Genomic DNA, 144,179 nt, shown 5'->3' with positions numbered 1-144,179 from the left:
ACAAGATCTGATGTGGGCATTGCACTAGCTGTCCCTTTTTAGGGGGGCTTGGAAGGAATTTTTCCTGCACCACCAGATTGGCTTTCGTAGAGTGATGGCTTTTTTTGCCTGCCCCACAGCAGGTTCAGGGAGAGCTTTGTTGATGTGTGGCATGAAGGAAGTTAGGCTATGATGTCGCAACTCATTATGTAAGTTCGGGACGGATGTCCAGTGCAGGTACTCCATAGGGAAGGGAAACAGGGACTGGATAAATGGCTTGGGAAAGGATTTTAAAGAGAGGTATTAGTTAAAGGAACAGAACTGGGGGAAGAGCAACTGTGGATCCTATGGTTTGTATGGCAGGGAGCCAACCCCCTTTCTTATAGACCACCTTTACCCTTCTACAGGATGGGTGGATGGTAAGGTCCCAGCAATTGGTTGACTGGGAGGCCTGGATGGAAAAAGATGGGGAGCTGACAAAAGTCCCCCAGGTAATTATGGAATGAACCTGCACTGTACACATTTATCTGGGCTCAGGGGCGGCTCCAGGCACCAGCACGCCAAGTGCGTGCCTGGGGTGGCAAGCCACGGGGGGCACTCTGCCGGTCGCCGCAAGGGCGGCAGGCAGGTTGCCTTCGGCGGCATGCCTGAGGAGGGTCCGCTGGTCCCGTGGCTTTGGCAGACCTTCCACAGGGTGCCATCTGATCTTTGTAGTGTTTTAGAAAGATGAATCTCTTGAAGTGATCAGCATAGTGGAAAGTTTCTTTAGCCAGTCTTTTCAGACAGAAAACTACTTGGATTTTCTCTTTTAGAGGTGACAACATAACCTGTTTTGCCTCCCGGGTCAAAAAGACAAATTGTCGTTTCTATGGATAAAGAAATCAGACTAAAACTTTGGCTGTACTAAGTACCCAGTGTAGTATGTGTTTCCATGTAAGTGCAGTTAATGGACTTTAAACACACAAGACAAATGGCACGGTTCTAAAAGTCAAAGGATGCTTTTAAAAGTGTACTGCAAAATGATGTAAAACGTCTTCCTAACGGAATAGATGAATAATCATCAATAATGCCTTCTAATTTGCATATGCTTTGCCCCAAAAGTCACAATTTAGGGTTCTAGAATTTAAACCAGTGCCGAAGATAATGAATTGATGACAAATGTTTTCTCTTCCTATGCCTCTTTGTGAGCAATCCTACTTTACTGCCTGATATACTCAAAACCATCCTTCTCCAATGTTTTATGTACGTTGAATTTAAAATTAGTAACCATATTTATCCTGAACAATCACATATGTGAAAAGTTCAAATATATAAAGTCTACATGGTGAAAAAGCCCAGAATAGCTAGTGCAGAATATCTATTGCTGAATAGCTACTCTGCACCAGCTCCTTGTGTTAGTTGTGTGTGAGGACAAAGTCACAAAGTTCAGCCACCAGATTTGCCATGACATTATCGGGGATACTGTTCCTGGTGGCTGAACTTTGTGACTTTGTCCTCACACACAACTATTTCAGATTTGGGGGCAATTTATACCTTCAAATCAGCAGCACTGCTATGGGTACCTGCATGGCCCCAGAGTATGCTAACATTTTTATGGCTGACTTAGAACAATGCTTCCTCAACTCTCGTCCCCTAGTGTCCCTACTCTACTTGCACTAGATTGATGACATCTTCATCATCTGGACGCATGGGAAGGAGGCCCTTGAGGAATTCCACTAGGATTTCAACAGCTTCCACCCGACCATCAACCTCAGCCTGGACCAGTCCACACCAGAGATCCACTTCCTGGACAATACAGTGCAAATATTCAATGGTCACATAAACACCACCCTATACCGGAAACCTGCTGACCACTATACTTACCTACATGCCTCCAGCTTCCATTCAAGCCACATCACACAATCCATTGTCTACAGCCAAGCCCTAAGATACAACCACATTTGCTCCAATCCTTCAGACAGAGATAAACACCTACAGGATCTCTATCAAGCATTCTTAAAACTACAATACCCACCTGGGGAAGTTAAAAAACAGATTGACAGAGCCAGAAGGGTACCCAGAAGTCACCTACTACAGGATAGAACCAACAAAGAAAGTAACAGAATGCCACTAGCCGTCACCTAAAGCCCCCAACTAAAACCTGTCCAGAGCATCATCAAGGATCTACAACCTATCCTGAAGGACGACCCATCATTCCCACAGACCTTGGGAGACAGGCCAGTCCTCGCTTACAGACAGCCCCCCAACCTGAAGCAAATACTCACCAGCAACTATACACTACACAACAAAAACACTAACGCAGAAATCAATCCTTGCAATAAACCTCATTGCCAACTCTGCGTATCTATTCAAGGGACACCATCATAGGAACTAACCACATCAGCCACATCATCAGGGGCTCATTCACCTGCACATCTACCAATGTGATAAATGCCATCATGTGTCAGCAGTGCCCCTCTGCCATGTATATTGGCCAAACCGGACAGTCTCTACGCAAAAGAATAAATGGACACAAATCAGACGTCAAGAATTGTAACATTCAAAAACCAGTAGGAGAGCACTTCAATTTCCCTGGACACTCAATGACAGACTTAAAAGTGGCCATTCTTTAGCAAAAAAACCTTCAAAAACAGACTTCAACAAGAAACTGCAGAACTGGAATTAATTTGCAAACTTGACACCATCAAATTAGACCTGAATAAAGACTGGGAGTGGCTGGGTCACTACAAAAAGTAATTTTCCCTCTGTTGATATTCACCCCTTCAACTGTTGGGAATGGGCCACATTAACCCTAGGTGAATTGGCTTCGTTAGCATTGACCCCCACTTGGTAAGGCAACTCCCGTCTTTTCATGTGCTGTAATATATATACCTGCCTACTGTATTTTTCACTCCATGCATCTGATGAAGTGGGTTTTAGCCAACAAAAGCTTATGCCCTAAGGTGCCACAAGGACTCTTTGGTTTTGCTGATACAGACTAACACTGCTATCCCTCTGAAATAGCACTATGTTAAAGCATATTAGTGTTATCCCACGTTGTGTGGAATTAGAGTGTCCGTATGGGCAGTTAGTGCAGATTATGGCACTTTAAAATCACAACCTAGCTATGTCACACTAACGTCCCTGTGAATTCCCCACGTAGACAACCTCTTTACACACTTACAAATATTTTAAATTCAGATTAAAAATGTGTTTATAATTTTTGTTTCCTTATAATCTTTCTGAAATAAATTAAGAGTCATTTTGACTTCTATACTCTTCTCACAATTTTTCTCTTAAATTCTGTTTTGTAGTTATAAACAATTGTTTAAGATTCAGTTAGAGTTGTCATTTCTCTGAAATAACAAATTCCTAATTAAATTTCAAATTAAATAAGCTACTCACAGCTGAGAACTGCAGCATTTAGTGTGACTTCATTTAGGTAAATCACTTATGAACTTGCTGCTTGAAAGTCAAGTTTTCAATGATGTTATTAATAAGCATGCACAATTGGAAGTGGAATGGTAGTGGACAACATTGATATAATCAACTCTGGATGTTAATTTGAATCTCTTAAAGGTTACTCCTCTTTTGTAGAAAAAGGAAGACTACAAAGTTATCCCAAAACAAGAAAAACAAATCTTTGGATTATAAGAGAATCTGAAATCCATAAAGGTGGCAGTATGATGTCAAGATTATATGCAAGAAATTTAGGAAGATGAACAGGTGGAGTGCAAAAACACATTGTATTTCTTACAATATTGGAGCTTGAGGATTTTCCGGAACTTTTTGCCATGCCAATTATACCCTGATATTGATGTGCACTGAGAGACGTTATTGGGGGTCCACATGGGCACAGGGGTATGCCTGTCTGCCATTCATTGTAGGATTGGTGTCAAGTTGAAAACAGAGTACAAAAGAAATGAACTAAATACAGTCTATATTAAATAGTTGCATCTTCCTTTGCCATATTTATTTTTAATTAATTATTTTGTATTTCTTTTGCTGGAAAAATGCAATCTCAAAGTGAGGAAAAAGTTAGTGACTTTTTAAGTCCTTTCCCTCCCTCTGGAGTTCAGAGGGGTGGTTGGGAGTGTAGGGGAAAGAATCACCTGAGCTGGGCAGGCTGATGGAGCTTAGGTAAGCCATGAACACATGGGGAAGGATATATCAACCCTGTTCCTCTAGCTTGAGCCCCTTTTCAGCTGGGCCTCAGTACCAGGGTGAATCTGAGTTGGCAGAGCAAGAGGGTATGCAGTGGAACCAGCTGATGCCCTCTCTTACGCTTTTTGACATCCAGGAAACTTATTATTGTATACCTGTGTGAAAATGATCTGGGATTTCGTAAGGCTGTTGACTTAATCATCAGGGCACAGAGCATGTAAGACATATCCTGTACCCTTCCCTAGGGATTAAAGTAAACTGATCTGAAATGCTGCAGTGGAGAATAAAGCAGGAAGTTGCCAGGCCTCTATGAGTTGACAACACCAGAAGATGTATGAAGCATCTGGAATGCGGAAGCTCAGGAACTACCCATCATAAACAACATATTTGGTCATTCAGGAACAATGGGCTCTCTGAGAAGGGAACAGATATATTTTTAGCCAAAGTTAGGGAGGGAAATGTTAATTACCTGGGAACCTGGTTCAGAGTTGGAAGGAAACAGGAGGAGGAAGCCAAGCTAATTGCTGGTGCCTCCTTGTGGCAGGTGTCCAATATAGATATATATTGGGAACCATTCGTGGAGCGGGTAAGGGGTTGACAGAAGTCCTTTACCTCATGGAAATGATTATGGAAAGAATCATGACTTGCATTATACAAGTTATTGATGTATAGTTCCCAGGTGAGCTAAGTTAGTAAGTTTGTGATCTAATTATCTTATTCCTTGCATCTTATCTTCCTTTCTATATGTCTGGGACAAAGGCAGTTTCCAGTGTTGGAATGACTTTTGTCCATAGTTTCCATAGTCACATAGCAGAACCTGGTGAAATGTCAGTTTTCCTTTACATCTCCTTTGATTGTGAAAGCCTTATAATCCCCCCTCCCCCTTAAAAATAGTATTTTATGCAAAAGAGGGAGCCCAATTCTAGCACACTCTCTTGAAGGAATATAATACACCGCTACCTCCATATAACACCACCTGATATAACACAGATTTGGATATAATGCGGTAAAGCAGTGCTCCGGCGGGGCTTTGCACTCCGGTGGATCAAAGCAAGTTCAATATAACACGGTTTCACCTATAATGCGGTAAGATTTTTTGGCTCCCAAGGACAGCGTTATTGAGGTAGAGGTGTGTATATATATATATGTGCACAGCCCCGGAGTGTGTGTGTATATATATATATGTGTGTGTGTGTGTGTGTGTGTGTGTGTACATATATATACACATATATATACACACACACACATATACACACACACACACACATTTGATTGTATAAAGATTTTATAGTGCACATACTTTTCAAGATAAACGTCCCTAACAAATTATGTACTCAATATTAACTGTCAAGTGGTCTCAGTGCTTATTTTAAGACTAGGTAGACATACTAATATTTTTTTTTCAGTACTGAGCAAATCATACTTCTTTTCTGACAGTGTAATACTATTAGAGTAATATGCCCCGATGCTTAGGCTACATCTAATTGAAACACTGCTTATTACTGTCAAGAGAAGCAGAAGTCAAATATATATAATTTGTTTCAGCTCTGTCATCTTATGCAAGTGTGACATACAAAGTTACTGTCTAATGTGGAAAATGTAAATCAGATTATAAATAACTTTTTTTTAAAACCAAGCATAATAAAAGTAATGTTACATACTGATCAAGTACAGGACTTGCCTTGATATTACAGTACTACAAAGCAAATAAAGGAGAAGGGCATCCCATGGAAGTTTCCTATTTGTACGCGATCCTCTTCAACTTTTGTAGGTACAATTTGTAAGAGGATTCACAATACTGGCCCAATGACTTTAAACTGTAGATTATTGCCATCACTCTGGATGTTGGTGAAAACACAGTGGGTGAAGTCCTGGCCGCTTTGAAGTTAAAGTCAAAACAACCATTGATTTCAGCAGAGTCAGGATTTCATCCAATAAGTGATTGTTTTTTCTATGGATTCTCTATATGGGGGAAAAAGCTTGCAACAGCTAGTGCATACTAACTATTCCACACTGACTCTTATTGTGATGTCAGTACTGCACACTTAGAGTGCCTTTGTATGCAGTAGCTTTCCATACTTTGAAGTATGTTAATCTACACTGCCCAAAGGCACACTTAGGGTACGTCTACACTACGGGACTATTCCGAATTTGCATAAACCGGTTGTGTAAAACAGATTTTATAAAATCGAGTGTGCGCGGCCACACTAAACACATTAAATCGGTGGTGTGCGTCCATGGTCCGAGGCTAGCGTCGATTTCTGGAACGTTGCACTGTGGGTAGCTATCCCGTAGCTATCCCATAGTTCCCGCAGCCTCCCCTGCCCCTTGGCATTTCCGGGTTGAGATCCCAGTGCCTGATGGGGCAAAAATCATTGTCGCAGGTGGTTCTGGGTACAGCCTCACCCCTCCCTCCCTGAGCAGCAGACAACCATTTCGGGCCTTTTTTTGCTTGGTGAACTGTGCAGACGCCATAGCACAGCAAGCATGGACCCTGCTCAGCTCCATACCGCAATCGTGAATGTTTTAAACACCTCGCGCACTCTCGTGCAGTCTATGGTGAACCAGGACCGTCAATCCGAGGCGAGGAGGAGGCGGATACGGCAGCGCAGCGATGACAGTGATGAGGACGTAGACACAGAAATCTCTCAAACCGCGGGCCCCTGCGCTTTGGAGATCCTGATGGTAATGGGGCAGATTCTATCCATTGAACGCCGATTTTGGGCCCGGGAAACAAGCACTGACTGGTGGGACCTCATTGTGTTGCAGGTGTGGGACGATTCCCAGTGGCTGCGAAACTTTCGCATGCGTAAGGGCACTTTCATGGAACTTTGTGACTTGCTTGCCCCTGCCCTGAAACGCCATAATACCAAGATGAGAGCAGCCCTCACAGTAGAGAAGCGAGTGGCGATAGCCCTGTGGAAGCTTGCAACGCCAGACAGCTACCGGTCAGTCGGGAATCAATTTGGAGTTGGAAAATCAACTGTGGGGGCTGCTGTGATGCAAGTAGCCAAAGCAATCACTAAGCTGCTGCTACGAAAGGTTGTGACTCTGGGAAACGTGCAGGCCATAGTGGATGGCTTTGCTGCAATGGGATTCCCTAACTGTGGGGGGGCGATAGATGGAACCCATATCCCTATCTTGGCACCGCAGCACCAGGGCACCCAGTACGTAAACCGGAAGGGGTACTTTTCAATGGTGCTGCAAGCACTGGTAGATCACAAGGGACGTTTCACAAACATCCACGTGGGATGGCCAGGGAGGGTTCATGACGCTCGCGTCTTCAGAAGCACTACTCTGTTTAAACGGCTGCAGCAAGGGAATTACTTCCCAGACCATAAAATAACAGTTGGGGATGTTGAAATGCCTGTCGTTATCCTGGGGGACCCAGCCTACCCCTTGATGCCATGGCTCATGAAGCCATACACAGGCAGCCTGGACAGTGGTCAGGATCTGTTCAATTACAGGCTGAGCAAGTGCAGAATGGTGGTGGAATGTGCATTTGGCCCTTTAAAGGCGTGCTGGCGGACATTACTGACTCGCTCAGACCTCAGCCAAACCAATGTCCCCTATGTTATTGCTGCTTGCTGTATTCTCCACAATCTCTGTGAGAGTAAGGGGGAGACCTTTATGGCGGGGTGGGAAGCTGAGGCAAATCACCTGGCCGCTGATTACGCGCAGCCAGACACCAGGGAGATTAGAAGAGCACACCAGGAAGCGGTGCGCATCAGAGAAGCTTTGAAAACGAGCTTCATCAATGGCCAGGGTACAGTGTGACTGCTGTGTTTGTTGATGGACACCCAACCCCCTTGATTGACTCAGTCCCTGTAAGCAACTCCCCCTCCCCCTTCGAGTACAGCTTACTTATGCAAATAAAGTCACTCATTTAAAAAGCATGAATTCTTTATTGATTCATTATAAAAAGAGGGAGAGAAGTAAGGGTGTGGTTTGGGAGGAGGATAGGAGGGATGGAGAAGGCCATTAAAAAAAAAATTCACAGTAATGACATCCTTCTGGTTGGGCTGTCCACGGGGGTGGAGTGGGCGGGTGCACGGAGCCTCCCCCCACACGTTCTTACACGTCTGGGTGAGGAGGATGTGGAACATGGTGAGGGTTGAGGGTGGTTATACAGGGGCTGCAGCGGCACTCTGTTATCCTGCTGCCATTCCTGAAGCTCCACCAGACGCCGGAGCATGTCAGTTTGATCACGCAGCAGCCCCAGAGTTGCATCCCGCCACCGCTGATCTTTCTGCCGCCACCGCTGATTTTCCTGCCGGTCTTCCTGCCGCCACCTCTCATCTCGGTTGTCCCTCCTGTCCTCACGTTCATCCCTCCTGTCCTCACGTTCACTGGCCTCTTTCCTGTAATTTGAAACCACGTCCTTCCACTCATTCAGATGAGCTCTTTCATTGCGTGTAACTTCCATAATATCCGAGAACATCTCATCTCGCGTCTTCTTTTTCCTCCACCTTATCTGTGCTAGCCTTTGGGATGGAGGAGGGATGGTTGAAAAATTTGCAGCTGCATGAGGGAGATAAATATTTAGAAAGATACATTTTACAGAACAATGGTTATACTCTTTCACAGTGAACAGCACTATTCACCTAGCACATGTGATTTCCCTACAAGGTCGCATTTTTCATCTTAATAGTGAGTGCTTGCAGCTCTGGAGTTACAGATCTCACAGACACAGGTCCAGGCATCAGAATTCAGCTTGCATGCGGCCATGGTAAGCCACTGTCTTTCGGCTTCTGTAGTGATTTACCCCTCTCCCCAACGCATGGCTAATACCACGCTAGCTCCCTGCTAATCAACAACCTTCCCCCCCACCCCCCCCACCCACCCACTGCGTGTCTGGTAGCTTGGGGAAGATCGCCGGTGACCAAACACAGAAAAGATCATTGGCATTTCACTCCTCCCCTCCCCCCGCTTCACTACGTGCAGGAAAGTGTTTTTTTTAAGCTGCTGCAGTCCACGAACCCAGTAGAAAAATGGCCACCCCCCTTACTTAAATTCCTGATTTTTAACCAGGTTATCCTGAACGATATCACTTTGCTGAGGATAAGAGAACAAGATAAAGTGCGGATGCTTCTTGAATGCCAGCAGTCACCGGGACCATACGCTGCTATGCTTTGCCACGCAATGATACCTGATTACTTGCTACATGCATGGCGTGGTAAAGTGTCCTACCATGGTGGGCGGAACAAGGCTGCCTTGCCCAGAAACCTTCTGCAAAGGCTTCTGGAGTACCTACAGGAGCGCTTCATCGAGATATCCCTGGAGGATTTCCTCTCAATCCCCGGACATGTTAACAAACTTTTCTAAGTAACTATACTGTCTGCAAATGCAACCCAAGTCCTCAGGGCAAATCAATCATTAAAAAAGGCTTGCTTAAAAAACAATGTTTGCTATTTGCAAAGGTACACTCACCAGAGCTCCCTTCCATGGCGTCATTGTCTGGGATAGTGGCTTGTGAGGGCTGGGAGGACGGTAATTCCGTCAGGGTGATAAAAAGCTCCTGGCTGCTGGGGTTCACGGAGTGCTGTGTGCTCTCTGCTAGGTCTTCCTCCTCTTCTTCATCTTCATCTTCCGCGTCTGCATAATCCTCAGCCATGGCAGAGATTACAACCCCCACCTCGGAATCCACGATCAGGGGTAGGGTACTTGTGGCGCAGCCCCCTAAAATTGCATGCAGCTCAGCATAGAAGCGGCATGTTTTTCGACCTGCCCCGGACCTTCCGTTTGCTTCTTTGGTTTTCTGGTAGGCTTGTCTGAGCTCCTTAACTTTCACTCTGCACTGCACTGAGTCCCTGCTGTGGCCTTTATCCGTCATAGCCTTAGAAATTCTTTCAAATACTTTTTCATTTCGTCTTTTGGAACGCAGTTCTGTTAGCACTGAATCCTCTCCCCAGATAGCGATCAGATCCAGTACCTCCCATGCAGTCCATGCTGGGGCTCTTTTACGATTCTCAGGAGACTGCATTGTTACCTGTGCTGATGAGCTGTGCGTGGTCACCTGTGCTGAGATCTCCACGCTGGGGAAGCAGGAAATTAATTTCAAAAGTTCGCGGGGCTTTTCCTGTCTACCTGGCCAGTGCATCCGAGTTCAGAATGCTGTCCAGAGCGGTCACTGGTGCACTGTGGGATACCGCCCGGAGGCCAATACCGTCGATCAGCGGCCACACTAACCCTAATCCAATATGGTAATACCGATACTAGCGTTACTCCTCTCGTTAGGGAGGAGTACAGAAACCGGTTTAAAGAGCCATTAAAATCGATATAAGGTGCCTCCTAGTGTGGACGGTTGTGGCGTTAAATCAGTTTTACGCTCCTAAAACCGATTTAAACGCCTAGTGTAGACCAGGCTTTAGCATGCAGTAAGACAAGCCCTCAGATATGAGTTTAGCCAGATTCTTGAGCATGGTGCCTAACTTTAAACTCATAAATCTCATTGGCTTCAACAAGACTACTTGTGCTTAAAATTAAGCACATACTTAAGTTATTTGCTGAATAAGGGTCTTAATGAGCATTGGGTTCATTTGTCTGAGCGAAGTTCCCTAATTCTGCAGATGAGTGGATAGGTAAAGGAATGCTTTTAAGAGAAAGACTATAAAACCATAATAAAATCCAAAGTACCATATTTAAGCAGTGTATGAAATAACTGTTTATGACAGACTTTGAGTTATATGTCATTTGACTTCCAAATATGAATGACCATTTTTCTGATGGGGGGAGGGAAACATAATATATTGAGTAAAGAATGTGTTTCATTCTGTTGTCTTTTCAGTTAATGTTTGCCATTAGTTTAAAGAATGCATTCACTCTGAGACCTACTAGGTCCTTGCCAGATAAAACTTATACACAGAGGAAAAGCAATACTCAAATTCAAAATACTCTTTCAGTTTCTGAAGTATATTTCTTTTCCAAACACGGATTCCCCCACATTCTTCCTATTTACAACTAAAAAGCTGAAAACAACCATAAGGACTGACATGTAACTCCCTTATTTGTCAGAAGTATTTGAGGGTTAATATGTCTGGGTGCATAACTGTAACTGGGAATAATGTAGGACAGTTCATGCTTAGAATAGAAATTTAACACAATAATTAAAAGACCAGCTTGAATTTAACTTGTGAGTTATTTTTTCTCCTTGAATTAGATGTCATTAACATAGAAATTAGAGAATGAGAAGAGCTATTCATTTTCAGAGTTCTCATTAGTTAAAGGGCCAAAACCTGTTTAGGATTATGTCTAAAGTAAATCAGGGAAAGCAGTCAAGTCAACAATTCAGTGACATACTTACATGTTGAGATCCTTCCATCCATCCAGATCCTACTCCCTTCAATGTGATCCTCTAGACCTACCTTATAGTAAAGAAAGCTTACAATCTATAGACTTGTTCCTGCTGTTGGATTTCTTCTTTTTGGGTGGAAAATTCTGTCCAAATAGATTTCATTGCTGGACTGAGACCTAAGCATGGATTAAAAATGGACAACACTCAGAAGGGGCAGGAGGAATGGAATAGGACGACTGAAATAAAATAATATTTGGTTTGACCATACTGCACCTAAAGTGGGGAGAACATTGTCTGGGCTTTCTGAGGGAAGGCAGCAGTGCTTTATGGTGGAGGGAGAGGAGGAGGTCAGAAATTACTAAAAAAGGTGAACGGTGGTCAGTTTTGTGGCACTGACTCACGCCCTGGGAATGTGAGGTCAGAAGGCCACAAAGGTGCAAACCCTGAGAGTTGAAAGCCCCTTTTTCCATGCAGCAGGCCAGGCAGCACCCCCTCCCCTAGAGGTGGCGAATATCAGGTTGGGTTAGGATCTCCTGTGGGCATTCTTCTGATCTCTCCTTTTTAGAGGGGCTGGGAAGGAATTTTTCCCACACCACTAGATTGGCTTTGGTGGAGTGAGGTTTTTTCACCTTCCCACATCAGGAGTCAGGGATGACCTTGTCTGGTAAGAAGACAAGGGGGTAATCTATATGTTGCAATTTATTTTGTAGCGTGGGGCAGATGTCCAGTGTACGTACTCCATAGGGAAGGCATCCAATGACCAGATAAATGGCCTGGTAAAGGACTTAAAAGGAGGTGCTGGATAAAGGAACAGAATGGGGGTGGGGGGTTGGGGACTCCTATGATTGGTTATGGCAGGGAGCAACCCCGTTCTTATATCCCACCTTAACCTTCCTGCGAGCAGGGTAAATGGTAAGATACAAGCCATGGGTTGGCTGGGGGGAACTGGATGGAAAATGAAGATGGGCTGGTGGAAGCCCAGGATAATGATTTAAATAAACATGGATTTGCCTGCACGGTACACTTTATCTGCCAGGCAGTCCCAGACATCTATATAACAAAGTTGCGGCCTGATTAAAATCCATATCAAGTATCACCTGTCCTTCTTTCAGTATGGTCAGACAATGGTTGTGAGTGATTTTTAAAGGATCAGAATATTTTGCACTGATTTTTAAATCCCATTAATTCTCTCCCATTTATCAGGGAGTTTAGTTTGGGGTAAATATCTGACTTACACTTGAGTCTATTTGTGTTCCACATTTTTTTTTGTACTTCCTGTTCCACTGTGAACAGAAATTTGGCCTCAAGTGCTTTATTTACACAATGCACCTGAGTGAAATAAAAAATAAATTGCAAAAGAATTCCCATCAATTAAACCACGCACAACATAAAGTTGAGGAATATCTTCCTCAGAAGTTCATCATAGTCACATTCCATGGTCCAACTTAACCTGAAAAATAAACAATGTACAATTATTTTTCATGGTCCTTCTGTTCTAAACAAAGTGCACTGACATATACCAGTTTATAGACTCAAGTAATGTAATTTGAATAGAAAAATTTATACAAATTAATGAGGAGGCTGATGTGACCATCTTTATTAAACCGGTTCCATATGCTGTACTCAGACTTCCCACTTCAAATATTTCGGAAAAGCTTAAATTCAATACTGAAAGGTGACTGAAGATATCACTAGCTAAAACATTTAAAACCAGGGAAGCTGATTTTTTCCAAAAGGATGTAGACAGTACTGTTTGTATATTTGACAGATACTCAAAGTATCATCAGATACAGGATGGCAGTACTAATTTGAGAATAAATGGTCTTTGAGAAATATGGTCTATGAGGATGGAAGGAAATTGTGAGCATCTTATAATGACTAAATTATTTAAGAAAAGAATACTTTCTGTGTTTACTCCACTCTATTTCATGTTCTTGTTGATTTAAGAACAGGTTAGACAAGCACCTGTGAGGGATGGCCTAGCTTTGCTTAGCTTTACCTTAGTACAGGGGGCTGGACTTTATGACTTCTCAAGGTCCCTTCCAACCCTACATTTCTATGATTCAAAAGCTGTCTCATACTCCTACAGTTGGTACACCTAAAAAGTTCATTCTAGTTTTAGAGAAAGTAAAGATTTCAGAGATAAAATGAACATCCAAAATTGTAGGGACAGAAAGAATTATCCACTGACTGTGCTTCTAAACACCGATTTGGCTGGCAGTCTGTAAATTGACACCTGTTTAAGAGTTAAATGAAGGTATCACTAACAAAATGTTTCAGAACCAATTCAGGTACAAATAATTTTGTTCTATAACTCATAATTAAAAAAACAATTTCAGATCATTTCTGAAATGGAAATAACTATTTTGGTGTTATTTTGGGGCACATTTTATAAACAACTTAATAGACATCACAAGTATTCAACTTTACATATAGGCTCCTGTATATAGATTTTTCTTTATGACATTACCCATCACAATTATGCCATTGAACTTTGTAATTATATGTTGTAAATGTGATTGCATGAATTTACACTAATTACACAATTACAGATAATGTCATGAATTATGGAAATGCAAAAAAAGGGACTTTTCTAATATATCAAAAATCACCAAGGAAATCCACAGAATACTAACTACCTTAGAAGTGTGTTGCAGTTATGAAATGATCTCCACCAAATCAAAGATTCTTAAAGTGAAGAATTAATTCTCCAACGAACATGAACCTTACTGAAACTGGGCTTGTGGCTAGTTTGGTAACTATGAATCTCCTGCGCTTAGTACATTTGTGTCAGAGCCTTCGTCTGGGTACACCGCAAGAAGGACAAGAGACTTGCTATGGGTTTTAATGAGGCCGCAACACTGTTATATAGATGTCTGGGACTACCCGGCAGATAAAGTGTACAGTGCAGGCAAATCCATGCTTATTCACATCAATTCTCTGGGGCTTCCACCAGCCCCCTTTGTTTACATCTAGGTCCCCCAGTCGGCCCATGGCTTGGACCTTACCATCCACCAGCCTCGCAAGAGGCTTATGGAGGGCTATGAGAACAGGGGGGTTGGCTCCCTGTCATACCGGTCATGGGACTCCCCAAACCCCCTCCCCTGTTCTGTTTCTTTATCCAGTACCTCCTTTTAAGTCATTTACCAGGCCATTTATCTGGTCACTGGCTGCCTTCCCTATGGAGTACCTGCACTGAACATCTGCCACAAGGAGGCACCAGTCATTTGCTTGGCTGCCTCCCCCGCAACCCCGCCGGGTTCCCAGACATCTGCAAATGCACTGTTGGCTAGCAGCCCTACTGGGGAGAAAGAACCCATTGTCCCATGTGTGACAGCTGCATTCTCCTTGACTTGGTACTGCAGCAACCACCCTTAATGGAGGGCTCCATAGGCGACCCAGTCTCTGGATCCTTGTACTGACAAGACTCCTTAAAAGAAAAGAAAACAAAGAACTTGTAAGCTCGTGCCAAAAAATCTGCATTTTGCCAACCACATGACATTCTGACGTTCCAGAGAGCCCGCAGCAAACTAGAAATGAGACGAGGCATCTGCTATGCCATTATCCATGCTCGGCACATGCTTGGAAGAAAAACAAAAACAAAAACAAACAGATGTTAAAGGTTAAGCGTTGGAGAACAAATGCCCTTACCAACTTTCCAATCCTGTGCGATCTGGAAGTTTGACGATTGATAACCTGTACCACTGTCATGTTGTTGAACCAACAGCACACCTATATATTAGACCTAAATTAATAACCATTTGCACAAAAAGCCCGCCCTGGGGCAATAAGCCTGCAAACAAAGTTCAGCTCAAAACCCAGGTAGGTTAATGTCATGGGGGCCTTCTGTTTTGTCCTTCGCTAGGGGTTTCTCCAACAATTTAGCCAGGGCCTGAAATGTGTCCAACAGGTGAAAACACTCATTTGACCCAGCTCGCTCTACGAACAAGAACTGTGCAAATAATGCACTAATTGGTTTAGTCCCACTGACTGCACCACTGCCCCAGTGCAACATTTTACTACATTTCTGAAAAGCTGTACAGGATACTGAACAGCCCCTGGGCATAGCCTTGTCAAAATAAAATTGCCAGTGGTAGGTGTTTTAACCACCATTATTAAATGCCCAGCAAATACTGTTACGTGACTCAGGCCCTTTTCGGGCTTGTTGCAGTACGAACAAACCCCTGGAGCCCTTGGTGTTATGCCCTTGAACCACAGTGTGTAATTCCACCTTATTCCAGTTTGTGATGCTGCCCTTAATGGAAACTGCTTCTGACATGCTCCCAAACATATTGGGTGCTCACCTAATTATATTTGTATAACAAAGGCCGGGCTGCTGTCCGGCTAGGCCTGTACCATAACACTTGCCTAGACGATGAGGGCAGCCTTCCAATTTTGTCATGTTCTAGGCACCCTTGGCCTCCTGGGCAGTGCACTGTTTTTGTTTGCCCTGTCCATGTTTACTGTCTGTCCCTTCCTGTGCCATAGGGATATTACATGTACAAATTGCCTGTGAGGATTCTATATTTAGTTGCACTGAACAGGTGAAATGCTGTCAGGTAAGCTATCCCGGCATAACCGTACTGCAGAGCCCTGCTCCCGCAATAGACCCCTTGGGAGCGTCTACCCTGTCCCCTGCGGTTACATGCCCTGATGGCCAATGAGTTGCCATGTGCCCCTTCCTTGTCCTGCCGCTGAAACTTGAGCCCATGCTGGGCTACCCTGTCACCCTGTGCAGACCCCTCACGTCTAGCTGCCTGAAGCTGCTGTTGTAATTGCAAATTAGCTTGCAGCAGCTGTGTAACACCATCAGTGCCCCCCCTACGTGGTTCTGCCCAGGCTTCTCAACCTTCCACTCCTGCGCCCAGAGTATTTAATACCCCAATTGGCTGACTACTGTTCCCCTTAGGTGGCTGGGTGACTGGTTGAGCACGGTCCCTGCAGCTGGAAGGCCAGATACCACCCATTTCCCCAACTTCTGTGTGATTTCGATTACACGCACCCCCGGGATCAGCATTATCACCATCCCTTGTGTTAGGCTAAAGAAAACATCCTGGTTTTTTAGGTGACCTTGCGCCCTTTGAAGCATTGTAATGCTGTGGAGAAAACCTCAAAAACAATGGTCACTGACCATTTGCTGCGCATCTTAGCTGACCACCCTATTAATGCACACAGCCTGCTCGCCTGAGTGCGTGGACACTTTCCTATGATCATTTCCTTAGTCCATGAGGCCTGCCCTGGGTTATTAAATACACCACCCTGGGCAGTAGCAGTCCACATATTGTGAGCCCCCTTGCCTGTGCTGCAATACTGACTGTCTTGCGGTTTTCCTTCCAGACCATAGGAAGTCCTTTGGGGCTGTCCTGCCTGTGCCTGTCCCCGTCCCCTTTCCAGCAAAGGGGACACAGTAAGCAGCAAGCAGCACACAGCCATGAAACAGTTAAATTTTCCTTCCCTGGCTCTGTCCCTTTTCCCTCTCCTCCCCTCCTAATTGTCCCTTGCCTTGCTCCCTCCCCCTTCCAGGAGATGCCCGGCCTGCTCCAAGTGAAATGAGAGGAGGGGCTAAACCAGAAAACACCCACCTCTCCCCCTCCCGCCCCCGCTTAAAGTGCTGGATGGTACATGAAACAGTTAAAATTTCCTTGCCTTGCTCTATCCCCCCATGCACATTGAATTCCTGGCTTTGTTTTCTTTGAAAACCCGGATTGCTTCACCTCTCTTGCAAATTCACCCTCCCTGGTTGCAGCTTCCAGCCTGCCTGGGGGTGAAAGAACCTGGGGCAGGGGATGCTATTCCCCTTCTTTGCACTATCCCTTTTCTGTGTAATTTGCCTGTGCCTGCCCTTCCATGTCTCTGGGGCCGCGGGGTAACACCCCCCATTTTCCCAAGCTTACCCTTCTCCGTGCCCCTGGAACCATGCTGTTTCCAATGCTGTTTGGTGCCTTTTTGGAGCCAGGCTTTCTTGGGACCATGCTGCTTCCACATGGTCCTGCAACAAGCCTTAAAGCCCCAGTCCGTTCTTGTTCTGCTGGCTTCCTGCTTTCACATAGAGACTTGCCCCACTCAGGTTTTGTGCTTTTATGCACATTCCTGGGCGGGGGGAGGAGGAGAAGGAGGTTGAGTCATTGCTGCAAAGTTGACCACCGAGCACCTTTTGCAGCAGTTTCTGACCTTCTTCCTCCCCACCCCCACCCCAACCACAAAGCAGAGCTGTCCTTCTTTGGGTAAGCCCACACAAATTCTGCCCCACCTTTAGTTCTGGTGCAGTCTTTTGTTGAGGTCACACAGTGCTAGGGTGACCAGACGTCCCGATAAAATCGGGACTGTCCCAATATTTAGGCGTTTGTTCTGTGTCTCAACCAATGTTTGGTCAGGATGCAATTTGTCCCGATATTTCTCACTCCTGATTGTTGTTTTTTTCGCTCCACCAGCGGGACTCCCCCCCCCAACCTCCCCATCCCAATATTTTCTTCATCCCATCTGGTCATCCTACACAGTGCTGGGTTTGGGTACCCTGCAGAACTTACGTCTGGGCATAGTGCTTCTTTCTGTGAGTAATCCCACTGGCTTCAATGAGACTGATCACACACTTAAATTTAAGTTTACACTTAAGTGTTTTCTTGGATAATGGAACTGAAGTGCTCAACACTTTGAAGTTCAAGTCCGTAGTTCATTAGGTGCTAAACATTATGATGCAAAGCTTACATATGTAAAAAAAAAAAAGTCTCATTTTGGTGCAGATTCCATATCCAAGAAATAAAGTTTTTAGTGACTAAGAGAATAGGGTGGTAAACATCAGTTATGAATGTTGCTAGGATTTTAAAAATATATTATTATGGAAACTTATATTTGAAGGGTACTTCGTTAATTATAATTATTTACCACTTCAATACAGTGGAATAAATCAGCTAAGATTAGTGATTGGCTAGAGTTCTGTACTTTTCCTCAATTTTTTTTGTGCTTCTCTATAATCAGACAATGTATATTTCTATTTAATTTGTACTTATTAAAAATTGTGTATTATAAGTGATGTCATAACAAGTCTTACAGGGCAAACTTGGAATCTAGGGGCCTGCTGTAATATACCTAAATCCATTGCTAGTAAACTACAGCAGTGCACCACATATATAAGTAAATTCCGTTTATGAAGGGTGAGTAGACCACTCAATATAGAGACCCAGATCTGCTTGACCATACAAAAAAGTTATTGGTTTAAGTAGCTGGTGAGTATTTTCCCCATCATAGGAAGACTCCTTGGCTAGTGTGGAAACTACTAGAGCAGCAACTAGTCTGCCCTCATCCTGACCCATGGAATATGTCTTGGGAAAGTGGACATCTTTGGTCCCCATAATGCCTAGTTGTGAGAATGGACTTTTGTCCATATAGACAACCTGGTGTAGGTTAGAAGAAGTCCTGAGGCTGCTTTAACTGGTACTGGAACTTAGCTGCAGTCCCCAGCTTGCACCAGGATAGAGGTCATGTCAATGTGTTGTTAAGCCATTTTGTTTACCTGCACCCTACCCCACAAATTTATCTAAGTGCTGTTTGGACACAGCCCAGGATTAGGGGTCATATTACATAATTTATTAATAAGTGCACATATAGGGCTTGAGTGTGCTTTCACTTGAACGTGTGCTTATAAAGAGTAACATAAGGGAGGTAGTTTTAAATAGAGCATATGGTAGTATTTAGTACTGATATTAACTGTTGGACCACACTACCCAGAATTCCTAAAAAGAAGCTGGTATATGTGTTTGGAAGTATGTGGCTTGTAAGCAGCAAAATCAAGGGGCCCAATTCTCCACTACTTTGCACCTTATGTAATCATTTACACATGTAACAAAGTGAGTGTCAAGTAGGTATAAAATACTACCAAAGTCATAATGGTGGCATATTACATATACTTTGCACAGATGCAAACACCTATACAACGTTGAAGACAGTAGAGACTCAGAGTCAAAGTCTCTGGGATCTTGTCTACACACAAATGTTGTACTGTTTTTAACTACATTGGTATAGAAACTGATGGCATGAAATCAGTGCAGACTCTTGAGTGGACAGTCTTAAATCAGTTTTATATTTCTATATACACATTAAGCTTAAGTCAAAAAGGGACTGAGTTAAGCTAAAATAGATGCAAGGTGCTTGTAAGCTGATTTAGGAGTTTCCACTTGAAGGGGTTGCAGTGGTTTAATTAAATTAGGCCCCAATTTTGCAAATACTTACATCCATGCATTTCAGTAGGGAACCCTACTGAAATCAATGACTAAATTGACATAAATCAGTACAATTTTCTTATGTAGACCCAGTCTAACTTTAGGTAAGATAAAGGACCTGTTTCACTACTAAATTCATGTTTTATATCAGGGATTGGCAACCTTTGGCATGTGGCCCACTAGGGTAAGTCCTCTGGTGGGGCGGGCCAGTTTGTTTACCTGCCATGACCGCAGGTTCATCCAATTGCAGCTCCCACTGGCCGCGGTTCACCGCTCCAGGCCAATGGGGGCTGTGGGAAGCGGCGGCCAGCACACTCCTGGGCCCACACCACTGCCCGCAGCCAGTGGGAGCAGCAATCAGCCGAACCTGCAGACGCGGCAAGTAAACAAACCTGCCTGGCCTGCCAGGGGGCTTACTGTGGCAGGCCCCGTCCCAAAGGTTTTCAATTCCCGTTTTATACACTGTAATTCTATTGATTTCTATAGAAACCAAGAGTAGCACACTGCTGAATCAGTTTGTATGTGTATAATGCAGGGTGAATTTGTATCAACGAGCTGTAGTAGTAATATCTAAGGCAGTAATCTTCTACATTGATGCTGAAAGAAAAGGAGACAAAATGTTCCATGTAGGCAGAATTACCGAGTCTGAAGAAAACAAAGATGACCTTGAAACCTGTCAAAAGAGACTGGAGAATGGAGTGATTGCTAATTATGTAGCTGAAGAAAAACCAAGTACAGCAGACATATTTAAAAAACTTGCCATTTACTGCTTTTACTACTATTTCAACAACTCAGGACAAGAGAGAAGAAAGAAACGAAGGGTCATCAAAAATGTCATAGCTATATGGAAAAGCATCTGAATAACAACAGTAGATATAAACACAAAAGATGCCATGAATGCTTCGAAACTGAAAGTAAAGAATGCATTGTATGAAAACTTAGAAGTAGCTCACTATGTTAAAAGAGAAAGATTCATCTCCTGTGGGAATGACTGAGAATACAGTGAAAGGAAATACTATGGGCCAGCTGCACTAGTACAGGGACAAAAAGAGAGGTAGTTTGTGCCAGTTCAATCCCTGACACAGGCATGGACAGCCCTCAAAATTACCATGCCTCAGTCCATAGAAGACCATGACTGACCTCATGTAGACCCCTTAACTTCAGTGAAGTATGGATTCTATTTCACGATGAAGGTCAAACTATACTAAAGTGAGACTGGCTGAATATGAACAACCCTGTAGTGGGAGAAAAAGTCCTTGCTGGCCAACAGTGGGTAGAATGGAATGATCATATAATATCTGATCCAACTCCTATTAACTTATGTGGGCTTTATCCACCTCCCATTTGAGCTAATAGGGAATCCTAATACTGACTTAAATGGGAGGTGAATCAGGCCCATAGTGTTAATTCTGTGAAGAGAAAGAAAAGTCCAAGGCATCCTGAACACACAGGAGGGTACAAGATCATTACACAGGAATGATCTGCAGGCTCCCACTTGCACTCAGTTGAGTTTTGTTGGACAGAGAGGAAGAAAGGGGCACTGGATGAGCACAGGGGTACACAGATATGCTAGTGTGTTGTCAACCCACAATCTGCATTCATCTGTGGTCAAACTTCAGGCACAACCTTGGTATAGCTGGTAGAAAAGGATATTTTACACTTCTGAGTTAATTTGACTTTCATCACACTAGCATGGGAATCTTTCTCGTCATTAATGTTTCATGGATTTTATGCTGGTTTTAAGATTACATCTCCAAACATCAATACAAATAGCCAACAAAATTAAATCCAAATATCAGACTCACAAATACAAATATCCCTGCCAGGCACTAGAAACAAACTTCTAAAATGAAGATTTGGAAGCATAATTCAAATGGCACCAATAATTATGTTAAAAATTCCTACCACTCCCACAGAAGAACAGATTTCAATAGCCATCTCTATCCAACAAGGAGGGGAAAATAGAATTTGATGCAGTTACTTTCTATCTCATGATTTGGGATATCACACCTCATTTTTAAATGTAATTCTTTGTTCTTGTTGATGGCCTTGTCAACGAATCAAAGTACAAATAGGTTATCCACCTACTGTTTTCATTCATGCTTCATTCACAGCCTACTGGCTCAAGTTCCCAATCAACAGCCTTCCAAAAAGCATGAAAAACAAAAACACATATGTTTATTTTCCCCATCCTCTGTCTATTAAATGGGGGGAGTAAATTTAGAAGTATGGCTTTTTATAATCAGTGAATATGGGAGCATACAATGCAATGAAATCTTGCTGGATGTACCTGGATGATAGAATACTGCTAAGATAGCATATTTGGCAAGTACTTTGTTTGAGCCCACACAATAGAGGTATCCAGCCAAAAGCTCACTGCCACAATCCATTCAAGTTCCCAAATAATCTGAAGTAATGACAAGTCTTTTTTTTGGTCAAAGTTAAGGCTTTCCAGAATCAGAGTAGTGTCTGCAGTGAACAGTTACTGCCAAACAAACTGCTCAGTCACAAATAAAGCTACAAAAGCCTATCAGGTCCTAAAGCCTCAGTATCCCAAGAAATGGATACAGCTGACTTCATGTGAAGACTTTTTAGTGGGTCTTTTAATTTTTCTTTTCTATTTTGCCTTATCAAGAAAGATTTCTTTTAAGTAAATAGCTACCTAGACCCGGTTTGTTAAGAATTAGTACAAGTATTCACATGTACTAAAACACTCCTGAATACATTTTAAAATGAACCTCAAATATATTTTACACATTTCTTCACAGATTAACAGCTGTCTACTTTCGTGTGAGAGACACTAAGAAATGGCCACTGTCACTGGTAGGTGAAAGTTTGTGTTCATAGAGAATTGTTTTGCAGTTTAAATGTTTCATATTAGAGAATTTTGTTACTTTATCCCTGTGCTTCCTATGTGAAACCTTTCACTCTCTGTAAGTTCACACATTGCATGAAAATTCATACATTCATACTTATTGAATTAGACAGCAAGCAAAATAGCAATAACAAAAGTTTTATGTAGGCCTGTTTTCCTTTTGAAAAAAAATGTTTGTTTTAATTATTGATGTTTTAGATCAATTGATTGAATGGCAGATTGTGAGAGCTCTGAAAGTACAAACATTGTATTTCTCACTTGGACTAGTACTACACCAACAGAGAGCAATTAACAGCTTGCCTGACACATTCAGTAGCACAGTGGGTGTACTCTCTCAGTGAACACAGGAATGGTAGGAAACAGTCATGTCCCAACATTCTAGTGATTCAATAAACCAACTAGTTGGCAAAAACAGGGGAGAGTTAGCATTGATAATATCCAAAACTACTGAGGGTGAATCACAGAACCTGAGGAGGCCAGGATGTCATATAATTTGTATTACACAAACCTAACAAACTAAAGAGCATCGATCAATTAAACATTCTCCTGGAGATAAGATTTGGACAAAAAGACCAATTGGTAATGGAAAAGTGAGTCATTGTATATTCTGTATTATAGCAAAGAAATCAAATTACATAAGGGAATAGTAGCACCTGAACTAACAGCACATAATTATGAGAACAACTCACAGCACCTGTTGGAGAGGCTGGAATCTGGAGTTAACCCTCTTGATTGCATTCTGTTCTCACTAAAAAGTTCCAGAAGTGATCGAGAGACCCTCCCACCTGTTCCTGTTCACTGATTGAAACAGACTGATGTATTGCTCAGTGGTAGAATATCATGTACTATAGAAAGGAAAAACTAAAAAAGCAAAGACTATTCTATTGCCATGAAATATAAAAGCTTTTTATAAACGTAAACTAGTCCTAGAAGTCCTAGAGACAAATGATTGACAAATGATTCTCCCTACCTGACCTTAAGAACATTTATGTTAGCATGGGAAGAACACATCTATATATTCCAGCTTTGTCCCTATAATAGAATTATACTGACCTAGTGATAGACATGAGATTTGTTAGCCAGGATATTTCAGAATTGAACTCTAGCATCTTTAGACATAGGAGCTAAAATGAAGAAAGATTGGGGAAAAAATAACAGTAATGCAGCTAGAGGAAAAACACACTTAGGGTAGATTGTATATGTATTTACAGCTTGAAAGTGAAGGAGATGGAAATAGGACACAGGTGGCGTTCACAACAAAACGATACCAATAGTGATTCTTATTTTCTATCATAAGACTGTTCATGTCAAAAATATTCTTTACAAATTCTATTGCTAAAAAGAAGTCTTAACTACAGGCTTCAAGGAATATTCTTTGTAATACTAGTTAAGGAAGAAAGTTTATTAAATCAAAATTGTTAAGAAAACACACTAAAGATTTCCTTCAGTCAGTAATCAAACTAATTGTCTGGGTACACCAAAAGAAGGAGAGGAGACACTTGTTATGGATTTTAATCAGGCCACAACTTTATTATATAGATGTCTGGTACTACCCAGAAGATAAAGTGTACAGTGCAGGCAAATCCATGTTTATTTAAATCAGTTCTCTGGGGCTTCCACCAGCCCCCCTTTGTTTCCATCCAGTTCCCCCAGCCAACCCATGGCTTGGACCTTACCATCCACCACTCTCATAAGAGGGTTAAGGAGGGCTATGAGAATGGGTAGGGGTTGGCTCCCTGCCATAGCAATCAGAGGAGTCCCCAACCCCCTCCCCTTTTCTGTTCCTTTATCCAGCACCTTCTTGTAAGTCCTTTACCAGGCCATTTATCTGGTCACTGGCTGCCTTCCCTATGGAGTACTTGCACTGGACATCCACCACAAGGAGGCGCCAGAAATTTGCTTGGCTGCCTCCCCACCAATCCAGCCGGATTCCCAGACATTTCCAAATGGCCTCTTGCCTACCAGCCCTACTGGGGAGAAAGAACGCATCGTCCCATGTGTGATCAACAAGGGGCACCAGCAGCTGCATTGTCCTTGACCCGGTACTGCAACAACCGCCCTCCACGCAGGGCTGTATAGGTGACCTACTCTCTGGATTCTTGAATTGACAAGACGCCTTAAGAGAAAACAAAATAAGCAACTTGTAAGCATGGAGCCAAAAATTTCAATTCTGCCAACCACATCATAATCTGAGGTTCCAGAGAGCCAGCGGCATCTGCTTGGGTTGACTGCTAGCCACTGGTGCAAACTCACGAAATCTGTCAAACTGGAAACAAGATAAGACATCTGTTATGCCATTATCCATGCCCAGCACATGCTTGGAAGAAAAACAGATGCTGAAGATTAAACATTGTAGAACAAACACCCTTATCAACTTCATAACTCTTGGCGATCTGGAAGTTTGGCGATTGATAACCTGTACCACTGCCATGTTGTTGCACCAGAAACAAACCCTTTTATTGGCCAGCTCCAATCCCCAAATCACCACCACAACTAAAATGGGGAAAAATTCCAAGAAGGTTATGTTACGCACAACCCCGTTTTGTGTCTAGGTGTCAGACCATTTTTGTGATAAAAAAAACACTCCAAAACCTGTGCCCTCTGCCACATCTGAGTGGATTTTTAATCCCCCTTGTAATAACCTTTCCTCCTTCCAGAATGATACTCTATTAAATCGACTCAGAAAACTTTCCCACACCCTCAAGTCAGTAATCAAACTAAATACCGTGGTGTCAAGAGACAAGTCTATCACCGTATTTAGTGAAATGGCAATAAAACGAGAGTGTAGCCATTAAAACTGACTTGCAATTGCCAGATCAAGTTATTTAGTTATTGATGTGATAGCAGTCACTGTCAGTTTATTTTCCTTCAATTGTTTCTTTGCTAATAACAGAAAAAAAATGCAGCCTTTTCTAACAGCTTGTTTAGAAGTCATTGCTTGAACATATTGATAAAATAACAATACTTAGAACTTTCCATATTCAAATTATTTTAGAAAATGTATCTAATTAAGGCATTCTAAACATAAGGAATCTTCAGTTTTAGTATGATTTACCTTTCATTTTTAACTAAAAAATAATCTTGTAAACAAACATGTCTTTAATGTGTCTTTAATAGAACCTTTAATTACTGAGTCTGAAAATTTTAGAACTCTATTTTATCTTTTGCATTTCTCTTAGCTTGAATAATGAAAAAACATTAAATCAATTTTTAAATTATTAAATCAAAAAGGTGTCTGTTATGCTATTATCAGTGTGTGCTATGCGTACAATCAGTTTGTGCATTGATAATGGGAGCAATACAATAAAGTAGGGCTCTGATCCTGCAAACACTAGCATACTTAATTTTAAGCATATGAATATTCCCAATCACATCCATGAAAGTGCTATCCACTCATATGAGGAAGTGTTTGCAAGACCAGGACCCCAGATAGTTTCACTGTCATGTTCTTAGCACTGTGATGTCTGAGCTTCTTATGCTGCAGGAATTGCTTGTCCATTTAAAAGTAGCTGCATTTATTTATTAAAAACAGAAATTAAGGAAACATTTTCTTTTGATCTTAAATTCCATACCAGCTTGTTTTTTTTTAAAAAATCTAAATTTGAATTAACATGGTCTCTTTGGATAACCATTAGTTGTCAACCTCCCTTTGGCTGAGTAAGGGATGGAGAATCAGGCCCTATATGAAAATTTCTCCTGGTGACTGAACAGAAAGCACTCACGCTGTGGTTTTACTTTCTCTCCAGGGGCGGCTCTAGGCACCAGCGGGCCAAGCGCCCGCTTGGGGCGGCATCCTGGGCAGGGCGGCATTTGGCTCCGGAGGAGCTCCCGCCGGCATGCCTGCGGCAGGTCCACCGGAGCCCGGGACGAGCGGACCTGCCGCAGTCATGACTGCGGCGGGTCCCGTCTTCCCGCGGCTCGGTTGAGCTCCGCAGGCATGACTGCGGCAGGTCCGCTCGTCCGGGCTCCGGAGGAGCTCCCGCAGGCATGCCGGCGGGAGCTCCACCGGAGCCAAATGCCGCCCTCCCCAGGAAGCCGGAGCCGCGGGAAGAAGGGACCCGCCGCGGGACTGGGGAAGGGCGGCGCAGCGCTCCGCGCTGCTTGGGGCAGCCTACTTTGTAGAGCCGCCCCTGTTTCTCTCTACACATTTTTTTTTCCCTTGCCGGTTTCCTCCTTCACATTAAAGAGATCAGAACAAAAGATATTTGTTTTCCTTTATAATTTCAAGACATTTATGACGTTAGGCGATATAGTAACATTGAGACCATTGACTGCTTTGTTGCTTCCACACGCCATTAAAATTTCAGAGAAATCTGCACATAGTAGACTACCAAGTATCGTTTATTTCATCAATATTTATCTTGTATAGAAAATGCACAGTATTGTTTAATAGATACATTAGAAAGAGCCAGTTCATCTATATCAATTTGCTTTAAGCCTGTTAGGTTAGGTTAAACAACAATATATATAAAATATAACCAACTTGAGCAGGAGTATACTGGCACTTTTAGAAATCTTTTCCTCTAAATGAATTTGCAAAAACCTGTTTTAGTAAGTCTCAGGATTAATATTTTCCCCATAAACTCATGTAGTTAAAATTATAATAGAGGGACAGAGTGGCTCTTGGAATTTGGATTGGTAATGGGATTTGGATGTCCACTTTGATGGCCCATCACTTTTAGCTGTTGAGTAGCCTCTGTGTCCTACTAACTAAATTTTGATACCTTAGACAGTATGACTAAAGGTAATTATGTTGCCTCCATCTTCATACCATTTTTAAATGTACTTATCCTCACAACACCCGGGTGAGCTAGGAAAGTATTATCCCCATTTTACAGATAGGGAACTCAGCCAGAGAGGCTAAGTGATTTCCCAACATCACACAAGAAGGTTGTAGCAGAACAGGAACTTGAAGCCCAGTCTCTCAGGTCCTAGACTAATGAACTAACCACTGAGCCATGCTGTATCTCTGAGTAGAACCTTTCTACACAAGTAGTCCCACTGAAATCAACAGGACTATGTGTAGTGTAAGGTACTGTTCAGTGTAAGGGGAATATTGCATTCTGGCCCAGTGGGAATAGAGAGTGCTCAGTACTAAGATGGGTTTCAAAGTAGCAGCTGTGTTAGTGTGTATCCGCAAAAGGAACAGGAGTACTTGTGGCACCTTAAAGACTAACAAATTTATATGAGCATAAGCTTTTGTGGGCTACAGCCCACTTCATTGGATGCATGCAGTGGAAAATACAGTAGGAAGATGTATATATATACACAGAGAACATGAAACAATGGATGTTACCATACACACTCTAACAAGAGTGATCAGTTAAGGTGAGCTATTACCAGCAGGAGAGAAATAACTTTTTGTAGTGGTAATCAAAATGGTCCATTTGCAGCACTTGACAAGAAGTTGTGAGGAACAGTGGGGGTTGGGGGGAAATAAACATGGGGAAATAGTTTTACTTTGTGTAATGACCCATATGCTCCCAGTCTTTATTCAAGCCTAATTCAATGGTGTCCATTTTGCAAATTAATTCCAATTCAGTAGTCTTTCATTGGAGTCTGTTTTTGAAGATTTTTGTTGTAATATTGCAACTTTTAGGTCTGTAATCGAGTGACCAGGGAGATTGAAGTGTTCTCTGACTGTTTTTTGACTGTTATAATTCTTGACGTCTGATTTGTGTCCATTTATTCTTTTACGTAGAGACTGTCCGGTTTGGCCAATATACATGGCAGAGGGACATTGCTGGCACATGATGGCATATATCACATTGGTAGATATGCAGGTGAACGAGCCTCTGATAGTGTGGCTGATGTGATTAAGTCCTATGATGGTGTCCCCTGAAGAGATATGTGGACAGAGTTGGCAACGGGCTTTGTTGCAAGGATAGGTTACTGGGTTAGTGTTTTTGTTATGTGGTCTGTGGTTGCTGGTGAGTATTTGCTTCAGGTTGGGGGGCTGTCTGTAAGCAAGGACTGGCCTGTCTCCCAAGGTCTGTGAGAGTGATGGATCGTCCTTCAGGATAGGTTGTAGATCCTTGATGATGCACTGGAGAGGTTTTAGTTTGGAGGCTGAAGGTGATGACTAGTAGCGTTCTGTTACTTTCTTTGTTGGTTCTGTCCTGTAGTAGGTGACTTCTGGGTACTCTTCCGGCTCTGTCAATCTGTTTCTTCACTTCAGCAGGTGGGTACTATAGTTGTAAGAATGCTTGATGGAGATCTTGTAGGTGTTTCCCTGTCTGAGGGGTTGGAGAAAATGTGATTGTATCGTAGAGCTTGGCTGTAGACAAGTCACATAAACACCACCCTATACCAGAAACCTACTTACCACTATACTTACCTACATGCTTCCAGCTTTCATCCAGACCACACCACATGATCCATTGTCTACAGCCAAGCTCTACGATACAGGCTCCAACCCCTCTTCCAACTTTTGTGCACATTTCAGAACATTTTGAAATCCCTCATTGACCGGTAAGACTGTAGCTATGCCTTTGCTTTGTCCAGTTGTCCCATTGCTCCAGATATATCAAGGTCAACACCTTGGAATCGCTTGCTTACAACATTTATTTCAAAGAGTATGTCATGCCACAACTCTAAGCCACACAGAAATGTGAAGTTATATATGTTTCTGGTGATTCCATTTCCCTCTACCATTGTTCTCCCACAAACAGTTCCTGTCATAGCATTATCCTCCATAAGGGCAACTATGGCATCATCTATCTTCCCAATTTGGTGTTTCATAGGCTTTATCGCCTCCACTCCACTTTCCCATCGTGTGACACTCAGTGGTTTCAGTGTCAGAGAGGATGTTCCCAGATGTTGCTTCAAAATTTGCCATTGATGAGTTGATGCAGAGAAAAATACATACATGCTTTGGATTAAATTAAAAAATTCAGCAGCCTCACTAGAAGCTGATGCTGCATCACTGACCACCAAGTTCAGTGAACGAGAATTGCATGGGACAAAAAAAACCTCGAGGGTTTAACTCTCGGATCCATGTCTGCACTCCTCTGTTCTTTCCTCTCATGTTGGCACTATTATCATACCCCTGACCACTCATGTCAGCTATCGCAATTCCCGTAACTTCCAGCTTTTTAAGAAGCACATGTGTCATACCAACTCCTGTAGTATCATCAATGTCAATAAATTCTAGAAAATGCTCTCTGACAGTCACCATTGCAGGGATATTTTCACTAGGTTCTTTTGTTGTTACAAAAAGCACCATTAAAGTCATATGTTCCATATGTCTGTTGTCAGGTGTGCGGTCCAGAATAACAGAGTAATATCTGGCTGACTTCAGATCTGCCACAATCTTCTGTTTGACTTTTGTTGCCAGTAATTGTATGATCTCATTTTGAATTGTTTTTCCAAAGTAGTGGTGTGTGTACATTTCTCGGGTGGTGACTCTTCTTAGATGCTCCTGGAGCATAGCATCCAACTCAGCCATCAGCTCCACAATTTTAAGGAAGTTTCCATTATTTGGCACGTACAGCTGATCTGAAGTGCCATGCAGTGCTAGGTTTTGGGTAGCAATCATTCTCACAATGGCAATGAGCCTTTCAGCACATTTTGTCAGTAAAGAGACTCTGATGCACTCTTCTCTTGATGCTGATCATCTATGGTGGCCTTTAACCTTAGTCTCATCTCAAGCTCTTTCCACCTATAGAATGCTCTCTGGTGATTTGCTGCCTTCTCATAGTATGCCAGAGTTCTAGCCAGATTTTTCCAGTCCTTTGTTTCTGTAGAACCCAATCTGGTGGGAACATTAGACTGGAAGAGTTTGCAACAGAAACAGTATGCAGCATTCTCGGTTTTTGAGTACATAAACCACGGTCTCTCCACTTGGTCACCATTGGGGATTCCACACCAGTACTGTGTTGGATGGAAACTTTTATTTTCATTGTCTTTGGGGAACATGAAGTTTTTCACTTGCTATGGCCCATGCAGTACAAGGAAGTCTCTCAGGCTACTGCTCAAGAGGATCCACAGTCCTGGATCATCTAGACTTAAGGAACTAAACTCAGCAGCAGCTGTTCCTTGCGCCTCCAGCACACACTTCTCTGATCTACACTTTTCTTCAGGAATGAGCATGGTGACATCCATTTGAGATGGAGATATGGATGCTGCAGTAGCTGCCAGGTCACCTGCACTCTGACTAACTGGAAGATCAGGCAGCTCCTCACCACTCACATCCTCACTGGGGCCGGAACCCCACTGTGAACATTTGTGTCTATGTGTCTCAGGAGAGCTCTTTCCTGCTTAGATGGAAAAGCTACCTTTGCTTTCTTTCTTTTTCTGAATGCTGTCCCAGAGGGGCATTTTCTTCTTTCACTCGTGACTGATGTTCTGTGCCAGCTATAGTGGCTCTCAACACTCAGGTAAAGGGGACAAATTAGCAGGCTGGTAGCAGAGCCTGAGTAAGGGAAGACATCAGCGTCTTAAGGGCCTAATTGGCTCCTACTACTTCAGTTGACTGCCTGTTCTCCTCAAATGGGTTCAGGGAAACAGCAGGAAACAGGAAGCTCCCTGAGAGGCTGGTGTTAATCAGTCCAGGCTCTTGGGGGTGTTAGAGAGGTACATAAGAGGTTCCTCCTCCTTTCTCTCCCTGCAACTCCCTGCTGCTTTCTGTTATTCCCTCTCACCTTTTCTCCTGCCTGCCTGTTATGTCTCTTGTGCCCTCCTTCCTCCAGCACAGCACTCCACCATCTCTGTGCATCTAGAGCAGAGAGAATACATATGCACCAGCAGCGGAAACAATTTTCTACACTGTGGATCCTAGTGGCGCCCTCCCCCCCCCCCCCCGAGTCTGGCACCTGAGGCAGCCACCTCACTTCGCCTCATGGTAAGGCCAGCTCTGTGTTAATTACTCAATACCGTTCCAGATGTTAGGTAAATATTTGGTATGTTCTAAACCTATTGCTCATGTTTCTGTGTGCCTAAATCTAATAAACTGTAGTTTTAGATAGAGTATGTTTACTTGCATGAATCTTATCAGACAGAACTGTTGTGTTCCTGTTGATTTATTCCTTACACCATCTTGAGTTAAATAGTTAAGTTGTTCCTGTTGAGGGTTCTGACAGTCGGGCCATGAAGCTCCCACTCATGGTTGAGGAAGCTGTGCCAGGAAGGTCTGCATCCCCGGAAGTTACACCATATGGGGCATGATGTTGTGGTGTATACACCAGTTCCAGAGGCAGATGGTCTCCTGCAGTATTGTCCAACAGTTTATGGATGTGTTGATCACAGAGAAGAGGCAGGAACATGCAGCAAGCCAGGCGGACTGCATGCAGCTCCAAGATGTTGATGCGCATGTGTGCCTCTGGTGGAGTCCACATCAATTGCATGGCATGGCCATCTAGGTGTGCACCCCATCCAGCTAGGGAGGCATCTGTGGTAAGGGTAGCAGTAGGGACAGGAGTGCTGTGCCATACCTTTCCAGTGATGATCATCAGGAGATGAGACTTGGAGGAAATCAGTGTCACAGGGGCATGGATGGAGTGGTGCAAGGCTGGCGGAGGTGGGTACGAGCAGTGGGACAGACCCCGCCCCAGGAATAAGTGTACCACTGCAGCAGGACTGGGGGTAGACCCTGTAGTGCAGCTGATGCACCCAGAAGTCCAAGCTGCTCCGGGACCCCGGGGAGAACGACAGCTCTTCCACGGAAAAGCCTGCCAGGTCTGAAGAGGCCTCCGCCATCAAGGGGGCCATTGGTGCTTGTAGTCCAGTGATCATCGGATGGGAGCGCTTGCAGCTCTCCTTCTTGCCCTTGTTGTGCTTTGGCAGTGCTGCCGGATCCGGGTGGGAGGTAGAGGGTGGGCATTCACCGCTAGCGAAGGGCAGTGCACCACTAGTTCTGTAGGTCCAGGATCAGACGCTACATAGTGCCAGAGTATTTCCTCCATGAGGAATTTGCAGAGGTGCAGGAGACAAGCCTCATGGATCCATGATGAAAAGGACCTGCAGCTATCACAATATACTGCTAGATGCACTTCCCCCAAGCAGTAGAGGCAGTGGCTGTGATCGTTGCTCATCAAGAGCAAACGAGGGCATGAAGCACAGTTCTTAAACCCTGGGACATGGGGCATAGTCCCCTGATGAAGTCAGGGTGGGCCCAGCTAATCCACAAATAAGAGGACAATTTAACTAACTATATACAATGGATGATTGCTCTCATAGAAGCTACAAGCACAGGGAGAGAAGATGCTGACCATACAGTGGTAAGAGGGAACTGCGGTGCAACGTCCCACACGGTCTCTTACAACCTCACCTGGAGCATGAGGCAATGTAAGATGCATATGCAGGTCACAAAATTTACTTAAACAAACAAGGTATATAATGCACAATGTTTCTTATGAAAAAATGTTCAACATCAGCAAATCACCATGACATAGCAGACCTGATATTAACAGAAACTATCACACATCAAATGATATCCCAGATAATGATAAAATATGAACAAATTCAAATAGTACAGTCTCTATGCCTGCAGCATCTAATTTTGTCTATCACAAGGATCACTTGCATTATGTTTTGAATGCAAAGGTTTTCTGAAAATAGTAAATGTTACCAAGAGTTATGGAAAATGGCTCAATTGTACATTAGGTAATAAGGTATCAAGACACTTCATGGAATTGTGAAGTTCCTCTGAGACCAGTATACAAAAGGTTATAACAGCGTACATCAAGAGCAAATTGAAACAGTAAAAACACATCAAATACTGTACACACTGACCTAACCTTACAAACCTGGCAGAAATCTGATCAGATGATATGCAGCCAGTTACAACATGGGTAGGAACTATCAGATGAAATGAGGCTGTTATTTGTCAAATCCTTTAAAAAGAGGATACATCTGGGATTAGCTACACAAGACATAGGCCTGGTCTATACTACGCGTTTAAACCGGTTTTAGGAGTGTTAAACCGATTTAACGCCACACCCGTCCACACTAAGAGGCCCTTTATATCGATATAAAGAGCTCTTTAAACCACTTTCTGTACTCCTCCCCAATGAGAGGAGTAGCGCTAATATCGGTATTACCATATCGGATTAGGGTTAGTGTGGCCGCAAATCGACGGTATTGGCCTCTGGGTGGTATCCCACAGTGCACCACTGACCGCTCTGGACAGCAATCAGAACTCAGATGCAGTGGCCAGGTAGACAGGAAAAGCCTCACAAAGTTTTGAATATCATTTCCTGTTTGCCCAGCATGGAGCTCCGATCAGCACGAGTGGCGATGCAATCCCAAATCCAAATCCAAAAAGAGCTCCAGCATGGACCGTATGGATGTGATCGCTGTATGGGCAGGCAAATCTGTTCTATCAGAGCTCCATTACAGAAGACGAAATTCCAAAGCATTTTAAAAAAATCTCCAGACAGAGGCCACAGCAGGGACTTAGCAAGCTGCTGCGTGACAAACGTAATGGAAAGCCAAAGAATCAAATGGACGCTCATGGAGGGAGGGAGGGGGGACTGAGGACTCAAGCTATCCCACAGTTCCTGCAGTCTCCAAAAAGCATTTGCTTTCTTGGCTGAGCTCCCAATGCCTGTAGTGTCAAACACATTGTCCGCGGTGGTTCAGGGCATAGCTCGTCAATTTACCCCCCTCACCCACCCCCAGAAGTAAAAGGGAAAAAATTTTTTCTTGACTCTTTTAAATGTCACCCTATGTTTACTGAATGCTGCTGATAGACACGATGCTGCAGCAGTCAACGGCAGCATCCTTGCCCCACCTCATGGGTGGCTGATGGTACAATATGGCTGATATCCATCGTCATCATCAGCCTTGTGGCAGATGGTGCAGTACAAAAGGACTGGTATCCGTCCTCATCATCAGCCCGTGAGTGCTCCTGGCTGGCCTCAGGTGAGGTCGGCTGGGGGCGCCTGGGTAAAAAACTCCTGATCATTCCCAGTAGATGGTACAGAACAGCTGGTAACCATCTTCATCATAGCAACAGGGGGCTGAGCTCCATCAGCCCTCGCCTTTCATGTGTAAAGAAAAGATTCTGTTCTGCCTGGACTATCATAGCAGCGGGATGCTGGGCTCCTCTCCCCCACACTGCTTAATGTCCTGTCTGGACTATCATAGCAGCTGGAGGCTGCCTTCCCCTCATTTTATCTCACTAACAAGTCACTGTTTCTTATTCCTGCATTCTTTATTACTTCAGCACACAAATAGGGGACACTGTGGTAAGGGTAGCAGTAGGGACAGGAGTGCTGTGCCCAGGAAGGCTGGGGGAGGAGTATTTTTAGAACTCCATCTTGCATAATGATTAATGTCTCCACAGATGGGAAGAAATGTAGGACAGTGTAGGCCCAGTCCATTCATTGTTAAATACATACAAGTCTGATAATAGCATTCAATGGGAGTTTTGGGTGTGAACGGATAGGAAACTGTCCCAGAGCAGCTATTTTTAAAAGTGGAAAAAAGGAGGACTTGGAACTTGGATTCTAGATGACAGAGGATAAACTTTATACCTAATCAATTGGTAGGGAAATAAAACAATTAAAGATGGAGATTAGTTTATGCATATAGCCACATATTTACAAATACTATTTAGAGCAGAATCTAGTTCTCCTGAATCCCAGCGCAGTGTGCTAGACACTAGGGCACCCTATCTCATTTTTCATCTTCCTACATTATCACAGATTTTGAAAGCATCCTAAGGGAGCTAGACAACCAAATCCCATGGGATTTAGGCTCCTTTGAAAAATCCCAGTTATCATGTGGCCCCTGATTGAACACTTTCCTCTTTGTTGTTTTCACACTCAGCGCTTGCTCATAGCAAAAAACACACAAAAAATAAAACAAGACAAAGCCCCACTGAATACAATAGGACCAGGACCAAGCATTTAAATGAGGTAAACAGAAAAACGATGAAAGGTGCAAGAACTCAGATCATGCAAAGTAATTTCTGATCTAGTTGGCAAAGTAAGAATATTAGAATTCGAATTTACAATACGCTTAAAATGTAAGTTGATGGAGATGGTAAATTAGAAATGTATAAAATCCTTAACAGCACAGTTTGAAATCAGGCAGAGATCTCAGACAGCATGAGTAACAGAAATACAAGGTACAAAAAGAACAAATGTAGAGCAGATGTCAAGAAGCACTTTTAAACACAGTCGGCTAATACACTTTTGGAATGGCCTAATGGGCAAGCTTGTTGAGGCAAACACAGCTATGCAATCAAGAAGCAATTAGAAGGAAATGATGTATTAAAATGGATAAACTTCTACATGGTGAATGACTCTCTCTTATTCCCAATTATTTTTACAGCTTTATGAATTGAAAATATAGTGTGTAAAAAGGCAAATTCAACTTTGCAAAACTCAGGAATGCTCAGAGCAGTTTTTTCCACTTGATTAAGTCACCATGCGAAACCACTGATTAACTTCCGAATCTCTTTTTAAGGAGGGAACTGTTGGGGTTTTGGAAACAACAGTATGTGCTGGTTGTATAAATATTTAGCCACCTCTAGCCTTATCAATCCAGGCAGGCTTTTCGAGCTCCCCACATACACTCCATTGCAACATTTCAAACCAAATAATCAGGGGATTGGTAATTACTCACCTGGACAGATATTATTGGGCAACCAAGTTATTCAGGGAGGACGGGGTACACCTATCCGACAGGTGTGCACATATATTTTTGGCCAATATTAAGGAAAAAATTGGACAAATATATGGGAACCCAGAGCAGGTGGGAGGGAGGCAGCTAAGCTAATTACTGGAGCCTCCTTGTGGCAGATGCTCAGTGCAGGTATTCATTATGGAATGGATACAGTGATTGGATGAAATGGATTGGAAGAGGATTTAGAAAAAATCTGGGTAATGGGCTTCTAAAGTGGTACAGCAGGGGCCAATCTCCCTTCCTTTTCAGCCCTTTTTACTCTTATTCAAGGGGAAGGCAGCAATGGGCTGTCTGGAACCAGGTTGAAAAGGGAAAGGGCTGGTGGCAGCCTCCCAAACAGGTGAAAACAGTTAAGGTGACCCTGTTACTAGCTTCAGGGTGAAGTCCAGACCTGTGATGAATTGTGTCACCATTTGCCCTGTAACTGTGCTGTAGCTTCCAGCCTGCGATGCTCACAACTGGCCTACAATATACAGGTCACACCCTGAAGTGTCTGTGTGCTAGACAACCGTGGGTCAGCAGCTCTGACACCAGCAGCCTCTTTACAGCCCCACTCTGGTTTCCACCAGCCTTGGTTACAACCAGCAAGGTGACCCCCAACACATTCTCAGTCCCAAATTTTCCCAAAACCATGTGCTCTGCACTGTCTGGCCCTCTACTAGACAATTGAGAGAAATAATAAGGTTTGTAGGTTCCTCTAAAGACACAAGACTATTGCAGTACAAATGTCTGACACATGAGCTATAGGACCAACTCTATTGCTTACCAAAGGGAGACGGTTGTTATCCTGGGGTGTGGGGGTTGCTGGTGCCATGTGCCAGGATCCAAAGGGCAATCAGTGGGCCCATGTTAGATTCCTCTCTTCTCCATTGTGGGAGGAACAGGAGCTCCTTCCCCAGGATGTTCCTGAAGGATGCTGGGACACTAGGACCATGTGTTGGGTCCTAGAAGGAAGGTAGGATTTGTCAGGGGAAGCCCAGCTTTATTCTCTGCCTCCCTCTCCCACTATGGGTGCGCTGGCACCTCCAAGATGTTTTGGCAGTGGCACAGGGTGGGCTCTTTAGACCATTCAATGATTTTCCATAGAAACAAAGCAGAGTATGAGAAATGGTAATTTTTAACACTTTAATAATTCAGCTAAATATGAGTGGAATTTCATGGGGAAAAGAAAAGGCACCTTTATAGATTGAGAAGTTTCTCCCTCCTGAATACCAAAGGCAAACAATGAAGGTGCTAATACTTCTCAAAGATAAGGTCATAACAGTCCTTTGTAATTGAAAATATTAGGCAATCTGAATATAGGAGTCCGTACCAGTTTGCCTTATAAAATTCTGACTTTTAAGATTGATTAAAAAATAGAATAATTTTAGAAGTAAATTTTAATATTCATTTATATTCAGAAAATAGCTAGACAAATGTATTGGTTTGGAGTTTCTGTGCAAATTATTTATAAATGTCTTACAATACAGGGTTGAATTTATGCAAGACTAATAACTATGTATCTCATTCATGCAGAAGACAATTATTAATGTCTTTCCATTAGTGCAGTTAAGAGGCATAAAGTCAATCATAATATGAATCCTAATGTATTTATTTTTCAATTTTAAGTTATAGCACTTTGAAGTAAGGGTACATTGAAACTTGTTAATAGATGAAAGTTTTAACAAACAATTACAAGAGTATTATAATACGTTGCAGGGACACAAAATGATTAAAAATACTTAACTCATTAGTCAAATGTTTATCTCATGCTGAACAATCCAACAGAGGAGCAGAAGTCAGTAAATACTTTTAAGATTTTTTTTAAACACGCTGGCTTCTTTCTTATTTTTCCCCCCTAAAGCACCAGGCATGTTCTGAAACTCTTACCTGAAGCATTTCTCTTTGGCATGATTTCTCACTAGCCAAAACTTCAGCATAACCCCACCTCCACATTAAGAGCAGCACACTAACAGGTTGCTTCCTGAATAAGAAAGATGAACACAAAGCTTAAGGGAGACTACTACAGTAAACTGCTTCAAAAGTACTTCTAAGCTGGAGTACAGACAATGATTTATACATGTCTACAAAATGCTGGAAAGCAAAGTCATAGTTTATTAGGAGAAAAAAATCCATTCATTATTTAACTCATTTCTAGCTTCCTCCGGTGTTTTTTTTCTGGGTTTCTCCAAGTCCAAATCATAGATAAGATAATCCCAGTGTTTGATTTCCAGAAGCCCATCTTAATTCTGTAGAATGTTGTGCTCTGGATTTCGGGGATCTAATAAACAGTGAAGAAGGGATAATCATCACACAGGTAAAGATTGGTGGATCAGGGCCACTTACTATAGATCTCCTCCAATTAAATCATTTGACATCTAGATTTTAGACCAAAAAGCTATACTCATGGTTAAGGCATTAACTGAAAGCATCACTTAATGAAAAAAGGCAAAAATACTTCAGTAAATCACTGCCTCCATAGCAACACAGGAGCAGATTGCCTCTGTGATGCAGGCCTATATATTGCCAAAACATTGTCCAAGTATTAACCCTTATCACCTCTATGAGGTAATTATGAACCCCATTACTGTATGAATTATTTTCCTTATTTGTAGCAAGGGAAACTAAAGCAGAGGATGAAATCTTGCCACTGTTTAAGTCAATGAGAATTTTGCTGTTGACTTCAGCAGGTCTAGGATTTCATCCAGAGTGTTTAAATGCCTCACCAAAATTATATATGAAGTAGGTAGTAAAGTGGGTATTGAAACGCTAGTGTTTGTAGCTCCTGGGCCTAGATTACACACTTTCATATAGTCCATATATCCTTTTATATATTCTTCTATCTCTTGTATCCAAATATCAATGATCAGGGTGTTGTGTATTTGGTTGTCATGGGTTTTGTTACTATGGCAACTGAGTTAGACTATTAAGGGATAGCTCAGCCGGTTTCAACCGGCTGAGTGAGCTCTCTGTCTCTGTAAATAAAATGGAGGTTTTGGTTAGCTGTCTGCTCTCTGGCCTCAAGTGATTGCTTCCTACACCGGCTGCCCCAAGGATATAACACTGGCGACGAGGGTGGGATCCTGGTGCTGCTCCAGTAACAGAAGGAAGTAGAAGTCAAGGTAAAGACCAAACAAAGAAAAAAAGCTGCTTGTTGCACTGACTGTGAAAGTGAAACTAAAAATCATGGCTACTCTGACCAGGCCCCTGGAGCCTTTTGATGAGAATACAGAGCAGTGCCATGTGTATACTGAGCGTTTTGAGCTTTTTGGTATTGCAAATGACATTACAGAAGCAAAGAAGGTGCCAATATTCTTAACTGTTGTAGGGGCTAAAACCTACTCTCTGCTACGCAGCTTACTATACCCTGTTAAGCCTGAGACTAAATCTTACAGTGACATTGTGGAAATCCTGGGGTCTCATTTCTCCCCAAAACCACTGGTAATTGCTGAAAGATATAGGTTCCACAAAAGAGACCAAAAGGAAGATGAAACAGTTGTACAATTTGTAGCCATTTTAAAAAAGCTAGCAGAACACTGTGAATTTAAAGAGATGTTAAATGATGCCCTGCGTGACAGGTTAGTGTGTGGCCTCTGCAGTGAAGCTATACGGAAGCGCCTACTGACAGAGGCTCAGCTTACATTACAGAAGGCTGTTGATATTGCTGTCTCCATGGAACTGGCTACAAGGGAGGCACAATACATCGGTGTATCCCCTAGGGTGCAAAAAGTGTCACAAGAACTGACCCACAAAACGGTGCAGAGTCAAGAATGTTATCGCTGTGGTAAGCTGGGTCACCAGGCATCAGAATGCTGGTGTAAGGACCTGGTGTGTCGACACTGTGGCAAAAAGGGACACATTGAGTATGCCTGTAAACAAAAGAAAAAGAGGCCTGTGGTCTGGCTGACAAAAAGGGGAACCTTGCATACCCTAGAGCAGACCCAGGATGATCAAGGTGACACCTCCTCACAAGAGGAAGTGCCACTGCATGTTTTGTCTTTGGCAGCGGGCTCACATGAATACTGGGTAACCCCCTTATTGGAGGGCAAACCTGTACGCATGGAACTAGACACCGGTGCAGCTGTCTCGCTGGTTCCGGAGACTGTGTATAAAGAAAAGCTACAGCATCTTCTGCTTAAGGCAACAAAAACTGTTCTGAAGATGTATACAGGTGAAGCTGTGCCCATGTTGGGCACTATTGATGTTAAGGTGGAGCTCAATGGACAGGCGGCTAAATTGCCACTGTTTGTGGTGAGAGGTGACTACCCAGTCTTAATGGGTAGGTCTTGGCTTGGGAAGATTCAGCTGAACTGGGCAGAAGTGCACCGGATGACTAAAGAAGAAACCAGTCTAACCCCTATACTAAGGAAACATGCTGCTGTTTTTGGAGATGATTTGGGAAGTATGAAGGGAATCACTGTGACATTGAACATTAAACCTGGCAGTCCACCAAAATATCTGAAAGCCCGAACTGTGCCATATGCCATCAGGCCAAAAGTTGAAGCAGACCTGGAGCGCCTGGTCACCAATGGAGTCCTAATACCAGTTACCCATAGCTCATGGGCCACTCCTATTGTTCCAATAGTGAAGAAAGATGGCTCTCTCCGTATTTGCGGTGATTTTAAAGTCACTGTCAACCCAGTGTTGTGTGCAGAGCAATACCCGCTTCCCCGCATCGATGACCTCTTCGCAGGCCTGGCTGGGGGACAAAAGTTCAGTAAGATTGATCTGCATATTTACAGATGCACGTCGATGAAAAGTCCCAAGAGCTGTTGACTATTGTGACTCATAAGGGGCTTTATCGATACTGTCGCCTACCCTTCGGAATCACATCGGCTCCCGCCCTGTTCCAGAGGGCTATGGACCAGATCTTGTGTGGCTTGTCAGGAGTTCAGTGCTATCTGGATGATATCCTGGTCACTGGAAGAAATGAAGAGGATCACTTAAAGAATTTAGAGGCTACCCTACAAAGACTGGAAGAGTATGGCCTACGAGTTCGCAAAGACAAGTGTGAATTCTTCAAGCCCTCTGTTGAATATTTGGGACACATCATCGATTCTGCAGGTCTTCATAAGGCCCCTGCAAAAGTTAAAGCTATTGTAGAGGCTCCCCCACCTCGAAATGTAAGCCAGCTACGCTCATTTCTAGGACTACTGAACTATTATGGAAAGTTCATCTCACAGTTAGCCACACTGCTAAAACCACTTCATGAGCTCCTTGGGCAGAACAAGGCCTGGAAGTGGACTGAAGCCTGTGATGTTGCATTTAACAAAGCTAAGGATGCATTGTTAAATTCTGAAGTTCTAACGCACTTTGATCCATCCTTACCCCTGCAATTGGCCTGCGATGCTTCCCCTTATGGACTGGGAGCGGTCGTGTCACACATTATGCCTTCGGGAGAAGACAGACCTATTGCTTTTGCTTCACGCACTCTAAGCAAAGCAGAAACTAACTACGCCCAAATCGAATGTGAGGCATTTGGAATTGTTTTTGGAATTAGGAAGTTTCATCAGTACCTGTTTGGGCGAAAGTTTACTCTTCTTACAGACCATCGACCTCTGACATCAATTTTTGGACCCTACACAGGCATTCCCCCATTAGCTGCTAGTCGTATGCAACGTTGGGCATTGTTACTTTCAGCACACACATATGAAATCAAATATCGGAAATCCACTCTGCACGGCAATGCAGATGGCCTCTCAAGGTTGCCTTTACCGGTCAAACATCAAGATAGTGCCCAAAAGGAAATCTTCTACTTTGAACAGGTAGAGAATACACCCATCACTGCTGCTCAGATAAAGAAGGCAACCCGCGTTGACCCAGTATTATCCCAAGTTATGGACCTGGTGATGCATGGAAAATCTCGACAAACCTCTCCGGTCTCACCCGACCTTGTTCCCTACAGGTCCAGGCGGACGGAGTTATCGGTCCAATCTGGTTTTTTGTTGTGGGGGAGGCGTGTCATTATTCCACCACCCCTGAGATCACAGATGTTAGAACAGCTACATTCCGGTCACTGTGGAATAGTGCGCATGAAGGAAATTGCACGAAGCTATTTTTGGTGGCCTAGATTGGACAGTGCTATTGAAGAGAAGGCAAAAGCTTGTATGTCATGTCAGGGTGTAAGAAATGCACCCCAGTGGGCACCCCTACACCCATGGGACTGGCCTGAAAACCCGTGGCAACGTATTCACGTTGACTTTGCTGGCCCCCTTGAAGGAAGCATGTTCTTGGTGGCAGTAGATGCCCATTCTAAATGGCCAGAAGTCTCTATAATGCAGTCCACTACTACAGAGAGTACTATCCAAAAACTACGAGGACTCTTTAGTCGTTTTGGTCTGCCAGAACAACTTGTGAGCGATAACGGACTGCAGTTCATCTCTCAGGAGTTTCAAAATTATATGAAGGCAAATGGGATACACCACATCACGTCAGCACCATATCATCCGTCCACCAACGGATTAGCTGAAAGATTTGTGCAGACAATGAAAAACGCTTTGAAATCAGCAAAGGGACAACACTCCATTCAAAAGCGTCTGGATACCTTCTTACTTTCCTATAGAAACACACCTCATGCTATGACCCAGGCTTCCCCAGCCTTTCTAATGATGGGACGACAGCTGCGCACTTGCTTTGATCTGCTGAAACCTTCTGAACCCAGACAAACTGTGCAACATCAGCAGCAATATCAAGTCATCAGACGGGTACCCAGAGCAAAAGACTGAACCTTTAGCCCAGGGCAGCCAGTTTTGGCTCGGAATTATACTTCCAGAGCTAAATGGGTCCCGGCCACAGTCATCACTCAAACCGGACCTGTTTCCTATACAGTCCGGACTGCAGAGAATCTTACCTGGCGGCGACATGTAGATCAGCTGTTGCCAGGTCATGCCAGTCTTCAGGACCCATCTGCAGTTGAGGGGTCTGACTTCACCCCTCCTGGTGAGACACCGAATCATGAGTCACCTGTTCCTGACTGTTCTCCTCCATTACTGCCGGCAGCTGAGATACCCCTTTGCCCAGCACGAGCTGATACCACCTCCTCACCTATTCGTGCTGCGGACCCTGGGCCCCTAGTACTTTCGGGTGCAACAACACCAGAAGTTCGCCGTAATCCACCTAGAGACAGAAGGCCTCCTCATCGGCTGGATCTTTAGTTAGGGCGAACCCACGGTTATGGGGCAAAATAATCCCCAGGGTTTAGCCGGGAATGGAGGCAGTCTACCCTCCTTCTCTAGTTTAGTGTGTGTTTTATTTAGGGGATGTTCTTATTGGGGGGGAGGAGTATGTTGTGTATTTGGTTGTCATGGGTTTTGTTACTATGGCAACTGAGTTAGACTATTAAGGGATAGCTCAGCCGGTTTCAACCGGCTGAGTGAGCGCTCTGTCTCTGTAAATAAAATGGAGGTTTTGGTTAGCTGTCTGCTCTCTGGCCTCAAGTGATTGCTTCCTACACCGGCTGCCCCAAGGATACAACACAGGGGTTTCAGGGGGCTATTTTTTCATTGAAATTTCGGTCATTGAAGCATGTTTCTCCCGCTGGGCTCTTTTAGGGGCTTCACACAAATCAAATGTACAGTGGGAAAACAGACTTCTCCATAAGCATGAAAATGCAAAACCAGAATGTAAATTTACGAAGCCTATTTCTCATTAAAAACATAATTTCAAGAGTAGCTACACATGCAAAAATAGATTTCTGTATTCTGCCTAATTTGATGGGATACTGCTACTTGGAGGAGGGAATATTCTTAAATTTAGTGATTGATTATGAAATTAAAGGGGAAAATAATGCTTTTTCTAGTTAAGCTATTTTCAGAGGCAGGTATAATATTTGTCAGAGCTCCAAGACTTCTAAGACCCCAGAAGAATGACAAACATCTTTAGGTCCCTGTGCTTAAGAAGGAAAATGCATTAATCTGTATGTAATATGTCAAATACCTTACCAGAATCTGTTTTTATAAAATGTTCCTATACTTCATTTGTGTCTGTTGATGATTGAGACTGCAAGTCTTTGGTTACATACATTTACAAAAGATATTTTAAGAATAAATTACTTCCCAGTCACTATTTCAAAGCTTTGTGAATCTGAATCTTGTCTGGCACTGGCAGTAGTAAAAGAGAGAGGTGCCTAAGTGACTTAGGAGCAAAATTCTCAATGAAAATCTGGGTCTAACATTACCAAATTATATTGGTATAACTACATCACTCAGAGCTTTGGATTTTCCTCTCTCCTGCGCCACATAATTATACTGATCTAACCCCCAGTGTAGACAGCACTGTGTTAAGTGGAGGGCTTCTCTGGTCAACATAGCCACCTCACCTCAGGGAAGTGGAGTATTTATGCCAATAGGAGAGCTACTCCAGTCGACATGTGCAGTGTCTTCACTAAGTGGTGGAGCTGTGCTGCTGTAGTGCTGTAAGTGTAGACAAGCCCCTAGGTGCATCTGAAAATCTCACCCTGCAGAAAATGGTAGGCACAGCATATTGCCTAATGTATAGAGTAGCTTTTCTAATTCATTATTTACCATTCTCCTCAGACATTTGCAAGGAAGTTTCAATGAGTTGCAAAGTATTAACAACTGTTAAAGTATAACAGTATTAACATCTGTTAAAGTACAGATACTGTAATATAAGGACTGAATATTTAAAAAGTGTGTGGAGAAGGCTTACTTCACCCTTGGCAAGAATTTTGTTTTGTGATTTCATTAAGATCATTTCCTCTTATTTGCAAGTGGTCATCTCATTTTACATATACAAGGGATAAATAAATACAAAATTAAATAAAATGAAAACAGACACTGAACTGAGAAAGAGAGCAAGCACCCTGCTGTAATATATCTATTAACTGAGGAATAAAATTACAGTAGAGTCAAAGAAATTGCACAAATTAAAGTTTTCTGGGAAGCTCTTAATTAAGAATTAGGTTACATGGAATTTTACTTCCATTCATTTCCTTCAAGATTATTCAAGAATGTCTAGCTGCTGTAATAACCTTACTTTCATCAGACACAAATTGTGGGCCTGACTTTCTTTAACCAGTGTAAATCTGGAGTAACTCCGTTACAGTAAGTGGAGTTACACAAGCGTAAAATCAGAGTAACTGAGAGCAGAATCAGGGCTTGAATCAGCTTCCATATTTTGAACACAAAGACCCCTGTTCTCAACCAAAGCTGTGGAGCAAAGGTAGGTTTATACCTCCTTTGTGCACCCTTGATCTTGGGGCTGTCAATGGCTGGTTTGGCCCTCAATGCAACTTAGAGAAGCCTCCTTGCTTCGAGAAGCCTGTGCTTTCTCCATTCTCTCAGCTAGACATGAAGGGACAGGAGTTCAGCATTGTGCCAAAAACATCCTAGATTTGAAACTTACAAGTAAATAGACTTGCCGGCTAGCTAAGGACTATCAGTGTTAACCACTTGAGCTGAGGAAACCACAGAGGAGCTGCCTGAAGCTGAGAGTAACCACAGGTGTCATGACAACCATCTGCATATAGATCTTTTTTTTTCTCACCCTTTCTGCAGTTTTCATTTGCAGAGATGGGTATCCTGAAACCCCACTTTATAAAGATGATTTCATAATGAAGATATATTTGAGCATTTGGAATTTCTAAGATGGCTCCCAGTTAACAGGAAAATGTCCAGTTTGCCAAATAAGGGTAATGATACTTGTTTCCTTCACAAGGACAATATTGCCATCATGACTGGCCTGTAGGCCAATTCTTTGGAAACCTAAATTAACCCTTTGATTACTGTGGACAAAAATTCATTCTCAGTGTTCTGCCCCAAGGTACCAGAGAGGAGTATTGTACAGTTGTTCTCAGCATCTAAGCCTTTCTAATTTCCTGCCACCAAAGAAGGCTTGCCTTCCTCTCCCACAGAAATTAGACTCTTCCCCTATACCTTTATCTTCTACATAGCCCCGCGCTCCCATTCATCAATCTGTTCCAAACAGCCCAAGTGTTTCAAAATCTGCCACCCACTTCAGTGCTGATGGCCTCACCCTCCAGCCTTCTGACAGTCAATTCCATGCCAGTCTTTTCTTGCTGTTGCCATGAACTACTGATCTCAGCACTGGGCCAACAGGGGTCAAGAACCATCAGTAAGAGGGCATATAACAAGTCATGACTGCTGGGTGGTAGAAAAAGAGAAAGGCCTGGAAGGATGAAGGCTGGACCATATGTGACTCATTCCATGCATTCTTAATCTTTTCCTTCTGTCCCATTCTCCTCTCTAGCACAGTGCCCCCCATAAAATGTGAAAATTAGCCACTTTCAAGAGGACAGTCTCCTGGGGAAAAAGCTATAGTTTTGTGAGGGTTAGGGATCTAGTTTACTTGAAACAGATTCTTACAGCTTTTGTCTTTCCTCTTATCTTATATCCCATTCCCTTCCCTCTTCTATTCACTGAGTTTCTCTCCTGGGTATCATTTATGTTAAAAAAAAGTTTGATTTAAGTTTATTGATTACTCTGACTATTTTGCTGCAGAGAGTTATGTTTCTAAAAAAGAACTTGGGTAGCTAACAGCCATGAAATGCCCAAGTTAGGCAGAAATCCTCTAGCCCAAACATGAAATCAGTATAGAGCAAGAAAGTCTTATTTATACTATAAGCATCTCATTTTCTATTATTAGCCTGTTATTATTGTACATATGTCATAATAAAGTCACATATCAGCAAGAACTATTACAAATATTGTGATGTCAAATCACAAAAATACCATATATTTTGTTACTATATTATCTGTGTTGATCATAAGCACATAAAGGACTGAAGTCTTATCTTCACATCTATATTTAAAGCATCAGGTACAAGGCTGACAGCATAGATCTAAAATACTGCTCTACTACTAATAATAATTAACAGTCTGTTAAAAGAGCCTTTAACTTCTTGGTCACCAGTTCAAAATATTAGTAATGAAAAAAAGTCATTATTTATTGCTAGCAGAATTAATGGCTAGTTTCAAATGGACACATTTTCATATTACAGTTGTTACAAATATAAAGTGCAGCTTGATCAATTCTAAAATGTCCTTCCATCTTTTAGAACCCATGTAAATGTTAAGGTGTTAGATTTCAGCTTTCTCGGTAAGAAAACACAAGATAAAAAAATGTCTCTGAATATCAATTTTCACCTTAAAGTATCAAAAATTGTAATCTAATTTTCAATCTAGGACATCTATATTATATTAAAATTATTATTTTGTTCTACTGTGGGCAAAACAAATAGCCTAGAGAATGGTAGTACAGGCTTTTACTAATTCAGAACAAACAACTGCATTTTAATAAAACAGTGACATTTTTTAACTGAACAAGACCATATTGTTGTACTGTTTCTTAACCACACAACTGTCTGATCTAATGATCACCTTAACAAAAATGGTCTCCCACGTGCCGTAGGTATTTGAATAAGATGACTATGCAAACAAGTAGGAGTAGTCAAACTGATTGCTGAAGTGGGGAGGCATAGCTCAGTAGTTTGAGCATTGGCCTGCTAAACCCAGGGTTGTGAATTCAATCTTTGAGGGGGCCATTTAGGGATCTGGGGCAAAAATCTGTCTGGGGATTGGCCCTGCTTTGAGCAGGGGGTTGGAGTAGATACCTCCTGAGGTCCCTTCCAACCCTGATATGCTATGAACAAAAAAGCTTTGACATTGTACCACTGCAGGAAAGCATACTCCATTAACCTCTGTGTCCTATGAAATCACAGTTACTTGTTGTACAACTTCAATTAGTTTGTCAAATCAAAAACATTGTCACTAGCTTTTTTCTTTAGATCAGTTCAAGGAAAGGGGCAGTGCATGAACCAAATTACCATTACAATTAATTCTGTTCTTTCAAAAATCACCCAATACGTTTTTGAGGGTAAGACTATCTGATAACAAAACTGTAAATGCAGAGAAGTGTCACTGATGCGATCTGCAGCAGACCTTTCATTCATTAGAAAACAGGAATCCTTGAGAGCTGTGCACTGAGCTTGAATGGACAGTGTGTAGCACATGATCTATAGCTATCATTCAATTTGTCTGCCACGTTCAAGCTAGTCCATAAAATTCCTAATGGCTGACTACATACTTACGCTATACTCCCTGAAAAGTGTAATATATGTAATTTTCCTTCTGAATGCACAATATTCACTGTTACATGACAACATAGAGATAAACATGGCAATAGTCTGTGCCCTTTGCAAACTGAGAAGCAAGGCACTCAGAACAATGCACTGTTTGTTTTTAATTAAATCTGTTCCTGGACTACAATAATACCATTATTTACTTATACTAGAAAATAAGTAAAAAAGTAACAGTGATATTAACAGAAAGGAGGACTAAACAGAAAAAGAGGAAACATGTAAAAGCATAGATATGAGAAAAAAAGTGAAGCTTTAAAGGCAAGATTTATAGAGTATCAATTCAGTAGCTTTGACTGGGAGAGTTTTGGACAGATGGGTGAATACTAATCTTGGTTAAAACATAATTTGCAAGCAATCCAGTGGCTGAAATATTCTCATACAAATCATTTGTCATATCATTTTGTATAATGAACCATGCATAAAAATCAAAGTCTGTTCAGAATAAAGGCCTAAATTCAGTAATTAAATGTTAACTGTGAACAATTTGCATAGCTCTATTTGTAAAGCACTGTGCACAGCATTTGTTCTATATAAATAGTAATACACCTGTGGATGAATGATGCTATATGGCATAGTTAAGATAATTATGTAACAACATAAATATCAGTTATACAAATGAGATCAAACAGCTATCACCAAATAGCTTATCTCCAGATACTCCAGAATGTCCCTCTGAAGTACTTGGAAATTCCACACACACATGTCTTCCCAATACCAGCTAATCAGTTGTTTCCAACACTGCAGTTTCTTTCTACCACATTTGAGAGAAGGTAATTCTACAATGGCTTTCTATATATAGCAAGCTTTCTTTGGCAGAAGATTGGCCTAATGTGAAACATATGATCAACTATCAATCCTCCAAATATTCTTTTTTTTTCATATTTGATTATTCAGATTAATTTGGATCACAAAATTCACTTCAGTGCTCTGAAATGAAAGTGTATGAAAATTGATATATATCTGTATAAATCCATTGCAAATTTCTTCTTGTGACAACATGACAGAAGATTACATGTATATGAATATTTTTCTGCTGAATTAGTTAATCATCTTGGGTGAAATCTTGACCTAATTGAGATCAGTGGAGTTATGACAACTTACATCAGCTGAGGATCTGCCCTCTTGAGTTCAACATGTTTCATTCAGGCGTGTAACTGTTTCATCATAAAATTACTTAGAGCATAGATTGAGTGGCTCTCTATAGTTTAACGTTGAGCAAGGAAACTACACACTTATCTTAAGCGATTCTCCTCAAGATTTATAAGAGCACAACTATATTGTTTGTGGGTTTTCTCCTTATAATATTTGTTATATGGAACAATTTTAAAATGCCACACTTTTCTCTTTCCCACCTCCCAAATGATAATGTGGAAATGTTGAAAAAGAAAAGTGTTACAAATAGACATGGAACCAAGATGCAGACTCTACATTTTTATTTGTTCACTTATATTGGTAGTAGGGAAAAGAAAGATCCCTTGGTAAATCCAGTCTAAGTGGGTGAACTCATTAAATCTTCAATAAACTATTGCTATAGCAGAAACTCTACATCAATAATTAAATCAATTTGTGATTTAAGAAGAGGAAAAAAGTCAACTGAATTTTAGCGTATTGTCCCTTTTTTAACAATGGCTAACTGAGACAGATGTTTGTAGATAGCATAACAGATGCTAAATGATTCTCTTTTTATAAGACATTTATAAAAGAGAAACAGAATTAAATGTCAAAATGATAGAGCTACTTTCACTTCAGAGAAATAAACCTCCCCAAACTCATTAAACTGGAAACAACAGCCAGAACAGGTGTTCATGTAAGTGGGATTATAAAGTTTGCATCATTTGGGGAAAAATGGATTTTTTTTCATACACTAAGATGTATTAACCTACCTATTTTTTGTTTCCCATTGAAACTCAAACTTTTGATATATTTCAGTGGGATATTTAATGATAGAATAATTTATTAAATCTGTAGGTGGTTAGCATTCCAATCTCTTATTTAGGAGTTGCAATATTAAGAATCAAATACCCAAAATAATTACCAGCTGAGTCGGTGATAACTTTTCCTTTGTTTATAATAGCCATATTAAAAAATCTTTCAAACAAATGAATTGTCTTAGAGGTGTCTTCTTAATTTTATTATTATTGTGATTTATGACTGCTCTACATGGTACTTGGACAATGAAATATACCTAGACATAGTAGAAACAATATGATTAAAAGAGAAAAATGATATATTGGATAATAAGATAGATAACAGTATTCATAATCTCAGTCTACAAACAGGATTGAAAACACACTCCAAACCTCTTCTGGATCTCATCTAGGCATCACTTTATGCTCTGTTACAGGCATACTGTTAAGCAGTGTTAGCTCCCTCCTCCCACCCAAAATATAACTTCTATTAAAACACAGAGACTGAAATAGTAGGTGTATATATAGGTTAAGTGGTAGAGAAATTTACAAAAAATCTACCATGGATGTTTTCATTTTTCAAAAATTTAAATAAATTAAAAAATAGTTGTAACTGAAATATTACCTAGTAGTTCTGGAAACCAAAAGCATAAGTTTTGTGCTAGTTCATAAGAATCAGAAATGAAAGGGAACAATAAATAAAAGTGAAACTTAAAATCTTATCTGGAGAGACAAGGTGAGTGAGGTAATATCTTTTACTGAATCAACTTCAGTTGGTGAAAGAGTCAAGTTTTCGCTTTCACCAACAGAAGTTGGTCCAATAAAAGATATTACCTCACCTGCCTTGTCTCTCTAATATCTTGGGACTGGCACAGCTACAACACTGCATCCAATTTTGTTTTGTTGAAGTCAATGAAAATTTCATGAACTAACAGTAGTGAAGGAGATTATACTGATTAGAATAAGCTTATTTAGTCCTTAGTTTTTTATTTAAGAACACAGTATTTTTAAACATGTCTAAGAAATAATTATATTACTTGTAAATGAACTTAAAAAAAATCTACAAAAGAGCCATATTAAGAAGTATTCTGATTCTATTTTAAGGTAACCACTATGAAAAGGAAATATTAACCTTTATATGAAGCTTTTATAAATATATGAATATAGTATTAATTATTGAATCTGGAGCCTGTCTCCTCCAGATTACCAGTTTACTGTTTACTCAGGCCATCTAATGACCGGTTGTTTTCCTATGTAAAATTGTATTTTTAAATGAGAGAACACATTGATACCATAAAAACACTCACTACTGAGGCATAGAAACCACTGGCTATTCTCTACTCAATTAATGCTTCCTCCAAATCAAGGCTGGTGTCCATTATTGGGAGGGATGCAGTAATCTGTATATCTGCTGTCTGTGCTTGTATATTCTGTTGATAAAATGGAGGATTTCAAGGTAAAATTTTCAAAAGCACTTCATTCAATTAGGAACCTGAGTCCATTAAAAGTTAATGGGACTTGGCGCTTTGGTAAAAGGGACTTAGCTTTTGAAAAATGTACCCTTAATATCTAGAGCTGTCATTCCAATATGGTTCACAAGCACTACATTTGCAGAGATCCATCTACACTGAACTCATTCTTGATCAGTGCCTAAATGCATTCACCAGGTTCAGAACCCTGTACAAGGCCCAAGCACCATGCAGGAGCTGCCCTTGCTGGGAGGCTGAAGTGGTGTCTGTGGGATCCTTAAACAACTCTTTGTGGTGGAATGAATGAAAATGACAAGCCACTTGCATACCAGGGAACTAAAGACACAAATTATAAATATGGGTAAAGTGAAAACCTGTTAACACATACTATTCCAGAGCCCCAAACCACAGCACTCTAATTGCTATTCATGCATTACTCTCCATATTACAGTATAGATGTATTTTACATTAATCTAGGATGAAATATGTCATGTTGAGTATATGCCAAGCACATATCCAGAAAAATTCTGCAAACAAAGATGTATGTGGTTGTGGTCCGGGAGGACAAACAGAATATATTCCCATTTGAAAGTGACATCTTTTTAAAATAAGAGTCCTTTGAATTTCCCCATTTAAAATGTACCCTCTCTATTTTGCTCTAACTGATGTTAATGCTTAACCCTTCAGAACAATAAAAATGATGCATTAGACTGAGAATATTTTCTGTTACAATAGTCACAGAAAAAATGTTGCTTGAAGAAGTACTGCTTAGTTTGCCTTTGGAAAGACCTTTGTTGTTGATGTTTTGAATTCAGAAATTGCTAGCAAAATAGACACACGCAAGGCCAGCCGTTCAATACCCTATTGGTTTCATAGAAGGAAAATATCACAACCTTCTATGTACAGGACTGGCAGGAATCCACACACTCAGAAGAGCATTTAGTGTTTTAAAGCTGGTTCAGCTATATTTGCTAAAATGAATTAAACCTTTTTTTGTAAACACTCAAGCCAAAAAATTACCTAGGAAGTTTATCTGAGAGCCAAAAGACGGGGTATAGTCCAGTGGATACCCCATGGCACTGAGACTCAAGAGACCTTGGTCCTATTTCCCACTTATGTTCTGTGTAATGCTTAGCAAATCACTTCCATTTGTGGGCTTCTCTTTCCTCTCCCACCTTCTGCCCTTCTTTTCTAGTTAGACTATGAGCTATATAGGGCAGGGTCTGTCTCTTCCTATGTATTTGCCCACAGCCTAGCACAATGGGGCCCTGATCTTGGTTAGGTTTTCCAAGCGCTATCATAATACAAATAACCAATATTTAATAATAAATATCACAATGTCCTTACATTTTAAATAAACTATAGTGTGCTACCCATTTAGGGCATCCTCAGGGCTCAGTCACCAGGGCTCATACCTACTCAACTGGCAGGTTATGATCCGTCCTTACATGGGTGCACAGGAGAGGAGGCAAGCAAAGAGCCACCACCCTGCAGCCCTCAAAAGGGAGGATCATAACAACAGTCACTGGGTACATCTACATTTGAGCTGGGTGGTGTGATTCCCAGCCCCTGTACATATGCTTGAGCTAGCACCTAAAAATAGTGTCTGCAGCAGCATGGGAAGTGGCTCAGGAGGCTTGGCACCGGTGTATGTACCCAGGGGGTCAAGCAGGATTGAATTGAGGGCAGATAGCCAGACTGGCTGTCCATGCTGCTGTGAACACCCTGTTATTTTTATACACTAGCTCAAACAATGCTAGCATGGGTATGTCTACAGGAGCTGGGAAACATACCTCCCAACTCAAATAGGTACTGTCCTGTCCTTGTTGTTTCTGGGAAGCAAAGCACCTATTGAAGGCTAGCATTTTTCTTGAACTCAAGCTTAATGCAACATTCTCAGTCTATCACATCATATTATCCATTCCTGTTTCTGGTAAGTGAGGTCATTTTTAGAAGTTCTACAATGTTAAATAGTGCTCCATGTCCAGTTGGGGACAGAGACAGACCTGGTGTTGTGCCCTGAGTGCCTTGTATGCACAGTACACTAAAAGCAAAAGAGAGAAAGCAAGGAAAGGTTCAACAAAAGATACAGGAAAGACATCACTCACAGGGGGTCCTCTCCTGATACTACATGATTAATTACTTTTTGGCTTTATGCTTTTAGCAAAATAATTTCACTTAAATGCTTGATCTAGTCAACTATAAATATGCAATAGTATTCTGATTAATGTACCACATTTTTATTTTACAAAATGTAGTTGAAAGGATAATAATTTTACAAATAGAATTATTACACAGAGAGAGAGTAGGTACTGGCATAAAAGTAAGGTTACAAGGTAGACATCTGCACTTTTTAAAAATATGTAGCAATAATTATATAATAATTGCTCTAGCTTTCTTTATATTAATTATGTGCCTGAACCATTTATTAATAATTTAATGTACTAATAGGAATTTAAACCTACATTTAGTATATAAAACTGAGTTAAGGGCAGAGCAATTAGATGAATCTATCATTTGCTTATTAAACTCTACTAAGTGCTCACTACCACATATACAATGAATACTAAATTGAATAAAAAGTAATTGCTGTCTTCAAATGTAGTATAACCTTACCAGACTTTCATTCATATACACACAGACATACACAAATGACATTGGGGTGTATATAGCATGTGCTAAACCAACAAAGGGATTTAAGCACCTAAGTCTAAAATTGAGATATTCAAACCCCCGCTCAGCTTCTGCTTAACCCCGTAGGCACCTACATTCCACCAGTAAAGTCCTCATGGCACCTACATTTCTGCTGGTATACATACACAAGGACCCCTAAGACCTGTTGGCACTGAGATTCTTAGTATCTAGCTCCAGCCTAAGCCTGAGTGGGATCTTCAAACCAAGCTCTCCCCCACAATCTATCTTGCATATGACTCCTGATCCAGTAGATGTGCTCAGAGTTCAACTTAGAATACGCTGACCAGATTGGGCCCTACACAAACCATGCTGTGCTAGGACTACCACCCCTGGATATCAACAGCCCTAAACTAAGTGCACTCGTGACAGATACGGGAGAAGCAGGTTCAAATCCCCATTTTGCCTAATTTGGAGTGAGGGCTTCAATTCAGGTCTCCCACTACCCAGGTGAGTGTCAATCACTGAGCTATAGAGCATCCTGGAGTGTTTAACTTGTTCTACTTTGTATAAAATACTTTAAAATTAACTGGAATAGGGACTGGAACCTGGATCTCCCTAGAGCAAAACACTAGAGTACGGAGTCATTGTCCACATACTTACAGGTGTAATTTCATGCACATTTGTGTGTCACACACTAACTGGCCTGTGTGGACCCTGCTGGTATGCACTAAAGTTCCCTAGTGCCTGTTAGTTCTGTTTCAAACAATTCTAATACATTCCAGGGAACTTTTAATGTATGCCAGCAGGGTCCATATATAGGCTAGTGCAAAACATTATGGTATGCACTAAAATTTACTTCCCTCTGGTGTAGACCAACATAGTGTTTTGACAAGCCTCTAACTGTCTCTCTGGCTCAATGAATATTTAAATATTTCATCATTTTCCCTTTCTTCCCCCCATTTTTTGGTGGGGGGCAGGTACAAGGACTGACACAGCTTAGGTGCCTCACTCCATGAGAGGATTCACAATTGTGAATGGAAGGAGGGAAAAGCCTCCTCTTGGGCACCTAAATCCCTTTGAGGAGCAGGGCTTAGGGCACACCTCTCTCCTTAGCATTTTCTATTGGCTTGCTTAGGCAGTTCCTCACTCAACATGCTGGCTTTTATTAATCCCATTTTAGTAGTTAAATCTCTCAGGTGATTTGTAAAAGGCAATCGAGGCTTTTGTGCTCTAGGTCACCAGTTCAAATCCTGGCCATGGCATTAATAACCAAAAGCTGTTACTATCTGATAAGAGGTGTTGGGTTGGGTGGCCTATATGAAACAATTTCATGCACTTGCCAGAAGGCAGGTTTCCATATCACAAAATTCACCTGTTACCATGGAGGCAGACTGGTGGGGAGGCTTCTACTTTGTTATTCCTACTGCATCTTCTTGGTGGAATAATAGATGACAACAGCTATTGTGGGATGGGGCCACTTCCCTCAGGCTCAAGGATGGAAGTCACAGATTTGGGAAAATAAAGGGAAGAATCAGGGGGACAAAATATGGGGGTGGGCACTTACAAATTAAATGTTGTGCTTTGATTAAAAATGTTGTTTTTATTTTGACATTTCCAACTAAGTTGTCAGAACTTTTTATTCTGTCAACATTGATATTTTCATATTTTGTCCCATTTTGTGATAGAGATAACTGTCCAAATATCAGAATTTTCCACTGGATGGAAGTCCATCTTGCAAACAGCTCTAGAAATATCCCATGCTTCTACACTGGGAGAGAGAGGCTGGCCAGAAGGGGAAGAGCGGGCATGCTTTTTCTTCTTTCTCCATCCAATCTTCCATGTACTCCATCAAAACCCTCTCCCCGCCTTCCCCTTTCTTTGACAGACAGTGAGAAGGACCTTTGTCCCATTTTAGATCTAAAAGTCTTCTTTAATTTATGAAGTAATCGAACATATAAGCCTCCTTTTTTCTCTCCCACAGACTTTCAAAGGAATAAGTCAAGTTCCTATTATAAGAGTACATTATAGGGTATGCATGTGTTGACATGCGTAGCTAAAGGTTGCTATCCCTTTTCATTATAAACACCTGTTTTAATCACTTATTTGCCTAGCAATCCATTTAGACTGAAATTTTCTATGTTTACTCTCTGCCTCATGCTGATTTTATTAAAACGCTTCAGAAAAAAAATGGTTCTGCTGGTTTTGGGATGGATGGAGATTAGGGAAAGATTAGGAAATTTAACTGTATTAATCCATTCTTTTGATTTTTTCATTGATAGCTGAAGTGTGTCTTTATGGCTTAGAGCTGGAAGTTGAAATTTGGCGCTGGAATAGTTTTGCAGTGATATTACTCTGCAATGATTGAGGCAGGGGACTGTGAAATAATATGATCTCATAATCACTAATGTATCAATATATATGCATAAAGCATTATAATCTGAGTGCTTCACTTTGCACATTTAAACAGTCTTTTAATATCTGTTATATGTAGTATAGTATATACACACACACAATTTAAAATTGAAAGACCCCAGTGCTTCAGTATTTAATATAACTCCCCCTTAGTTACTGAGGATATGTCTATACTCCAATTAAAAACTGGGGGTGGCCTGTGACAGCTGAATTAGTTTTATGGGGCTCAGGCTAAGGGCCTGTTTAATTGTGGTGTTGAGTTTGGGGTCAAACTGGGTCTAGGACCCCCCAGCCTGAGCCCGAACATCTTCACAGCAATTAAACCTCCCCTTAGCCCAATCCCCGCAAACCTGAGTCAGCTGGTATAAGCCAGCTGTGGGTGTCTCATTACAGTGTAGACATACCTTGAGAGTTTGTAAGTTAAAGGACTACAGGATTAGACTCTTAATTTGGAAGGATTAAAAAACAGATCTTGAACATCGGCGTAAATGTTAGTAGTTTCTGGGTTAACCTCTGCTGCTCTTCTTTTTGTTTTTGGCAAGGGAGACAATTGGGCAAAAGTTGTTTATATTTCAGACAGAGAACCCTTTCAGAAATATTCAGAAACAGTTTTCAAACTAATTATTCGGATCATTTCTATTTTTTCAGTGGCTTTTTCTAAATTAATAAAGCTACAGTAGCTGTTAGCAACTTAAAATAGATCAGAAGATAAAAACAAAAAGTAGAAAGTCAACTAAGGCAGCGGCAGAACACTGATTCATAATACTTTGCATTTGCAAATAAACACAGTCATCGCTTCATTTTAAAAAATGGAAAGATAATAGTGACTGCTAAGAAGCTCTTCCATCCTGCAGAAAAAGAAGACATGTTCTCTGCAATTCCACACAGAAAGACACTTTTGAGCTCCTGAGTGACACATAATGCTGGACAAATTTCTCAGAAATCTATAATAGCTGATTTTGTTCTTGTTATTTTACAGGGGTTATTCTGGGTTAATAATACAGTTTAAAATGTCCATGGGGGTCACACATGTTTGAAACAGAAGGTGTAAAAGTCATCCTGTACTGGTTATTTAAAATAGCTCATCATCAACTTCATTTTAGTGCTTTTATGTGGATCGTATTTCAACAATGCATTATTTGCTCTACTCTGTTTTACTCTACTTTGCTCTATTCTGTTATTTACATAACTTTTCTATTTCTTATGAGAATGTAATGACTTGCAGGCCTAAAAAATCTATTTATGTGGGAAACAAGCACAAGAAAAATAACACTATACTGTGAATGACAGTTTTTTCCCTCTCAATAATTGAGGAAGAAACTGAAAATATGATACAGTATATTAATCTTTCATCTTGCTTTACCACACGCTTCATTCTTTATTTTATGCCAAAACCCAGGCATCAATGAGAAATTGAGACAGATATTGCATTCACCAAATTTTCATAGTGGATGAGCACACATTATTTTACATATGCTTTTTTCCCTGGTCGTAATATACTGAGAAATTCATGGAGTTAGCTCTGAGAATCACATTTCCTCTCATGTGTGGTAGTGTTTCAGTGATAGTACTAGTTCACTGAGTTGTAATGAGAGAAGGGTCAGACCAATAAAGCCTACTTCCAGCTTCCAATATTTGGGAAAATTATTACCTTAATCAGAATTTTTCAGCTTAACTAAAATAGATCCAAACACCTCTGAATTTTGGGAAAGTTCAGATTCCACTCCGAACCTTGGGCTCATCTCCAGTTGTAACGTAGGACGTGAAGCAATAGTAGCAGATACAAAACTTGATAAGAACTACAGGAGAAGTTAAAAAAATCCCTTGTTTTTGGAGGGTGCAAGGAAGAAATACAACACTGCTTCATTTCTGCATTTATATGTCATTCATTTAAAAGAGACAGAAAAATGTTTGGGTTTTTTTTTTCTTCCAGGTAATACTTCACACTGAAGGAATTTAAGTGCAAAACCAAGAATGTGCTTCAGTATGTAGAGTCACTCCTGGTGGAAGAGATGCAGGACTCAGGTCTACTGAATATGATAGGCATTTTGGAAAAATCCCACCCAGCACTTAAGGGTATGGCTACTCTGCAATTAAAAACCCATAGGTGACCTGTGCCAGCTGAATTAAGATCTCCTGAGGGCCTGTTTAATTGTGATGTAGATATTTGGGCTTGGTCTGCAGCCTGAGCTCTGGGACCCTCCCACATCACAGGGTCCTAGAGCCCAGGCTCCAGCCCAGACTTGAACCCAAATATCTACAGCCTCTTAGCCCAATCTCCTTAGCCTGAGTCAGCTGGCACAAGCCAGACGTGGGTTTTTAATTGCAGTGTAGACATACCCTAAGCAATTTAGAAGCATGAGTCCTAATTAAAAATCAATGTGACTTGTGTGCTGAAGTTATTTTGCTGCTTCTGATAATCTGACCTGTTCTTTACTCAAGACATTGAATGCATGCAGGATCCTATAATTCGCTCCTGCCTGATTCTGAACTAATCTACCCTGTTTTTAACAACTGTGTCAATTACATTAACTCAAGCCTATTCCATCCTCTTCACTCTCCTATGGAAGACAGTGTCTGAAAAACATAGCTTGAGACACAGGGAGTTTACATCTTTAAGATTTAAGTCTATATTCTTGCACTCTACCAATAGGTTAACAAGTTTTTACATTTACTATTTCTTCTTCCTGCACAATTTCACTTGATGGGAATCTCAGTTAGACTTGTCATATTTTAAACTGTAGAAAATTGTACACGACTAGTGTTTTTTCTTACCAGTCAAAATTGCTAAACTGAAAAGGACATTAAACAGATTTTTTTTATTTCTTTTACTCAAACAAATTAAGTATAATATTCAAGTAATTAAGCTCTAATGACTGCTTGTTTTTCAAAGACTCATTTAAACTAAGTGAATTAAGTCTACAGGAAAAGTATTTACTAGTCCATTTCATAATAGCATCTAGTATGTTTAGTTTCAGAGTTAAGGACCTAAGAAAAGGTTTCCTATAAAATATTGCTGCAGTAACATTTAAGATTAATGTCAATGTCTTCTCTGCTCTCAGACATCTTAAAAGTACTCTACCAAGGCATGAAATTATAGCCTAGATAGTATTTCTATCTGCAAAATTTAAAAGAATGGTTTATAATTCTGGCTCAAGGTTAAGGATCAGATTGCCCTGTTTTCTATAAAAAGAAAAAAATGGTTCCAAAGGAGAAAGTAAATCACTTTATTCCACCTGCGAATTACCTCAAACTTTCAGGGAGTTTGTAAACCTCTTTATTTTAAAGCAATACAGATCCCATTCTACAAACTTGAATGGTCATGGAATTATATGAATATATTAAAGGAATCTTTTCATGAATTTGATTTTTCCGCCCCACAGCTTGATCACCTCTTTTATGTTACATCAAAGGTTGTTCAAATTAGCTGGATACCATAACTTAGAGTTACTTCTTTGTTGGGAACTGTGATAAATGATTCCTTTTAATACTTTTATCTAAAATAACAGGGTTTCTTTAATTCACTGTTTCTAGCATGTCTGGGGTGGGGAAGGAGACATTCAAATGTCATAAAAATCCCCCTTAGTAACAGAGAAAGATACATTTATACAGTATACGGAGATGGTATGTTGGTTTCTGTTAATACATAAACTTAAAGAATTCACTGCAATTTTGTGATTCATTAAACACTTCTCTAAACCACTGCCATTTCTCCTGCATCTGTATTGACAAATTATATATCTGCAGCACAATCCACTAAACTTGTGATACCAGGTCACTGAGCTCTGTTTTTTTCTTTCCTCACTCCCAAGGACGTATACATTTTAGTTTCAACTAAAGACAACAGTAAATGTGTGTGGCCTATTGTGAATTTGCGGAAGCCATTCAAGATCACCAGCAAAGTGTCTGACCACGTAACCTTAGTAAACATACGTAACCTACATTGAACATGTGAAATACAGTGAAAACTTCACCGAAAATTACTTTCAGTAAGTAACCTATCAGCCTGACACCACTCTGAAGACTTAACATATTTTATTTGACCAATAGTTTAAAAATATCTCTCTGAGATATTTTTCGTGTGCGTCCAGAGTAGTTACCAGTACTTGGGCTCCCAATCAGTGTGCCGCCCTGACATTTTTATATTGTCAGTGCCTTTTGAGAGTGCAGCTGAGAAGATATAAGGCAGTGGTTTTCAGACTGGGCATGTGAGCGCTCACCGGGAGTAACCGAGAGCAATCCTGTAATGGTGGACAACTCATCATATTATCCCTTACAGACCTTTTTATCTTGTTTTCATAGGTATGTTATGACTCGATCTCAAATGGGAGTGTGCAGCACACTACATTATTTGGAAAGGGCTATGCAACCTAAAAAGTTTGAAAGCCACTGATCTAAGGCATTGCTCTGTGTCTCTGAATTTGATCAGGATCGGTTTCCGTAAACATCTGCTGTTCAGAACCTGAAGTGTTTTGTTTGATTTTATTTTAATTTGCACAAAATGTTTATTAAGTGTCGTTAGGTAGAACATACAGTACAAACCGCTACCTGTTGTTTACTAGTGTCTTTCCAACAACCCTCATGCAGCTATTGGTTTCCAGTGCTTATAAGGGTGGCTATATATCACCAAATGTCCTACTTACTGACCAAATATAAGTTCATAGAAAATACAGAGCATTTCTATGGCACTTTTAGAGCAAATACTCCCTTCCTGCCTCCCCCCCCCCGCCACCTCACTGACTCAGATAACCTGGCTAATAAATGGTAGTGAAACCTTTGATCTGCTCATTCCCTACCTCCAGCTGCCCACTCTGGGGGAATAAGCAGATATGTAACACCATTCACTCTTATGCAGCTGGACCCAAGATCCAGGTGACCCTGTTAGACATGTAAGGACTGTTCTTACTCTCAGTGAATCCCTTGCTCAGCTGGACAGTCCAAGACACACCCTAGGCTTTCATCCTCTCAACCACTATAGGAATTGTTATTCTCATTGCAGGGATAGTGAAATGAAGTCATGTAGATTAAGGGCTAATTTTTCAAAAGGGTAGTCTTCCTTTCTTGGTACACTTTGTGCCTTTCAGCCAGTCTCAGGTACAATCAGAATTCTTGCACCTTTAACTAATTGACTGCTGGAGAAAATCAGATAGTTAAAAGTGCAAAACCTGAGATTTTCACCCACAAAGCTTGATTGAAAATGCAAAAATGCAAGGGCAAATATGTCTATAAAACGGTCTTCCAGCTTTTTAATACTTCCCCTGAAGGTCACAAAAGGACTTGCTTTCAGAGATACAATGAGAACTGAGGAATCCCTGGCTCCCTGCCCTTTTGGGGGGGGGGTCATACCTCCATCTCCAAGTATTTCAAAAGCAATGGAATGAATAATTATCAAAGTTTTGGTGTCAAAATTGTCACCTGAAACAGTTAAATAATCCTGGAATCTAACTGTGTTTGCCTACTTGACAGATTTGATGCAGTTATGATCTCAGTCTCCTACTATATCACCCTGGACTAGCAATCATGTTTAGATGCCGGATGTAACTTATTCCAACTTACTCTGTCATCCATCATAGTCCCAGTAAACTGCAATTTGTACCAGATTGTACAATGTGGGTTTGAGATATGTCATATAGCCTAGAGAGAATAAAAAACAGATTGTCAAACTCATTTCAATTAAGGCTTTGTGTAGAACTTCAGTTACATTGCAATCCTAAATGATGAATGTCAGAATTCAGTTCAATAGGCTGTCCAGTCATTTGTGCCAGGTTTTTAAATACTATATACTAAACTTTTAGAAAGCTTTGATCTTAAATTAGGGGGTGCAAAAACAGCACTATCTTCAGAATCACCGAGTACTGTACTTACTCAACAGCAACAATGAAGGTGGGGGGACTCAGTATCCAGAAAGGTTTGTTTTCATGCAGTCACATTATAATGGAACTGAAAGAAGATCATCTTCCTAAAAGCTTACATCTGAAAAAAACAAAATTGCTTCTGTGCTTTTAATTTTCAAATGCAGCTGGATGAATATTTTAAGGAAACAGCATTCTAAAAACATATTATTCATAAATTAGCTGTAAAACAGGTATGACACACTATATCTGCGCAAAAAAAAATTTAGTTCCCCCTCATTAGTTCTTCACTCTTGAAACCCCTGCATTCACACCCTCACTATGTTCAAACTATTCCTATTAAGGCTGATAAGATGAGGTCTGGGGAGGAGAGAGAGAGAGAGAGAGAGAGAGCGAGCGCACATTTAGGATTGGAAAGTATTTTGCTCTGCTGTCAGTTGAAATCAAAAGGGACTACTCACATATGTAAAGTTAAACACATGTAATATGAAGATCAGGGCCTTATATGCAAAGGTGCAGAGGGAGCAAGGAAATACCAATCTGGATAATGCTACTTTGGTCTTATGAACAAACTGAGTGTCTACTCCTTGCTTTAAAAAACATCAGACAGACCCTGAGTTAGCAGCCAAACTCATTACCTTCCCGAGATGTGACTTTATTAGTATCACTCCACCACAAATCAGAGGTTACATTCCCTCCCTGGTTTTTCTTTGCCTGTGATTTTCCCTGAGGACCTCCTCTGGCCTAGACCCCTAAGAAACTATTTTCACCTCCCATATGCCCAGGTACCGCTAATTAGCCACACCAGTCATGAGGAGTTAGTAACATTACAATTCTTAGGCAGGATTCTGCCACTTGTTAATGGGTGGGTCAACAGAAACTCTACTACCCTAACATACAATTATTAAATATCTACATTATATATCATTATATGAATTCCTACATGGGTACATGATGGGGGGTTATATTTTATTATCGTAGCCAACTCCTGTGATTTTATCTTGAGTCTAGTGTGTGTGTGTGTGTCTGTGTTGTGGTGGTGGGGAGTTCATAAAGCCCCAGCTCCTGGATCCATGTGATTTGAAGGTGGTTTTTTTAAATAAAATATACACTTCTAGCCCTGTGGTTGAGGAGAAAAGTTTGAAATGTGCCCTGAGTGCACCCTGAAGGTTTAGAAACCAGAAGGCAGATTAAAAAATAAAAAATATATAATAATATTTGTTTGAAATCTCATGTTTTTAAGCCATTATCAGGGTGCTTTTTTTTAGTCCTGACTCATGATATTTGAATGTTTGGGATTGGCAATATTGTATCCCCCTTAAAATTTTCTTAAAACTGCTTGGAAACATGCATTCTTGCACTGTTGTTCTGGGAAACGGTGTTTGAAGATAGAATTATTAATCCATCTTCACAAGTTCTTTTATCTACCGAAAAATTCAAACCATTAATATTTAACTTGAATATTGTTGTAGGTAGCATGCCTTTTAATAAGACATTTGCAACATGTTTCTTTTATGTAAGGATCAATTACAACACTTTGCATAACTCTTAACCCACTTAAGATTTGTGAGTTAAGAATGATGTACTGCTTACAGACTTTCCAGGCCTTGTTTTCCATTCATCCTCAATGAATATAAATTATTTCTTCACTGAGAATTTGTATTTTATATCCTAGTTCAAAACAAGAATTATCAAAGTGTGCTAACTTCCATCTTTATGAAATTTCATGAAAAGTCCTCTGTCCTGAGATTTCAAAACCACACAAACAGATTAGTATGTAATTAAGTAGTATCCTACAAAAGAGGCAGGAGGGTAAGTGATAGAGGGAAAACAGGAGGCCCAAGCAGAAAGAACATCTAAACCAAAACAAATGCTCTTATAAGAATTTCTACTACTGCCTTCATGAGAGATCAAAAGAAGAAAACCTTTTTCCTAAAAAATATATACCAAAAGAAGTATATTTGGAAAGCATCTACATAAAAAAAGGAGCAGGTGTAAATTCATTCTTTCAGTAGTATACATTACTATATCAGCAATAGCATTTGAAGACCTTTATTGAAATTCTGACCCATTGAAGTCAATGACAAAACTCTTACTGACTTGAGTGAAGTCAGAATTTCACCCAGGGGCTAGGTCCCCAAAGATATTTAGTTGCCTAAATTACAAAATTTAGGTCCTCAAAATCCCTGTTCAGCTGTGTAGTGAGGCGTGTTCCCCGCCACACCAGAGAGAGACGAGTCCCTCCGGACACCAGAGTGGGTGGAGCCAAGGAGCTCTAAGCCCGCCCCCCAGAGGGTCAGGCATGGCACTGGAAGTATAAAGGCCTGACCCCAGAGCTCACTGAGAAAGCAGCCACTTGGGAGGCCAGACACCTCCAGCCTAGCTCATGATTTGGAAACCCCAGCGGCCTGCGGTAAACCCAATGACTGGCCCGATCTGCCGTGCATCAGCTACCTGGAGGAGTTGCTGAGCCTGCCCCACATCAGCTACCAGGAGATCCCCTCATGGAAGAACAACGGATCCAGCTGCTGGTACCTCAGTGCCACCGACAAACAGTAATGAAGCTCGCACACAACATCCCTGCTGCAGGGCACTTGGGCCATGAGAAGACCCTCGCCTGGATTTTGACGTGGTTTTTCTGGCCCGGTGTTCACCAGGAGGTGAAGAACTATTGTAGCTCCTGCCTGGAATGCCAATTAGCAGCTCCTCCATGGCTGCCCAAGGTTCTTTGGTCCCCATGCTCATAGTGGAGATGCCATTTGAGCAGGTGGCCATGTACCTACTGGGCCCACTCCTTAGAAGTGCCACGGGATTCCATTATGTGTTGGTCATCACGGATATGCCACCCGTTTTCCCAAGAGTGTGCCATTGCGGAGCACCACCGTCCGAACCATCGCCGGTGAAATAGCGAAGGTCTTCGCTCGAGTGGGCCTGCCCCAGGAAATTCTAACAGATTTCACTTCCCAGATTTTGTAGCAGGTATGTGAGCTCCTGGGAGTTAAACAGTAACGCAACTCTGTCTACCACCCACAGACTGACGGGCTGGTGGAATGATTCAATCGGACCCTGAAGGAAATGCTGTACAAGTTCCCCCCAGAGGAGCTATGCCGGTGGGACCAGCTACTCTCACCCTTACTGCTGGCAATCCGTGAGGTACCCCAGTCATCAACAAAATTTTACGTGTTCGAGCTACTATATGGTCGCGGGGCCTATTAGACTTAATGTGGGAGACATGGGAGAAGTCTCCTCGTTGTTTTTGCTGATACAGACTAACACGGCTACCACCACTCTGAAACCTACCTGTTGTGTTAACACAGTCTAAGCAGATAATTGATCCTTGCCATTTCCATTGAAGATAGAAAATGTGATGAGTTAGCCACCTACCACCACACCAGAAGATATCAGGAAGGGAGGCGGTGAAGCCCTCAGAAGAAAGCAACAAGTAAGATTGGGGAGCAATATAGATCCTGTAGGAAAAAAGGGCAGGGTACTTGTGAGGGAAAATGAGCCTATGCCCACCTTATGCAGCCATTCTGCTAGAAGTGTAACCATTCACAGGCCCATCACAGCAATTAAATGGTATAGAAGTCTTGCACCAGCCTTCTACACCTGCATTAATTTTATCTAATAAATGTAATAGTTAAAACACATGGGCCAAATCCTGGCACAGGTCTGCTGACTTCAAAGGAGGTATGTTAATGTGCACAAGCTGAGTAACTTGCCCCCCCAGTTAAAAACAACACAGACTAGATCCACAAAGAGATTTGGCCTAACTACCACTTTAAGCACTTAAGTCCAAAATTTAGATCCTCAAAACCCCTGGTTAGCTGCTGCCTAGAGGTGCCTAAAGTCCCTAGACACCTAAATTTCCACTGGTAAAGTGCCCAGTGTTCCTATGTTTCTGCAGCTGGGCATGTGCCCAGTCTTGACAACCCACCCGTATTGGCAGGTAGCAATCGATTTCTCGGGGATCGATATATCGCGTCTCATCTAGACGCGATATATCGATCCCCGAATGCGCTCCTGTCGACTCCGGAACTCCACCAACATGAACGGCGGTAGCGGAGTCGACATGGGGAGCCGCGGACGACGATCCTGCGCCGTGAGGACGGTCGGTAACTCGATCTAAGATACTTCGACTTCAGCTACGCTATTCACGTAGCTGAAGTTGCGTATCTTAGATCGATTCCCACCCCCCAGTGTAGACCAGCCCTCAGAATAGGCATTCCACCACCTATCTTGCCTGTAAGACCTGATTTGGTAGGTGTGCTCAGAGGTCACCTACCAGAAAAAACAACAGTGGGAGGATGCCCCTCTTATAAACTTTAGCCCAGTAGTTAGAGCACTTACATGGGATGCGGGAGATCCAGGTTCAGTGCACACTTTGTCTGATTTCAAGCAGGACTTGAGTCTTTCACATCCCAGGTCAGTGACCTAACCACTGGTTATAAAGTCATTCCTCTCCATCCTCATACAAATTTTTTCTCTGGCCCTAAGACTATTTTATAAAGGAGAAACGTGCCCCACAATAACCCATACCTTAATAGTTAGGGCACTGTAAGAGGAGGTGGGAGTCCTGGGTTCAAGTCTCTCCTCCAATTTAGGCAGAGTGGGGATTGAACTAGGCTCTCCCACATGATGGGTAAATGTCCTAACCACTGGGATAAGGCTTATAATAAGAGAATATCCTCCTCAGGTTTTTTGGGAGAAAGAATTGACCTGGCTTAGTGCCTAACTTGAGCAGAGGGTTCACTGCTGTGACTCTCAAGTGGAAATAAGTTAGGCATTAAAGTCCATGTGACGGATGGGGCTTAGGATACATCTTTCTCCTCTGCATTTCCTGCTGGCTAGCTTTGGGAGCTCCTCACTCATCATGACAGCTTTTGTGGATCCCCTTTCTCAGGCACTGAAATCTCCCCATGCATTGTATAGGAAGCCATGTCAGGGCTGTAGATTCCAGCAGGTGGAGGTCACCTAAAATTTAGACATTGCCACACTGAGTATAAATCCCATTAGTGGATCTAGCCACATGCAATATCACCTTGAAAAAATGCATTTTCTGGAACACTAGAACCACATCAATAATGGAACGCACAGTACAAAGAAGGTCTTCATTTCCCATTCTGAGATTAATGGAAGACAATGATAAATATTGTCATAATTTTACGTTGGGTACAGATTTGAAATTTCAGTCTTAAACACTAAAGTAATTATGGACATATGCTTCTCTCAGTGCATATATCTATCAATAGTAATTGCTTTTATATATAGAACACACGGAGGGGATAATTTGCCCCTAAAATATACTATTTCTATTACAATATTTGTCAATAGGATGGATTAATGTTGTACAGCTTCATTTGCTAATTCATCACAATTGTAACAATGCATATGTTTAAATGTGCACATGCTAATGGCTCACACATCAAGTACTATAAGTTATAATGGAGCCCTCTTACTTTTGAGTAATTTAATATGTTGCAAATTTCAGACAGTTCCCATTTAACTGCTTTCCCAGGAAGAATAGTTTCTAAGGGCTTGGCTACACTTGAGAGTTGCAGCGCTGGTGGAGGCTTTCCAGCGCTGCAACTTAGTAACTGTCCACACCTGCAAGGCACATCCAGCGCTGCAACTCCCTGGTTGCAGAGCTGGCTGTACACCTGGTCTGCTTGGAGTGTAACGAGTGCAGCGCTGGTGATGCAGTGCTGCTCGTCAGGTGTGGCCACACACTAGCGCTGTTATTGGCCTCCAGGGTATTAGGAGATATCCCAGAATGCTTTTAACTAAATTACTCTCTTTGTTTTGTTATGCAGCCTCTCTCTGTTTTGTTGTGAACTCGGGGCTCCAGGGCTCCGGGAGCTGCTTATCTAAAAAACAAACACAGCTCCTGTTTGCTGTGATCAATCTGTAACTGACTGTGAACAATCAAATGAGATAACCCCTGTGAATGAGGCAGGCAGGGGGATGAGTGTTTGCTTGACGAGAGAAACAGCTGCTTATCTGGTCTGCAGTTAAGAGTAAGGGGTTGGGAAAATTTTCTGATTTTGTAAGGCAAGGAGCTGATACACAGTGTCGGCTCCAAAAATCCACTCTCTCTCTCTCCCCCGCTCCCTGTCACACTACACCCCACCCCCCTCTTTTGAAAAGCACGTTGCTGCCACTTGAACGCTGGGATAGCTGCCCATAATGCATCACTCCCAACAGCGCTGCAAATGCTGCAAATGTGGCCACACTGCAGCGCTGGTAGCTGTGAGTGTGGCCACAAACCAGTTCTTTCCCTACACATCTGTACGACCAGCGCTGTAACTCCCAGCACTGCAACTCTCAAGTGTAGCCAAGCCCTAAGCCTTCAACATATTTTTAAGTATTTAAAATGCCACACAGTAATCTACATTACCTCATTTCATTCATATATAATCAGTTCTTGAACATTTTTCTTTAATGTCTCTCACAGACTCACTTTCTAAATATATTTCATAAAGAAAAAAATACAGAACACCTGTTGTTTATTCTGATATATAATTCCACATTTGCAAGAACCACCACTGTTCTGTAATCAATCACATCCCATTAAGTACTGAAAATGAGAAGTCAGTATTAAACACTTTTACTTGAGATGACTCAATATATTTTATAACTGACATCTAGCAGCAGCATCCAATTTGGTTCTTTATTAAAACAAAGACTTCATAAATTCACCCTAATTTTTCTACATCTGTCTGTCACATTGGCTGTAGCAGATAAGTCTGATACCTATTCTGTGGCTGCATCAGATGGCTCAAGATTTGACAAAGAGGTTTATTAGAGACTCCTCCATTCTGTGGATTTAAATTATAAAAATATAATCCATGCCTACAGCTAACAATCTGGTGATCAGTTATGTTTAGAAGTAAAAAGAGATGGGGCTTTTTTTTCATAGAGGTGAGGATGGAAAGAATAAGAAACCTTTAATTCTTCCAGTAATGTGCTTGTCATCCTGATAAGATCTGGTAGCAAATAAGAAGCTCAAAGGATATGCTTATCATAAGATGTTTAGGATTTCAAATACTAATTCTTCTAAAACTATTAAGGAAATATTGTTGGGTTAAAATTATGTTACTAAAAAGCATAAGGCCAGATTCTCAGCTGGTATACATTGGCATAGCTCCATTAAAGTCAATGGATGTACGCCAAGTTATACCAGCTGAGAATCTGGCCTGTATTTCTTTACCCATGTTACTAGTAATACCTAAGAACAAGGCCAGGTCTACACTATAAACTTACATCAGTATAATTATGTCGTTCCCCTGAGTAACTTAGTTATACCAACCTAACCCCTGGTGTAGACAGCGCTATGTTGACGGGAGGGTTCGGAGAGGTGGATTAACTATGCTGATGGGAGAAGATCTCCCCTTAGTGTAGCAGCATCTTAACTGAAGTGCTACAGCAGCACAGCTGCAGCATTTTAAGTGTAGACTTGCCCTGAGTTATTAAAATCAAAGACTTCAGCGGGGAGTAGAGTTGAGCTATTGTTTGGGGAGCCTGATCTTCCAAGGTGCTAAGTATTTCCTGAAAATACAAACAACCCAGGGAATTACAGACCAGTCAGCTTAATTTCTGTACCTGGAAAGATAATGAAGCAAATAATTAATCAATCAATTTGCAAACATCTAGAAAATAATAAGGTGATAAGTAACAGTCAGCATGGATTTGTCAAGAACAAATCGTGTCAAACCAACGATAGCTTTGTTTGACAGGGTAACAAGCCTTGTGGATAGGGAGGAAGTGGTAGATGTGGTATATCTTGATTTTAGTAAAGCTTCTGATACTGTCCCACATGACCGTCTCATAAACAAACTAGGGAAATACAACCTAGATGGAGCTACTATAAGAACATAAGAAAGGCCGTACCGGGTCAGACCAAAGGTCCATCTAGCCCAGTATCTGTCTACCGACAGTGGCCAATGCCAGGTGCCCCAGAGGGAGTGAACCTAACAGGCAATGATCAAGTGATCTCTCTCCTGCCATCCATCTCTATCCTCTGACTAACAGAGGCTAGGGACACCATTCTTACCCATTCTGGCTAATAGCCATTTATGGACTTAGCCACCATGAATTTATCCACCTTATACTATAAGGTGGGTGCAAAACTGGTTGGAAAACTGTTCCCGGAGAGTAGTTATCAATGATTCACAGTCATGCTGGAAGGGTATAACAAGCGGGGTCTCGCTGGGATCAGTTCTGGGTCTGGTTCTGTTCAGTATCTTCATCAATATTTAGATAATGGCATAGAGAGTACACTTATAAAGTTTGTGGAATATACCAAGCTGGGAGGGGTTGCAAGTGCTTTGGGGGATAGGATTAAAATTTTAATTGATCTGGACAAACTTGAGAAATGGTCTAAAGGAAATAGGATGAAATTCAATAAAGACAATGGAGTGCTTTGCATTTTAGGAAGGAACAAATCAGTTGCACACATACAAATACCTGTCAGGAATGGTCTAGATAATTAGTCCTGCCATGAGTGCAGGGGATTGGACTAGATGATCTCTTGAAGTTCCATTCCAGTTCTATGATTCTATGAAAAGTAGTTGACACTTTCACCTGCCACTGGGCACTTCAATTATGTACGTTGGAATTAACTTTGGTTACTGTGTCCCATGCATTCACAGGCACCTAAACCCTGAGGAATCGTGAATCTTTATTCACTTGAGTAAGGAATAACATTATAGCTCTTCTCTTTGAGACCATAAACTTGCTATGGCCATGGATAACAAAATGAGAGTGTGTGAACCTGAAGCAAACCCTGGCAAAATGCAATGTTTACAAAATGAAGTTGAATTTTCATCAGTCCCCTCCTTACATGCAGCCTCCACACAAAACACTCCTTATTGGCCCTCAAAACTAAAGCTGGGTGAAATTTTTTCAGTGAACAGTAAATTCACCAAAATATGCAGTTTTGGGTGACAAACTATTTGTGATTTTGGTTAAATTCAGGAAATGGTTTTAGCAAAAGAAAAATGGAACATTGATTTGAATCAATGTTTCACTTTCTTTGACTAGAACAATTTTGCTTTGTTTTGTATTGGCATGAAAAAAGTCAGTTCAAAACAAACCATTTTCTTCTATTTTTTCAGTTCAGCTACCCAACTGAAAAATCAATTGTTCATTCAGCTCTACTCAGAACCTCAACTTTCTCCTACAGTTCTCAGCAACAAAAATTTTAGATGTTTCATGATAGCGGATTAAATTTAATGTGCAATTGGCTAGTTTTGGCTAGGCCTCAGTAGAGGTACACCTATCTGTGCCAGCTGAGGATCTAGTCCAAAGGCTCAAAGATCATCTGATAAAATCATTTAGAGTGCAATGTCATAGAAGCTATGAAAATATGCTAATATAACTGGAATAAACTTCATGCAAAAGGTTTCTTGTAAGGTATCATTACAAAGCTTATAACCTACTGAGTGTGATCATCCTATAAATGTACCACTTGTATCTGAAACTAGAAATATGAACTATAACTCTGAGGGCCTATTGTAATTATGCAAAGTGTGGGCCATTAATGGTGGTTTGGAATCTTGATGACTCCGATTAACCAGGACAATTGTCTGCAGATGGCTGTGTTTTACCTGTAAGTCTTCCTGTATACTGTGTGCTGGCAAGTGGGTAATGAAGTCTTGCAGTGACATGTGATCATGTCACCTGAACTGGAATCCATTTTTAACCTGGTGCTTTTTCATTGAGAACGGGGGGGGGGGGAGGGGGCGGACTCAGAGAGGCAAAAGGATTCCCGCCTTATGCAAAAGATATATAAGTGGGTGGAACAGAGAAAAGGGAGCAGACATCATGAGGAATCCCCTAGCTACCACCTGAGCTGGAACAGGGGCTGTACCAGGGGAAAGGATCGTGCCCAGACTAGGAAGGCATCCAGTCTGTGAAAAAAATGTATTGAAACATCTCTGAGGGTGAGATCTTATCTGTATTCAGTTTCTTACTGTATTAGACACAGACTCCTGTGTTTTATTTTATTTTGCTTGGTAATTCACTTTGTTCTGTCTGTTACTACTTGGAACCACTTAAATCCTACTTTCTGTATTTAATAAAATCACTTTTTACTTAATACATACTCTGGGTTAATTAATAATACCGGGGGGCGGGAACAGCTGTGCATCTCTCTCTATCGGTGTTATAGAAGGCGAACAATTCATAAATTTTATACAGGGTAAAACGGATTTATTTGGGTTTAGACCCCATTGGAAGTTGGGCATCTGAATGTTAAAGACAAGAACACTTCTGTTAGCTGCTTTCAGGTTAAGCCTGAAGCTGTAGGGCAAGTAATTCAGACCCTGGGTCTGTGTTGGAGCAGATGGGTGTGTCTGGCTCAACAAGACAGGGTGCTGAAGTCCTAAGCTGCCAGGGCAGGAAAGCAGGGGTAGAAGTAGTCTTGGCACATCAGTTGGCAGTTCCCAAAGGGGTTTCTGTGATCCAACCCATCACAGCTTCCCATCAGATTTGAAGACACCTTTAATTCTCATTTAGTATTCAGCTATTAAAAATTCATGACTTAGCCAGATGTGTATACATTGGCTGTTAATGCCATCTGATGAAAGCTTTAGTCCAGATAAGATATGTGATAACAATACATCTACGAGTTTCATATTTTTGACGCCATGTAATTAGCAGACAAATTGTTATTGTGAAACACAGCGTGAATGTTACTGTTTATTTTCTCACTTTACCTCCCTCCCACCAATGTCTTAGAGATTCACTTTCAGGAATCTCAAAGTAAAATTTACCCACTAGTTAAAAAGTGGGTCTTTTAGGATTAAAAATGTGTGTATTCCCAAAAATAAAATATTTTTTTTTTAAAAAAAAGACCAATTTATCTCATGTTGGATTCTTGTACTATTATATTACATACATAAATATATTAAAAAATATTAAAGTTGCAAAGTGAGACACTCAAAAGTTAGAAAGTGCTAGAATTTAGATTTTCATAATGCAAACACATGAGAATGCCACAGTCAGAAATTACATGATCACATACTATGTTTCCACAGGCCCCCTGCCTCATTCAGTGCACAGGCTGGAACATACCCTGGAGATAGATCAGGTTTGTGTAGTCTGACTCCTTCCCCTGCACTCCTCATCTCAGTCTCCACAAACCTCCAATCCATGTTCCTTTTCCTGCTCCCACTTCCTCAGCTCCATTTGCCAGTCTCCCTCTCATCTTTTCCCCCACAAGTCTCAGCTCCTCACTAATCACCATTCCAGCCAGGATGCATCTTCTTTCCCCTTCTTGCAGCTTGTGCACCAGTAGGGGGAGCATCGAGAGCACAGGAGAGACTGTCTTGTTGCTCTCAGTGGGCATTACAAGCACCATAACACCAAGCACTGCACTCAGCAGCACCCAGGCTGGCAGATGCCCCTTCAGGGACCATAACTAGTCAATGCTGGAGCAGCCCCTAGGCCACCATAAAGTACAATGGGGCCTGGAGAGGCTTAGAAATGTTCACTGACTGTGGGGACCAACAACTAGCTGCTTTGCAGCTCCTTTCTCAACTGTGTACAGTGAAAGTGGAGCATAGTGAAGAATGTGGCCTCCAGTGTCAAAAAGGTAGGGATTAGATTTGACACACTGACTAAGGAGTATGCTGGGAATTAGGTTGCCTGTATGTTTCATTTAGTGACTAACAGGAAGGTACCAAACCTTCTTTAAACTATAGTCACCACTTTATCTTTGCCTAAGAAATTTAGATAAGGCATTTTGTTCATTTTTTTTAAAGAGATTTAGGTTGACAGTAGGTATGAGCTTGCAATATAATATGACACCAAAAAGATCAGTGTTAATTTGGGCTTCTTCCACAGACACATTGTATTATGGAGCAGGGCATAACACCACCTTTTCCAGTTTTAATGTTACCACAGCTGAAATGTTGTAAAGAAGTGTTCACGGAAGAACATCCCATTTACTTCAGAAACGAAGACATTAATTTACAGGGAAAGATATTAAGAAACGAGACAACTAAGGAGCATAGGACACAATAAACAGTCTACAAATATTTGAAGAGTTTGAATACTGAGCCAGACCATGTTCTTCTCTAGAGCTGCGCAGACAAAAAGGAAAAATAAATTAAAAGTTGTTTTCAAAATATAAATGATTTTTTTTAATTGAAAAGATTTACCACCTTTATAAAACACCCTCCCCCCCATACATACACACACACACACACACACACACAGAAGAGGAAGGAATCACAATGAGCATCTTCTTTTAGAGATCTCTGTCCTGACACACTCACCCAGTTCCCTGTCAGGTTTGCCCACACAAAAGGCTGTTTATCCCATCTCAAACTCTAAATATCCCCAAGGATCAGCACGAGGCCATCCATTCAAAGGCCCTGTGCCTCCATATTGAATCTGGTCCCTTGCACTCCCTGCTGCTTCCTGACAATATATCGCCATTGAAACTGCACTGCTAGGGGCTTTCCTTGATTGTAGCTGCCCCCAAGATCACAAGAGGAGGCTTAATGGAAGAGATAATAAAACCTGGAGATGTATGATCTTTTGTTTTGACTAAACTGTGTTGCGTCAGGTAGAGGAAGAAAGTATATCCCCTGAAGTCCATGCCAGACCTTTCCAATCTCCATGTAAATGTGCCTCAGAGCGGGGTTCAGGAGGGAAAGAAAGGGTGATGGTGCCTGTGGAAAGTCCCCACTCTCACCAACAGAGGGTCAGCTCCCCATGTGGAGGATCCTATGCCAAGTGCAACTCAGCCAGACCTGGGTATTCGGCCCTAATAGTCTAATTTTTAGTTGGAAAGGTTAATTATAATTTGATTGGCCTGTTTAAAGATTAAATATCTGATCTGACTGATGAGAGTGGAGATATATTTCTAAAATTAGCTATCTGGAAAAAAAACAGTTCCTTAGTTACATACATATTGAACTGATTAAAATTCTAGGCTGTGAAAACTGAAACCCTAACTCACTTGCATCTGCTTTTTTATTCAGCTGATATACAAAGATCGTACCGACCCTTCCTATTGTCCAGGTAGAATACAAACAATAAAATCTGTAGAGAAGAGTACATAAATTGATCATTGCCATATTACATTTGATTATAAATTGTCATATATGCTTTAAATAATTGTTTCCCATCTAAATAACTATAATTAATTACAAGCATTCCAAACAAGAACTGTAATCTTTAAATATCAGCTTAATTAAAACTTCATTTAATGTGACTCTGTTCCCCCGCAAATATTTTTGAAAAGCTGTTTCAGAAAACATGATTTGATTTCTCTCTTGCTAGGTAGGAAATAGGTAGAAATCGTTTTATAAACCTCTCCAGTTTTAGAGTCTGACCAAAGGCCACTGAAAGCAGTGGGAGTCAGACTGTTAAATGATGATGATGATGATGAAGAATCAAGACTACCTATGATGCTTTGAAATATACTAATCACTGCTGCATGTAAAGAAGTAAATGAGTTACAGTATATGGAAGGTGACAGTATCTACTTCTTGGCATTTGGATTATCAAATTTCAAAAAGAAATAGCCCACACATTTAATAAGCATCAAAGTCCTCAAGAGATCCTACTGTTATAAAGTCTTGAAGAATGTGGGCCGGTTACGGTTTTGTAGCTGAGATCAAAATCTGGCTCAACATTTACTAAAGCAAGTTTGAAGCCATTGCCAGTCACTGAACCATTAGCTTCATCCTTTGTAAATATATTAAGTATTAATTTAATACTTCAGTAATTTTACCATCCTCTGCCATCTCGTCTCTCATTTCATCCTCCAGAGTTTTAATTTCCTCCCTGATTAATCCTTTGCCTTGATAATAATGAAAAATCTTTTGAGTTATAGTTACCATCTGAATCCATAATTGTTTGAACTCTTCCTTTTTCTATTTTAATGTCCTACTAGATCACCTCATTGTGCTGCTTCTAATTCTTAATCATGTTTACTTCTTTGTTAAGAGTTGACATTAATAGCTTTTTCAGATCTATTTTCTATTTGTATATGTATATAAATAAATCAGAATGGGGTTGAATCCCTGACCAACTTGGTTAAAAGCCATTGGTGGGCCTATCCTCCATGAACTTGTATTGTTCTTTTTTGAACAAAAAGTTACACTTCTAATTCTTTGAATTCTCTCATCACATTCATTCAAACCAATTTTATGTGGCATCTGCACAAGTGATTGTAGTCATGAAGGGTGAAAACATACACAAACTGATACGAGCCCCTCTCTGATTTAGTTACCGCTGTGTCAGAGGTTTGGCTGGGGACTTTGTGAAAGGCCCAGCCATATACCCATGTCCATCTTGCTTAATTGCATTAATGCTAGCACTCTCATCTGGGATGTTGGGAACACAGCTCTAGTCATGGTGTTTTATTGTTAAGCTTTTGTCCCATCCCATATAGAATATTATTTCACATACCTACACAGTCCATTTGCCTTCAGTGGACTTTTGGATCTGGTCATTTTTAATAGGCTTACATTTAATCTAAAATGTGGATTACGGAGGCTGGGTTTGTTATGGTAAATTAAAATACATTAAAGAAGAAATATTTCGGTATTCCAGATATATATATATGCAGTGTATTTAGCACATGGCCCACACCCACTGAAGTCAATGGACTTCCAGTGATTTCACCAGGTTTTGGATTAGACCTTACTGAATATACTAGTCTTCAGTATTTTCCTTGATCATGTTTGTGTGAATCTGTCTTATAGACATCCTACTGCTGTGAGGGGGAGGAAGAGAAAGAAAAGGCTGCTTCAAGACCTTTCAGAGAAATTCTATAATTTAATTCATAGGCCTTGTTTTGTGTATAAGATGACCTCAAAACAAAGTTTCTAGCCTTCAAGATTTGATACTTTTCTCACTTTTGAAATGCTTGAACCCACTTTAGATACAGTCGGATTTGGTCATAATTATAAAGCCACAGAAGATAGCATTACACAGAAATATTGTTGAAGAATCTAATTGATGGAACAGGTGGGAAGGAAAAGAAGTTGCTTCCTGGGGAATGCTACCTAGCAAGATTAGGGTGCGTGCTCTCCTAATTAATTTTTAATTGCATCAATATTAGGGGATTAATTTCTACAGAATTAGAAGACTAAACAACTTTGATTTAGGGGATTTGCTAAGTCAAATCTATATTTTTATTCAAATGCAACAATGTTTATGTTAAATTGTATAAGTATTTATTTACTTCTGCCTTAACTTGAGTTAAATGGCATTTTGTAAACGCTTTGGAACAAATGTATTCCTGTGTAACTTCAGTAGGCATCCAAGACATTTAAATATTGCCCATTAAGTCTGTTTTTATTATAGAAAATTAAAATATATTAAAGAAAAAAGATTTTTTGGGAAAGAAGTAGGACTTCAAGTGACAGAGCATCTTTTCAGAAATTTTCTTTTATCAAAATACATGCATTGATTACTCAAGGAACATTCTAACACCTTTACTTTTGCTGAACTGTACTCTGAGTTACCTTATTTTCTTCAGTAGGACTACATACAAGAGCATGGTACTACTCAGGCTGAGTAACAGCAGTAAAAATCTTGTCCTCACAGAGTAGTCATTTGCTTGAAATGAAAGAGAAGTCCATTGCAAAGTGAAATACAGAACTAATTTGACTAAGTGAGATTATTTAAACTGGTGAATTCTAAATTACAATTGCTGCAGTAGAGCATCTGAAACAGATTTTAGTCCTGACTCAACCTGAGAAGTCTTCATATGTCAAATGGAGATCAGTAATAAAAATACTGCTTTGAATTACTGAAGTTCTTCAGGGCTGTCTTGAGGCAGTTGATTGGAATAAAGTCAATACAAAACTGGCAATATTATTTCCTTGGGCTGGTAGATGTTCAAATCATCTCCAGTCTTCTATCTAGAGGACTGGTTAAGAAAAAATATGTCATATGAGATCAGAACAATAATGTATTTGCTGGATAGAAATAAGATGAATTATGTCAATATCTTGTATTTTCCATTCATAGATATCGAACGTCTCTAATTAAAACATGAAGGGTTTTTTATGAATCTTTTTCACTCTTCCTCATAACTCTCCCTCTTGCTCACCCTTCTTATTGTCACTTTTCTTCATGTTGTAAGAGCACTTTTCTATACTCAATATGTCTACACTCAATATGTTTCCTCCCCATATCAGTTTGTGTATTTATATATATATATATGTGCGTGTGATTCTATTTATCTAATGCTTTGTGTACTTTGATTGAAGTGCCCTGAACACTTTACTTTAATACAAGTAAATTAGCAAGTCATATAAACATATAGTGCATCAAAATATTCAGTTTTTGCATTAAATATATAGCTCACTTCAGCTAACAGGCATACAATCTTTTACCATTTGTAAAAAATTAAATCTCTATTTTCCTTAAATTCACAAGTACTTCAGTATCTATTAATCTTATGAGGCAATATCTTTGAAATTGAGGAAAATAGAGATTTAATTTTTGTCCATCTTCAAAGGTCAATATACCTCCAAACTCTTCTGTCACATTTCCCAAAATGTGAAACTTATCCTGGCCCCACAAAGAAAGTTGAGTGTAACTTAATTGATCAGAAACAAGCAATCACTACCAAATACATCTTGGGTGTCATTTCAAAAATTAAGAATGGTTCTTTGAAAATACGGTTGAAAAATAATCTTTTAGACCTGTGACAAATTAAACAACCATTCATTTTATCACAGAGACAGATAACGTATAGAGTGCTCATAAACAAGAGTATATTAAATTAATACTAATTGTGGTACCTCTAACATGTCTCAGTAGCTGATGGAATTGTTAATGAATATAAATCACCCAACAGTGCAACTGATATATAATACTTAGAATGGTCATATTTTCTTAAAATTTTTATCTTAGAAGCCAGATTATATTGGCCAAAGTGAAAGTTCAAATTCATATTTTAACTGCAAGAGTTCAGAAAGATAAATGCTGCCACACTAATGACCTGACCCTGTAGTCTTTGCTATTTGTCATGGTTGCAGACTAGCTATACCTCTGTCTCCTTTCTGGTCTCTGAGTGCACCCAGCTCAGGTGCTCTGAGGCCTCTTGCCCTTTATTTATCTCATGGACAAAGCACATCACTCTTCCACTATCAGACCAGATCTGACTACAGTATGGTGTGTGTATCAATCACTTAGAACACAGCAGGTCTGACTGGTTTTCAGGTACCTGTGTTTTCTCCCTTCAGGAACCTGTGACCAGTGATACATTGACCTTCCTCAAACAAAATATTTTTATTTAGCAGTTGGAACAAAGCACTGAAGAAAAAATGATTTAAAACCTGACAGCCCACATGTACCTTTAGTTTCATCCAATCTTATGCTTCACTGTATACTAAGTAAGACAGGCTTTCCTCTTAATTTGGCTATGTTCTGTTCTTGTAGTTTATGTTCTTTTAGAAAGCCAGGTTGAATTTGAGAGCCAGGCTGGCACCAGTTTTTAAATCCAACCTGTCCCCTCCCCCATAGAGGAAGCTGAGTTTTCTGAAAGCTCCCATTCTGTATGTGTCTGGGCTCAATTGTTATATTGCTCAATGGTCTTTGTAACAGGAATCATGTGTGAAGTGTTCTGTCTCAGACTGGCTTTTCCCAGTCTGTCAACAGGCCATCTAGGAGAATGTCCCCCATAGAATTTGCTTAACTGTTTGGATAAATAGACCCATTCAGCCAGCTGTATCTGCCGCTGGGGAAGTGCGTTGAAACGGTCTGCTTCCCTCTGAGAGATGAGCACATAGGACATAAATCACATTTTGGGGTACAGATCAATAATTCAGACAGCATACCCTCACATTCATTATAAAAGAAGAAAGCATATTTTGTGATTTCATACTGCCCGTTAGTTTGCTTGCTGAAAAGCAATTTTCAGCATTGGTGTTTCAACTTCTGGTTCTTAGCCATTAAAATTTCAGAAAAATATATCTGAGAATTTTGAAGATGTGAAAACATGGAAGTTAGTACAGTATAAACTCATCTCTTTAAAAAACTAGCAAATTGTATTGCTGGACTGCCCCTTCTCCACCCAAATATTATCCATTTTTATGTCTGTGTTATATATAGTAGCATTACTACTCTTGTCTATGATCATCAGTACTTGGCTCCCATTTACCTTCTTTCTTGTCTTCATAAATCATCTTGGTAGATGAGGCCTGAGACACATCAAATAGATGGCTAGAAATCCATGGGGACGGTCTTGCTCTTGGCCCAACTGACTGTATCAGAATTTTTCATATCATGTGCAGTCCTCATGCAGGAACCAAAGAAGAGATTTCTTACATTTAACACAGCATCTGTAAAATAGCAGTCAAACTGTAGACCTGTTCTAGATGTTGGGGAAGGAAACGAAGAGGATACGTTTGCTATTAAAAGATACCAGGAAGAAAGTTGCCCATTGTTCCTCCATATAGTCAATGCTTCCCTTTAGGTGACTAGGAAGGCAGGTTTTCTTTTCTATCTTGCATCTATCCACTCTTGCATTAGCTGGAGTCTACCTCTTCTAAGGGTACGTCCATACTACCCGCCCGGGTCGGCGGGTAGCGATCGACTTCTCGGAGTTCGATATATCGCGTCTCATCTAGATGCGATATATCGAACACCAAACGCGGTCCCGTCGACTCTGGAACTCCACCATCGCGAACGGCAGTGGCGGAGTCGACGGGGGAGCCGCGGACTTCGATCCCGCGCCGTGAGGGCGAGTAAGTACTTCGAACTAAGGTACTTCGAGTTCAGCTACGCTATTCGCATAGTTGAACTTGCGTACCTTAGTTCGAACCCCCCAGTGTAGACCAGGCCTCAGTGGGTGCCTAGGAGGGTGAAAACATTTACTAAAAGCTCCCAACAGCCACAAAAACTCAAACAACAAACAAAAGAGTAGTTTGTTTCTTTGACTAGAAGAATTGTAGTAAGTTCCCTTCCTACTAGCTTCAGTTTGATGTTGAATGGTATATGACTGAAAGCGTTTATGGTAAGCAATAAGGAGTGATACAAGACTTTCTTTCCAGTTTTAGAGAGATGGGACATACACATAAACAAAGCTATTATTTTAAAAGTGGCAGAGCTTTGCCGGACCAGTTGCTCATGAAGGCACCACACAATTCCAGTAACTATTAGTCACAACATCTAGGAAGTAAGTCTCTGTGGCTGCTTTTAAACCTATTTTTAAAGGCATAATTAGCTAATTATTATAATTTCCCCAAGAACATATAACAACTACTTATATTTATTTAACCTCATTGCATAAAAGTTCTTAAAATTTTTCAATATAACCTATCAGTATGTCCCATTGTCCATTTTCTGGGAACCACAAAAAGATAACTTTATATGTACTGTATAATGGAATAATGTACTACAATTAGAAAATTAAATATTCATGAAAGTGCTGTCTTGTTGAGATAGACAGTGTGTTCATTTTAAAATAGGGTTATTGTACTTACCAGTGTCCCTCATTATGTGAGGTAATTGACATTTTGACCAATAGCTTTTTTTGAAGACCTCTTCAGAATCATCTTGACAAAGGCCATTGGTCAAAATGTTAATTCCCACTCTAATGGATGACACCTATATGTAAATTATATGTATTTTTAAATGAATAGACTGTGCAACTGACCCTGTTTCAAAAAGGTGGCATTTTCATGAATATTTTAGTGCTTCATTTAATGGATCCTAATAGTCAGGGAAATCTACATCCAGAGGAAAAAAAATAAGGACCTTTTTATGATCTTATTGCTCTATAAAAACTAAATCAAGACCAACACCCTGAATAGGTTTGCTGATGAAAATTATTTTTTGCTACTCTTCTTGTGTGAGATATTTATTTATCACAGTACAATCCATATTTATTAACAAAATATAAAGTTAGACTCTGATCTCAGGAAGCACTTGCATACATGCCTAGCTTTAAGCATGTATGCAGTACCATAGTCTAAAATGGGTCTACTCACATGAATGATGCTAAGTACATTCATAAGTGATTACAAGATCAGGGCCTTGCATTGCAAACTCTGATAGCAAAAGGCCATGGATGTACCATGAGGCAGCACACTACTAGACACTGTAAAATAAAATTATTTTTAATCAGAGAATCACTTGCCAACTTCAGATACAGTGGATGCTGTGACATAACAAGGTACAATCCAGACCAATGGGGGGTCTATCACCCCTTCTCTGAAACCTTGGATGCTTTATAAGCCTTGCTGAAGTAGCTCCTACCAAGGCCACTATCAGACAGCCTTCCAGCATGCAAGCCATCCCCTGAGTGTCTGTGTGTAACTGCAGCCTGCCAGCCATTTTGGGGTTACACATTGGCTCTCATCAGCCTTGCTTATACTACAGGATGACCCCAATACACTCCCAATCTTAGATTTTCCACCAGAAATGTATGTCCTGTATTGCTCAGCCCTCTCCTGGACAATATAAGTTATATTGAGTTAGTTATTTCTTTTAAAAGAATAATATGCACATACCTTGATATACCAAATGGAATTTCCCAGATACTTCATTTAAACACACTGGATTAGATAAAACAAGTCTACTAACAAAGAGATTTTCAGAGAGTACAATTAATGAAACATAAAAGTCAGAAATGGTTACAAGAAAAATAAAGATAAGATTTTTACTAATACCTAACAAACTATCAGGTCCAAGCAAAGTTTCTCACCATATGTTTTCAGCATTCTTACTGACTCAAACCCTGTAAGTCAGTACCCCTTCTTCCAGAGTCCAACAAAGGCTTTTTTCATTATTTCAGGTGCAGTGAATATGAGGGGTAAAGAAAGATAGAGGGCTCTCTTGGGGTGTTTGCCCCTCTTTTCAGTCTCCTTTATATATTTATTTAGGACAGACCTGTACAGTTTGGGCAGTGCTGTGGGTTTTGGAACATGTGTTAATAAAAATCATACAAGGAAATCTTATAATTTTACATTCAGGGTTGCCACTCACATTTTACCAGGACAATAATTGCCAGAAAATTATGAGTTCAAATTATACTTTACAAGGATTACTTTGTACAAAGATTATTATAATAGTGTGCAGGGTGTTAATGAAGGGGCATATTATGCCACAGGTGCCCTTAAAAAAAATAAGTTTCACATAAGTCTGAAGTGATTGTAGTACCCTGTTATTTTCTATTCCAAGTGGAAGAAGATCCTCTGGTTATTGCTGGTACCTGAGATGGAGAAAATTGACTTTTTAATGCTGTTCTATGCTGCTGAGAGATGTGTGTGTTTCAAAGCATGAATATGGCCCAGTAATGTTTATACCCAAGATCCTGAATTTCTTAATGTGCATTGGTCTTTTCTCTTGCCTTCCCTCCTTCAGTGAAGTAAATGGCACTTCATGAGTTTACAGAAGCTGAGATTCTGGCTCCTAATATTTTAAATAGAAAAAAGTAAGGTTATACATAAAGATGCCAAATAAAGATTAGACCTCTGTAAATCCTAAAGATTTAAAGTATAATGATAGGTGGTATTATCCACTAGGAACTAGAATGAGACACGCCCCCCCCCCAGTACATTTTACTTAGGATTTAGACTGCCAGCTATAGCTACACGTACCATAACAGGGTGTCTATTTACAGGACATTTCATTTTCACAATTACAATATCTTAAGGGGTGTGAGACAGGGGTTCTGAATCAGTAACAGACACAGTACCCTGTCACTCAAATCTACACCAATATATGTTAATTGGAATCTAAATGGAGGGCTGATTAAGAAGGGGAGCTGCAACTGAAGGACAAATTAAAGAGGGACACGACCACAGCAGCTGAAAGCAAATAGAGAAGAAGGCTGCCCTGGTGGGGTGCCGGAGAGCCTGAAGGAAAATGGGGAGCTGACTGGGCCTTGTAAATAGTTAAATAGTACTACAGCCAATGGCCTGTTAGAACAGTTTAATAAAGTAAGGTGGTGGCGAAGGTGTCCTAGAGTGAAAGTGGTCTCTACCAAAGGTGAGAGAGACTCAGAGTACCACCCCATGACAGGATGTTTGAAATGGGGCACTAATTCTAATATTCTTGGACCAGACAACTGAGGTGTTCTTCAAGCAATGTACAGAACTATGAAAATAAAGGCAAGCAAACAAATACACATATTGTACCCGACAAGAGCCTTTTGAGTGATCAACTGCATGACCATTACTTGGGTTAGCAAGTCTGCTGAGTTAAGTAAGAATGATTCTGCCAATTTGATTCTCAGTGAATACCTAATTAATTTGCAAATACTATCACCTGTTGGACAACTCATCAATTGCCATTCAGTGAGACTGAGGGAAATAGATAACAAGAATGGAAAAATAAGTAGCCACCATTGCATTTGTACAACAAAGACAGAGGTTCATGAGTCAGAAGAGTTATGGCCACCCTGCCTTTGCCATATTACTAAATTAGAGGGCGGATACTGGCTAGATGGGAGGGAGCTCCTGGTATAGAAAAGAGGGTCATAGTACGGAATGGTTGAGAACTCTTGAACTAAGGAAATAGATAAAGAATTAAAAGGGTTTGGGGATGAAACCAACAAGATTGTGTCAACTTCTGGAGGATAAGGACTGCTCTTGAAAAGCATGACAAAAGAAGAGGAGAAAAAAAGTCTAAAGAATATCTCCAACAGATTCTAAGGCAATTCAATGTTTTGAGAAAGGCCTGTCTAGAAAATGGCAGCTCATGAAGGCTACAACTTTTGATTCAGGTATTCGTATTTTCCCTACTTTACAAAAGGTTCAGATGTCTTTCAGTGTCTCAATAAAATTGGAGCTATACTGTCTTCCTAATTCCTGGGGTTTAGAGGAATAGCTCTGACCCACTCATGATGAGAGACTCTCAACCCTTTAAAAGAGGAAAAAATAAATCATACCTAAGAGACAAACAATTCCAGGAGTCTTCAAATTATCTGGATAGAGCTCTTCAAGTCACTGCCAATGTCAGCTTTCTAACAGTCTCCCAAAGCAGGGTGTCTGTCAATTTACTCTCACAACAGGTGTGATGCACAGATGTAAGAGATGGCTATGATTAAAGAATAATTAACATTAGTCGTGGGATTTTTTTTTGCAACTCTCAAAAAGTATGGTGGAAAATATGGATCAAACACCACATCTTTGGGTCAGCCACAGAAATATAAAGGAGTATTTCAATCTGGTACTAGATCGTGTAGCCAAGAGAAAGTGTAGCCAAGATAGTCATTTTATGCTCCTGAAATTATTCATATTTATAGTCTGATCACTTTAATGGATTATTTTTGCAATGGAACTGACTCACTGCTATATTGATCACTGCCAGCTCTGTCAGAAAAAAAAGCTATATTTCAGAACATGAGCCACTAAAATCTTTAAGAGTGCAATGCTTTTCCCACCCTCAATAAAATCAGGTACTGAACTGTTATGTAAATATTTGGATATTTACAAAGATGTCTTGCTAATGACAGTGGTTCAACTGTGAATTCTTTCTCTGAGTGGATAACACCTGTAAATAAAAATAACTCCTTTACAACAATCTGTAGAGTGGAACATATTTTATGAAGAAGGGCACTTGACCTCAATGTGAGTGAAAAATATCAATTTCCATCCCTCAGGAAATTCCAATGTTCATTTTTGTTCCTGTGATAGGGCAGCTGCCCCTTACTGGCAGAAAAGGAGTTAAAAGCAGCCCTAGTGCCAGAGAAAGGTGCTGAGAGGAGCAGCCAATCATGTCCCAGCAGCCTTATATAAGAAGGTCATAAGGGCAGAGCAAAGGGCACTGGCTGACTGGAGGTTGAGAGGAGAAGAGCGAGGGGTGGGAGGGAGGAGTGCCAGCACCTGGGGCAAAGCAATGCTGCAAGCAGGGGTTGGGGGAGCTAGAGAGAGCTGCTGGATGGCTTCTAGGGAATGCAGGCTGAGGTTCTGAGGTAAGGGCAGAAGAGGGTGCTGGACCTACACGGGAAGCGGCCCTGGAACAATGGATGGCAGTTGCCACTGAGGGAAGTGGCTGGACAGAGGTTCAAACGTGCAGGTCCCCCAGAAGGCGGGGGACAAAGTGTGTGGCACAGCCAGAGGGCAGTGTCACTGAAGAGGATGCATCAGTCCTGAGAGTGGTGTGGGTTCTGGAATGAAAGTGATGGTGGCAAGGCACCACCAGAGGAGGGTGCAATGGCAAACAGAGCTAATCCCCAGGACAGCCAGCAGGAGGCATCACAAAGATGAGTGAACCCTGTCAGAGTCACAAATCTGTACCCACAGTCACAAGACATCATGTAGTTTGATCAGAGAGGGAGAGAACAGTGCATCATGAGAGTCCAAATGCAGCCAAAGAACCTGTCCAAGCAGCCCAACTTATAGGGAAAAATGGGGACAGGAGGCAGCCAAACTACGGCTCCCATAACACAACACAGGAAGATACAGTTTAATGATGAACTGATTCAAGATGGAATATTTGGTTCAGTCCAACAGGTCAAGAATATTTGGATTCAGGTCAAACCAATGCAAAATGAAATATTTCATTATTTATTCTGATTGAAAACTGAAAAAAAAAATACAGCAAAACCCCCACATTCTCCCCATATTTCAATTTTGCAGAAACTGCATTTTCTATCAAAAAATCATGTTGGCAGAAAATTCCAGGTATCTACAGTGCAGCTTCTTCTTCTGAGTTCAGCTTTAAAAACAGAAACCAAACACCCATATTCTACTTAAAGCGTCTATACTAATACCCAGCTCTCTTAAAGCACTGCTCATCAGTAAATCTCCAAGCACTTTACAAAGGTCAGCATCAGTATCCCAATTTTGGGGTACTGAGGCACCAAGGCGGTGAAGTGACATATCCAAGTTCACCGAGAAGTTAAGTGACAGAGCCAGGAACAGAACACAGATTTCCTGAGTCCAGTGACCTGTAACCATATTGTTGGCAGTCAAAGAGTTACACTGTGACTGTTCCAGTGCAATAGTTTTCTTAGTAACATTCCATTTAGACTTTCTTTCTAATACACCGCTACCTCGATATAACGCAACCCAATATAATACGAATTTGGATATAATGCGGTAAAGCAGTGCTCCAGGGGGCGGTTTCACCTATAACGTGGTAAGATTTTTTGGCTTCCAAGGACAGTGTTATATCGAGGTAGAGGTGTACCATGAAACCTCTCCCAAGATTCAGAGTTTAGGATCCAAGATAGAAAGAGTTTAGGAAACAGTTTGTCTTCTCCAATGAAAGACCAGGAAATTGGGCCCCAATCCAGCAAAGCACTTAAGCACGTTCCTCATTTGAGACAAGTCATATGCTTAAATCAAGCACATGTTTAAGTGCTTTGCTGGATCAAAGCCATCAAATTTAGAAGAGAGGGGAAAACTGAACCATTAAGAACCGCAAAATTTTCCTTTACACATGCTGAGTATAGCAAGAACTCTAGCTGGAGGATTAAGTGTTTTACATATAATGTCCATGCCCACCAGGTTAGGCCGTCAAACAGCAAGTTTGTCATGTGTATTGTATAGTATTATATTATGAATGGAAGAACATAAGTTGACATGAAACTTAATTTATGGACTTGTCCTATAGAAATGTAAAAACACTTCCACATTTAATATAAACACGGGGTTGGAGTCACCACTACTTATTAAACTAATCACTTTGTGCCTGGTCTTCCTGCTCATTTGTTTGTTTTATACATCCCTTGTCTTCTGATTGTAGAGATTGTAAACTCCCTGGTAAAGGGCTTTTGTGCCTACAGCATCTAACACAAGAAAGCCCTAATTCATAATCGAGTCTTCTGCAATAGAGTAAGTGACTTAAATTGATACTTTAAGCACAATGTTAGTGTGATGCAAAAAATAAATATTCAGTATTGTGAATAGGAATGAGAATTATTTGTTCATTGATTAAATTAAACCAGGATGTTGATTATCATGATACCATAAGTTGTCGTCTTAGTTTTATTACTAAAACCAAATAGGAGCAACAGAGACACCAACAACTATTTAAGAAACTCTGAAAGATTTTCATTCTGATTACCCAGAAGGTCACCCAGAGCATCTGGTTAATTGCCCTCTTTTTAGTGTTTGTATAAGTCTAAGTAAAAAAAATGCTGGAATGGTTCTAAAACCAATTACAGAATATCAGGGTTGGAAGGGACCTCAGCAGGTCATCTAGTCCAACCCCCTGTTCAAAGCAGGACCAATCCCCAGACAGATTTTTGCCCAAAATCCCTAAATGGCCCCCTCAAGGATTGAGCTCAGAATCCTGGGTTTAGCAGGCCGCCAATGCTCAAACCACTGAGCTCTTATTACAGGAAATGATACATTCCCCATTTCAACATTATGCAGTAAAAATTATGGTAAAGTCTGTCAAAATGAGACTATTGTCTGAAAGATCATAAAGATGAAATGTTGATGAAAATTTCATCATAATGAATACACTATATTCCTCGCAGACAATTAAAACATGCCCTTTTCTCTACAGTTCCTATGTAGCTTAATACTAAAAATATGTTTAAGTGACAAATCTAATTACACAAATCCAAAAGTTGAAAGAAACTTTCATAAAATGTATTTTACAAAACAATGTCAAGTAGTTATTTATTTAATGTGAAAAACATTTTTCAATACAATACAATAAAACAGCTTCAGGGAATGAAAAAGTAGTTTTCTTTAACTGGCAGGAACTGTGGCTATTGTAGATAAAAAAGTATTTTGTAGGTTTAGGTAAGGAGGAAAAGTTTTATTCTGATTAAATACATTTCTATGTCTATTTTTATAGAATCTGTTCTAATATATTATCTCTTACAGACAATGTATGTTGATTTTGCCCCTCTAAATTTTGATGGCTTTTCCTATTGTGTGAAAACAATGTATTAATGTATATGCTAAGACTGCAGAGTTCATTCACAATTTGCCCTTTGTGTTAAAGAAATTATACAGTATGTGAAATTACTTTATTATTTCATAGAAACCCCAACCAAGATTGAAGACGCATTATGATAGGCACAGAAAAACAAACCTATAGTGAGAGAGACTCCCTGCTTCAAAGAGCTGACAATATAAAAGGACAAGACAGACAACCCAACAGTGGGAGAAAGAATTTCTCATTTTACAGCTGGGAAACTGACTTAGTATGTTAACTTGTCACAGAGACTTTACGTTATTTGCCCAAGGTCACTCAAGAACTGTCTCAGAGCTGGAAATTAATGATCTCCTGAAACCTGGTTGACATGGTCCAGATGGTGTGTGTCATATTTTCATCTGAAATAAGGCCCTGCAGCTGCGTCTGCTCAGTCTCCTGAGAGCCTAATGTGCACCGCTGGGTTGCATCAGCTAGACTGCCTGATGGAGTGTCCTGTCTGATAGACTGAGGAAGCTAGCAGGCTTGCTCAAGTCCAGCAGCAGTTTGCCAGTTGTTCAAAGCATTGGCTTTGATAGCTCCTGTGCCTTCTTGTGTCCAGCCCAGTGCAGCCCAGCCCAAGATAATCTGGTTTTGACACTGAGCTCTGACTTAAGGTCTGACTTTTGGCTCTGGCATCTGGCCTTTGACTCCAGCTCTCACCCTGGGCTCCTATTCCTCCTGACCTACTCTTGCTCCAACCACTAGGTGGGAGCTCCATGTCCTGGTCCCTAATAATCTTGAATCTGACCCAAAACATTTAGAAAGGAAGGATGATGTTTTCAGTTAAGGTCTGAATGTACAGAATGTATTACAAATTGGAATCTTGAGGTTGTAAGCTCCTTGGAACAGGACATGTCCTTTTTGTACATTGTACAAACTCTAACAGACACACACAGCTAAGACAAGACACATGTAGAGATCCAGAGAATGTGTTGCTTTCATGTAATTCTCCTCCTCCACCAGTTTCCATAGTCTTTAACTCCACTTGTGTGTCCCCAATCATAAAGGCCAGATTCTACCACTCTAACCCATGGGGAGGGGTACTTTAGCCTGCAATCAGCCTCATTAAAATCAATGGCATTATCTAAGGAACTTTTCAGTGCAAGTAAGAGAGATAAAATATGGTACATAACTATTTAGTATTACAATATAGATTTGAGCATACACCAGGGCTTTACCCATCCAATGATAATGCCTTTGACTCCTTTCGTGCTGGCCAAATGTGCTAGGTTAAAACTAGTAATAAATATCCTTATTAGTCTCAAACCCTCTAAAACGCACTGACATGATGCTAAATCTCTAAATATTTTTAGCAAACTAAAACTTGTACTTTAAAAAAGTAGGGTGGTATTTGCTCTTGTGCTTCATTTCACCCAATACTATACCACATCTTGTCCCTCTCCGCAATTGAGATTTTGAAATGACTACTCTGAAGTTGCCAGAATTACATCATCTTGGAGGACACTCATCACAAATACTGTAATTTGGTTTCAAGAAAGAAGATGTTCAATGATTTTTTTCAATGTGTGTATTTTATTGGTAGAACTCACCTAGTCTTCTGTTTCACTTGGAACTTCCCACACGCTCAACCTCAGGAAAGGATCATGAACCTGGGGCTGAGCTTTTGACTGGTGCATACCTGTAGAACTCCCCTCTGACATTCATCCCCAAGCCACAGTCCGTCCAAACCCCAAGTCACAGTCCAGCCACTTACTGAGTCACGCCTGCAACTCCCTCATCCTGCTAGTCTTGCTTGAAGGGGCTATTCCTTGTCCCTCTTCTCCTCCCTGCCCCCCATTTATCTTTCAGTATGTTTGTCTCCCATCACCAGCTTTTCTGAGTTACACATTCACTAACGGATTTATCTTTGAACATCCCTTCACAATAGGTTAGTATTTATCTTATTTCAAAGATGAGGAACTGAGGCATAGGGTGGATTAAGGATTTGTCCATGGTCATACAGGATGTGGCAGACCCAGGAATTAAATCCTCATCTCTTTAGCTTCTAACCAGAAGATTGCATACAAGATAATTCTTCCTCACAAGACTGCTGTAAACTCAGCACTCCCTACCCCCCAAAGGAAGAGAAACTGTATCGGGGGAAATTTCCAAAGCACTTAAGTGATTTAGAAGCTTAAGTCATATTTTCAAAATTGACACAAAATTCCTTGGTAGCCAAATTGTCACTGAAAGTCAATAGTATTTAGGTTTCTTAGTGCCTATGCCACTTTTGAAAAATATAGTATTTAGGCTTCTAAATCCCTTATGGGTTTTGGGAAATTTTACTTTGTCTTAATTTGTAGCTATTTGGCCCCTCACTTATTGTCGTCAACAATAGAGAAATGGAATGCTTATCGTTGTGTCTGAAACAAAGCAATACCTTCCTGTCATGTATTGTTCTTTTTTCATTTCCAGAAAGTGGATTAAAAAAACTGAATGTGACATGTTGATCCCTAGCTAGAGTGTTCAAAATGGTTTCCCCTAAATCGGAAAAAAAACCCTACCATGGCAGCCTAGAGGCCCATAATGAGATTAGGGGCCAGAATTGTAATGGTATGTGGTACCTGCTAGGATTTTAAGAATGCCAGCATGCCTCTCCCACTGAAATGCATAGGAGTTAACCACCTAACAGGATTTTCAAAAGTTCGTAGACACTTATCTGCATCTTTAAGTGTCTAAATACCTTAAAAATCCTTTTCCTGGTTCTCCGGAGCTGACTGCTGACCTATCGCAACAAAGCTGAAGGGAAAGCAGAGCAACCATTTTCCTTACTCTTTCACACCACACAAAACAATAGCAGCATTGTCCTGGAGGTTACACTTTCTTCTGCCTACTGGCTAGTCCCATTTAAAGCCATATTATCAAATGTGGGAAAACTCCAGAGGCTAATTTTTTTTTCACAGGAGTGTGTGATGCCTAAGGCCTGGTCTACAGTACAGAGTTAGGTTGGCATAAGGTAGCTTATGTTGACCTAACTCTAAGCGTCTACGCTATAATGTTGCTCCTGTTAATGTAAGTCACCCACAACACCGACCTAATAACTCCACTTCCATGAGAGGCATAACATGAGAGGCATAACGCTTCTAGTTAGGACCATACAGTGTCTGTGTAGGCATTGTGTTACTTACATCACCTCTTGGCTGTGAGCCCTGGGGCAGGTGGGGCTCCAGTTGTGAGCCCTGCGCCATGTTGACAGCTTGCACTGCCAGCCCCAAGGCAGGGAGGCTGCAACAGTGAGCCCCATGTGGGACTGTCATCCACCTACACTGCCCCACTTAAGTCAGTGCAAGCGCTCCTGGTAGGGATGTGCACTACCTTAAGTTGACTTAATTTTGTAGTGTAGACAAGGCCTAAGAGGTATATGGCTGCCTGCTCCAGGACTCTACGACCAATTTCCACATCCATTTCATTTTACACTAGCTTCATTTTATTGGATGAAGGAATGGGTCTGAAAGTAAGGCATAATTTCCACAAAGTGGAGAACATCTCCAAATGTGCTTATTTTTTTTACTATCTGAATAATTTGATTTATGCTCTGAAACAAACCCAGGTCTAGATAATACTCTCATGCTATATTGGAGAGTCTCTCTTCACTCCCCCCCACCCCCCAAAAAAAAGTTGTGCAAGAAACTATATTCCTATTCAATGTCAAAAAAATGGAAGGAGGTACATATTGAACTATTTCCACTTGAGAAGATAGTGGAAGTGTCTCTTTGAAGGCAAGAAAACTCAGATGCAAAGAGATGGCTACTGGAAGCATCTCGAGTTCCTCTCAGAGCACACCAAAGCCAAAGCAACACTTGCTATTGTACAGCTAGACTGACGTTTTGCACATATTGCCAAGGGATGTAGAGCTAGAGTACTTTCTTTTTCCTTTTTTAAAAAATGCACAGGGTGATTAACCATTGGAGCTAACTACCAAGGGAAGTGGTAGATTCCTCATCTCTTCAGTTTTCACTTCAAGACAAGATGCCTTTCTGAAATATATGCTTTAGGCAAACAAAAACTTGGATTTGATACTGGAATAACCAGGAACAAAAACTGATTTAAAGAATTGAAAATGACATACTGCAAAGTACAGATGCTGAGTTTTACCCATGTTTACATCAAGATGTTCTCAGCAAAAGGTTGTGGTTCAAAGGTAACATAACTATGTCTGTGTATATCATTTAATCTAAGTCATAGCTGCTCAAAAAAATCCTATATATATATATTTATATTTATTATTTGGCCTGATCCAGCACCCCTCTAAATAAATAGGACAAGTCCCATTGATTTCAAAAGGTGATGGATCAGGCCCTAGATAATTATAAATTAACCAAGAACAGTTTTGAAAATATTTGCTTATGGTTTGGATCTAGAGTTTTGTGGAAAATAGATTTTTCAGTTCACTGACCATTCCAAAAAATAGTTTAAAAAGTCAAACTGAAAATGAATTTTTTGGCTAGAACCAAAAGTAAAAAAAGTGAGTTGGTCAAACTGGAATGTTTTATGTCAGCATTTCTGAATCATTTCAATGTTTGGGTTTGGTCAAATGTATTAGGCAAACTCCACACAAATCTATGAATAGTTTGAGGTTGTTGAAACTGCACTATTTTAGAAAATAAATTATTTACCAAAACAGAAATAGGGTGTGGGGGGAAAGTCCAGCTCTATTTGGATCATACATCATCATCTCACTATAAAATTCCATATTAGGGGGCAGTGACAAATAATTCTAATCTCTGCCCATTTTGTGTTTTCAGCAATCCCTATGCCATTAACTGAAACACCTGACCGAACTGTTTATCCAATGGATACAAATTGTGAAATATGGGCTTGCAGCACAAATCTCTCTCCTTCAAATTGAATGAGAAATAAACTGGAACCAAAGACATCACAGTTGGCTCAGTCCACAATAGGCTCAGCGATATTAATACCACAGACGTTCCAGATGAAGAGTTTGTCACATACCTGTTGATTGATGGCTTGAATTCATTCAAAGCACAGGGAAAAGCTGAGACGCGTTAAACAGTTGGCAACTATGCAGATCAATCAGAGCAATACCTCATTGTCCATGAGACAATGACAGAAACTGATGCTGTATTTGACAAGTTCACAGACATCAACTCTAATAAGAGTACAGTTCAATGTAAGAGCATTAGCCGACAAATGGTGTTGCTACATGACTCTAGCCCTTGAAGGGGGTGAGACACGGAATACAGTGCAGATGGGCTCTGAGCTCTTGCAGGTTGTATACGGTGAAAATGATATGCTTCACCTCTCCAATGCCTTTCTCTGTAGAAATCCTATTTGGCTGAAAACAAAGATCTAGTGAAAAATATTGGACTACCAGAAAAAAAAACAAAATGTGGTTGGAAAATTCTTCCAAATAGACTAAAAATTATCTGGGCAGGAATTCCAGCCATCATCTCAGATCACTGTAAAACATTCAAATAAAGAGCAAAGTATGGTTCATGCAGCCATGGAATTTTAAAAGGCTAATATTATATAGCATGATGCTTTGGATATTCTCAATATTTATAGGTTGTGAAGGGAGAATGCGTGTTACTTACAAAGCTAAATATCCTGAGAGGGGTTTAAATGGCTTTTAAAATGCTTCATTGTTATTATAGTGCATTATCATTTATTATTTATATAGCATCCAACAGTCTGCTAAGAGCATTACAGGTATATAATAAACCAAAACAAGTGACACTAATTGGTACCCTTGTTGACAGACTCAGCAGTGTCACCATGGAATGAAGGAATATGGAGACTGAAGTACATTTATCCCCTTTACAATGCAGGAACCTTGAAACACCACCTGCCTTGCAGGAATAGCACACCATTTTAATGAGACTTAATGTTATGCAATGGAATTCATCTTGCAGGGTACAAAACTTCAGGCAAGAGAGGTGAAATGCTAAAGCTTCCATAGGTGGAAGAACAATGAGGACAGCATGAAGAAATTTGCACTGTTAATCCATGATCTCTAACAATTTTTTGGTCCAAAAGACTGGCAGTCTCCAATGGTATCAACTGAGCACCTTTTATGAGCTTTTTACACATTATCAGTAATATAAAGAGTTAAAAGCTGGGTAGGAAAGCACTAGAAAATGTTTTCTTAGGGTCTGAAGATTGGAGCAATACTGAAGATGAAAACTGGAACTAAAGTGGCAAAGGAATGGTTATGTCATGAGAAGACGAGACACATGGTTACATTTATGATGGAACGAAGACGCATGAAGGATGGAGTGGGTAGGCATTTTCCCTCTGATTTTCTGATGGAAAATGCAATTTCTTCAACATCTAAAATTTCTGTGGGGAAAATAATCTTTAATCTTGCTGAAAATTTTCAGATTTCCATTGGGAAAGTTGAAATAAAATATTTCATTTCACATCTGTTAAACCAAAATTGGAATATTTTGTTTTGTTGAACTGACCCTAAACATTTCAAATAAATTCAACAAAATGTTAAAATATATTTCCCTACCAGCTCATTGCCTTTTGGGAGGTATAATTCAGCCTTCCTTCTAGCCTGTGGACTGAGCTCCCTGGATGACTGTCTCTGATAATGCACCGTGGATTTCTCTTCTGTGTGGCACATCATGTGAGATTGACCCTGGTCTATAAGGGATAATGGGGATATCAGGCTCCTGAACTAAAATTCCCATGAGGCACTGAGCCACAAAGGGAAAATGCAATGTAATATTGAACGGACTCAAAACAAAGCATTTTGGGTCAGTTCAACAAAATGACTGCACCACACCTTTAAGCGGGAGGAGGGGGAGCAATAATTTGTCTGGCTGAATGAATGAAGGTAACTGCTTTATGGCTGGGATATAGGGAAATGAAAACTGCTGCAAAATGTCAGAATGGTTGCTGACTCATCCCCTGGGAATGAGGGGCTTAAAAAGGGGCAGCCCTGTGCCTTAACTCTCCCTTTTGCATGGAGCAGGCTGAGACAACACCCACCGTCCCTCCCTTTTAGGTGGTGAAATACCAGGTTTGGTCTAGACCTGCTGTGAGCATTATGTTAGCTGCCCCTTTGTTTAGGGGGGCTAGGAAGAAATGTTTCCCTTGCCACCATATTGGCTTGGGTGCAGTTGGTTTTTTTCCCAGGCAGGTTCAGGAAGGGCTCTGTTCATGCATGGCATGATACGTGGAAGGCTATATGTTGCAACTCATTATTTAAGTGTAGGGCAGATGTTCAGTGCAGATACTCCATAAGAAAGGCATACAGTACCAGATAAATGGCTTGGAAAAGGACTTAAAAAGAGATGTTCAGTAAAGGAACAAATAGGGGGAAGTTGGGGACTCCTATGAATGGTACAGCAGGGAGCCAACCCACATTCTTATACCCTCCTAAGGCAGGGGGGAAGAAGGGGATGGTGAGGTCCCAGCAATGGATTTGCTGGAGGGACCCTGGATGGAAAAAGAGGCGAAGCTGGTGAAAGCCCCCCAGGTAATTATGGAATAAACATCGGGTTACCTGCACTGTTATATACTGGGTAGTTCCAGACATCTAATAATAAAGTTGTGGCCTGATTAAATCCAGGTCAAAAGTCTCCTCTCCTCCTTTCAGTATAGTCAGATAACAAAATATTTTGATTTCAGGAATGTCAAAGTATTTTGTTTCAATTCACATTGGTTTGACATTTCCAAATTGAAGGTTCTCAGAATTTCCATTACATGATAAGTTTCAATTTTTCAACCTGATTTGGGATAAAACAAATATTGAAATGTCAGAATTTCATGTGGGAGGGAAGTGGATGGTAATTGCCACAATAGTCACCAGTGAAAATGAGAGATGCCTGAATGGAAAGCATTTGCAGGACTTAATGTATCATATAGCGCCCAGGAGACAGATAGCTGGTAGTAGCATGATGATATTTTCAACCTCCAAGAGTCCAAGTATTATAATAATACACCTCTACCCCGATATAACGCGACCCGATATAACACGAATTCGGATATAACACAGTAAAACAGCGCTCTTGGTGGGCGGGACTGCGCACTCCGGCAGATCAAAGCAAGTTCAATATAATGTGGTTTCACCTATAATGAGGTAAGATTTTTTGGCTCCCGAGGGCAGCATTATATCGATGTAGAGGTGTATTTTGCATATTTAGTGCACTTTCTATCAAAAGAAAAGAGCACTTTTTGTATTTGCACTATTTACTTCGGAATATGACTTCTCCCATATATCACAAATAAATGACTCTTGAGAGACTGAGATCTATGGAGTGGCACTGAAATTTAAGTAAAACAACAGCAGTAATGCAATGAGGCAACTAACTATTTACTTTCTCCCTTAGGAGCATCTTACTCCAACCAAGATAACTTCCTAATCAGTTACAAAGAAAAATATTCCACTTGAAGAATAACAGAAAAAACAAATGGCTCTGATTCAAGTGTTCAGTCTGTTATGGTGAAGAATTAGTGTAAAGAAACACAGCAGACAGACACACATTTTCTATCCAGCTCTAAGTTACTTATACATACTGGGCCCAACTCTCTTCTCATTTGTTGGGAGTTACTAATAACCATTGAGTCAGTGAATAAAGACCTCTTTCATGTAATTGAAATATTTGACTTCATATTTGTAAGTCCTGTTATATGACTTGAGTCAGGAAATAAATCTCAGTTTCTTGCTAACCCTCCTGTCTGTCCAGTGTTCATTAGAGTACTTATGAACAAAATTGAAACAACACAACAACAACAAAAACACGAGTGCAGCAGTTTTCAAACTGTGGGTTGGGACCCCAAAGTGGGTCATAACCCCATTTTATGGGGTCGCCATCGCTGGCTTAGGCTTGCTGGTACTCAGGACCAAAGCCTGAGGGCTTCAGCCCTGGGCATAGGGACTCAGATTACAGGCCCACTTGGGCTTCAGCTTTGCGCCTCTCTCCCCACCCCCGGGGGAAAGGGGCTTGGGCTGACTGAGGCTCCAGTTCCCCATCCTGGGGTCGCATAGTAATTTTTATTGGCCAAAGGGGGTCACAGTTCAATGAAGTTTGAGAACCCCTGCACTAGTGTAAATACATTAGCCTTGTTAGAATTACTTGTAATTTACCCAGATGTAGGTGAGATCAGAATTAGGCACTGTGAAATATTTTCAGATACACAGTCAAAGCATGATCATTTTAATGACAGGGAGACCCACTAAGATATCCATCCTGAAAACATTCATCTGAATAGTCCCATTCAATTCATTATCGAAGTGTGTTAAGTAACTCACATTTGAAGAATCAGGACTTAAATTTAGCACATAAGTAAATACACATAGGCAGCAGGTTTAAAACAAATAAAAGGAAGTTCTTCTTCATGCAGTGCACAGTCAACTTGGGAACTCCTTACCTGAGGAGGTTGTGAAGGCTAGGACTATAATAGCGTTTAAAAGAGAACTGGATAAATTCATGATGGTTAAGTCCATAAATGGCTATTAGCCAGGATGGGTAAGGAATGGTGTCCCTAGCCTCTGTTCGTCAGAGGATTGAGATGGATGGCAGGAGAGAGATCACTTGATCATTGCCTGTTAGGTTAACTCCCTCTGGGGCACCTGGCATTGGCCACTGTCGGTAGACAGATACTGGGCTAGATGGACCTTTGGTCTGACCGGGTACGGCCGTTCTTATGTTCATATGTTCTTATGTTATGTTCACATGCACACACACAAGCATACAAACTTGTTCTTTTGTTGTCATAGTTATAGTTCAGTTGTAACTGATATAAATGTAATAAAAATCCTAGTAAATGTACTGTAGTTTGACTCATAAAAGTAATGAAGCCTTGAAATACAAGATCTCACTACCGGTCTGTGCTATTAAAACTTTGCTGAGAATTGAAAAGAAACCACTCATTATTATGTGCTGATTATTGAGTATGTGGATCAGAGAAGTTCAGTGGATACAAACCTGAAGAACATCATCTAATTCTTGTGCCTCTACAATTAGGAAGGAGATTAGCCAAAATACATTAAAAGAGAAAGTCCACAACGCAAAAAGAATGTTTAGGGCTTACAATTCTTTTTATCTCCCCATTATCTTTAGTTTCTGTGGATTTCCTTCCCTTTTGATGTTTGAGATTCTCCAACAGCTTTTCATCTTGATGAATATTTTAAACACATATTTTTCTTTCGCATGCATGTTAATTCATCAAGCATCTTTTCCTAGGTGCTGACAGTTTTAATTTTTTTTTCATATATATTATTTGGTGTCTTAGAAAACCCTTCAATAAATTGCTACATTTAGTCCTGCCTCAAAACGTCAGGAGGGATGAGTAATCTGTCCTGTAACTGTATAAAAGTAGGTCCCGGAGTGCACATCTTTGTCTGGCCTAGGGGGCAGTGGAAAGTCCCGCCACTGACTGAGCCGGTCCATTGCCAGGGGGCATAAATTCGTAGTATGTCTTGTAGAGTCTACGGGAAACTATTACTGTGCTTTGTTTGACAATAAACCTGGCTCGGGTTCCTTCGTACCTTACTAGAGTCTGTGGTCTTTTGAGGTTCTCTCGGGGTTTGCTGTGTCAGCTCTCTGCGCAGAACTGGGGCAGCACACAGAGGGAACATGCACACAGCCGACTGTTATCATCGAACAAGAGCAGAGCACCACACCGGTAGCTACTGACAATAGTCTCTAGGCTTTCTGTATCAGAGGGGTAGCCGTGTTAGTCTGGATCTGTAAAAAGTGGCAAAGAGTCTTGTGGCACCTTATAGACTAACAGATGTATTGGAGCATAAGCTTTTGTGGGTGAATACCCACTTTGTCAGACGCATGTGTCACATGCGTCTGATGAAGTGGGTATTCACCCAAGAAAGCTTATGCTCCAATACATCTGTTAGTCTATAAGGTGCCACAAGACTCTTTCTAGGCTTTCTGTTACGTGTGGGAAGCACAACGTAACAGCTAGGGAAGTCTGGCCTGTGAGACAGTACGTTCCATATGGACATGATTTCATTTTTGTACATACTTTGCCTCTAGCAAAATTTTCAACAATGCTAATCTGTCTTTCCCTCTACACTTCTCAAACTAGAAATATGTAATGTTCATGATAAAAATAATTATTTTTGTGCTTTTAGAAAATAGAATCCCTGAGTTCAACTAAACACAGCCTCTCATGATCATTTATATTGTAGGGCCTTCTGATCACATGGTTGTAGGCTCAACTATGCAGAGACCCAGAAGAACTATATCATATAACTTTTTACAAACAACCCTACTGAAGTGCAAGAGACACCTGAATAAATCAGATTTCAAATAGTTGTACCTATTTTGAGAGAAAAATATGTCATCCACTTTTGCCAATTTTTTTTAACCTGAAATCATGCTGCTCTTCTGTTTTTCAATAGGCAAGAGCAAAAAAAAAATTCAGTCAAGATTACTTATTTCAGAGCTCAGAAAAGAGATTAATATGAAGTCTCAATGAGAGGTCAGAGTTATGTTTGACTCATTCTGTAACAGCAGCCAGTTTGGACTAAGTCATGAGAAGTTTCTCAAAGACTGAGCATATAGAAAAGAGCCTGATAGCAACATAACTACATATACCACACATGCAAGTTTCAAATAATTTCAGATTTCACATCAATAGCTTCGCTGTATTTTGCACTAGTAGGAATAGACTTACAGACCTTCTTAGCATGCCAGCACTATAGTTTTTGAATACCCCAAACTCTCACCAATATCAAGGAGAATTTTTGATGTTCAATGAAGATATAACTAAGTCTTTTTCCGATCTCTAACTTTTGTGATCCAATGCTTTACCTTTCTAGTCACACAAGTGTACTGCTCCGTGCATTTTATTTGCATGTTGTGTCTGAGAGAACATAAGCAGTGAAGCATGAGGGCCTTCAAGTGCTTTCTTAGCTGAACAGTTTGTTTCAATTTCTAGTATTCAAGAAGTTTAAACTTGAAAGTTATTCTGAAATTCTAAAATTATGCAGTTACTACAGAGTCCACTATTATGTGATCAGAAACAATTGCATTTTCATCTTGTCCTTTTCTTACCCATTACTTTTAGTGTTTGCAAATGTTCTTAGATTGACAGCTCTGGAGAATTTATCAATAATACTGGCACAAGTACAGAACAGATAGTAGCAATGCAGATTTCCTCCCAGTGCCCTGGAGGGACCTTCCATTAAGGATAAGCAGCCAGTTCAGTCTCCATGCCCAGTCTGTAGAGATTTCCAAAAAGGGTTCCAATAAGTTATGGTAGTAGTGTGTTTGTTTTGTGATGTGGACATTCGTCCATTAATAAATGAAATGAATTAGTTTGTCTGAGTCCAGCTCCTAGCAAGTGAAAAGGTAATAAGTTTGTTTCTACTGACCTGAGCTAGATCTTTTACTGTTAAATTCAGATGCTTCTATAGGCCTCTCTGATGTGATTGATGCACTAGTTGCTAAATATATTGTTCTTCACTCCTCTGACATGCTTCTTTGGCCGTTGGCACTAACATTACAACAACTTTGTTCAAGGATTTCTTCTTGTGAAAGATGGCAGTGCCCCCACACTCCATCTGCTATACTGGATGTCTATCAGTTTGTATATGTGAGTCAAGATCTTTCATAAGTGAAAAATTAGTTCCTCTTTCTTTTCTCCTACATAATGGATGACCCAGAATGCCAAACAAAAACCTTTCCATTTCCTTTCCTAAATAAACTTACCTTTAGAAAAAGGAGTGACTATAGTTTAAATAGACCAAAATGATTCTTAAAAAGTCTGGATAAGGATCCAAGATGTAGATACTTAACCTCACCAGACATCTACATTTTGAATACTGGGAGCCAAGCATAAAGTTCAGAACTAGACCCAAAATTCCTCAATATTTGTCTCCTGGTTTTGGTTTGGGCTCTCATCTCTTCTTTTATTTTTCACCCAGCATAACTCTGATTCAATTTAAACAAATAGTAAAATGTACTCAGATCCTATTTAATCCTTTTATGGCATTTTCTCGCCTCAGGATTATTGCTAAATCATCTCTTACCACTTGACTTTAAAATAATAGATTCCAGTTTAGTTATTACATGGAAAAGAACTGCATTTAAAAGAAAGTTTAGGTTGCAAAGTTACATACTCAAAAGTTAGGAAATGCCAACCTTCATTCTACCCACTTATGTATCCAACCTTTGCCCTGAAAGAGGCAGGAGTCCCATGGAAAAATATCATAATCATGTAATTATACACTGCATCATAATACATATACATAGGACAGAAATAAGGTAGCATTGGCGACTACAAATTTACATTAATTATTTTTGTTAAAATCTCATTATTTTTAAACCAGTTTCAAGATTTGGGGGTTGGAACCAAGATTTTTGCAACCTTAGGGTTGACAATGCTATCATTTAGTTAGTATCACAGATGCAAGTTATACTTCCCCATCCAACTTCAACTTTGCCCCACCTAATAAACACCTGTAAGGTTAAGAGAACATATCACTAGAAATATGTATTTGAATGGGACTGGAGGGTGCTCAGTACCATATTGGCTCAGGCATTTTTTTTTTTTATTTTTTAACATAAGTGGACAGAACCTCCTTTTTACGGTTTACCTGGAAGATTGTGTCTTCACTCACCCTCTACCCCCCTTTAAAAAGAAAGCAGTGAACCTGCTGCACTGAGCGATAACAGAAAATTGTAAAGGGCCAAGTTATCAAAGCAAGAGTGTCTAATATGTCAGGGGCTAAATGGATGTGACTTGATTTTACTCAGTAAGCTTCTGAACAGGTGGTTGTGAATGACAGATCAGTCCACATCTCTTGTACTTAATACTTCAAATATATTTACTTTGACACAAGCTTTCCTAAAAAGATGGAAAACATGAAGGCATATGAGAACAAAGGACAGGAAATGCCTGACAGTTTAGCTGATAAAGTTAACTGCATTTTAAAAGTGACTGCAAGTGAGGAAATGGCTGTATGCTTTATATGGAAAATTAGGATTCAGACTATGCAGTAATCATTTAAAACTTGAAATTTTAAAGAGGAAGAACCAGAACTTTTAAAAAAAAATTCCCTTTCAGACTGCAATGTAAGATGTAATCATAATCATGTTAATTCCAATACTTATTTATTACTGTCCATTTTGAAGGAAATTCAGTCACTGTGAACAATGATAATGCATTAGTTGCACATGTAACAGGTCAAATCACAATGCATTTAAATTATTGGAATAAGGAAATATATTTAACTATTTTTAAAAATCTCTGAAGAAAAAACAAAGACACTAAGGTCCTGCTCCGTATAGGGAAACAGGGAAATCAGTGGCTGTTGAATTCAACCTTCCATTTAAAAAAATCAGACATATTTATAAGAAAACATTAAGGGTCAAATTTTGCCACCTCGGTTCACTCTGAGTAGTAATTTTCTCATGAGAAGCCCCATTAATTTCAATGAAACTTCTTAGAGAGAAAGATACTACACAACCTGAGGAAGTGGTTCACAATCTGCTACTTGGAAATAAGAATGAATTAAACAAATTGTTCTTCACCTTCTCAATTCCTTTTCTACAGCTGCTATTTCTTGCACCGGACAGATGTTCTCCAGTCTATTTCTGGCTCACTTCATCCCAGACTCCTCTCTCTTCTTCAGTCTTGCAGTTACACTTCCCCACTAAATTTGTCTACACAAAACTCCTTCTCCTCTGATTGTAGAGCTAAACACCATAAGAGCCAGCAAAAGCATTCTGTAGGAACAGGATAAGGAACTAGCAGAAGCCAGTGTCATTTCTACTGAGGCAAGAGCAACTAAGAACCTGTAACTGGCTTCCTTTTGCTTTGTTGGCTGTGTTCTGGATGAGAAAAGGAAATGTGTGCCTGGCAGGCCCCATGTAGGTATTTGGAAACTACCCAGATTCAACAGAAGAAAATCCAGACAGCATAGTATTGTGTGCAAATTATCAGATATAGAAGGGCAGTCCTTAATCCATCTGACCGTAAACATTTATGCCCATTATCTTATTAAAATACAGCTGCTCTTTCATGTGGTGGTCAGTTTTTGCCCCCCTTTCCCTGGGGCAAGTTTATGTGGTAACAGATTCTTGCGGTACGCACTTCTCTTTGGCTAGTCCCTGGCACAAGTGACAGCACTGAGCCACATGTTTCAGGTGTCCTGGTGATCCTCCCATAGCGATGCAGACTGCTTTCTGTGTCCTCCCAAGCCCCCAGACAGCGCCAACATTTGATGTTCATTACTGAGAAGTTCCCAAATATTCAAGTTACTGCATCATCTTTTGCGAAAGGGAGGCATTTTTGTTCTGTGAAGTATTAGCATCCTCATGTATTAAACCAGTGGGATTTACTTTGGATCCAGCAATTCATTACTAAACTACAGAGTTATACATGTGCTTAAAATAGGTTTTAAAGTAGGTTTGACTTAAAATAAATGAGTGCAGCTAGAGACACTAAAGGGATTGGTATAGTATAAAAAGAGTATATTCTGCTAAAAACTGGTTTATCCACCTTGGCCCAGACTGTGGCCTGTCTTGTGCTGTGTCACAAAGGAGTAAGGGGGCATATTCACTATTGTGAGGATGAACCAAAGCTGTCAAAAGTTGGACAAAATTAAAACATGGACTTTTTAGTACTATAGAACTAAACATTATCATAATGTGGCCAAGTTCCTTTAGAGAGAGAAATACAGTGATCAGGCATTTTGGTCTATGCTGGTTAGCCAGTCCTGCAAAATATTCATTCCTATGAGCCTAATTTCCAAGAACAATGCTCAAACCAGATAGACTCAGACTATTCCTGTGGAAAGGGTGGCTGCAAAATGCTGGGTGTTCTACAGTCACCAGAAGCAAAGCACCTTCTCTTCAGAATAGGAAGTCAATTCAGTATCTGGGGTCTGGTCTAAAGGCTAGTAAAGTAACAGGGAATCTTTCCATTGACTTCAGTGAACATTTTGTGGGGACTCTAGGGAGCCTCCATGGGCCAGCAGCAACATTACGCTGTATCAGGCATAACACAAACAACATTAATTCAGGTAAAACTCAGTCCCACATAGGGTTAGTTTATTTTTTTTCTTTAATTCTCCTCCCTTTTGCATTGAGAGATCTTAAGGCCTTATTTGCAAAATATTATGCACCCTATATATGGATTTTCTAGATACTTTATGAAGTGTTATCTTTTAAAAATCATAACCACTTCATTTTCTAGTCCAGCAAGGGCCTTTACTTGCTATACCAAACATCCTATAACCACAAGCTTCCCAAACTGATTAAAAAGAGCATTAAAAGAAACATTCTCTGACCAAATAAGGGAAGGTGTTACATGCCTATTAAATAAATTCTTCTTCTAAAAGAAAGTTTTCTGTAATATAGATGCCATATGCAGCTATAACTTACCCTCAAACCCTTCATTTGAAAATTGTTTTAAAACTGTTCATATACTACATTATGCATATAGGTTGTATTATCACTTCAGGCATCTCTCTTCAATGAAGACATGCGCACAAAGCAGAGGCCAGCTATATCACACAACTTATTACTAACCCCAACGCACAAAGTTTTTTGGACAGAAACATTAAACAGCACAGGTATGAAACTGGAAGACTGCAGGATTACAAAGCCAACAGTGGATTAGAAAGTCAAGCCCCAGTGCTGGAAGCTTCTCCATAGAAGTGGGTTCCTGCACTTGCTCAGATCCTCAGCAAAGTCAGCAGAACTCAGTGCAGTCACAAGTGTCACCCAAGTAGATCAGTTTGCATGATTGGGGCCTCACTGATTTGTTCACGATTTCTCCCCTTTAGGACTTTGTAGAGGGGGAAACTGAATGAAAGTTAATCTATATTATGCTGGGAAGGAACTAATTGTCTATGCCATATTAAGTAGGTGGGCCAAGCAGTGTGAAACCTTTATCCTGAGACTGAAATTTGACTGCAACAAAAAATTTTAAAAAAGTGACTAGACTTGTGTTATGCCACTCCTCACTCACCCTCAAAATACAACACCTAAATCAGAGTTAATTTCTCGGCACCAAAATACCAGAGAAAGCTCAGATTGGTGGACCGTGGACCCTCCTGTTCTCTGCCTGAGGCACACAGTAGTTTAGTCTTTTGAGGACTGTAATACTTTAGTCTAATTTTGCTTATTGGCTTCCTGTGCGGGGGAGGGGGGGTTGGGTGGTGTTTAGTGGCCTGTGATATGCAGGCGATCTGACTAGATGAGGGATCTGGTGGTTCCTTCTGGACTTACACTCTGAGATTAAAGGGCTTCAGAAAGAGCAATGGAAACCTTTAAGAGGCTGAATATATGTGAAAAGATTAAAAGAATGAAATATATGTCTAGATTAAATGGGGATTAAGTGCAAGCATGATAATCGTATTTTAATATTTGAATGGTATAAGCACCGATGGTGGGGATAAAATGTTCAGAGAGCTACTGGTACGTTTATAGTTTCTGTAGGAACAAAGATTTAATCAGAGAGTATATACCAAGCAGGAATTGACACACTGGCTTGAATAAAAGAAAAAGAAAAAAGATAAGAACAATACCCCATGTAGGTCTTATGTGGTATATAGTACCTTGGGTAGGCACTAGGATTTCACTCTTTATGAACAGCATCTTAATGAAAAAACCTCATTTGAAAACAAATCATCGGCGACTTAAGTCTCTGCTGAGGTAACTATTTAAGAAAATAGAATGAAGAGGGATGTAAATAGGAAAACTACTCTGAAAAAAACTGAAAAGCTGCTGAGAGCAGATGGTGTCCGACTGAATCTTATATATTTATAGACTTAAAAATAAAAAGCATGCTTAGGAAATTATTCACCGGAGAATAAATTACAGTTAAAAACAACAGGATCTATGTTAACATTGCAATTTAAAAAATGCAAACATGGCTGGGCACATAATATATTCTTTAAATCACAGTTTATGTATGAGGGTTCTGTTTCACCGTGCCAAAAGAAAAGCAGTATCTTCCAGTGATATGGATGATTTATTAAATTTCCTCCATGCTTAAAACAGAGACGCACAAAAGAGATTATGTAGATTATCACAGGTTTCTTGGCCAATTGGCTGTTTAATGGAAAGTCTCTTGACCATCTGGATCAGTGATCTGATAAATGGGAGAGGCATTGGCGTCTGTCTTTCCTACAGTGAAGAATCTTATACTTGTTGTTCAGCCAGCATTACAAGTAGAGACTCCATTTACAGAAAGAGAAAAACGTTGGCTGCAAAAATGACTATGGCATTGTAGAAATAATGGGAAAAAATTCTAGAGCATGATTCCAACATAATATATGCATCCAAGGTATTGCAAAGAAGGGCAATAATAGAGACTAATTAGACGTAGCCACTAGAGCATAACAAAACAGTGGCACCAGAGAAGCAGACACAAATGGAGGACACAGAAGTGGAAGGGTCTATTTTCTCCTGACAAATACCTCAATTTCTACTATTAATAGGGGTTTTACTAATGTGGGGTGTATGAAACTTCCTCCTGCTTTTTTAAAATTATTATTGTTGTAACCAGACTGTGAAGTCCAGTATATTTTAGTGTGCCAGGATGACTTTCCTGAAGGATTGTTCATTCCAAGTCTCAGAAATTCTGTATTAGCAGGGACTGTTAATATAATATAAACTGGGACAGGGACCATCTTCTCAGTCTGTGTTTGTACAGCGCCTAGCACAATGGGATCCCGGCCATTGACTGGAGCTCCTCAGTATATTTATTTGTATTGGAGTAATATGATTGTAGGTCCACAGTATTTAAGAGGATGGCACACTATACTATCTAAAAAAGTAAAAGCAGCAAAGAATCCTGTGGCACCTTATAGACTAACTGACGTTTTGCAGCATGAGCTTTCGTGGCTGAATACCCACTTCTTCGGATGCAAGAAGTGGGTATTCACCCACGAAAGCTCATGCTGCAAAACGTCAGTTAGTCTATAAGGTGCCACAGGATTCTTTGCTGCTTTTACAGATCCAGACTAACACGGCTACCCCTCTGATACTATCTAAAAAAGTGTCCATGTTAAAACTTAAAGGGCCCAGTCCTGTAGCCCTTCACACCTTCACAGGCCTAGTAAAATCAAAGTTTGAGTGTTCTTTGCCATTAGAATCCTAATTGCTAGTGAAAACATTTATCGTTTTAAAAATTTTTTAAAGCTATTAACTAAAAAGATTCATTTAATTGCAATTTTGGGAACCCCTGGTGCTGGGAGTTACTGAGCCACTGGATTCTAGGGATACTTTCAACAGACTTAAAAATAGATTTCATAAGATTCATTTTTTAACCAATAAAAACTTATTTCAGAATCTAATGACTATCTGGAACCTATTTCAAGGAAGAGAACAAAAACAGACTGCAGCAGCTCAAAAAGTTCTCAGACCCTCTTACACTGAAATGTTGCTTACCATTGCAGTTGTTCATGAGATCAGTTAACCACAAGGAAAGCATTGACTTCATCTTCATTTTAATGAGCACTTTTAGTTTAACTGCTTTTTGATGTTTTACCATATTTTTTCCTCATTAAAAAGATGAATTTGCTTAGTTGTCACAGTAGCCAGTATATAAAAACACATCACAAAAAGTTAATATACAGAAGTTAGGTACATTTAATGCTCTGAAGACAGCTTCAGAGAGCCTTTTTAAAAAAAAAAAATCCCTGATAATAGCAATTCATGTAAACATGTTAACTGAGGTCTTCATATCTCTTCTTTTATGCAACAATATATTACAATTTGCTGGGGTATAATTTATTAGTTTGAGCAGGTACTTCTATCTAGTTTATTTGAAATCACCTTGTTTATAAACAACACCGTTTTATATTAATACCCCTTTACAGAATGCTGGAAGAGACTCACATTCCTGCTCCTAGCCAATTCACTTGAAAAGTAACCTACATCGATCCATGCTGCAGTGTATTTAGTAGCTTATATTATTTTAAAGTCTTGAAGTTCTGATTAAGGATCTGATCTTAGCGGGGCAGATGAGAAACCCGTCTTCATCCTCCACTACAAGAGTAGGTTGCTTATGGGCAATAGAATTTCTTGCCACTGGGTACTGTGGTCAATTCAGTTTCCCTAACCACCACTAAAAAGATATCCTCAACTTCCACATCCCGTTCTCTTGTAGCTCACCCTACAAAGCTGCATTGACTGCACAGAACCCTGGACCCTCTTGCAGAGCTATGACGATGTACCAGGCATCAATGCCTTCACAAAGCCATTTTACAAGGATCATTGTGTGGTTCCCCACCACCCCCAGATGATTCATCACTGCTGCTGCTGCTACCTACATACCAAAGACAGGTGATGATTATGTTCCTTTTCTTTTTGAGCAACACTGCACATTGTCCTGCACCAGGCAATGCCACTCGCATATGTTCTGCAGGAACTTCATTACCTAAATTCCAGGGCAAAGTCCAGAAGACTATGGTTAAATTCTTCTCCATAACCCAGGAGCCTGGTTCCTGACCACCAATACCTGCTTGACTTTAAATTAGTATCCCTTTGGAGTCACTTTTCCTCACATCTTAATCCATTACTTTCACACGTTACAGCATCCATTTCTCTGCTTTCTCTTTTTTACACTTCTCTCTAGGGAAAGGGAAAACAGCATCTTCCATAGCTCCTTGCAGGATTAAGTCATGGAATTCTGAAATGTTTGATATGGGCCCAATATTCAAGTGTATAATCCTGTGGTATGTAGATTCCTTGAAGTGAGCAGGACCACCCACATAATTAATGATTACTTGTGTTAAGTAAGGGTCTCATCCTGCCAAGCCTGGCATCGTACAGTCATGATCAAAACAGAAATGTGTGACCTTTTCCTCATCTCAGATTTAGATGAAGTTTAATGGGCAATATAAAAGTAGTAATTGTAATCTTTAAAAAAAATCTCAGGGTTTTTTGTATTAATTTAAGACCTTTTAATACACACAAATGTCTCATGTTCTTTCAGAAGTTCCAAAAGTAGCTGATAATCCGTTTTAAAAAATTATTCCCATTTTCATCATGTATTGGACTGTAATTATAATCAATACCTACTGATACTATGTAAATTCATCAGTGACACAAAAGGTTTCTAAGTATTTAATATGAAAACTACACTGAATCAAGGCAAAAGCTCCTTTATTTTCAGATTGGAATTGGATATTCTCCTGACCCATTTTAACCCTAATGAAGTTTAAAGCAGCCAATATCCAATTAAATAATATCTATATATCTAGCTCTATTCCTATGTCTATAATTAATTACATTCCTGTTTGCATTACTTCAGAGTATACTTGTAAGCCTTCACCCTTGGGCTGATAAACAGTCATGCCAAAGAATTTAAACAATCAAGAATGCCAAATTTGTTACATCTTGACATCTGATTAACTGGAAAATAGAAAATATGAATTACAGTCCTACAATAGTAACTTTTTCCTTTGCATCTTGTCTAGCAAAAGGAGTATAAATCCTAATTTTTTCCCTGAAATCCATAAATCCATTTTTACTGTGTTTTAAATATCATGATCACTTGATGCAATTTATATAAATGGTGGCAGTGTTAAAGAATAAACTGATTTATTGTTTATTTACTGCAGAAATAATAGGCAAGTAGTGTAGCAAACCTCTAAAGATCAATCATATTATATTTGACAGCTCAACTATCAACTTTGTGGCTTTCCCCTGCAATTTACCACGGCCACAATATTATTTCTGTTCATAGCATGACACCTTTTCAAAAACATCTCTACACCACATAAACAGATGGTAAATGCATTATAGACAAATTACTGGACTGATATTCCTTGTGTGGGTGGAAATTTTCATAATTGGTTTTCATCAGTCTAATAGCAATTGCTTTAGGTTAGAACTTAATCATACACTATAATTTTATACAGAGAATAAGTTTCTGACAGAACAATTAGATTTCATTTCTTAAGATCCTGAGCTTCAGACTAGTTAAAGGCTGAAATTGTTCATTTTGTAAACATGCTCACAGTTTAAATATAATCTGTAAAACACAACATTTATCAGATATGGGAGGAGGAGACTTAATTAGCATACATTTTGTAATTTTATTGGTATGCCAATAAGATTCTTTTTTCTGGGTTATTAAAAAATAGAGCCTAATCCAAACCCACTGTAGCCATTAGGAGTCTGTAGACAGACTACAGTGCACTTTAGATCAGGCCCACATTGTAGAAATGCATTATATAACAATGTTCTCATGAATGATTGCTCTGGTTCAGTTTAGTAAAATATCTGATTCCTTATAAAAGCGTTATTTCAAAAGTTGAAAATAATGTTTGAAGTTTCAACAAGATCATTTTCCTCTCCACTATTTCTCATTTCTAACTGCAGTTTGCCCAGAACTAGAAGCGTAAGCAGGACCAGTTCAAGCAAATATGATTAACTCCCCGTGAAAGACATTCATCTTGGACCACAGGTTCAGCGTGCAAGCTTCCACTCACACAGGGCTATTGTGATGAAAGTATAAGTTGTCCAAAACTGATGCAATTGTGATTGCAGAGTATGAATACATAGTTAGGATAATACCACTAGCATTTATGGATCCCCATCATCTGAGGGCTTTTCTGGCAAGTATCTCTCCTTGCACAAGATGTCAATGATTTTAGTTCCAAAGTTACCTATATTCCACACAAATATGGTGTCTAAACACTAGAATTTATTTAAAATGTATCACATTATAAAATCATGGAACAGAGATTCTAGAAGAAACAAGGTGGGTTAGGTAATATCTTTTATTAATATATTCTCTTGGTGAAAGATGAGCTTTCAAGTTTCATAGAGTTCTTCTTCAGACCTGAAAACTTGTCTTTTTCACCTACAGAAGTTGGTCCAGTAAAAGATTTACTTCACCCACCTTGTCTCTCTCATATCCTGGGACCAACATGGCTACAATAACACTGAAAACATTATAGAAGTAATCATTTACAGGCAAAGAATGAAGCCTGCTGCATTTGAAGTTTATTTGCATCTCTCATTTTGGGTCTTTTCAATGTATTTTGCCGTACGTTTGGGAATCAGCCGGTAGAGAGGCAAGCCTGAGGCCTGCCTCCAACAACAGGCTTAGGAGCATTGTTTCAAGCAGCTCTGAGAGCAAGTAGTGAAATATCACGAGAAGGTCTGTTCTTATGATATTTTTTGATCCAAATGTAAGCATATGAGTGTGGTAAATAATGAAATAAACCCTGTTTTGTCTAGATTTCTATTCAGTTTTCCAAAGTCAAGAGCTCAAAAGAGTTCTGATTAATTATCTAAATGTGTGGGTGGTTATCCCCAAACAAACTCCAAAAATCTTCTCATCAAATGTCTCAGTGTTCCATGTGCCAGTGCCTAGCTTGCTCCTAGGAGATGCTGACAACTCTGCTCCCACAGACTTCAATCAGGAATCAAAGATGCTCAGCACCTTGCAGTATCAAGCCCTAAATTATAGAACCATTTAAATTACTTATGTGTCCCTCCATGAAGGTTGCAACTCCTCACATCTTAACATCATTGCATGTGATCACAGACATAATGAAAACATAAGAATCTATCAAACAAGTAGTGAGAAAAAAAATCTGTTACTGAGGGCTTCTCTGGAGCGAGTTAAAAGGCCTTCAATTCACTTTGTAGTTGCTAAAATAATTTGGTAGCAAGGGGAAAAATATAACACCTTTATCTGGTATTCACTCCCTCCTGAATAAAATGATGGTAATGAGATACATTCATTTTTATATATGGGTATGCAAATCACATATTTGGGGAAATAGTTATTTAAACTAAAAAGAGGCATTCCATTGTGTGTATGAATTTGAGATAAAGTGAGAATTGATATTTATCTAATACCATGATACTGCAGTGAACTCTGCCGACATGGAACCCCAAACACTTCAAAGGACTTTGGTACGGGCCTTGGTACAGGCCTCATTGTAGGATCAGAGTGTAAATCAAGACACATTTCAAATCTGACACCAATTCTTGTCTATATTGGCAACCTGGAGAATGCTTATTGCAGTTAAATTCTTGTGTCCATGCAGAAACATGTCTGGTAACATTTATCCCATTTACACTCTAATTCTTTGAATCCACAAAGAAATATGTTACTGTAACTTTAATAAAATAATTCTGCTTTTAAGGTTCAGTCATTAAAAAAAAGACATGAATACGAAACCACCGTGGTTAAAAGTCAATATTTGCCAACACTTACCACATAGTGTGATCTGAGATACCAATTTCTCTCCGACTAAGGAAATAACTGTTGTATCTCATATCACAATAAATGGAAGAACTAAGTTTCATAATTCATTCACCAGTCAATCCTATTCCCCAGCTCATATGTCTGAGAATCTCTTACATATTTAAGATCCAATTCAGAAAATTACTCAGGCACATTTATAACTTTCTGCACGAATAGTCCAATTCAACTTACATTAAACATGTAGCTAATATTTTGTTGAAATGAGGCCTTTATGTGTACAGAAATAAAAATGGCAAGAGAGTAGTAGATATAGAGAAGAGAAAACAAGTAAAATGGATGGGAGCAACAGACTAAAATGTAGTTGTTTGAGTAAGCCATGGTAAATACATTTGTTTACTGATATTTGTTAAAAGAATATACCTTCTTTCTATTGTACTATCATTCTGGGGGGACAATATTTAGTAGTTGCTCTAAAAATATCAGCATTTGCCACCAATTTCCATGCATTGGTATCTGAGATTGGTATAAGGCAAAAGTATGGTAGAGGAGGTGAAGACTATGTAGTAGTGAATGGCAAATATCTTTGTTTCTGCAGAACAATACATACTGAAAATATAGGCAGATATTATTGGTCGTAGGTGGTGATACTGTATGCATTAATAAAGAATAGATTAAGTTGTTGCAACACCACTGATTCAGGTCACCATAGCTTTGACTCTACACACTATTGATTTCTAGAGCATAGTTTCTGAAGAAACCACATCCTTAGAACAGGGACTTTCTGACTCTCATTTTTACCATCTTTAAGGGGCAGAATCTATAATTAGCATGGGGCAGAATTTTCAAGAACCCAGAATCTGAACAAAATTTCAGATTGGGTCAATAAAAACATTTTGACTGGATAACTGATTTTTGGGTCAATTTTTACTTCTTTATTTCCTAACCTTTTAATAAAATTAACTAAATTTTCAAAATAAAGTGTTACAAAATGAAAAATAAAATGTTTGTTTTTAAAAACTGTTCAAACAGGACATTTGACAAATTAAAAATCAGAAAAAAATTGAATTGGTAGATTCATCAACCCTTACCCATGAACGGTTTTGTTCAGTCAAGATTTTCTGATGAAAAATGTTTTGTCAGAAAATTCCTGAGCATCTCCAACTTAAATGATGACTCATTCCCTTGATTGAGAATGACTAGGTTTGAGTAATGGATATTGGGGGAGTAGGTGGTGGTAAACTAGATATAGAAATATTTGAAGAGATACCTGGTAATGCAGAATCTGCTTATTTCTAGACTAGAAAATAAAAGGTTTATCTTTCAAGTAATACATGCACTAAAATACAGTGGACATCTATAGTGAAGTAATTTTATTCCCACCACTAACATATTCCAAGAAAAACTTCATTATAACACTGGAAAACAAGATATTTCAGTTTGCACATTCAAAGTCTTCAAATTATTTTAATGCATTGCATTCTACTTTCATAATAGTTTTACTTTAGCTAAGTTCCTTATAAGCTGGACCAAGTACATTGCTACGTAGTCTGCATTCTGTCAAAAGCTAGTCTTTTATGAGGATTTGTATTTAGTCAAAATGTTTTAGAAGGAACTCTGACTTTAGGCCAAGTGAACCATTTTTGGTTATCCAGTATTCAAAAAAATCCATTGAATTATAAATTAATTAATGTGACGCAGACTGTAATAAAAAAAAAAAGCATTATGCCCCATTATACTGGTTTGGAATTGGCTCAGCCAATAAGCCAGTTTCTCAATAGCCATTCAGAATGCAAATCCTTGTACTCTAGCTGAAGGCCATTATTAGCTGGAGCGCACGACATTAAATAAGCACAGTGATTATACAAAGTCTTCTGTTCTGATTGGTTAATGCTTTCAAAACTCTCCACCCAGAAATGCACAGTTGCCTTAGCTTTTGACCCCATCCATATATTATCATCACATTAAACCCCAGATGTTAAATAAAATCTAGATGCAGATGGCAGCGCTGCCTTATTAAGCTTGTCCAATACTTCCCATTATAAAACCTGACTTTCAGCTGCTTATAACTGCCAAATTTTAACCATTAACACTTTTATGTCTCCAGTGTCTGCCTCAAGATTTGTTTTTTATTATTATTTTATGTTTAAAACAAAATGGTTCAGATGATTCCAAGAGAAAGGTTAGGGAAAATTTGTTGCTCATATTAAAACATTCTCATGACCTTTTCTCTGAGAAACTCCAGCACCCCTGTTTTGGAGCAAGGACTTGAAATTTGGAAGGGAGATTCGCTTTGGGTCAGAAATGTGGCTTTTCCTGTAAAAATCCATCCAAATATTTGTGAAAGTCAGTGGTAAAGTGATCCATTGCCTTCTACTGCTGGTCCAGAAAGCTCTAGTAGGTTATCATCATTCTTCAGTTACTCTGTTGGCTCAAATGGCAGAAGCAGTGGATTTAAAGGGTCCAGCAGTGCTGATGATAACCTATGTGTGTCAAAATGATACCACATGATGGCATTTTATTTTTTCCCCATTTTTTTAACCTAGGAAATTACAAACTGTTAGAAGAACATTATTAAGTTTGCAAATTGAAGCTCTCAAAAGTTGGGAAATCACAGAATTATGATTAACCAGTTCCTCTTTTTACTCCTCTTCTACTTGTCACTAGTCTGCTCTGTATCAGCTACCTGCTTATTTCTTCAGCAAAAATATATATTCTCTGTTTCTCTCTCGCACACGTGCACAAAATCTACATTAAAAGAACACTGTAGTTTTTAAAAAGTATCTGATCATTTAATTAGAGGCTATATCAGAGTACACAAAGGGGACAAATTAAGTTTGCATAGTCTTGTTCTGGGCACATGGAAGAGTAGTTCAGAGGTCAGTAGGTAATCATAAGAAAGGACTTCAAAATAGCTAGAAAATCACATGGAGAAAGCTTTTGTAATTTTGCTATTTAATAAATACATTTTTCACTGGGAAAATATAGTCAGTGATTTTTTTTTTCCAGATTTTCCCTTCTCAAGAAAAGTTCAAAAGAAAACAATATTTTCTGTTCCCTTCAAAACCTTAATGACCTGATCAGCATTAAAGCAGAAATACACTTCAAATGCATGGAATGTGTGACAGTTGGATATGCTGATCTATGGATAGAAGAGCATATGAGGTTGCTGTTAAGGTTTTGCATTAGTATGCAAATTGGATTAAGCTGGGATAGGTATTTCTTTTTGGTATATGGAAGTGAAAGCCTGATGAGGTGTGTTATCAACAGCACTGTAGGCAATAAGGTGGAAAGGAATGCCTAGCCAAGATCCCCTTAACTTCTACTTCCCCATGAGTTTAAAGTTTTAAGTGGATGGAGCATGGCACAATGTAATGTTCTTGCTACTAGATATAATTTGCTTATTTTATTGCTACATAATAAAATGAAGCATCCTCATATTAGCAAAGTAAGTGCTTTTTAGTCCTACAGTTTAAAACTGTTTTATGTTTATTAATACCTATTTGCCTATTTTGCTGAAATAGCTTAGGACAGTAGTTCTCTGTGCTGAAGATTCAAATGCTACTTCATCTTCAAGTGAAAGCTGAGAAGGCTTCCACTTCATTTCTGAATGGTTACAAGAGATCCTCCAACAGAAACAATATCTGCTATGCATTTGTCTTGTGAAAATCCAATCAATTAGTTAAATTGATCATAAGAGAATATCTGGGAGGGTTCCTCAACTTCAGTTCATTCTTAAAATTTATTCTCAACTCCAGATGCAATTATTTCCAATTCACAAGTCAGTCCTTCTACTTCAGAAACAGGGGAGGCTCTACAAAGTAGGCTGCCCCAAGCAGCGCGGAGCGCTGCGCCGCCCTTCCCCCCCAGTCCCGCCCTCTTCCCTCTTCCCGCGGCCGGCATCCTGGGGGGGCGGCATTTTCCCGTGGAGCTCCTCGCCATGCCCGCCCGCGGGGTCCACAGCGGGCCGACGGGAGCGGACCTGCGCAGCAGTCATGCCTGCGGAGCTCACAACGACCGCCGCAGAGACGACCGCCGCGCAGGGCAGGCACGCGGTCCGTCCCCCGCCTGCTCCGGCTCGCTGGTGCCTGAGTTCAGAAACTATGCCAGGCTTTAAAAGGGGCAACAAACATGTGCAAGCTCACACACAGAGTGCAGTTGTATTTCCAAAAGCTCCATATTCCCCATTCCTTCCTTTTAAATTACCAATTTGTATGTTAAGGAAACCTACGTTACCATTTCGGTCAAAGATGTCTGTCAGGAAGAGTGGCTGTCTCCTGTCCCTTTGGCTCCCCATTTACCGTCACAATGAGTATTTCTAAAGTAGCATTTGCATTCTTAGACTAAGAACCAGATCCTTCGCCTTGCTCTGCTACCTGTGTCACTCAGGAGGTGAAAATGGCATGGAAAATGCACCATCAGTTCCCTGCTGCATATATTCCAATGTCAGAGTCCCCAGTAGGCAAAGCAATAGTGGTGCTGACTCATATCCTTCACTACATCCCTGGCTCAGGAAGCAGCCTGGGGAATGGAGCTGTGTGTCAGGGCATACAGAGGAAGTGGCAGAGAACAAAGGTGCTCCACCAAACTCCAGCTGGTGCATGGCCCCTTAAGCTAGCACTGTAGCTAGCAGACAAAATCCCTAGGGCCTTACAACATTGTGGGTTTCTAACTCCTCTATACTAATTCTAGTTCTTTCACTAAATGTAAAGCAAACATTTAATTAGTAAATGACATTTACAAAATAAATTTGCTGTGTGATGGTCCACGTTACTAACCAACAAACTAAAAGGAAGTTTGCTGCTACAATATTGCAATACCATATTGTACTAGTCTACCCTTATATTTTCCTCAAATGCCTTCTAAGTGTGCATACAAAGCATTATGCTAACTCAGCTGAAATTGGATGATCCAGTGGATCCTACTGAATTTATTTTGAGGAAAATCTAATACTCACATGAAACACATTGAGGACTATTATCCAAAATGATCTCTTCAGGCAAACAACATGTAGCAATTATATTCCATAAGGCCTCAATAGTCTTATCAGCAGTACAGTTATATGTACAGTGGGTTAAAAATGATAAAATGCTATTTTTCTACAGAAAGGTTTCAGGGGAAAGGTTTCTAAGGTCCAGGATGGATATACAAGAGAGTGGGATTCCCTGTTTTGAAATCATGAGCCACACTGATATTGGCTATTATGGAAACTTTCAAAAAAATAAAGCTAAAAATAAAATCATTTTCATCCTGGATAGGAATTGTCTTTTGAAACCTTAATTTGTCACAAAACAGAATTTTCTTCTGGCCAGCCCCAGTTGGATGTATATCTTCTATCAACCTGGAATAAGCAACAGCTGCAATTGAGTATTTCTCCAAAAAAAAATTATTAAGATTAAGGTATTTTACAAGAATAAAAGGCTTAGAAAGATACCACTGAGTACACATTTCTCTTTCAATATTTGCATTGTAGACTACACTTAGCCAAAAGTAGCTTTTAGCTAAGCTTTATAATTGTCATTATTCCTTGGCAAAGTTATTGTACTCCAACAAGCATTCCAGCTTGCAAACTTTTGGGTATTGCTGCTCATACCTCATAGTAAAGAATAATTGTTTACTGACAACATTTTTTTTCTGGAAAAATAAATGGTGTCATTTCTTACCTGCTATATGAATTTGGCCAACCAGAATGAGTAGATTGCATTTTCCCCCATCAAAAGAGATCTCTCAAGTTCTATGGCTCTTTATTTTGCAGAAGTGGGAAACTTAATGGGTTGGATCCTCTGATGGTATAAATTGGCATAGTTCCTTTGAGGTCACTGAAGCTATGTTGATTTACATCTAATGAAGATCTGGCCTGTGGCTCCAGAATGAATACCTCTTGATCAATCTGAGACTAATTTCTCTCACCTTTTATTAATGTTCTTGATGTGTATGGTAAGGAATTATCATTTCAATCTTTGCATATACCACAATGTTCCTGATATAATATTTCTAACACACACAAAAATCCTAAAACAAACATTTAAAATTAGATGTTTCAGGCCTTTATGCATAATAGACAAAAAGAGCAAGACTGTTTTTACTCTGACAGGTCACCTTTAAACATCTTTAAAGGGTTAGATGATAAAGCCGTACATGGCACATACCCAGTAATACATAGTTGAAATGAACATATTTGTTATTTTTAATGTATTCTGCTTTAGTTTAACTAAATGCTGAATGAAACGGGGTGGCCTTAGTTTTAGTTACCAAGTGATTAAAAACACAAATCTCAGAGACCTAACTAAAATATGTTTACCATTAAAATGAACCTTTACATCTTTATACTATTTAAGTTGCTAAATTCTCCATTTGTTATTTCCAATATAGAGAATTCCCTGATGTATTGTGTTACTTGAACACTTACTCATAACAAAAAAAATGAGACAAATTAAATATTGATGTTCACTGTAGTATAGTCACAATATTTCACAGGCTTTCACCAAATAAGCAATGTGACTAGTTGCCTGTACATTCATTGCTGATGAAAAAGTTATTTTTCTTCTCACTCTAGAGGAAATCAGACAGGTCGTTTTAGCTCTATTTAGCTGATACAAAACCATTTTCCTTTTCAGAAGTAAATAGTCATGGAATGCAATAGAACAGTTGACAAATTTTGTTGTTGTTGTTTTAAAGACAAAGACTTTTTTTGTTCAATACTGAACCATGTTATAAGGAGGGCTGTCAATGAATTGCAGTTAACTCAAGTGATTAACCCAAAAGAAATTGACTAGATTAAAAAAAATTAATTGTAGTTTTAATCGCCCTGTAAAACAACAATAATAGAATACCAATTTTTTTATGTATTATAAATAGGTTGGATGTTTTTCTAGATTTTCAAATATATTGACTTCAATTACAAAACAGAATACAAAGTGTACAATGCTCACTTTATATTTTTGAATATAAATATCTGCACTATGAAAAAGATAAAAGAAACGGTATTCTTCAATTCACCTCATACAAGTACTATAGTGCAATCTCTCTAATGTCAAAGTGCAACTTATAAATGTAGATTTTTTTAAATACCTACATTCAAAACCAAAATAAAGTAAAACTTTGGGCTTAGAATCAAGTCCACTAAGCCCTACTTCTTGTTCAGCCAATCACTAAGACAAACAAGTTTGTTTACATTTATGGGAGATAATGCTGCCTGCTTCTTATTTACAATGTCACCTGAAAGTGAGAACAGGCATTTGCTTGGCACTGTTGTAGGTGGCGTTGCAAGGTATCGACGTGCCAAATATGCTAAACATTTGTATGCTCCTTCATGCTGCGACTTGTACCTTTTAAAAATCCTTTTTACAGTGCAAATATTTGTAATAAAAAATAATTAGGGATGTCAATTAATCACAGTTAACACATGCAATTAACAAAACAAATTAATGGTTTTTTTAAAAAAAAATGAGTATTAATTGCACACCAGAGTTCCATGCTTGAGGGGTGTGTGGGGGGATTAGGCTGAGGTCAGGGTGCCCCTACCCCCATACCCAGTTGCCATTGCTCTGAGGCTTGGGAACACGGGGAGCCTGTCTCCTGCTGCTGGGCTCAGCAGCAAATGCTGCGAAAAGCAGCTGCTGCTGGCTGAAAACGCATTCAGGGTTCTGAGTGCTCTGCTTAAAGAGACAGCACTCCCCCAACACACATGCACACACCACACTTCTAGCCCAATACCAAAAATTGAAATGGTATTCTATTATTAACAGTGGGATTAAAACTGCTATTAATCATGACTTTTTAAATCTCAATAATTTTTTTTAATTGTTTAGCATCCCTAGTTATAAATATGCTTGTGAACTTGTTTTAAAAATACTATATGCTTATTGAACTGCTTTGTGAATAGCAAAAACTGGGTTTTTCCATCTGTTTTTAAATGATTTTTCCTAAGAGTCCCCTTTCTTTACTACAAAGCCAAAATAACAAAGAAGCTTGTTATTATTGTATTACAATAGTGCCTAGAAACCTCAGTCAAGATGCCCATTTATGGTAGCTGCTGTCCACACACACAGAAAAAAATCTGTTCTTTACTTACAGTAGCATCCACTACTCTAGAGATGCTTTCCAAACTCTGAAGAAGGATAATCCCCGACCAGGGGAATTTATGTAAGGGCAGAAAAGTAGTTAGGGGGTCATAGAATGGAAATAATAGGCAAATCATATAAAATCAGTGTTGTTCATTGTAAGCAGCATGGATCTTTAAACGGTTTTAAATATGGACATGGTATAGACTTTGCAGATGAGCTCAGACAGTTCATCCCACATATGAGAGGGTTCATAGAAGAAGGCATGGAAGTAAATGCATGACAAATGGATGGACAGGGCTGGGGAAGATATTTAGTATTCTGATTTTCCTAAACCACATAGTTTGAAACAAGTTTGAAAGGTTTACATTATGAGAACAGTCAAGTACAACACCAAACAGAAGAAAAGAGATACATCCCCCTTAACATAATTATGAATGGAATGAATCACAGTCAGAATGAGTGGGTTTCAAATAGTATGGTATTTTTTTTAAAAGATTGAGGGAACTTTAGGTAGGTAAACTGTTCTCTGAATTTATGAACAATGACAAAGGGCCTGATCTTCTGAGGTACTGAATACCTACTACTCCATTGGAAGGCAATGGGGACCACAGATTCTTAGCACCTCTGAAAAACAAAAAAATCAGACCCAAACTCGAGTGACCAGAGGATACCAAATATACTGCAAAATGCTGCCATTTTGGATGACCAATTTCTAGGCTGTTGTATCCCTTGCAAGTGGTGCTTAAAAACTTAGAAGAAATTTTACTTATTTTGATCATCTCAGAACTGTGAAATTTGAAAAGATGGCTCATATACACACGGAAATTAATTGTGTATGAATTGATGCTGAAAGGTATGTCACAGTTCAGGGAAACTGCACCTATATTTCCTCCAGCAAGAGCACCCACTCTTAGACTTCTGGCTGCCCTGGCCCTCACCTCTCCCTTCTGGTTCCCCACATCTCTCTTCCTTCTGACCAGGGTATCTCCAAGCTGAACCAGTCATTGCCTTCACTCCAGCTTGTGAATGAGGTAGTGAGTCTTGCTGTTGGATAGACTTTGGCTTGCAAAGGCCACAGGTTTCTGTTTGCCCTCAGCTTCCTGGTACAGGACTGCTCCCAGGCCCTCCAAGCTGGCATCCATGTGGAAGATAAAATGCTTGCTTGGGTCAGCAAACACTAGGACTAGAGCATGAGTTAGGCAATTAATGATTTATCAAAAAGTCTTTTCACATCTCTTATTCCATTGCAGTCCAAAGAGTTCTAAGGTGACTTAGTGTCTCTTCTCGGGAATTTCCAGGACCTCCCCTTACCTTTGGTCTTAGATTTGCTCTTGATGGGCTGGTATCCCTTAAGATCATTCAGAGGCTTTACAATGGTAGCATAATTATTCAAACCTGGATAGTAACCACTAAATCCAAGAAAGGTCTTGCACTCTCTGTAATTACCTGGGAGTGGCCATCTGTCAGATCAGTACTCACATTCTTTTGAGATACAATGTGATCCACATACTTCACCAACATTCTGCAGAGCTGTATTGAAGAGACAGCATGTAAAGCAGTGCCTGACACTGGATATCAAGTGACTATTATGTTTCAGTCCTTCTACCAACAGATTACATTGACCCTCAACTGAACATCACTTTGCTAAGCAGAGGACAGAGATACCAAACCAGACAGTTCTCGGCTTGCAAAGGCCACAAGTTTCTATTTGCCCTCAGCTCTCTGATATACGACTGCTCCCAAACCCTCCAAGCTGACACCCATATGGAGGTACATATGTAATATGTGCTCTAACTACAAAAGTGTTTGTACCTTGTGGTGTGGACTCTGCCTAAAGAGACCTAGACACCATTTGACCCTTCCCCTCTCCACTGTTTGAGGACAGAGATGAATAGACTCAACTGAGAGTCTCTGTTTTGTTAAGTGGTCACTAGAGTTGAAATCACCGATAACTAGGTCTAGCTGCTGAGCCTTAGACTTGGTGTGGGACAGAGTTACAGTGAAGAAGAAAAAACACACTGCCCACCCTTCCCCACTATCTGCTGAAATCACTGAGAGCAGGGTTAACTGGTGGAACCTCAGAATGTGACATCAGAGAGAATGGTGATGCCAGCGGCACCAGAGCCAATAACAGCAGCAGAGTGAATGGCGTCAGCAGCAGCCAGCCGCACAAGCGTGAACAGTGGCAACTGTGAGTCAGTTGCAGAGGTGGCAGCAGCAGCCGAGGCTTTGCTTGACTCCTCCCCTCCCTGTCCCTGGAGTGGAACGAGAACTCAGTTGAATGCATTTCTGAACTCCGGGCCTTTGCTGACCAAGAAGTGGGGTACAGTGCAGGGAAGAGTGCAATGGCAGGTTAAAGGAACATTTGCTGGCCTTTCCTACCACAAGATGAGAAACTGAGACAAAGGCCACTGCCCAAAATACTCTGGGGTGGGTATTTGCTCATCGTTACATGCTTTTGAATTGTGGTTGGGGTGTTTTTACAAATTACTGGTGGGTTCCTTTTTATTTAAAAATTTTATTTTGTTATACAAAGACTCATTGCTTGTGAGTGGGGAAGTATTGCCTTTTAGAGGTGCCGGGGGAACGGGTGGTAAAATGTTCCCAGATTACTGGGTAGATGCTCAAGATGGTTCTTCTTTGTATTTTTTAAGAGGAACCCCTAGCCTAGATATTCAATGTGGCCCTTGATACTGCCAACTCCACCTCGCAGAAGGGTTACAATTAATGTCTGTCAGATGGAAAAAGAAACTATTCCCGCTTCAAATTAAACATAAAAGGGGAACTGTGTGCACAATTTATATCCGTACAAACAGTTATGCATTCACACCTGCCTTTGGGCTATTTACTGCACTCCTCAGCCCAAGTGAAATCTGCACTATTTGGCCCATTTAATACAATTAGACAGCTACATATTGGGAGGTTTAAACTCATTTGGGGATAGTAGCGTATAGAAATATCACCAAGATTCAGATAATGTAAATCATAGAACCAGAGGCTCCAGAACTAACATTGAGCACTTGAGGAAACTTTTTTTTTAACCTCCAAGACAAGACAGGAGTTGCAGATTATCCAAAGTCCTTTAAATAAATATTTGAATGCAAACTTTCTCCTCAAACTTTCAACTTTTAGAGTGTTATTGTTGCCATGTTTCACACTCTTTCATCTAATCCTTTCCAAAATGTCATTTGTCTGAACAAACAATTAGTTTAAACAACAAGTAGACAACGAGATACAGGTATGTTTCAAAGCCCACTGAAGTCAAAAGGAGTTTTTCCATCGACTTTAATGGCCTTTGGGTCAGGGCATTCTACAGTAGATTTTCTTATTCTTCTTACTGTAAAAAAGTTTATGGGAAATTATTGTTTTTTTAACAGAAGCCCCTTTGTCCCCACTGAAGATTAAGTGATCTCTTCATGGAGGTATATATGTAGTAAGTACTCTGTGATATATAAGCAGGTAGTTTTCACCTGGGAGAACCAGGTTCCATTCCTTGCTCCAATGAATACTTAATAATTAATATGAAGTGGAATAGCTTCAATGGGAGAGAGACAGAACTAGAATACCCATTATTCAATGATTAGGGCATATGGTGGGAAGTGAAAGACCTTGGGTCAAGTCCCTGCTCTCAATCAGGCAGAAGAGTACTCTAACCACAGGTCTGTTGATGGTGTGGAGTGCATGAGGCAACATAATCATGGATTAGGCATGCTCTGAGAACACCTAGGAGATTGGGCTCCACCGATTCAATAGACTGGGGAACACCTAATCTGAGGATCCTGCTGGGATAAGGCACCAAGCAGATTGTGGCATCAGGATTTTACAGCATTATGCATGTCCACAAGCAGAACCTTAGGTGCCTAAGGAATTTAGGCACTTCCAGGGTTAGAGGGTCTAAATTTTGTACTTCGGTGCCTAAAATGGCAGTTAGGTGGCTAAATCCCTTTGTGAGTCTAGCCTTCAATGTACCAAAATCCAGTATGTTATTAGTAATTTATATATTACTAAGGCTATATTTCTCAGTACAATATTTTACCCAGTAATACTTTTTGTAAGCCTATGCTCAGAAATATTGTTTTTGCAATATTTAGTGTACTGGAGTGCATTACAGATGAATGTGTTTACAAAGCATTTCAACAAGGTTTTTATTCAAAAGTGGTCCACAAGGTTTAGAAGGAAAAAATCTCATTGCCAATATTCTTTCAAGAAAAGATTTACACAGGTTGTTCATTACAAATCCTCTGCATTTCAAGAGCAAATTATTAATAGAGCTTTTTTTAAACTAACAAAAATCATGCAAATATTCTGCTCATGCCAATTCAAAAATCTTATAATTATTTGAAACTCACTATTGCTCTAGGGTTAAAAAAAGCAATAAAAGGTAGACAGATTGTACACACACACAGTGTCTACTGAGATAGACATGATGTGTGGTAATTAAAGTTAGGAATATGGAAGAGCCTCTAAAAATAATTTTCAGGCAAAAGCTGGGCAGGATTGAGCAGCTATATGAACAGGGGGTTGGGTGAAGGAAGAAGGAGGGTAGAACAGTTACTAAGAAAGACAGAAGAAAGTCAAAATCCAGGAAGGAATTACAATATTGCATCTCAACGTACACATGCAATATTTTGTAAAGATCTTGGATTCAATTCACCCATTAATGCAAACATTGACAGATAATTCTGAAGTCAGTACAGTGACACACTAGCTGCTGGAGAGTATTATGGTTTAATTATACTGGTTTAACAATAGGACTTGTGTAGTTTGAGATGCTCAGTGATTTTATTTACTTATGTTCATAATGGTGTTTTGAAAAGTGGAGGATCTTGGTAATTAAACAATGGAAATGCTGCTGTGGTGTTTTATGGAAGTTATCCTTCGGTTGCCTCACGTCCCCATTCTCTTCCATAAACTGGTCTTCCCTGTCAGACTACATCTCCCATAACACACTATTTTCCCGCTCCAGGAAAGGAGAATATGATAAATTATGGGAGAAGCAGTCTGGCTACGGAGCCCACTCTAAAGAGCAGTGCAGCAGCATTTCCAAATCAAAATATGTTGAGTTTTGGCTGATTTTTGGTTTTTCTATTCAAATTTCTACTGGGGGGAGAAACTTAATTTTTCTGGAAAAAAATAAAATCTTTATTTAGATCTAGATCTACCTACCAGATAGATACAAATTTCACCTGTTTTTGATTTGCATGGAGATATTAGTGTGTATATTGCCTTGAGACTCTTTCAAAGCTTCTAGATGTAGAAATTTAACAGACTTGTTAGGTAACGTCCTCCTACCACACTGTCAATGCAGGATAGGATTTTCCATATAGCAAAGAGCTGACTGAAAGCTGAATCAGTCGCAATTATAAAATATGTCAGAGAAAGAGTGGTAGACACTTAACAGGAGTGGTGGAAGTGATAGTAATGTTGAATCAGAACATGCATAAACCATCATTTTTTTAAAGTAACTTCTATGTACACAATTATCATGTTGCTCCCTGCTTGAGATCTCTGAATGCACTTCTAACAGGGGGGAGTCAAAAGTTTTGATGTAATCAACACATTCCAAAATAAGGTTTTGACATAGTCAAGTCAGCATTTTATGATGGAAAATTCTGCAGAAAGTTTTTGACCCACTATTGGGATTATTGGGTGTGTGGCAAAGTACCTGCTTCTCCGCAGCTGGCTCAGTCCAGAGACACAGAGACACAGGCTTGGGCAAAGCAAAGTCCTTCCAGGTCATGCAGGGTCTGGCTGATCCTTTTCTCAGTCAGTCCCTTGCTCTGTTTTTCTCCCCTTCTGGGGACAGAGTGGAGTCTTCCTTGCTGGAAGAATTTAGAGTCTTGTTGCACCTACTCACTAGCAGCCTCTCTACTTCTCTCACTCCCCCTCTGCTTCCCTGCCAGGGAGGGTTTAAAAAGGTCTCCAGCAATTGGGGTCAGCTGACCCTAATTAGTTCCCTCATAACCCCTGTTCCAGCTGAACCTTATTTCTCCATGGCTATCTCTCCTCAGTGGATAGGGAGAGGCCTTTTAACCTCTCTGGGACTAATTACTATCCCTCCCTTGGTAGCTATTTGTCCTGGGTTTGCCACAGGTGTTATTCTGAGTACTTAAAAGACAGGATGGGCTCAGGAATAATTTTTAATGGTTTCACCTTTTGACCTCGATGTAGGTTACTTTGTGGTGAAGTGTTGACGTGAAAAAAGCCTTCAGTACAGCTTTTACAAATTTATGAGTCAATGGTTCAATTCAGCTGGCTTGTCAGGTACTACAATTAGTAATTAAATCAAGTTATAATGAACAACTTAAGGAAAGCAGGTTTACAGGAAAGTTAAGGGGAGAAGCCACTTCCTGGAGTTAAGCCATTTAGTTAAGTGTCTGTTAAAGGCAGAGGCTGTTACGTGTCTTGGTTTTAAATAGGATTTCCTCCTCTGGTTGCTTCCTCCGGTTAAGATTCACCTGTTCACAGAAATTACATCAAAATTTTGTTTATCTAGTCTAATTCTCCTCCTCACTAAAACAATGCCTCCATCTCTCTGGTTATGTCACACAGATATCGAATGATTTATAAAATTCCACATTTAGAGTAGCTTTAAAATGACACTGGTTTAACCAGGGATCTCACAGTTTAAACAGACTGAATGGATTAGTGTGTACAGTAACGCCTCACTTAAAGTTGTCCCGGTTAACATTGTTATGTTGCTGATCAATTAGGGAACATGCTAGTTTAAAGTTGTGCAATGCTCCCTTCGAACATCTTTGGCAGCCGCCTGCTTTGTCCACTGCTTGCAGGAAGAGCAGCCCGTTGCAGCTAGCTGGTGGGGGCTTGTAATCAGGGTGGACTAGCAGCCTCCCATCAGCTCCCTGTTCCCCTAAGTTCCCTGTGCTGCAGCTGCCCAGCAGGCTAGCAATTGCGGGCATTGAGCTGTCCCTCCCACACCGCCATGTGCTGCTCCTGCCCTCTGCCTTGGAGCTGCTCCCAAAGACTCCTGCTTGCTGGGTGGGGGCTAATGTCAGGATGTCCCCCTTCCCCCTGCTCCTGCACCCCACTTACCCCATTTCTATAGAGCAGGGGGTACACACGACAGGGTTCAGGACTGAGGGAGCTTCCAGGCAGCAGCTGTGGTCTCAGCAAACTGATCTAATTAACAAGTCAGTGTACTTAAGACTGGGGTCAGTTACTTAAAGGGAAAATGTGCATCTCTCACTCTCAGACACACTGTGTGTTGTGTCTCTGTCGCTGTCTGCTATGCTCTCTCCCCTTCCTCCCTGCCTGCTGCCTTGTAGAGTGAGGCTACATTAACAACCAGTTAACCTTTGAGGGCTCTGCCAAATGCTAGTTCATCATTTAGCAGTAAGGCATTCCCTGGGAAATATCCCACCCTCTGACTTCACCACTTCAACCCAGCTTCACAATCATCATTGCTGTGTACCAGTATTAAATTGTTTGTTTAAAACTTATATAGAGAGAGAGTGAGTGTGAGTGTGTGTGTGTACATAGATAGATACACAGTATAGATAGTCTTTTGTCTGGTGAAAAAAAATTCCCTGGAACTTAACCCCCGCATTTACATTAAATCTTATGGGGAAATTGGATTCGCTTAGCATCGTTTCGCTTAAAGTCGCATTTTTCAGGAACATAACTATAACGTTAAGTGAGGAGTTACTGTACTTTGGGGAACAGTGGGTGACACACAGAAACAGACAAATGAGCAATGAGCAATTGAGAGTCCTCCAATTACTCTACAGAAAGATTTTTACACTGTCTCAAAGTTTGTAGCTCACACAATTGGTCTTAGTTTAGAACTAGGTTGATATTTACAAGTATCTTTATTGATGATCAGTTGTAGCTTGCAGCTTCTTCACATGCAGGGGGAAAAGCTTGGTCTTCTCTCCCTCTCTCTCATTTGCGTACTTCAGGCTTGGGTTAACTAGTGGACAGTGTCTTTTCCCTCTCCTCTGGATGGCCAGTCTAGTGAGGAAAGGATACAACTTGAGGTGTGGTGATGCGAGAGAGGCCCAATCTTCTTTCCTCATGGATAGCTTATTTTGTAGGGCTTAGTGACTCCTCCACATTATCCCAGGGACTCTCTTGTCCAGTTAGGGATTCCAACATGTTGGCTATAGTTCAACATGAACCAATGACATCTTGAAGCCACAGTGAAGATTTCAGTTTAGTGGTTAGATGTCTTGCCCCAATTTGTTGGTAACCACAAACATACTTCTCTCAAAAACAGGATTCAAGAAGGTCTTATGTGATAAGGAACTAGTAGACACACTTCTGATTAAGCCTAAGGCATAAAGGTCTTAGTTGTTTAATTATATTTAATGATTATTCAGCATTTGCAAATCCACCCATTCACACAGCCTCATGACAAATTAAGTTATGACAGTGGGAAAATAACTCTAAGAGGTGGAAGCAGAGTTAAGGGCAAATGAGTGACATACCCTAATAGCTTTTTGCTTACAAGCAAAAAAAGAAAAGAAAAAGAAGTTTTAGACATCTTTTAGCAATGCTAACTTTCATTAAACATGCACCCAACCAAAGTTACTCAGGCCTAAATCCAAATATGGCTTATGTTCCCTACACCAAATTATGATATTTCAGAGAACATGTGAACCAACAGGAACCATGTGTAACAGTCAGGACAACTGCACCTGTTCTCCTCCTCTGTAGAGAAGCAAGGGCACCCACTCTAGGCTTCCAACTCCCCAGCTATTGCCTCACTTGTCTCTCTCCCCCTTCTGCCCAGGGTATTTCCAGGCTGCAGAGTTTTCCCTGACTATACTGTGATTTTCTGGGCAAAAACACAGGCTATCTCCCGCTTTGCTTCTCTCCTGAGAAACAGTACACAGTGTGGTTGCTACTATTCTCAGTTACCACACAGCTGTTTCTAAGCAAGCAAATTTATTCTTAAGGTAGAAACATTAAAAAACAGAAAAAACATACAAACATGCTTATAAGTTTACTAGAGATCACCCCCTCATTTCAACAAGACTTCTGACTGGTGATAAGTCCTTCAAGCCCTACATAGGGATGTTCCCTGTGGTCATAAGTTCCTTACAGCTTCAGCTCAGAACAAGCACTCAGTCTTATGACACTTCAGTAGGACAACATCCTTCCAGCCTTTTCTTAATATTTGGGACCACCTTGGATCAGAAATCCAGTCTGCTGGCTGGATCAGAAAGGAGGCCATCACCCAGTTTAAAACTATGATATTTATCTAAAGACTCTGTCAGTTGTTCCCTGGACAATCCAACAGGAATGAGCATATGCAAACCTCTCCAGGTGGTGGTGTTTCTCTGGAGATGTTACAAACTCAGGGAATTTACCTAAGCACACCCTGCTGTTTTCCTATTTATCCTTCCCATGGAAATACATACAATCCGTCAATAAACACAGACAATTGCATTTTCATTATGATAGCCTTATTAAATAGAGTTTAACATCTTTACTCGGTTCAACCAGATTTGTCCAGGATATTGCAGGATATTATAATATCTGTGACATCTTGCTGAAGACAAAGAAATGGGACACAAAGATAACTTTCCTTTCCTGACAGGTTCTGCAGGAATACAAGCGATCACTTCAGAATGTGCTTACTGCAACTGAATACAGTACATCTTTATCTTGCCATCAGGAAGAAAAGGTGACAAGGCTCCTTTAAGGATCACTAACTGCATTTGGTTTGTGAGGGAAAGAAAAGGTGGACATACCTGAACAGAGCCAAGAGATGTTGGGTGGCAGGGACTGGAAGTGGCCAGACCAGCTGGCCCACCAGGAAGGGGATTTATACCCCATGCATTCCAGAAGGAAATCCTTTGTCAGTCACTGGTCAGATGCACCCCTTCTCCCTTGTATGTGATCAGAGTAGGTCCAGGTTTTTATGATCTGCTGTGGGCTTTTGCTAATTACTTTTTTTTTTTTCCTTTTAGAGCTGGAAGAATTTTTCCCCCTCATTGCAGGGATAGCTGAGATGAGGAAAAGTGGGGTGAGTTTTTCTGCCTTCCCCACAGCCAGTCAGGGACCCAGTGGGGTAGGTAAGGAGATTAGGGCAACATTCACAAATCAGTTGGTATCAGATGTGGCAGCTGTCCAGTACAGGTACTTGTTCTAGAAGGGATACTGATCCATCATAAACAGGATTGGAAGTGGATATAGGGGAAGGCATCCCTTAAAGAATCAAGGGAAAAGGAGACTTAGATGATCTGCATGATAGGATTTATTAACAAGTATTCCCAGATATGTTAAGTGAATAAAGTTGCACCCTAATTAAACAATGCCCATTGCATCTTGTCTTTCTTCTTGCATGGCCCATACAGTGACTTTACATATAAAAGATCTGTTAGTGACACCAAGATTGGCTATGCAAAATGGTATGATGGCATACTTTGGCTATGTAATCTCCCACCAACCATATCATTTCAAGTAACAATTTACATTCAGTGGCAGCAGGGCACAGTGAAAAAGCTTTGATACTCACTACCAAAAAGAAGGAGAACAGGGAAATTAAATTAAGCCATTCTCAGCTTTCAAAAAAGAAGTACATGCATAGATAAAATATCCAGGTTCAAAAGAAGGGTCAGGCTTCAGGACACTCCCTCCCTTATAAAAGTACAATACTCTAGTGCCTGAAACATTACAGCTGTTGAGAGTGTTACTACACACATTCAGGGTATTAGCATAGATTATTATAATATTTTAATAAGAATTTTATAGAGGAGATCAAATCATTCATCCCTACTCCAAGGCAGTATAACAAAACCCTAAAATTCTATTTCCTACATCCTTTTCCAACAATTCACCATATGTGTGCTTTTTCACATTCCAATTACAGAAAGAGCATTCAATCAACACAAACAAAATGGAATGGCATAGCCTTCTCTCACACACAGCTTGTTAGTGTTAGAATACCAAGATTAGCTTGAACAAAAATGCATCATGTATTATTTATTTTTCCATTTTAATTGCCAGCTACCCTGAAACATTGCTAATAAATACAGCTAGATATAAACAGAAGTAATTAAAAACATGGATGCTTTATGCTGCTAGCAATGTGACATGCAACATGGGCAACTACGGAAACATTTTTATTTGATTTAGGACTGATCAAAAGGTAATGGTAAAATGTAAAGCAGACCAAACTGGTTGGCTGAAAATTCAAGCCAGATGCATTCAGGTCTGCTGAACCATACCGGAATAATTGTCACACAGTATATGGTGCTTGTCATCTTCAAATCAGTTTGCAAGCTTTAGCTAATGAACTCTTAGTAATTTATTCACATTTAACAGATGGAAGATAAATAAGAAGGCAAACAATGTAAGTGATTTATACAAGGCACAAAGGTGGTCAATGATAAAGCCAAGACAAATTCAGTTCTGTGCACAACACAAGCCATTCTAAAATTTGTGAGTTCAATTTAGTGAATTCTTGCACTAGAACCATTATAGCCCCCCACCATACCTCTCAAATACACTTCAAGGGCTATCACTCACTTTAATCCCAAAGCTACCCATATGTTCCAACAAACTGAATGTCCCCTTACTTTTATTATTGAATATTTACATCAGAAAAAAGAATTATGAAACAGGTTACAGAAAGTGTTGTTTACACTAAAGGAATGGATTCCATTCCTATTTTAAAAGTTTCTACATAAAGACTCTCAATATCTCCCACTTTGGACATTTGTCACATATTGCATCCCCGATGTGGGCTCTAGCAGATTGAGTGGTGTCCCTTATGCCATAACTGCAAATAGCAAGGAGTTTAGGTTTATTAAAATGTACTAACATACGTCCAAGTCGAATTTCTGCAGATTTCCCCACCTCTAGTAAAATGGAAGGTTTACATGTGTTTCGGGTCAATATCATGTCTACAGTTAAATATCTATCAGTAGAAAATGTGGCTGTCCACAGGACAAAACATTCAGACCTCCATAAAACTGTAAAATCATTTTTAAATTACTCCCCTGTTAAAATTAGTTTCACAACACAAAACATTAGAAAGCTTTTTTTTTTTTTAATTTCATGAAGGTATTGTATTAACATTTTGAAAATGAATATCATGGCCAGATTAAATTATCTGTAGGTTCTCCCCGTCATTGTACCAATTATTTCCTTTATTTATTTATTTATTTGGTGGTGGTGGGATATACCACTAAATTTAACTGGACACATATATAACAAACTTAATTGAAATGTCATAACATTAAAAGAAAGAAGCAGAAGGTTGATCTTACTTCTGCTGTTGTGTGACTCAATTTATTATCATGGCAGAACTTTTCTGAATGAACCAAAATTGAACAATCCAAAGACTACATCTTTCAAGTGTAAACATGACATACAAAAGTTTAATTTTAGATGATGCAATGATGGCAGGAGAAAAATGAATAAAAGAATGTTTTGGTTATCAAAAGATGGACATTATGTACCCAGAAAATTCAAAATTATAGTCAAGCTTACAAGAAATCCAAATGGTACCCAAACTCTGGTCTTGAAAACCAATAGATTATAGTTTATCCATAACAGACTCATTTTATCAGTGAATACAAAAACTTAAATCGCATATGGTCTGATTTTCATAGGTAGTGGGAACGCACAACTCCCACTGAAGTCTGTCTATAAATCAGGCCCTATGTTTGTGCTGACTAACTTTCTTCAGTGTCAAGTATTGCCCACCAGAAAAAAAAAAAGCTACTTTACATAACTCCTAATTATGTAACAGCATACTGAAGGCAGTCATTCTCTGGCTGTCATGAAACACCCATCCTCATCATCTGACAGGATTGGGCCATGCCATTACATGCGCCAGCTAATTATACAAGTATTAACTGATACAGAGCTAGCCTGTCTCTATGTACAAATCTTCTAGGTCAACAATTATAGACTTACCTTCAGCATTGTGATGAAGAATCACATTCAGCATCATAGACAACAATGTATGGTATAAGTCCATGTACTGTGGTGCACATTTTTAATATTCTATTCACAAAGTAGTGAAAGTGATAGGCTAATATCTTTATGAAAAAAGAATTATGGTAGTCTGGGCACCAATTCAGCCCTTATGATTTCTGATTAAGTTATTCTTTCTGAGTGGATATAGTACTTACCTATATTAAGAGTGCTTGTGGGTTACTTCACTGAAAATTTCCACAATGCTTACATGGAAGGTACACCTCTCTGTGCCTCAGTTTCTGTATCTGTAAATTGATGGTAACTATACTAACCTCCTTTGTAAAGTGCTTTAAGATCTACTGATGAAAAGCACAAAGAACTAGATATTATTACTATTAGAAGAAGTGAACTCAGGGGTTTCTCTTGATTCTCTTATAGCTAGTGTACTGCATTTTTAAGTGAAATTTTATTATTTCCCTTCACTCTGTTGTTCACAGATGAATCTTTTCAGGATTCTGCAGGTGAGCCTGACATGCAGAAACCAGGCTACAATGCATGAAGACTACAAAACTCATAGCAACTTATTTTTCATAAGTATCATATATTAGCAATTTGTCCTCTCTCACACCACTTATGGTTAATGATACCATATATTCCATTCTTTCAGTTACTACTCTCTTTAAAAGATTAAATAAGCGAGCAAATTCAGTGATAGTTTGTCAAAAAAGGGATCCATATCTTCTGAATTAGCCATTCTACTACAAGATATTTTGAATCGACACTACTCTACTATTTCCAAACTAGATTATACTATTATCATATTATTGCTCATATGATATCTTCCATTAAACAAGGACAAATCTATAGTGTGGCAGCACAGGTGTGCAAAACATAATTTAGCAAAAATTGTGTGAATGTTACAAGTTTCCTCTTTTCTTCAGTTTTCAGACTCTTTCACGCTTTTTGCACCATTTTTCTTAAACCAGAAAAGTTAAAATACAAATAGATTGATTAACACAGTATAAGGCTGCAAAGCCAAACAGGCTATTTCTGATCATTGGTGAAACCTTGGCCCCACTGAAGTCAATGGAAGTTTTACCATTGATTTAATAGGACACTGACTTGTATCCATTTGTGTTGTGGCAGCAGATTAGTTCCAAATCTAAGGACCCTTCACAGACAACATACCAAGTGGGTCTAGTTCAAGCCTCTCCACTGCTCACTGTGGGTTTTGAATGAGAAATTTCTGGAGAAGAACGTATTAATTCTTTGTTGCGTTCCTGCATTATTACAATTTAAGCAAAACCTAATTTATTGCCATGCATGTCTTCTTTTTACTCCATTAAGTTTCTTTCCTTAAATGAACTGATTTTTTATACAATGTCTACATGTGGGCATGGATCAATATAAGAAAATACCAATACTACTGTATGCTTTAATGTGAAAATGGTGATTTTGTCTCATCATTGTGCATGTACTTTACTGGGGGGGAGGGGTGGGGGAAATCAGCATTCTTCTTTTACTTGTATGACGTCCAATAGCAAGGAAATGGTAAAACCCAAATCCATAAAAAGTTGCCAAAATAGGTAAAGTGAGTAAACATGAGAAAAATCTTAAGAGCTAGAAGAACAGGGGACTGGATGAATAGTTTTGGGCAGCCTTTCCCAAATTTCTAAAAGCTGATTTCCCCTGCAGGAAAATTAAAGTTAAGTATGCCCCCAGTGTAATTCCAGCCATGTGCTGTTACAGGCCGAGGCATATTTTAGAATTTTAATAAAATCAAATTAAATTGTATTTTAACATGTTTTCCTCATAGATCTTGATAATATGAAACTTCCTCTCCTTTCTTACAGTCTTGGATGAGCTTTGAAGTAATCAGCAATGTTGACATTTATAGTATCACCTCTGATATCTGAGGTGACAGATTGAAATAAATGAAGTAGTCTATACTTTCAGAGCTATTGTTTCAGAATGCTGCAAACTCAGGCAAATGTTGCCTCATTGGCTATACTCTGGCAGCATTATGGTTGTGAAGAGAACATTCAGAACAGTTAGAGACTAACATTTAAAAAAAAATATCACACGCAAGAGAACAGTTGAGAGGTCTGTCCATGCTTTGCCCATATCCCAGCTAGTCCTTCATGCCCTAACAGAGGGAAACACCCCACACTTTGGGAAATGCTGGTTCAAGGAATTTACAATGAGGCATGTTGATTCTCACCTCAAGGTCACCTGATCAGAGTGCATACAGCTTGTCATCTCCTAAAATTCACTATCTGAAAATGTGAGGACTTGTTGATGGCTCATGTGAACAGATACACTAGCATCAGTTTTGTTTCAAACGGAGGTCATATCTACACAGCATGCAGGCTACACATAGCAAAACACTGCAGTGAAAAAGCAAGCTCCATCTATGCTGTGGCATGTAGCTATGTGTCAGTGAAAGGCTCTGGCAGTAGGAAGGCAGTGGGTAAAGACTCTGTCTGCTCCCCATTTCAGGAGCATTTCTCAGTGACTGTGAAAGACTGTCAGCCCCCCAGTTCAGTAGTCTTTCCCTGCTGCCAGGGATTGAGGGGAGGAACTCCTGTAGTGGAGAGTCAGAGTGACATTACACTGCTAAAAACAGCAGTGCAGACAGGGAGGCACAGCTTGGGTGAGCAGAAAGCCGTGTAGGGTACATTCCTGAGTACATACCCATGAGGTTCAGGTGTGTCTTTATTTGCCTGAGTAGTGACTCCACATGTCCACAACTGGGCTATGTGTCCACCCATGACGTGGTGTGTGTAGTGTAAGTGCTCTACTTACCACAGAAAGGAGTGTGCAGTATAGACTATCTTGAGAGGTAACATTATAAAAGGGAATATTGTTGGCAGCCAAAGACTGAACAGTGCTTCTTCTGTTTCTAGACTGGAAGTGAGGAATAAGAGATTCCTCTATGTCTGGTGAAGAATATAGAAAAATCTTGTACTACCACCCATTGAGTTACACTCTTTCCTCAGAAAATGGTCTACTGTATTCAGAGCTTTTTAATCTGGCACTTATCCAGAGCACTGAGTTCAATTAAAATAATTGGAAAAAAGTTTAAAAATTAGAACAAGATGAAAAAGAGAGAAAAAAGCTATTTTCTGAGGACACTTTGGACCATGGATTCATTATAACTCCCTCTATCCCACCCCATATATTTTCTTCCGGCCCCTCACCCCCATTAAATTGCTTAATTAAAAATTACTGTACCTTATTGTTTCCTAAAAAGACTTCGCCAAGAAAGCATTTTGTATGCAATTATAAATGCTTCAACTACACTTGGAGCATAGTGCCAGGCCTTAGTGAAATTAAATATGACCATGTTTGGGAGCATGGCTACAATTGTGTGTTCAGTTGTTTAGAGTGGCATAAAATAGAAGTGGCTTCCATAATGCAAAGGGTATGGACACAAGCAGTTTATGTAACAAACACAACAGGGCTGAGATTTCTAAAGCCAACTAAGGTGGTTGGAGACCATATTACAATTGGATCCAACTTCCTTAGGTGGCTTTGAAAATCTTAGAGTGTATGTTACCGGATCTATGGTCCAAAGTTAGTTATCCAGATCTCCATGTAGATGGGACCCTCTGCATGTGGATCTTGGCTTTACTATGTGGAAGTGACTGTTGGGAAGGGAAAATAAGCTGCTTTTCTAGCACTGTCATTTCCCTCCTAGAATACTTGACAGGATCCTACATGGGTCTAGGGACCACCTAAAGGCACAGGGATTGAGCAAACTGAGGATAGAGAGAGGGTAGTCTTGTGTTGGGTGGGGGCAGGGATAAGATGCACACCATTCCACTTCTGAACTCAACAGCTTGGGTTGTAATACTGTTTTACAGAGACCCCCCCCCACCCCTTTTCCGTACTGGGGAAACCATTTGTCTCTTATTTGAACCCTTAAGCTTAGGACTGAAAATGGAAACCACAGCCTCTTACAAAGGTTTAGGAAATCCCCATTGCTCCCCAAGAGAAGTAATCAATTTCTACTACCCTTTGCTAACACAACATGTTTAGTGGAGAGCTAGTACTAAAATGTTAAATTAAATTAAAAAGAAAAAAAGGAAGAAATACAATAGGAAGTTGAAAAAAAACAAAAAAACACAGTCTCTTGTATAATTTCAGTCAAAACTGAGACATGGGGAAGTGCTAAAGAGACAAATCGGTCATGTAAGCCCTTGTAGAAGACTAGACCCACTGCTGAGCATATCTACCCCCTGCCTACAGCTTCTCTGGCCCCACACCCCCATTCAGCCTCTTCTCACAATTTGGCCCTCCAATCAGGTCATGTATAGTTCCACCCCTGTTCTGGAGTAAACAAGGGGTTCAATAAACTTGACTCAAATAATCATAACTCTTTGCCCCTACCCAGTCTCACTCCTTCACAGACTTTTCACCTCTTCCTAGGTTCTGCAGGGTTGTCCTCCTGCTCTTGGCTTTCTCACTGGAGTCCTGGCTCAAAACTCAATAATCCTCTCTCATGTCTCTTTCCACATCACCTTTTTCAGAGGAAAAATAGGGGGACCCACGCCATTCCTCTCCTGTGGATTCCAATCTATGGACCCTGTGGCAAACAGCTAAAGTCTGCTCCCCTTGAATCCTTGTGGCATCTCTGGAATTCCTCCTACCTTGGCCTTCCTTCATGCCCTTTCCCACAGTCCCTCCCAGGGCTTGCCGTACATAGGCCTTTCTTCCATTCTCTAGCAACCAAAGAGAAACCACAGAGTTCTCACCCTCACTCCCCACAGCCCTCTTTCTTTTTCTCCTCCATGGTGAAGCAGACTTGATTGGATAGTTTATAGTGGCCATCAACCTTCTACCTTACAACATGAACATAGCCCTCATTTAGACTTCCTTTCTTTAGGGTCACCACCCATTTCCTCCCCCAGTTGGGCTTCATCTTCATTTGGACTGGCCTGCCCTCCACCTGCAACTGGGTGCCTTACTTGAGCCCACCCACAGTTAACCCTTTTAATGCCAGTATGATGTATATGCCCCTATCATAGCCCCAATTCTGAAAAGCATCCCCATTCAGGAAGGGCACTTTAAGAATAGAGGCTTAACATTCTTAAAATTAAACATGTGCTTAAGTATTTTCCTGAGTTAGGGCTACAATTTACATCTCACAAGTGGTTTAGTACAAAGATGTGGGTTGATTCCAAACCAGTGTCTATTTCCAGAGTCTTCAGCCACCCTGCTTAGACATAACATGGCAGTATAAAGAGTTATTTCTATAATATCAGATCATCAGTGCTATGTGGTTTTTTTTTCTGTTAAATTTGAAGTAAGCTATTTTTATTTATAGAAATTTACTTAGTAAAGAATGTGAATGACTAGTATTAGGTTCATCATATTCTTATCATTTTCAGTCTAAGATGCTGTTTCATAGAATTAATCATTTGAGCATAATAAAAATCAATTGATATATTTAAGGTTATATGCTATTCTTTGGGGTCAATACAATTTAATGCTGACAATAATTAAGTAACAATAATGCCTACTTTTCCACTACTTGTTATTTTTACTAAGTAGCATGATATTCAGAAGGCATTTATTACATTTAAATTCGTTGGTTCACAAACACTTTCTTGAGAATGATCTTTAAAGTAATATTCAGATTTCCCCACAAGCAACAGTGAAGAAACACTGCCCTCTTCTGTCAAAGAGTAATACATCTTTTTTAAAAGCTGGATTTTTAGAGAGCAGAACTAGGTCAGAATAAATTGAAATGAATACTGACCCATATGGACAAACAACATTTCTTTATGGGGTATTGTTTTCAACAAATTCTCTCTACACTGTTACCTGTTTCCACACTCTTTTTCTATGTTGAGTATCAAAAGACTGAATCTTATTTGAGCTGCATCCTTTGATTTTTGAATAAGACATTTTGATCAGTTACAAGCTATCTGTCACATTCTGTCTTGTTAAAAATGTGCATCCAATCCTTCAGTGACTTACACATGTAAGTACCTTCACTCACAACAGTAGTCTCATGGGACCAATACTGAGTAATTACCAATGTACCTTTTTATGGTATATCCTGCAACTATTCGTTATTGTATTTTTATTGTTCTAATGCTTGATATGTATATTTAGAAACTGCAAATATATTGTCAACACCATTTCTGCACTTTTGCCCATTGCCACAATCCCCAAATTTTAAATAGTTATTTGGTGATGGAGAAATTCTGAAAACATTTTTTAAACCCACCAACGTTAACCCACATTACTGACTTTGGATCCACTTTAGTGTGATTTTTTTTTTAAAGGGACCAATATAGGTGCTCCATAAAATGCAAATGCACACATTTCAGACAATTTGAGTGTCTTTGTGAATGCTTCACCTACTACTAGCCTGAACATTATCTATGAAAATTGTGCCCCTAGCATAATTAGGTCCACACCTTTAAAGGCACACTAACAAAATGTGTAACTACAACAATAATCACCAAACAGAAAGAATGCAATTGAATTTTCAAAAGTTAGTATAAATTAAAATCTGCTCAGGTTCCTGAATGTGGCCTAAGTTTCAGACAAGGCTGAACAGATGAGTTTTCAGGAAGAAACCATGCAAAACTGGTAGATTCAGATGGTTTCGACATTAAACCAGACAAAACTTGAAAATTTTTTGATGAAGTTTGCTTTCAGTTTGGGGGTTTATTTGAATGAGATATTCAGACCTAAACTCAGGACATTTTGAGCCCAGGACAAAACGGGAAGTTAAAAAACAGGAAGTGAGAGAATTTCTCTTCCTTCATTTATTCTCAAAACAGCTGTGCAAAATCTGTAGTTTGGCTTCTCATGAGCCCCATGAACGCAGATTGAAGACTTTCACACAGCTCTATTGAGAATAAATATAGGACAAACCCCTCCTCCCCCCCCAGACCAGCCCACAACATTTTGGCACCTGAGGCAGGGAGCTCAAATGATGCCCCCGTGCCCCCTTGCTTCGGCCAAAACTTTGAAAGGTCTCAATTCTGCCTTCTTCCTGTTCTACTCCTCTCATGGTACTGCTCTGCAAACTACCCCAATAAAGGAGAACTAACAATTTAAAATGCCTTGTTCAAAAATTTTAAGTAACATTAAACTTTCAAATGCCTGAACAGCAAAGTAACTTTTCTTGTCTGCATAGTAAATACTGGCATTTTTATCTGTTTGACTAATCAAAGTGGTGCTTTCCGTGCCTTCTTGGCTGCAAAGATTTGAACTGGTTCCTGCTGAAGGTCCACAGTCTGGGCCAGCTCATGCTCTATTGAGATAGTTGCAAGGCCGACTAGCCTCTCCTGTGTCATTGTGGAGTGTAGATGTGTTTTTATTAATGTCAGCTTGGAGAAGCTGCATTCTCTCTGGCAACTGTTACAGGAAGCATTAGAAGTATGGGCAGAGCAACAAAAGCATTTGGAAAGAGGGTGATCATCTTATGTGTGCACATATATTTCAGAACAGCCTTTGGAGTTGATCCTGCTGAAATGTATCTTGAAAGGGCTTTCAGTTCATCACCTAAATCACTCGCATCAATATTGCGCATGTCATCATGTGTCAACACTGTCTCTAGTGCCCTGAATTGCTGGTGTAGGTCTTCAGGTATAGTGAGGAGTTTTGGATTATCATAACATCCCAAATACACTGTTGTGTTCCTTGAGCCACATGAAACGTTCAACTGACTGTATTGCACAATATAGCACCTGGTTAAAGAATTCAACTTTGAATTGTTGTTTGGGGTCTTATGGGATTATCCTGTGCCTCATAATCAAAATGTCGTCTTCTTTGGTGACTCTTGTATTCTTGAATGGGTGTGAAAATAGCTTCAGTGTGAAGTTACTCTGACAACTTCTGTGCACTCTTCAGAACATTTTGAAATCCCTCATCTGACCGGTAAGACTGTAGCTATGACTTTGCTCTGTCCAGTTGTTCCATTGCTCCAGATATATCAAGGTCAACACTTCGAAGTCTCTTGCTTACAACATTTATTTCAACAGTATGTCATGCCACAACACTAAGCCACAAAGAAATGTGAAGTTATGTATGTTTCTGGTGATTCCATTTCCCTCTGCCACTGTTCTCCCACTGTCAGTTCCTGTCATAGCATTATCCTTCATAATGGCAACTATGGCATCATCTATCATCCCAATTTGGTGTTTGATAGGCTTTATCGCCTCCACTCCACTTTCCCATCCTGTGGTACTCAGTGGTTTCAGTGTCAGAGAGGATGTTCCCAGATGTTGCTTCAAAATTTGCCATCGATGAGTTGATGCAGAGAAAAATACATAGATGCTTTGGATTACATTAAAAAATTCAGCAGCCTCACTAGAAGCTGATGCTGCATCACTGACCACCAAGTTCAATGAATGACAACTGCATGGGACAAAAAAATCTCGAGAGTTTAACTCTCAGATCCGTGTCTGCACTCCTCTGTTCTTTCCCCTCATGTTGGCACTATTATCGTAGCCTGACCTCTCATGTCAGCTATTGCAATTCCCGTATCTTCCAGCTTTTTAAGAAGCACATCTGTCATACCAGCTCCTGTAGTATCATCCTGTCAATACCATCTAGAAAATGTTCTCTGACAGTCACCATTGCAGGGACATTTTCACTAGGTTCTGTTGTTGTTATAAAACGCACCATTAAAGTCATTGTTCCGTATGGCTGATGTCAGGTGTGCAGTCCAGAATAACAGAGTAATATCTGGCTGACTTCAGATCTGCCACAATCTTCTTTGACTTTTGTTGCCAGGAACTGTATGATCTCATTTTGAATTGTTTTTCCAAAGTAGTGGTGTGTGTACATTTATTGGGTGGTGACTCTTCTTAGATGCTCCTGGGGTAGAGCATCCAACTCAGCCATCAGCTCCACAATTTTAAGGAAATTTCCATTGTTTGGCACATACAGCTGATCTGAAGTGCCACACGGTGCTAAGTTTTGAGTAGCAAGCATTCTTACAATGGCATTGAGTCTTTTCAGAACATTTTGCCAGTAAACAGACTCTGATGCAATCGTCTCTTGATGCTGATCATCTATGGTGGCCTTTAACCTTAGTCTGATCTCAAGCTCTTTTCACCTATGGAATGCTCTCTGGTGATTTGCTGCCTTCTCATGGCGTGCCAGAGTTCTAGCCAGATTTTTCCAGTCCTTTGTTCCATGGCTTCTCCACTTTGTCACCGTTGGGGATTTCATAAGAACATAAGAACGGTCGTACCCGGTCAGAGCAAAGGTCCATCTAGCCCAGTATCTGTCTACCGACAGTGGCCAATGCCAGGTGCCCCAGAGGGAGTGAGCCAAACAGGCAATGATCAAGTGATCTCTCTCCTGCCATCCTTCTCCATCCTCTGACGAACAGAGGCTAGGGACACCATTCTTACCCATCCTGGCTAATAGCCATTTATGGACTTAGCCACCATGAATTTATCCAGTTCCCTTTTCACGCCAGTAATGTGTTGGATGGAAACTTCTATTTTCATTGTCTTTGGGGAACATAAAGTTTTTCACTTGCTATGGCCCATGCAGTACAAGGAAGTCCCTCGGGCTACTGCTCAAGTGGGTCCACAGTCCTGGATCATCTAGACTTAAGGAACTAAACTCAGCAGCAGCTGTTTCTTGCACCTCCACCACACTCTTCTCTGATCTACACTTTTCTTCAGGCATGATTACATCCATCTGAGATGGAGATACAGATGCTGCAATAGCTGCCAGGTCACCTGCACTC

At 40.1% G+C, this 144,179-nt stretch overlaps 1 long non-coding RNA gene across 4 annotated transcripts; it reads right to left on the bottom strand.

Annotated features, from left to right (window-relative positions):
* Positions 1–73,474: 73,474 nt before the first annotated feature.
* LOC120381694 lies at positions 73,475–131,405 on the bottom strand. 4 transcript variants are annotated; one of them, XR_005588137.1, is made up of 6 exons: positions 131,272–131,405; positions 129,377–129,526; positions 80,647–80,827; positions 77,999–78,405; positions 75,481–75,563; positions 73,475–74,596 (listed from the first exon to the last, which is right to left on the bottom strand). It is a non-coding gene; the product is annotated as an uncharacterized LOC120381694 (long non-coding RNA). The 4 variants fall into 4 exon arrangements; XR_005588139.1 differs by lacking the exon at positions 75,481–75,563; XR_005588135.1 differs by lacking the exons at positions 73,475–74,596; positions 75,481–75,563 and having other exon boundaries at positions 77,837–78,405.
* Between the last annotated feature and the right edge of the window lie 12,774 nt (positions 131,406–144,179).

Source organism: Mauremys reevesii, linkage group 1, assembly GCF_016161935.1.
Source record: "Mauremys reevesii isolate NIE-2019 linkage group 1, ASM1616193v1, whole genome shotgun sequence".
In the NCBI taxonomy this organism is placed as follows: domain Eukaryota; kingdom Metazoa; phylum Chordata; order Testudines; family Geoemydidae; genus Mauremys; species Mauremys reevesii.
Note: the sequence above shows the minus strand (reverse complement) of the source record. Positions and strands in the feature narration are given on the sequence as shown.